General features: G+C 46.1%; 1 protein-coding gene across 4 annotated transcripts; it reads left to right on the top strand.

Moving 5' to 3' along the window:
- Positions 1 to 75259: 75259 nt before the first annotated feature.
- Positions 75260 to 122968, top strand: C12H11orf24 (chromosome 12 C11orf24 homolog). Of its 4 annotated transcripts, none has more exons than XM_075566745.1 (4): positions 75260 to 75468; positions 111660 to 111894; positions 114787 to 114900; positions 120143 to 122968. In XM_075566745.1, exons 2-4 carry the CDS (start codon positions 111735 to 111737, stop codon positions 121510 to 121512), a joined length of 1644 nt encoding a protein of 547 aa, XP_075422860.1. In that variant the 5' UTR covers positions 75260 to 75468; positions 111660 to 111734; the 3' UTR covers positions 121513 to 122968. The 4 variants fall into 4 exon arrangements, with proteins under 4 accessions (XP_075422860.1, XP_075422857.1, XP_075422858.1 ...); XM_075566742.1 differs by having other exon boundaries at positions 114784 to 114900; XM_075566743.1 differs by having other exon boundaries at positions 75261 to 75372; positions 114784 to 114900.
- Positions 122969 to 144179: the final 21211 nt, after the last annotated feature.

Here is a 144179-nt window from a genome sequence, read left to right as displayed (position 1 = left end):
CACCGCTACCCTTGCCAACCTCTGTGCATTGCACTGCACAGGCGCGAAATCCCGCGCCAACCTCAACATGGCCGCCACGACTGCTCTGCTTACGCGCAAGCCTCCGCACATGCGCGAACACATTAAACATGGCAGCGTCCTGCCGCAGCTGCCACCGGGAGCCCCCGGGAACGCGCTCGCCCACACATACAAGGGGGAAAGAAACCGGCAGACGGGGACCGGAGGGACCCTGGCTACACCTATATTTGTGCTATCCACATCTGAAATATAGTAACCAAATAAACCAAGTAGTAAAAACAATTATCAACCTAAATGTAAAAAATAGGCAAAAGAGTACAACTTTTTCACCTATATATACTGTACACAGCAAGACAAACAGAGCACAAGACAAAAAGCCCCAGCGATACTGTACATCCAATATAAAAAATTATATAGTTACTGCTGCGACCAGCTTCAATCTAACAAATGCCCGTAATTTTCCGGGGCTTTTTTCGGCTGGCGCCGAACTTGGCCGCGCGCCATCCGCATCTTCCCTTCCTCCCTTCATCCGGTCCGCGACCCCTGGCTGCTCCCCCTCTGCTTCCCAGCGTCTGCTTCCGCTCTGCTTCCCTAGTGCTGATCCCCAGCGTCACGGGACGCCTTCGGGATGCCGGCGGAACGGAGGCAACGGAGGCACCATCGGGGAAAAACCGGTTCCTGCACGCGGTTTTAAATTACCCGCGGTGGCGGCCGCTTTAGACTCAGGGCGGCCGCCACTGTAAATACTTATCTGTTTTTCTTTTCAGAAGTGAGGGTCACTTCGTTAAATTCTTTGGCCACAGCATTGTAAACTTGCAAACTACGCCACGGTACCCCCTCTTTTCTGCTAGTCCTACTGTAACACTGCCTAGAAAAGCTCTCATAACCTCTATAATGGAGGGAGAACTGTGGTAATAGACAGGTCACTTACAGGTGCATAAGAAGACTTCCCACTTAAAAGTGGGATGAGTGAGTTTAAAACCAGGGAGGAGGGGTCACAAACCTTCAAACGATTGTTTACGAATTGAAATTTAAAAACACACACAACCACTGCAAGCTCAGAACCCAAACCAACCACATCATGTACTGTATATTGTGTCAAAAGGAGTGCTAATGGGATTGTGACCTAATGTTTATAACAAATTATAGAAAGTCCCAGTGCTACATCCAATAAGACAAATTATACAGTTAAATACTTATCTGTTTATTTTTCTTCCCATAAGTGAGGGTCACTTAGTTAAATTCTTTGGCCAAAGCTTCTTAGGCCAGGTCCCCGGTGGTGATGGCGGCGCGCGCGCTGCACACTAGTCACTAATCTCTGTAGTGCAGGCCCCGGTGTCTCCTTCTGTTTAGGCTCATGAGGCGCTGTGGCGCGGCAGCCAGCAGGGGATACAACAAGATTGTGCGCTGGGAGCCAATCAAGAGGGGAGATCATCTGAGCCAATGGGAGTGCAGCAACTGTAGTGAGTTAGAGAGGAGAAGATTGAAAAGGCGAAAGACGGGCTCAGGGTTATATACTAGGAAACAGAAAGGGGCGAGTCTTCATAGATAAATCCCTTTCATAATACAGTGCAAACAAAAGTATGGGTACTCTGCCTGTGTAACTAAAATGTATCGGTTCTCTCCGTTTGTAATAAAAAGTATTGACGCCCCCCGTCATGGCCGTGCCCACCTGCCCCATTTAGGCCACGCCACCCGCGCCTCCCATCGCTGCTAACAGACCACGGTTTTCAGCTGTGCACGCGCAGTCTGAACGCCAGGCGCGCGTGCTGCAGCCTCCAGCCAGACCTTAGCCTTAAGCTTGTAAACCATACCAAGGCATCGCCTCTTTTTTGCAAGTTGTTCAGTTAGAGCCACCACCGTTCAAACACGTGGGGCCTTATTCTGTTTTCTTAAAAATTCTTAAAAATTGTCTTAAAACATCTCCATTGATGTCCAAATACGGCTCAAAATCCCCTGCTTCACGCGAGCCAATAGAAACCCACATCAATCAAAGGCTGCAAAACAAGTTTAAGAAAACAACACCAGAGTTTTGGCTTTTCATAGATTTTTTTTTTCTTCTTTGATAAATCAGGTGCTATTTCTTGCACCACATGTTGTTTCAATTTTGCAGCCATGATGAATAATCCCCAGAGTGCATTTGCACTGGATAATACTGACGTGAATTTGAGGGTATTTCCATGTTCTCCCAAGCATAGTAATTGTCCCACATTCCATGTGATGCCAGACTGACCTACATTTGGAAAGGTTACTCTGCTGCCTTTTGTAAAGCTCCACTCACAAAGACACAGACCATGAGATACACTGTTCAGATGTCTGGGACGGTCACTGTACATTTTGTAAATAAACCGTAATGATAAAATATGTACATAAATGACTCTCTGCTAGGGTTAAAGAAGAACCAGGGGAGTGTTGGTACAATCTGTCTCTGCTAGGGTTGCCAGGTAGCTTCTCCAAAAATACATAACACAATGGTGAATGGTGCTCTCGAGACACACACACACTCACACACACACCTCTCTCTCTGCTCCATGCTGTTTCCTCCACTCCTTGGCCTCAGGCTCCTGAAACCTCTCCTGATTGGCTGCATTACCCTGCGGCAGCCAATCAGGATGGAGGAAGCTGCCCTGCCACTTATCAGCAGCCCTGCTCTTTTCCTGCTCGGGGAAATCCCGCGCCCCCTTCCCCCCCCACTCGGTCTGGTCACTATGCCCAGAGAAGTAATACCGGACACATACATGTCCAGTATTACCTCTAATTTTTTACTGGACAGAAGGTCCAAATACAGGACAGTCTGGTTCAATACTGGACACCTGGCAACCCTACTCTGTGCCAGAGAAATCCTGGCATATCTTCCTGACGATCATAAGAAATTTTGAGGAAGGATCACATAAAAATGCTAAACATTGGTGCTAACTCAAAAATTTGAACTAATTGCATGACGTTTTTGCAGCCTGATTTAAAAATGTAGCGCCCCGTATCGAGCTATTTTACTAACTTTTAATGCAGTAGCTGAAATCGCCGATAAAAAGAAATGGAACTACCGGTTAATAAATCACACGATTTGTAAGCAAATTTTTACGATTTGGGTACTTTTTACACAATCGCTTTAAGAGAAACGAGGGCGCTACTTACAGTTAGGTCCGGGGACACTGATACAAGTTTTGTTATTTCGGCTGTGTACCACAATAAACTCAAGTTACAGTTAAATAATGAATATGGGCCTATAGTGCAGTCTATCAACTTTAATTTGAGGGTATTCACATCAAAATTGGAGAAAGGGTTTAGGAATTACTGTACATCTCTTTAATATGAAGCCCCCTCTTTTTCAAGGGACCAAAAGTAATTGGACAATTGACTCAAAAGCTGTTTCATGGACAGGTGTGGGCTATTCCTTCGTTATTTCATCATCGCTTAAGCAGGTAAAAGGTCTGGAGTTGATTCCAGGTGTGGCATTCGCATTTGGAAGCTGTTGCTGTGTACCTTCAACATGCAGTCAAAGGAGCTCTCAATGCAAGTGAAACAGGGCATCCTTAGGCTGCAAAAAAAGGAAATCCATCAGAGAGATAGCAGGAACATTAGGAGTGGCCAAATCAATAGTTTGGTACATTATGAGACAAAAAGAACGCACTGGTGTGCTCTGCAACACAAAAAGGCCTGGACGTCCACGGAAGACAACAGTGGCGGATGATCGTAGGATCCTTTCCATGGTAAAGAAAAAACCATTCACAACATCCAGCCAAGTGAAGAACACTCTCCAGGAGGAAGGCACATCATTATCCAAGTCTACCATAAAGAGAAGACTTCACGAGAGCAAATACAGAGGGTTCACCACAAGGTGCAAACCATTCATAAGCCTCAAAAATAGAAAGGCCAGATTAGACTTTGCCAAACAATATCTAAAAAAGCCAGGCTAGTTCTAGAACAGCATTCTTTGGACAGAAGAAACTAAGATCAACCTGTACCAGAATGATGGGAAGAAAAAAGTATGGAGAAGGCTTGGAACGGCTCATGATCCAAAGCATACCACATCATCTGTAAAACACGGTGGAGGCAGTGTGATGGCATGGGCATGCATAGCTTACAAGGGCACTGGGTCACTAGTGTTTATTGATGATGTGACAGAAGACAGAAGCAGCCAGATGAATTCTGAAGTGTATAGGGATATGTTGTCTGCTCAGATTCAGCCAAATTCAGCGAAGTTGATTGGATGGCGCTTCACTTTACAGATGGACAATGACCCAAAACATACTGCGAAAGCAACCCAGGAGTTTTTTTAAGACAAAGAAGTGGAATATTCTGCAATGGTCGAGTCAATCACCTGATCACAACCCGATCGAGCATGCATTTAACTTGCTGAAGACTAAACGTAAGGCAGAAAGACCCACGAACAAACAACAACTGAAGACAGCTGCAGTAAAGTCCTGGCAAAGCATCATAAAGGAGGAAAACCAGCGTTTGTTGATGTCCATGCGTTCCAGACTTCAAGCAGTCATTGCCTGCAAAGAATTCTCGACAAAGTATTAAAAATGAACATTTTATTTATGATTGTGTTAATTTGTCCAATTACATTTGAGCCCCTGAAGTAAGGGGACTGTGTATGAAAATGGTTGCAATTCCTAAACGTTTCATACAATATTTTTGTTCAACCCCTTGAATTAAAGCTGAAAGTCTGCACTTCTGTTGCATCTCAGTTTTTTCATTTCAAATCCATTGTGGTGGCATACAGAGCCAAAATTATGAAAATTGTGTCAGTGTCCAATTATTTCTGGACCTAACTGTATGTATTAAAACTTTTTCATTTTTCAGATCAGATCCTGTGCTCTGCAACAGCAGCTTTTTAATTAAGTGCAAACAAACAAACAAACCGGTGTGTTAGTGCAAATTTGGTGACCCGACACAAAAAGAGCATTTTCTGGTACATAAGGGGTAGGCCACAAGTAGTCACTGGTCTACAAAGCAGCTCAAAATTCTCATGTTGCATCATTCACAATCAGGATGGGAATGAGGGCCCTATGTACTAAGAACATATATGAATTTATTTTGTGTGTCCTCTTTGAAGAACAGATTTTGTCGGTATCCAGAGTAATCTTGCCCCCAGTGATTTCACCACACTCCAAACCCTTGCCGCTGACAGGGGGGGAGAGCCAGGATAAGTGTCCCGGCCTGGTGGCTGCGTGGGAGGGAGAGGGGGGTGGCCGGTGTTGAACCTCTGGCCGGGCCCAACTCCTTTGCCAGTCCTCTCATTGCCACCGGCCCCTCTCCCTGACACTGTCCCATGCTGAACTTCTGCCAGCACACACCAGCATGAGAAGCTCGGCGCTTTCTGATGTTAGAGGATCGACGTGGGACATTATCAGTGAGGGAGAGAGGCCTGGCGTGAGACATTGAGGGAAGGAGAGAAGCAAGCCCAGGAAGAGGCCAGCTAGGGGAGAGTCGGGGCAGTAGAGGCCTGAGACCATCCCTAAGGTAAGTCTGAATTTATTATTTATTTGGGGGGGGGGTGTTATTTAAAAAAAAAATTGGGGAGGGGTTGTATGTATTTGGGGTTGTTTTTTTTAAATTTGGGGGGTGGGGAGGGATTATGTATTGGGGGTTGGTATGTGGGTGGAATTGTGTGGGGGTAAGGGAATGAGTGTGAGGAGGGAGGATTGAGTGAGAGGGGTCATTGATGGAGGGGGAGAGGGTGAGAGTAAGGGGGTGAGGGAGTGAGTGAGGAAGAGAGGGGGAAAGAGTGAGATGGGAGAGAACTATTTGGGAAGAGGGGGGGAAATAGAGGAGGGGATCGCGAGGTGTGAAAGTGGGGGGTCGCTAGTCCGCTGACAGGGGGGCACGGTTGTAACTATAGTACTGGGCCTTGAGAAATCTGTCTGCAGTCCTTGTTGCACTCCAGCTCAGTAACCCATAAGAACGATATTGAGGTGACCTCTAAGACACCTTGTGAGGAATGGGGTATTGGCGTCTGCTGGTCTGGGCAGCATTTCTAGCAGTGTGTGCTAAACAATCTGATGGGTAGCATTGCTATCACTGCAAACTTTTGAGCTTCTCACTGCTCACACTTGTATCCCCCTCCCCCTGGCTTCCCTTTATGTAGCAGGTTTTTAGAATTTGGGTGATTGGTGCTAAGAGGAGTCCTGTAACAGGGGACTTGTCCCTGTTCAAAAATGTGCCTCTAATCCAGCAGTGTGGGGGTTAACTGCTGGTAGTCAATTAACCAACACCACCTGGCTGATTAGAGGTTTGTTAGAAAAGCCTGCCTTTGAGACAGGAAGAGAGATTCCTGAGTCTCACAATTGGGGGGACTGACCAGAGGAATGGCTGTCTTGAGCTGCAGAAGGATTGGACTGTATGCTGATAGCAAGACAAGGGGACCAGACCTCAAAACCTGGACAGACATTGCTGTAGCACACAAAGGTGCTTACCCAAGAGAGCAGAGAGGACTTCCCCTACAGCTTCAGGAGACAGATAATACTTTCTTTTGGAACTGTTATATATCTGTAAATATGTTTATATTTTGGGGCTGGTAAATAGCTTAGCTAACCAACCCAGTCAGAGAGGGCTGAGCTACATGTGTAGATAGTCTCCAAAGCAGAGATAGGTTTTTGTTTGGCTTATTTTCATATGTTTTGCTGTGTTAAAGTGACAGGCGCAATAAAGCCTAATTTTAATTTCACCTTTAAAACAGTCTCCATTGCGTACCTCTGAACACGTCTCTTACAAGTCCCTTTCTAGCTTCCCCCTGGGTGAACCAAAGGAGGTGGGCGACCTGAGCTCTTTGGCGGCAGAGAAAAGGATACTTATTTGGTGTAGTGTGTGATGGAAGGGGACACAAGGGCCAGCACATTAAAGGTTAAGCCCGGTTGCTGGCCCATGCCCATCTCTCCCTGTGGCTCATCTGGCCCAAAGACCCCGGAGCTACCCTGTTTAAATGTACTTTCTTGCCCCTTGCATATATATACAGTAAATCTTTATTCCTGAAAGATGTACTGTTTTAAAGTGTAAAAATCTACTTGCTGGGTTCCCCGGACATACAGGGCTGATATTCCCTAATTTAGCTTGCATGTCCAGGAAACCGGGGTTTCTGTCTGGCAAAAAGGATCCGTGTGGTATGGGCAGAAGGGGGATGGTCAACCCTCATGTCTGGAAGAGGCTGGTCCGGAAAGTGGAGCCTTTGTCTACTTCAAAAAACACAGAGGCGCCATCTCGATGGGAGATGGCCGGCCAGGGGAACAATTGCTGGGCAATCCTCGGTAGGCGCTGTTCCAATTGGGCGGTTCAAAATCCCCACTCCCCTCTGAGTCCTCCCTGGGGTTGTTCTTGCCACACCCGATGGCATGGATTGGCCAATCCAGGCATGCCCTTGCAGTGTGAATGGTGCAAGTGTCCCATCCATGCTGTGATTGGTCGTTGCTCCTTTCCCCATGCTTTTCTATGGAAGCAGGAAAACTATGTAAAGGGGGCCCGGTCTGAGCTTCACAATTCATTCTGACGCAGGAGTGGAAGCTGACTGAGTGGGGTGCTCCAAGGGCTTTGACGGAGACAACCAGAACAAGGCTCGAGGCCAAGCCAAGCGGGAAATTTGAACTTGCTTTTGTGTCTTGGGAATGTATGCTGCTGGAGACACGGAGAGCAGGACTTTTGAGCAGGATTTTCAAAAGTGATTGCTCGCGAGTATCACAACAAAGGTCTGGACGATCCCTACCCTACATAGTGTGGAAGCAACCCCCGGTAAGCCTTTTAAGTGGGTTTACACCGTAATCCCCTGTTTGGTGAGTGTAAGCTCTGTTGGTGAATTTATGCTGTATCTTCTGGCTCTGGCCGGAATAAAAATACTTTATTTGACTCATGTCCTGCCTGGTGCCTTGATCCCGGTGAACAAGTTCTGGTCTTCCGTTACATAGTGCCGCCAGGGGAATTCTGTAAGGATTCTACTTGATCCGTGCCGGGTTTTGCTTCCAGTTCGGATTTTCCAGGTTGCCTGCACTTTCTGGTCAATGTGGCCATTTTGGTTACTGGCAGACTGCTATAAGGCTGCACTTCCTGGTGGGAGTCGCCGGAAAAAGTTCTAACGTTTGCAGTTCCTGTTATCTACGCTGTCACGCTTTAACCTTTTGTCTGTTTGGATTTCCCTGTTGCTGACCCCAGACCGTGACCCTGACCTCGCTGTTTTCTGCCGGCCCTGACACTTTACTGGACTTTGCACCACTGCTGCCAGCCCTGACCTTGCCTGTTTACTGGACTTTGCACCACTACCGCCAGCCCTGACCTCCTGCCTGCTTACCAGCTGTGGATACTCTAACAGGACTCTGTCCCTGGGCTCTGGTCGGTTATTCTGCATCCCTACTTCAGCCCTGCGGGCCCACTTCCAGATTGGAGACGAGCACCATCCCAATTTCTCCCCAATGTGTGTGTTCTGATCAATATACCAGCTCTATGACAGCAGGGCTGGGGGCCAAAAAGGGCAGATAGGGGTTTTGGGCAATGAGACCAGAACTGGTACCTCCATGGAAAAATCTGCAACCTTACAACACATATATATTCACAATTCCCTTACTGGAATAATATAAACCAGACATTGAGAACAATAAAAGTTATTTTACTGGATAAAAGGGGTAAGAAACAAACAAACTATAAGTTGCACCCTACCTTCTCTCAAGATACCTTTTCCCAACACCGTCCGTTCCGTTTCCGCCCTTGGCTTTGTAATGTGTGGGTGTTGCTTTATTAGTACCACGTAGACAGGGAACCTAACTATCCCTGACTAATAAGAACAGTGGTACTCACAAACCGCGTACAGACCAGTCAGAATGGTACTTAGTTGGTGCACATGGGGCAGATGACACCTGGTGAAGGAATTCAGACCTCTGTATAGTGCAGGGCACTGCAGAACTGGTACAGCTATCACTGTAGGATGGCAGAAGCAACCTGTCGCAGGAACTAACATTTTGGTGAATGTCTTTCAATTACTCTTAAATAAACAAAAAATACAGGCCTGGAACCTTTCAAGATCTGCAATCTATCTCTTCTATTAACAGCTTGTATCCCTGCTTGTCATGACTCCTCTGTTTGCAACATATTCTCCTACTTTTCTGTGCTATTTTTGTAACCACTTTCTGTTTCTCTCTCTGCTAACTCTGCTCTCTTGCTGAACCTCCCCTTTCCTTCATACACAGGGACTTGTATCACCTCCCCTCCACTGTTCCTAGGCAACAACCAGTTGTAAACTAGATTTAAAAAATGGCGCCCTTTTGCACTTACCTGATGCTGGCCTCCTGTTCTTGTGCAATGGCATCCCATTGCCATGGCAACGTGCCGTCACATTGGCTGCCCGTGCATGTGCCGCTTGGCATTTGCCACTCGTGCATGCGCAGAAGCGTATAGCGCCACTCACGCATGCCAAGAAGCGGACAGCGCAGCTCACGCATGCGCACAAGCAGAAAATGCGGATTGTGCACAAGCGGACAGCACCGATCGCACATACACCGGGTGGCAAGCTGCCTCCAAATTCTGCCATCCCCAAAATTCTGCAGCCTTAAGCCCGGGCCTATCGAGCGTAATGGGAAATCCTGCTACTGGCAACAACCCTTCCACATATCAAAGGGCTTCTAGCACGGAGTCCTTCTCTCTACAACAGCTCTTTCTATACTGGCAGGGGATAGGTATGGGCTGAGGGCTCCATAGGTAGGCCTGAAGCCAGGGACTAAATTGATGTGCTTCCCAAGAAATCCACACACTGAGTTCTAACACTTCACAGATGACTTTATTCACTTGTCTGCAGTATGGGGATGAACTGAGGCTGTGGATCTACATATAATTTGGACCTCAGGTAAATCTGGGAGTAAGGGGACACTAAGGCTGAGTCCCAAGTGGCCGCGGCTGCGCATGCTATGGCGTGAACGGCGCACACACACTACAACCCTCTAAGGGTCCGGCCCCAGCAACTACTTGTGCGCGCCTGCCGGAAGCGTGATGCGTGAAATTTGTCTTTTGGGGCGGTGCCACATCACTGTGGCAGTTCAGTTAATGAGGGCGAATCAGTTGTGTGACGTCATGGCCGCTCCGCAGCCGCACCCCGCAACCGCTCCCCACAGCCGCGCCCCTGCCTCCCTGTCGCGAGTTGCCTGGAGCCCATCAGATCACGTTAATGCAGCGAACGAGCACTGCCAGGCACCCCGTAGCCTAAGGGATGTTTAAGGGGAACCCCCTTGTGACGGTGGGGGTAGCCAGCCTTCATAATAAAGGTGAAGCCTTTAACATGGCATTGCATGACCGCTAAGGTAATGAAGCTGCTTACATTTTTATTTATTGTGTGTGTGAGTAGGGGGTCTACAAAGTTGATTTCAGCCTCGGGGCCCCCTACTTCCCGAGATACAGGTCCCAATATGGGGTGCCGGTATGCCTCTGCTTTGTTTAGATCCCATGTGGATTTTAATATGGGGATACCGTCACCCCATAGTCTGTAACTCGGGAGTAGGGGGTCCCCGAGGCTGAAATCAACTTTGTTCAGCTCAGGAGACCCCCTGCTCACGCACACTATGAATAATAATAAAATGTAAGCAGCTTCATTACCGTAGCAGCTACCCACTAAGGTAATAATTTTTTATTTGGAGGGGGGGAAGGTTTGATACTAGTGTGCGGGAGCAGAGGGTCTCCTGAGTGAACGAAGTTGATTTCAGCCTCGGGGATCCCCTACTTCCCGAGATACAGGCCCCGTTATGGGGTGCCGGTATCCCTCTGCTTTGTTTAGATCCTATGGTCCGTGACCCACAGGATTTGGGTATACCGTCAACCCATAACGGGGCCTGTATCTCTATATATGTAATGATAGAATTTTACTAAAAACCCCGCGATCGCCTGTGAGAGGAGCGCAATTAGAGTTACTGATTCAGCCCTCTTACTGCGCGTCTATTACAGAAAGGCAGACTATGGTAGGTCTCAAACAGCAGGGACCCCTGCTGTGTTACTCCAGTGCGCCTCGTAGTCTGCAACTGAACATCTCGGGTCCACCACGCGGGATGTACCAGGTATATCTACGAATAACGGCCGCTGCAGCTGTAGGTCTTCGGGGTCTTTGACGCCGTCCTCCGTCAGGATTCGGAACGTCCATCTCTTCATCCCTTCGGCCAAAAAGCCCGCAAGAAAGTCTGAGTCTTTGTCGTTTTTTCTCCAACGAGGGACGGTGACTAGCCGTAGTGCATGGGCTCATTCCACCTCTCCACTAGGCTAGAGGACCAAATGTGTGCCACTGTCCATCCTATTCCTGCCACAGGTAGTATAGACACTACACTTGATCTTAGCCAAAAGGCAGAGAAGTGAAACCACTCACAGACATGTTTCAACCTTATTGGGTCTCATCAGTGTGAGGTTGGTTATACTGGCTTTGCAATTTTCAAGGCTGCAGGATTTACCATCACATTTTTAGTTATGGTGGGTGAATCCCTTGCTGCAGTGGAAGCACTGTATGCTAGGTGATAATGGAGAAAGGCAGGGTTGCAGACCTGCCTAAGGCTAAGGCCCTGCTGCCTCAGACCATGCGCCCGCACTGCAGACAGGCGGCGCGTGGAGAGGCACTTGACCGCTATATGCGGTCTGTAAAGAGCGGGAGCGGTGGCCGGGGGGGCGTGGTTTCAGCGGAGGGCTGCATCGGGGGTCTCCCGTGCTGCAGGAGGGACCCCCACATGCCCACTGCTGCTCTCCGTGCTACTCCCCCCCTCCACATGCCCTTGCTGCTCCCGTCCGATACCACCCCCCCTCCCCTCCAGCGGATGGCTGCAGCGGGGGTCGGTCTCCCGGGCTGTATGCTGAAAGGTAAGCAGCTCCCCCCCCCCCCCACAAATGCCCTCCTCTCCGTGCTGATCTCTCCCCCCGGTACACACACACACACACACCCCTAACTTGTGGAGGAAGCTCTCTGACCGCTGCCGCCCCCGCCGCTGATAGGCTCATTAGCGCACCACGTGACGCGTCACCGCTCGGGATCGCAATTTTCTTGCATCACCTGCCGGCTGACGCGTAACAGCGCGTTGTGAGCCGTGCAGCGAGGGGGGACTGGGACCGGCTAGGAAAGATACCCCTGCTGGTGAGGAACGCGCACGCAGCCGCGCGCGCCGCCGGACGCAGCGGGACCAAAGCCTAAGACATGCGAATGTGCTCAAAAGAGACCTTTTTTTTGCTATATGCAATACGGTGGTGGTTTCCTGTTGCCTTTTTCACCCACCATAACTTAAAATGTGATATATATATATATATATATATATATATATATTGTGACAAACGGCTTACTCCGGGGCTCCGCCGTCTGTCCGGGACTGTTAGAACACGGTCTTTCAGGGTAGGTTAAATGATGAGACGTCACGTACTGTTCCTTTAAACAGGCTATGCCTGGTTTATTCAGTCCCAGGCACTGAGACTGCCACAGTTTAAACAGAAAACAAAGCCAAACAAAAAGCTGCTCGTCTGAGCGATAACTTAAACTTAGATGTCCCTGACTCAGAGTTGGAAGTGGCTTGTCCACTTCCACCAACAAAATAAGTACCTTTGCAGTCTTTAGACAAACTAACAGAATGAATGAAGCGATTTGGGAAAGAGGCTTTCTCACCCCTCTGCAGTTCAGCAGCCTTCCAGGCTCTTGGGCGGGGCCCAGAGGAAACAGGAAACAGGTCTTATATACCTGAACTCTAATCAGCATGACAGGTGACAGAAAACAGGCAGCAGACAAACTGTGGAATGGAGTGCCTGTACCACGAGGCTGCCCTGTTCAGCTTAGACAGGACAGAAACTGTTCAGTATCCTGGGAGCCCTGTATATGGAGTTTATTACCAACCCCTGGTTTCTGTCACAATATATACATGTAGAGGTATCAGTACCGTGTTAGCCGAGCTTTAATAATCAAAAAATAAATAGATGATACCGTTCTGTGGCTAACGAAATGCTTTTATTTGTGCGAGCTTTCGAGATCCCCTCAGTACCCGACTAGCACCCTCTCTATCCACCTTTAAGACCCACCTTAAGACACACTTGCTTAAAGAAGCATATGAATAGGACTGTGGCTATTCTGAACACATGGCACATAAAGCTTGGCCCCCTGCAGATGCACTTACCAGAACTCCCTCCTACTGTCTCTGTACGTTCTCCCTACCTACCAATTAGACTGTAAGCTCCTCGGAGCAGGGACTCCTCTTCCTTAATGTCTAAAGCACTTATTCCCATGATCTGTTATTTATATTATCTGTTATTTATTGGATTACCACATGTATTACTGCTGTGAAGCGCTATGTACATTAATGGCGCTATATAAATAAAGACATACAATACAATACAATACAATACACTGATCTCTTCTTCCGGCGATGTTACAATGAATGAAGCAAGCAAAAGCTATACTATAAACAGTGTCTATTGGAATGTTATCTGTGCTGGTCCTTCCCCCGTTGTGGATGTGTTTTATGGCTGGAGGTGTCAAAAGGTTCCTGAAAGCAAGTGATGAAAGAGTGTGTATGTGTATCAGTGTGAATAAAAATGAATGGAGAGCCCACAGTATATACAGTGCTTTATAAAAGGTGTGTGTGGAGTGGGAGTGGATATAAATGGTGTGGGTGGGTGTGGAAATGTGAGAGTTAGTAGCACAACTAAAAGTGTGTGTGGATACTATGTGGTCCCTATTGGTGTATAGGGATGGAAAAACAAGTAGTATAAGTAGGTGTGAGAGACAGCTGTGTGTGCATACATATAGCACAGTATGTACAGACATGGCCTACAGCGCTCATGGGAAAAGAGTTCACCTGTGTCAGTAATGACTCATAAAATTTCGATCTCTGTTTAGGCCACTGCTAAGTATATATATATATATATACATATATATACATATATATATATACATATATATATATATATATATATATATATATATATATATATATATATATATATATATACACACACTGTATATACATAGTTAATCTTCAAGAGACTGACTGTGCTATTTTTCCTACACAAAATTAAGTCAATGTTATGTTTAAATATGCATACATCATTCAGTATGATAGGAGATGTGTTCTATCTGTTACGTTATTGAGTCTGAGTGACTACAACTCACACAATAGCTAATATGACATACTGACTTGGTTTTGGAGTTTTATTTTATATTTGTTTTATGCCAATCTATAAAACCTGTGCTATCAGCAATTTACAAATGTGAAGCTGAAGTGAACTTTTATAGCTGATCACTATCTTGAATGCTTGCATGCTAATAACATTATTAGTGCTTTATTCTATTTATGGATAATGAATAAATATAGAACCCGTAATACTTGTGTCTCATCAAAGTTTATATAACATGTATAGTATATGTACTGTACCTTGAAAGCGATCTATATGGAGCATATGTGAGTGTTTGACCTCTACGTACATTATTGGTTATGCATACATTATAAAAATTTAATAAATGTTTAATGTTTTATCATATTTTGTCTTTTTTTTAATTTATTAATGCGAATAAATATATTTGTATTGACATTTTTATATACTTCACACCTGTTGATTGTTAAGAAAATTGAACATAGACATATTGAGAAAAATAAATAATTTATTAACATGTGAAATATAACTCTGCAAACTTTAAACTTTCCTCTAACAGAACATAAATATAATCATTTTTTTTTAAACTTTGTTGCAAAAAAAAAAACAGGACAAAAGAAGGCAATACAGATGTACTCCATAACACTTTTACTCCTCCTCCTACTGCCCTCAACACAATGGCCTGCATTTCATACCTCGTTCGCACATTTTTTGCTGGGTTCATGTTCCTTAAAAATGGAGCCAGGCTTTTAAAAAAAATCCATATCAGAATCGTTAGCGCCTTGGAAGACATTAGTAATCATCCGGAGCGTCTGTGCTTCCAGAGAAATCATCTCCTTGTTGAATTCATTGCCTGCTTTTTCCTTCGCTGCTGGTTCGGGGCAGGCTACAGTTTCACCAACTGTCTCCTCCGTTAAATCAATTGAAGCAGATGTTTCAAAGGAGGCCTGAGAAAAATGAAAGACTTCAACTTCCGAAGCTTCGTCAAGCCCTTGGGAGGGAGTTGAGGGAGTATGACTTGAGGGACTGTCAATTGATGGTGTATAAATTGGGGGAGCTGATGAGGTTGATGGCCGTTCAAGATTTGAATCAGTCACTTGCCGGTGTCATCTGCTCCTTCAGGAATAACATACTGACAAAAAAGGGCCCTGTTGAGGAGCGATCCATCGAACTGCTAGCGGCATTCCCTGACCACACAGGCCTGATTTTCTCCAGCTCTCGTCTGAATGAATCTCTCAAATTTTTCCATGATGACTTTGCAAAGTCACCTAAAACAAAACAAACAAAAAAAAATGAGGTACCTGACATGCTTGAATACTATTTGCATGAATACACTTTTTTTTTTTTACAGTATTCTTTGTAGTGAACGTAATATTTTGTGATAACACGGTAAACAATTGTTTTGTTTTTTTAACTATATACTTTGCCAAAGCATTATACACTTTTACATAAACACTTCCCCCCCCCCCAATATTAAACCAATTAACAATACTATATATTAAAGCTAATTTCTTGCACAATTTATTCTACCATTCAGCAGGTCACACTTTAAAAATAGTGCAAGTATACTGAAATATATATTTAATATGTCAAAAGCTTTTAGAATTAAAGTTTTTACAATAATTAAATAATTACATATTCGACAATATCTAACACTTGAACAAATGACCACTAAGGGTCCCTAGAAGCCCTATAATGGCACTCAAAAGTTATAGTACCTGGGTATAGGTACTAGAAATAAATGCTATTATCATAATGATAGGACCAAAGAAAAGGGTCCAAAAGCCACCCTGCAACGGACTCTCACCAATCCGAATATAAAATAAAAAAATAATAACATTTTATTAATCACTATACGACGACAAAACACACAATAACATACATAAACGCAATGCTTTCTTTACTCCTCATTCCTATAGATATGTAAGTGTTATATTCCTAGCTTCACACTAGAGTCAATACTACACATGGTTATTTTTTTTCTCCAGGTATATTAATATACTTTAGCAGTACCGTTTTGACCATAAGGGCGGTTCCAAGTAGTGTAGCACAATCCTACAGTCACTCATATTACACTATCTTTTGTCCATTTATTATTTATCTTTTTGACCATGGGGACTAGACGGATCCAGGTATATTTGTTAAATTTATGTATCACAGAGGTACCATTTTGACCCCTAAGGGGGGTCCCACGAGTCTAGCACAATCGTACACTTCATATCACTTTATATTTATAGATATAAAAAAATGTTTTTTAAACCATCACCTTTATGTTGACATCATCACATTAGTTTATTTTATTTTATTTTATATCCATACTCACCTTGCACGTTCATCTCATACTTGGTAGAAACAATATGTAGGTCTACCTCCCTTCAATAAGACACAATACACATTGTTGAGATACACTTTATTGTTATTACTTACCTTAGTCCACATCTATGACTTCAAGCGTCCTCTTCGATCTGTGGACTTTGCTCGGATAAACAATATATCTCCCATTACTTATCATGTGTCTTGACTAAGAATTACACTCCTTACATTTTATTTATGTATCACTTGTACGATTTAAGTGTCCTATACCAACTTTGGACGTTGCTCTTTTGATGTGAGAGGTCGTTTTATTCCGAATACTCTCTATTACACTATGGTTAGTACTTTTGACAATACGTTATGTTACGATCTTGTATCGATTTATATCTAACCAATGGCACTCAGGCATATGTGTCATTCTTATTATGACATAGATACTATGTTTGGGTTGCTACAGTGTATATGTGCATTTTCAAAAAATAGATACAACATTTTTTGTTGACATTTACCTTTATTGCAATACTTATCCACTGTTTATTTAAGTGTCCTCGTCGATCTGTGGACTCCGCTTTGAGGTGCTAGTCATTTGTCCTGACAATAGAGCTTATGTTTAGACACGCCAGTCTGACAATTTACTTGTACGATTTAAGTGTCCTTTACCATCTTTGGACGTTGCACTTTGTATGGGTCATTCTACTTTGATTAAAAATGATCATTTAGGGTTAATGCTCCCTTTATATGTCGTCCCTTGGATACATTCTATCAGGTATAACCCCCTCTGAATGGACGTATTTGTTCATGTGTATATACACATACCTCTCTTTGAGCTACACACACACACTCCTTGTACTTACTTTTGATTGTGCCGCCGTGCCTCTATTTACATTTAGAGGCGCTGTCTGTTTTCTACTGATCTATTGGCTGAGAGTGCGGCCCCTCCTCTGTAACGGACTACAAATTGTGGTACCGACAATCACGTTATGTGACTCCTCCCCCTGAAGAAGCGTGCCGTAGCACGTGAAACGTACGTCGGGTACGGTGACTTCAGGTCTGTGACGTGCACCAGGAGAAACGGCAGTCTTACGATTGATATCGAAACGAGGGATTATGAAGATACGGTTGTATAACACGATACACTGAGAGATGTTTATCACTCCTCTACCACATTTACATAGCACTGCGTATACACGCTACCTTACTTATCACCACATTTAGCTACCTCCACTGAGAATCTTATCATTGATGCAGGACATAGGAGGAAATTTTACATGCATTCACCAACTAGCTATGTGGTTGTTTGGATATTTATTGTGTGTTTATACGTGCATTTGTGGCTATACCTACTGCTTTTGAGGGAGTGTATACTGTATACTCGTGACCTCTCAGACATACACCGTACCTTTTCCTGTACTTCATATCACATTTCGCATTGTTGAGTGTATGAATATATCTGTATATCACTTCATTTTTCCCTCACTCCCATAGAGGACATTTATTCCACATAGTAGAGTACATATACAGGATATACTCTACCTATCGCCATCTCTTCCATTGAGGATTAAACCGTTGCGTTTATGTATGTTATTGTGTGTTTTGTCGTCGTAGTGATTAATAAAATGTTATTATTTTTTGATTTTATATTCGGATTGGTGTGAGTCCGTTGCAGGGTGGCTTTTGGACCCTTTTTCTTTGGTCCTATCATTATGATAATAGCATTTATTTCTAGTACCTATACCCAGGTACTATAACTTTTGAGTGCAATTATAGGGCTTCTAGTGACCCTTAGCGGTCATTTGTTCAAGTGTTAGATATTATAGGCTTTTTACCTTTGCACCAAGTTTTTTAACTGTACTATTAGGCGAGCGGTTTGTCACTATGTTTCTATGATATTCGACAATATATAATCAATAAATAATCAATATACTTACTTGTGATGGACAAAATCTCAGCAATTTCACAACACATTTTGTCATCGATATATCGGTCATGATACACCCGACTGTGCTGGTACCACAACACATCGTGCCAATAAACCTCTGATATTAACTGCTCGATTGCAGAATTATTCATTGTATCAATGAAGTATACAGTAAATATTAAATGTTTGTTTGAGGCAACCTTTACACAGATTATAATTTAATAATCACTTTTTATTACAGTTAGTTATTTCACTTTAGCGCCCCTTCTTTTTTCACAGCATGTATACCCAGCCTGCAAGGACCATCACCCTGGATGAAGGTAAAGAAGGGCAGAGGATCCAAAATGGGCCCGTCTCCCACATAATGGCCGCCGGGCGTCCGGGGTTTGCTGGGATTGGCTTTCTCCTTCCCTCCCCCTCACCACGAGGCAGCGTGGAGTTGCGCGTGCGCAGCAGCAGGGGGGGGAGGAGGAGGGCGGGCTATTTAAACCCGCAGCGCGCGAGGAGCATTCACTAATCCTATTTTTCTTTCTCCCTGCAGGTACCTGTGAGTGTGTCTCCAGATCAACTGCAGTATGAATCCGGAAGGGAGCAGCAGCATGAGGCCGACCAGCAGCATCCAGGCTCCTGCACCCGATCGCCGGACATCCCACCCGGCGGCCCCACAAAGGCAGTGGCCCGAAGAGGAGGAACAGCAGCAGCAACCGCAGCCCTCTCCCCGCCGGAGAAGGAAGCACCTGCCCCCTACGCGCCATACCCACCGGCGCCGCTAGCACATGCACCCGCACACCATGCACATGCGCCTTATGCACCTGCGCACCGCGCACCTGCACCAGAAGCGCTGGCACCAGCCTCGGATCCATCAACGGCAGTCCCACTGCCCCTGGCTGCGGGGTGCCCCCCAGTGTCAGATAAGGTAAAACGCAAAGTGCGCAAAGACAAAGGGGCGGCTTCCAACCACAGCGGGGAGGATTTGTTTGCAGTCGAAACTAGCTCCCTGTACACACACCTGCCCAGGAGAACACAGAGAGACATAGGTAACAGGAAGTATGTGGATATGTTTAAGCTGTCTGTAAAGGGGCGAGCAGAGAGGAAATGCGCGCGAGAGGCGGGCGCAAAAGGGCAGGTAGTGAGGAGTAATGCGAACTGGATTATGGGTTTCATTGTGTTCGGGGACTGTTTCCTTTCAAAACATCCCAAGGAATTGCATAATGTGATGAAATACATGAATGTGATACAGAACATACATGACGAACAGGGGGGGTCAGCGTGGCGGGATTATGATGAGCAGTTCAGGCACAGGTGGCAGGGAGATACACGGTTGAGTCTGGGGAAGATGGACATGGAATTGTGGATGAAGCTAGTGAGAAACACGAATCAGGGGGGTAACGCGCCCTTTCGCAAGGGGCCGGGCGGTCGGCCCGGGAGTCATTCAGCAAGCAGAGGCAGCAACGGGGAGTGCTGGGCGTTTAACGATAAATCCTGCAAACGGGGGGAGAGTTGCAAGTTCAAACATGTGTGAAGCCAGTGCGGGGGTAGCCACCCCGTTAAGAAATGCTTCAAAGACCGGGGCAACCGCAGCCAGGGGAGAGGAAGGGAGGCACCTAACAAGGCCCCAACACCGGTCAGCCTTAGCGGGCTGAGCTATTGGTTAAGGGGGTACCCCGACCGGGAGAAAGCAAGGTTCCTGGAAGGGGGGTTTAGAAAGGGGTTTCACATACCAGTGGGGGGGTGGTACAAGCTAGGGGTGTTAGCCGGAACTTGAAATCCGCTGCAACACACAGACACATAGTTAAAGAAAAAATAGAGAAAGAGATCAAATTGGGGCGTATGGCGGGCCCATTCGCATCCCCCCCTATCGCCCAGTTAATTATTTCCCCGCTGGGTGTAGTGCCACAAAAGGACCCGGGCAAATTCAGGCTAATTCAACACCTGTCATACCCAAGGGGGGGGGGGTCTGTGAATGATGCCATAGACCCGGAGATATGCCGGGTACTATACCAATCATTTGACACCGCCATAGGGATAATTAAAACATGTGGGGAGGGAGCACTATTGGCAAAAATCGACATAGAATCAGACTTTCGGCTGTTACCTTTGGCCCCCAGCAGATTCAGATTCACAGGGTGTAAATTTGAGGGTGCGTATTACATTGATAAATGTCTCCCCATGGGTTGCGCCATTTCATGCGCCTACTTTGAGGCATTTAGTACTTTCTTGCATTGGTGCATAGTCAGTAAGACGGGGACTAGCACAGTTGCGCACTATCTGGATGACTTCCTGCTGGTGGGTACCCCTGGTTCACTGAAGTGCAACAGTTTGCTGGAGAGTACTAAGGGGATCATGAGGGAATTGGGGGTTCCCATAGCAGAGGAGAAAACCGAGGGCCCAACAGAATTTCTGTCATTCCTCGGTATAGAGATTGACACGCTGGCGAGGGAATCACGCTTACCCGCAGACAAGGTCAGGAAGCTTAGAATGAGCCTAGGTCATGTCAGGGAGGCCAGGAAGGTGACCCTGAAACAAATGCAGTCACTGCTGGGTCTGCTAAACTTCACCTGCAGAGTAATCCCCATGGGCAGGATATTTAACCGCAGGTTGGAAAAGGCCACTGCGGGGGTACAAATGCCCCAACACCATATCAGAATCACCAAGGAGCTTAGGGCAGACCTGGAGGTATGGTTTTTCTCAAGGAGTTTAATGGGAGAAGGCTGTGGGTTAAGGACGGCGAGACCAGCGACGCCCTGCAATTATTCACTGACGCATCAGGGGGGCACGGGTTCGGGGCATACTTTAGAGGGGAGTGGTGTGCGGGTCCATGGCCAGCTGACTGGGTGGAGACGGGGCTAACAAAGAACATGGCTTTCCTGGAGTTGTTCCCCATTGTAGTAGCAGTAGAGCTATGGGCCAAGGAGTTGGCAAACAAGCACATAATATTCTGGTCAGACAATTTGGGGGTAGTGGAGGCAGTGATCGGCTATGTCACCACCAGTGATAAGGTTGTTGCGCAGGCTGGTCCTGCAGTGCATGCAGGGGAACATAAACTTTAAGGCAAAGCACATCCTCGGGAAGCTTAATGTAATTGCAGACGCGCTATCCCGCTTTAACTGGCCTGCATTTAGGCGGGCAGCCCCAGATTCACAGGGAAGAGGTTTGACCTGCCCAAATTATCTGTACCAGCTAGGGCGGAGGGAGTGATGGCGTTGGTGCAGCAATCGGTAGCCCCCCGCACCTGGAAGACATATAACAACGCATGGCGGCAATGGCCTCCAAGGAGAGTGGTAAGGTTAGCAGAACCCACCAGCTAATCAATTTTTACTTACCCAGAAGCGGGCGGGCATGTCAAGGGCTAAGGCGGGCAGTACGCTAGCGTGTATTGCCTTTTTCCTGAAGTTGGGGGGACAGACAGACATCACCAAGGATTTCCTCCTCAGGCGAATACTGATCGGGTGGGGCAGAGGGGAGCGCAAGCGGGGAGATAAGAGGGAGCCGGTAACAGTGGAAAGGTTACAAAGCTTGAACAAGGCAGCAGAGTCAGTTTGCGCAGGTCCGTTCGAAATAAATTTATTTAAAGCGGCTTTCACTTTTGCCTTTTTTGGAGCCTTTAGAGTAGGGCAACTTGTAGCAGCGTCAAAAACTAGCAGGGACACTGGCCCTTTGCTAGGAAATGTGATTATAGGGGAGGAGACAGTGGCATGCCGCATACACAGGTCAAAAACTGACCAAGCAGGGAAAGGGGCCTGGGTGCACCTGAGACGGCACGAGAATAGGAAGGTGTGCCCGGTGAGGCCGGCAAAGCGCTATGCCAGGCAGCGATTGCAAGGGGGCGAGGTTTTCCTGACACAAAGATTCAACTCCCCTAACCAATTTTCAGTTTAACACGATTTTTAAGCGTTGCCTGGAGGCAGGAGGCATAGATGCCACCAATTTTGGGACCCACTCGTTTCGGAAGGGGGCAGCAATGGTAGCCTCAGAGCCGGGGCTGCCGATAGTGCAGATTAAGGAATTGGGTAGGCGGAAGTCAAACGCCTACAAAGGGTACATTAGGTCCCAGCAGGTAGATGATCGTGCAGTTTTCTAACATGTTTTCTGTCTTCACAGTGGGCGATGCAGGCGCAGCGTGGGAAGTCTGGCTGATTGGTCATTCTTTCGTGTACTGGGCCCGGGAGCGGGTGGCGAGCACGCTGGGTCTGCAGCTGGGAATCCCACAGGAGAGCATGAAAATACAATGGCTGGGTAAGAGAGGTATGTGCTGGAGAGATTTGGTGCCAACCACCGCAAGCGCGCTAGCAGTTTACGGCAGGAAGCCCCACGTGATAATGATCCACCTGGACGGGAACGATATGGTGGCCACCAAGTCTTTAGACTTAATCCTTCAGATACACGCCGACTGCGCCAGACTTAAAGCCCTCATAGATCATACCTCGGCTGGCATGGAGGGGGGCGCGCAGCTGGGTGGGCATCGAGAAGGCAAGGCGAGAAGTCAACAGAGACATCCGTAAGTTCATCCTCTCTTGTGGGGGGCGGACGGTGAAGCATGGGGAATTCGACGACAGGGGGCGCAGTTGGCACAGGAGGGGCGGGGTGCACCTGACGGACAAGGGCCGGGATATTTTTATTGATAACATGCTCAGGCCGTTGCAAGCGATCAGCAGTCAGGGTTTAGGGTCACAGCTTGGTGTGTGGGGTGAGTCCCCAGTAAGTGGCCTTAATGGGTCCTCCGGGTGGTGGAACTGTCAGGCCAGTCATCGTAGGTACACCATAAATACCCGAAATGGGGCTCCACCCGATGCGGATGGGCCGCCAGGTAACGGGCCCCCGGAGAAGATCGTGCGGGCTGGAGGCGCCGACGCAGGCGGTCGGTCGCTTTACCCCTGGCACCAATCTTAGGTAGCTGGGCTCTATCCTATGCGGGTAGGCCCAGGCGGCCATGAAAAGGGGGATCTAGTGTGTACGGATGACGGGGCCATTGTAAGGGGCCAGAGTGCCCCTCGCGGCAGTGACTGTGTCTCCCGGTTGACGCGTGTCGTCATTTATGGCTGACAGTTATTTGATAGTATTGTTAATCAATAAAGCTGTGACCATTTTCACTTCCACAAAAAACGGTGTCGTCTAAGTTTGTATGGTGGGGTAGGCAAACCACGCAGTAGGCCCTCTAGGCCGTTAAGAAGGGCAGAGGATCAAAAATGGGCCCGTCGCCCACATAATGGCTGCCGGGCGTCCGGGGTTTGCTGGGATTGGCTTTCTCCTCCCCTCCCCCTGTGACGGTAGCTTTGAGACAGGCTATTAATAATACACACCAATTATAACTGGGTTTAACTGAACGAGACTTAGATATGATAAAATATAATTTATTCCTTGAAAAAGGTGAACACACGAGATATACAAATAATAGACAAAATATGCACTTACTTAAAGTTGGGAATGATGAAATAGTCAGAAATCTTGACTAGCAGTTCATGCAGCAATCTTGAAAATCACAAAGACACGAAAGACAATAGCCATAGGCTGAGCTTGGTTCTTATACAATTATTTCCCATTGAACACAACCTAAACCCAGCCCATCTCATAAATCAGTGGTGAGGTTGACAGTTTTCCAAAGAGTAAAACTCCTCCCACCCAAGGACGTTTAAAAACTGCTTTTCCTATCTAAATAACTTCATAACTTCAGTTCAGTGATACATACTGGCACGTGAGCCATATTAATACATTCCGGCACGCATTACGCTCCCAATAAGACTAAATATTACCGTGTAATATTAAAATTAAGAGAGATATTAATATCTGTCTCTTAGGACCTGCTAGACATCATGTGTCTGTAATCCTTATGTGCGAATCAGTCCCACGAATACACATATGTAGCTTTTAGCACGTTCAGCCGAGGACATTTCATAGTATTCTTATATTTAATAAGGTCACTCATTCTGATATCTCCTTGGGTAACCGCAACCCTGGCCCCCATAACCCCATGTCAATAAATCCTTTGAAGCAGGGACTCGTGTGTAGAGAACATTTGTCACAGGTGCTAGATTTCACACCCAATGCCCCAGACAAGGGCCTAGCTGTCTCTACCAGCAATATGTGTTAACATACACCAAACCCCCTCTGTACTTTTCACACCCAACTTCAATCAAGCCTGCTGAAGCCCAGATATTTCTGAAAAGACCCCACACATTTGTATTTTCCTAAACTGTAGCTCATTAACCCCTTAAGCCTCCCGCATCAATCCCAGTGTATGTGTTGGTGCAACACTGGAACAGAAACAATACATTTTTACAGGGCAATATACATTAGGATGCTGAAGCAAGGTAAAAACACATTACTGGACCCCAGTCCAGTTAACCCCTTGCTTCCCAGGGGAGAATAGAGGGTGGCCAAATGGGGTGTAACCCCTTTAATCCCGGGCCAAATCCCCTCTCTCTTGACAACCCCTCACCACGAGGCAGCGTGGAGTTGCATGTGCAGCAGCAGGGGGAGGAGGAGGAGGGCAGGCTATTTAAATCCGCAGCGCGCGAGGAGCATTCACTAATCCTATTTTCCCACCCACCCATCCCTTGAAGAATGTTGTTAAGGCTAACCATTTATGAATCTGTTAACAGATCCATTGTTACAGCTTTGGCGGGCGGAACTGTCAGGCCAGTCATCGTAGGGACACCGTAAATACCCAAAATGGGGCACCACCCGATGCGGATGGGCCGCCAGGCTGTGTTAATTAACCAGGTCCCAGCTGCCTCATTAAGGGGCTTTAAGAACCCAGAGCTCCCACAAGTATATCCTGAAACTCTGGAGGGAGAGCCGCATGCCAAGAGGTCTGCTACATTGGGACACGGGTCCTTGCACAGTGTTTCTATCCTGGACTTGAAACGCCCTTCCTGGGAAAAAATGGAAAGCCCTGCTAAGGAATGTTAGGAAGCAGGGCTCACGCAACACCTCCTTACCTGCCTCGGAGGTTGTTGCTGCCGCCCCTCGCTCCCAGTTGGCGTGTCCTCGGCGTGGGGCTCGGCGATCCCGCCCTGCGCTGGCTCTTGCGGCCGCCTCCAGGAGGATCTTACACAGCGCGTGCCTCCGGCAGTAATTTATTCACCCCTCTGGGCTTCTAGCCATGCCCCCCGTGTACAGCTGCAGCCCCGCTCCTGCTTTCACGCTGCACAGCTGAACACAGCCTGCACCAATCGCAAGGCGCTCCACGGCACCCCCCCGCTCTGCCTCTGTCACGCCTGTATGCCCGCAGACCTGGCAAAACCCCAATACTGAGGTGGGAACGGTATTACCACACGCCCACAGCAGTGGGGGCAAGCCCGGAGTGTGGAATGGCGTTGCTGGGCCTGTTGGAAGAAAGTAGTATATTTGCAATGTCTTGGTGGTATAACGTAGAATGGTCGTGTCCGTGCGCCAAAGTCCAGGGATCCAAAAAGCAGAGTAGTCAAGTTCGTAAGCCAAGTCCAAGGTTCCAGAGGTCAGCAAAGTAGAGTTCGTAAGCAGGTATCAGGGGTAACAGAGAGCAGGGTAGTCCAGGACGAGCAGGGGTCAAAACCAGGGAAATCCAAAGACAGCAGGAGCAGGAACAGACTGGAACACAGAGAGAGCAAAGCATAGGACTGCACACACAGGGATAACAGGAACTATACAGAGCAATGATAGAGAGGACAGACAGGGATTATAAAGGAGGGAACACCAATAGGAGAGAGAGGAGGAGCAGAGGGAGAAGTGGGAGACAGCAGGGATAGGTCAGGAGGAGAGGAGGAGGAGACAGAGGGATCAGACAGAGAGATTGCTTGCAGGGCATGGGAGGAGGAGTCAAGAGATTGACAGGCCTTAGAAGAGGAGCATGTGCGCGTGCCCTCTGTAAACTGAGAGTGCGCGCGCAGAGGCTGAGTCACGAGACGCGCAGAGCGCCGCGCCGCGGGCACACCTGTGGAGGGAAACGGAGGAACGGAGGGGACCGCCACTGGAGGTGAGGGAATCGAAGCGGGCACTGAGGGGCCCTGGGAGCGGGGAGCATCGCTGGAGGGGCTCGGGGACCGCGCGAGTGCGCGAGACTTGCGGGGCCGCGCTGTGGCAAAGGGACGGCGTCAGAGGCTGCCGCAGCGGGACAGGAGTGGGTAGGCGAAGGGAGGTTGGCAGGGGAAGGGACAGAGAGGGTGACGTCAGGAGCGTAAGAAGGGGAAGGAATCCCCTGAACCGTCACAGTACCCTCCCCCCCCTTGAGGATCGATCTCCGAGCGATCCAGCCATGGTTTTTGCGGAAATTTTTGGTGAAATTGTTGGAGTAATCTTGGGGCATGGATATGACGTGCTGGTACCCACGAACGTTCCTCCGGACCATAGCCCTTCCAGTGGTCAAGGAACTGGAGTTTGTTTTTAGACCAGCGAGAATCAACGAGGGATTGGACCTTGTACTCTTGTTGTCCTAGGGTGGAGACTGGGCTAGGTTTACGAGAGGGATCCGGAAAATGAGACCTGTGTACAAAGGGCTTAAGGAGGGAGACGTGAAACACGGAAGGAATCCTCATGGTGGGGGATAGGTCAAGACGATAAGCGACTGGGTTGATTTTCTCTATGATTTTGAATGGGCCCAGAAATCTTGGAGATAGTTTAGGAGATGGAGTTTTGAGCCTGATATTCCTCAAGGACAACCACACCCTGTCACCAGGCTTGAAAGAAGGCCCAGGTTGACGATGACGATCCGCCTTGGTCTTTTGTTTGGCAACCGCAGATTGTAGGGTTTTGAGGATCCTTTTCCAAGAGTCCTGTAGGGTAGTAACATGAGAGTCGGCCGCAGGAACGCCAGAAGGGAAAGAAGAGAGAGGAAGACTACTGGGGTGAAGCCGAAATTAATGAAAAAAGGCAACTCCTTTGGGTAGACCCATTTTTGAAGGAATTGATTGCAAATTCGGCACATTGCAAAAGATCCACCCAGTTGTCCTGTGAGTCAGATACGAAGCATCTTAGGTATTGCTCTAGGGTTTGATTCATCCTTTCGGTCTGACCATTGGTTTGAGGATGGTATCCAGAGGAGAACAGGAGTGAAATTCCGAGTCTCTGGGAAAATGCCCGCCAGAACTTAAATATGAATTGAGAACCACGGTCAGAGACAATAGAAGTGGGAACGCCATATAATCAGAAAATTTCCTTGGAAAAAACATCAGCCAGAGTAGCAGAATTAGGAAGACCCTTGAGGGGAATAAAGTGAGAATGTTTAAAGAATCTGTCTACTACGACCAGAATGGTGTTCATCCCTTTGGAATTGGGCAATTCGACAATGAAATCCATCGAGATATGTTTCCAGGGTTGTTCCGGAATGGGAAGCAGCAAGAGGAGCCCAGAAGGTTTGTGGTGGAGCGTTTTACTCTGGGCAGATACAGGACAGGCACTAGTAAAGTCGAAAATGTCTTTGTTCATCTTCGGCCACCAAAATGTCCGTTTAATAAGATCTGCTGTCCTTTTGAAGCCTAGATTACCGGCAGCTCTAGAGGAATGACCCCAAAGTAAAATCTTATGGCGAAAGCGTGGAGCTGCGTATAAGCACCCTTCTGGAACCCTGAACCTGCTGGGAATGTGAGCTTGAGCTTTATTGATTTCGTCCAACACATCGAAATTGTTAGCGGAGATAATACATTTGGCAGGAAGGATAGGTTCCGTGGTTTCATTAGCTTCAGTTTCCGTGGCGAACTGGCGAGAGAGAGCGTCTGCTTTGACATTTTTGGTACCAGAATGTATGAAATAGTATAGTTAAAGTGGGAGAATAAGAGAGAAAACCGAGCTTGGCGGGATCTGAGTCGTCGGGTCCCCTCGATATACAGCAAATTTTTGTGGTCGGTGAGGATAGCAACCGGTTCCTTGGTACCTTCCAAAAGATGCCTCCATTCTTGGAGAGCCAGTTTAATGGCCAAAAGTTCACGATTACCAACATCATAATTCCTTTCTGCAGAAGAAAATTTTCGTGAGAAAAAACCACAGTGGTGGAGTTTTTCTTGGGGAGAAGACCTCTGGGAAAGAACTGCACCAGCTCCCACGTCTGACGCGTCGACCTCCAAAGTGAAGGGGAGGGAGGTGTCCGGATGACGTAGGATGGGTGTGGACACAAAAGCTTTCTTGAGCACCTCAAAAGCAAGAACAGCCTCTGGGAACCAGGAGGTGGTATCAGCGCCCTTCTTCGTCAATGCGGTGATGGGAAGAGCAATAGAAGAATTTTTTGCTGAATTTCCTGTAATAGTTGGCAAAGCCGAGAAAACGCTGTACAGCCTTGAGTGAATTAGGCAGCGGCCAATCGAGAACAGCTTTTAGTTTTTCTGGATCCATAGGGAAGCCTTGGCTGGAGATGATGTAGCCTAGGAAGGCAGTGGAGGTCTGGTGGAACAAACATTTCTCCATCTTGGCATATAGGTGGTTAGAACGGAGCCTAGACAGCACTAGTTTGGTATGTTGAATGTGTTCCTCCAGGCTTTTAGAAAAAATGAGAATGTCATCCAGATAAACAATGACAAATGTTCCCAACACATCGCGGAAGATGTCGTTCATGAACTCTTGAAAGACAGCAGGAGCATTGCATAAACCAAAGGGCATAACCAGATACTCATAGTGTCCTGATCGTGTATTAAATGCTGTTTTCCACTCGTCCCCCTCCCTTATGCGAATGAGATTATAGGCACCTCATAAGTCGAGCTTTGAGAAGATAGAGGCCCCCTGGAGACGGTCGAACAGTTCAGAGATTAAAGGAAGGGGATACCGATTCTTTACCGTGATTTTATTGTGTCCGCGAAAGTCAATGCACGGCCAAAGTGATCCATCCTTCTTCTGCACAAAGAAGAAGCCAGCCCCGGCAGGGGAGGTAGAGTTGTGGATGAATCCTTTTTCCAAATTTTCCTGAATGTAGGACGTCATGGACTCAGTTTCCGGAACGGACAGAGGGTACGACTTAGACTTAGGCAGGATGGTCCCGGGAATCAAATCGATAGGACAATCGTACGGTGTCACGGTAGCTTGAGACAGACTGTAATTTACACCAAAACTATATATAAATATATATATATATACCTGGGTTTGAACTGGGACGAGACTTAGATATGATAAAATATAATTTATTCCTTGATAAAGGTGAACACAGCAGATTATACAATAACAGCAAAATATAGACACTTACTTAAAGATTATGGCAAGAAAGCCATCAGGATTACAGACTGGCCACTTCTCCCATATTTCAGTTGACATCACAGCAAAACAGGCAGGATACATGCATGCATGAAGATCATTTGCATGAAGAACAATGAAGAACTTTGCATGAACAACCTGGATAAAAGGGTGGTTCTGACTTATATATCATTTTAACCCTTGCATCCCAGCTTATGGCGCCGTGCCATCTAGTAAAATCCCCTTTGAAGCTTTTGAAGCTGACTTTGGGCTTCCAGAGTCCAGTGTGAAAAGTTACACTTACTCTGGTTAATTCCTTTTGTCCGTTGGGCCAAGCATAAGCAATTAGCAATTTAGCCTTTGATGACCACGCGATGTAAATTCTGGCATTCCTGCTCATTATCATAGCAGGGGGTTGCAGTTTCTCAGAACTCAACCAAAATTTCATATTTACTGCAAATCACCTCATAACTTGAGTTCAGTAATACATACAGTCAGGTGAGATATATTAATACAGTCCGTCCCACCTGACGCTCACAGAGAGACCAAACATTACAGTGTAATATGAAAATTAATAGAGATATTAATATCTGGCATCCACTAAGGGCCAGATATTAAGTGTTTGTAACGGTTGGTGGTGGGGAAGTCCCACGAATACAAATATGTAGGTCTTAGCCTGTTCAGCCAAGGACATCTCATAATATTCTTATATTTAATAAGGTTACTCTTTTGATTCCCTTCTTGGGAAGCTCCACCCCTACCCCCATCAATAAAACCTTTTGAAGTAGGCTTGTAGCTTCTCGCATAACCAACTAGGTAATTACCTGTTGATCCTTTCTGGGTCTTGCATAGCAATTCCCCTGTGAAGCCAGGCTAAATTCTAGCAGAATGTCCTATTTAGCATCCAACTGGCCAATTCACACCTCCCTTTTGGATATGCACTTCCAGAGAGGAAGCTTGCATATCAAACGTGAATAGACTCATGAGTCAAACCATTTGGTCCTGGTACGCATTACAAAGGCAGGCAGAGGTAGTTAGCATTTGACCTGTACATTGTAAGACTGCAAAAAGTCACTTTATCAAAAATATATGTTCCTCTTATGACAAAGTTATATTTTTAATATGTGTGTACTTGGGGGGTGACCCGGAGGCTGTACCCCAAGGCTCAGGGTCCTGGCTTACTCCGTTACCAAATTACCAGTTTTCAGGTAACTGTTTATTCAGCACTGCATATAAGATTAACCCCTTAAGTCCCAGTGGGTGGGTTATGCAGACACTGACCCAGCAACAATACATTTTACACAGGGGAATAAGCATTTTCATGTTATAACAAGGGTTAAATCACATTTCTGGACCTCAGCCCAGTTAACCCCTTGTCTCCCTGGCGAGGTTAGAGGGGGGCCCTTGGGGAGTAACCCCGTTAATCCCGGGCCAAACCCTCACTATCGTCACATACAGCGATGGGGAGGCAGAACCTCAGCTTGTACCTTGTTGAACACATCCAAGTACTCATGATACACGGTTGGCAGGATCGATAGATTAGAAGGAACGGAATCCAGACCGGCAAGCACCACCACAGGAGACACTGCAGGAGCAGAATCCGCGGACGAAGACCACTGGATGGGCAGGGTCCCAGTCCAATCAATGCGCGGATTGTGGAGTTGAAGCCAAGGCAATCCTAAAATAAGTTGGACAGTAGGAGATTGAAAAATATCGAAGATTATTACCTCCTTATGACCGTCGGCCAAGGTCAGTGTGAGAGGGATAGATTCCCAAATGATAAACGCTGGCTGGAGTGGCCAGCCGTCGATGGCCTCGAAACCAATGGGAGTTTTCCTCCTGACCATAGGAATTTGATTCTCCAAAGCGAAGTTCTGGTCCAGGAAGTTACTACCAGATCCAGAATCAATTAAAGCTTTTACCTGCAGGAAAAGGTCGGGACCCTCCAGAGTGGCAGGAAGCAAAAACTTCTTTGGGAGAGTTTCGGGGAGAGAGGGGCAAGGAGAGACAGTACCCAGTAGAAGCCCCTCTACCTTTACTGGGTGTGCCGGTTCCCGGCTTCAGGGAACAATTCTGGAGACGATGTTCCGAAGAAGCACAGTAGAAGCAGAGTCTATTCAGACGGTGTCGTGTTCTCTCCGTGGCCCGAAGTTGCTGACTGCCGACTTGCATCGGCTCCGGAGCCTCCAGTGCCAGGAGGGGTGTTGTAGGCGACCTGTGAGAGACAACAGAGGAAGGAAGAGAGCGAGAACAGTGCCTCTCGTGCCGTCGCTCCTGAGTACACTGATCCATGCGTACGCTCAAGGTAATCAACTCCACCAGGGATGAAGGCCGGGCATGAGTAGCAAGATCGTCCTTTAAGGTATCTGAGAGTCCGTGCCAGTATGCGGCGGCGAGTGCCTCATCATTCCATTTGGTTTCTGCGGCAAGAGTACGGAACTCGATTGCGTACTTGGCAGCAGATCTTCGGGCCTGTGAAATATGGAAGAGAGAGAATGCGGCTGTCTCGCGCCGTGCAGGAGTATCAAACACTTGCGGAAATTCGCATCTGAACAGAGGATAATCTTGCGTTAGTTCGCTTTTATATTCCCAGAGGGGGGAGGCCCAGGCGAGGGCATCTCCGGTGAGCAAGGCGTAGATGTACGCCACCTTAGAACGACCAGTGGGAAACAGGGAGGGGGACATCTCGAATTGCACCTCGCATTGGTTTAGGAATCCGCGGCAGGCGAGGGGGTCCCCATCAAAGCGATTAGGTGAAGGAATACGGGGTACAGCGCTGGCATAGGTTGTGGCAACCGGGGGTGCTGGAGCCATTGGAGTCTCCTGAGGGGAGAGTTTAGCCAATTGCTGGGAGATTGTGGACAGCTGGTTGCTCACAAATTGTAAGGCCTCTATGGAAAGACCTGTACCCACCTCACGGGGGTCTGCGTTTGTTGGGCTCTGCATAATGTCACGCCTGTATGCCCGCAGACCTGGCAAAACCCCAATACTGAGGTGGGAATGGTATTACCACACACCCACAGCAGTGTGGGCAAGCCCGGAGTGTGGTATGGCGTTGCTGGGCCTGTTTGAAGAAAGTAGTATACTTGCAACGTCTTGGTGGTATAACGTAGAATGGTCGTGTCCGTGCGCCAAAGTCCAGGGATACAGAAAGCAGAGTAGTCAAGTTCATAAGCCAAGTCCAAGGGTTCCAGAGGTCAGCAAAGTAGAGTTTGTAAGCAGGTATCAGGGGTAACAGAGAGCAGGGTAGTCCAGAACGAGCAGGGTTCAAAACCAGGGAAATCCAAAGACAGCAGGAGCAGGAACAGACTGGAACACAGAGAGAGCAAAGCATAGGACTGCACACACAGGGATAACAGGAACTATGCAGAGCAATGATAGAGAGGACAGACAGGGATTATAAAGGAGGGAACACCAATAGGAGAGAGAGGAGGAGCAGAGGGAGAAGTGGGAGACAGCAGGGATAGGTCAGGAGGAGAGGAGGAGGAGACAGAGGGATCAGACAGAGAGATTGCTTGCAGGGCATGGGAGGAGTCAAGAGATTGACAAGCCTTAGAAGAGGAGCGTGTGTGCGCGCCCTCTGTAAACTGAGAGTGCGTGCGCACAGGCTGCGTCACGAGGAGCGCGGAGCGCCGCGCCGCTGGCACACCTGTGGAGGGAAACGGAAGAACGGAGGGGACAGCCACCGGAGGTGAGGAAATGGAAGCGGGCACTGAGGGGGCCTGGGAACGGGGAGCGTCACCGCAGGGGCTCGGGGACCGGGTGCGCGAGACTTGCGGGGTGCACGCTGTGGAAAAGGGACCGCGTCAGAGGCTGCCGGAGCGGGACAGGAGTGGGTAAGCGAAGGGAGGTTGGCAGGGGAAGGGACAGAGAGGGTGACGTCAGGAGCGTAAGAAGGGGAAGGAATCCCCTGAACCGTCACAGCCTCCTTCCCTGATTGGTCCTTCCACATATATTACCCCTGTTCTCCCTGAGAATCATTGCTCTGCATAGCTTCTGCTAGTTGGGCTAGTGTTCGTGTTTGCTCTTGTTCTTTCGTGTACTTCAGGTTTGACCAGGCTTGGCTTTCGACTCTCCCTCTGGCTCTGGACCTCACTACGCAGTCTCTCTCTGCCCCTCGATCTCGGCTCGCTCCTCTACCTCCCGGACCTCTGGCACCCTCGACCCCCGGCTACGGCAATCACCACGATCCTTCTATCTCCGGACATGGCAAGTACCTTTGGTTCCCTTACTAAAGACTCCTGGCCTGACAACGAATCTACCACACTCTGCTGCGGGTGCGTGGTATGTATAAGTATATTTCCACCTCAGTCTAGGGACGGGTCTGGTCTGCGATCAGCACTACCGTGACATTATGCAGAGCCCAACTGACGCAGACCAGATCGAGACTGATGAACCTACCTTAGACCCAATTCTCTCGGCCCTGCTGGTACAGAACCAAACCATGTCTACCCAAATCTCCGACCTAGCTCAATGGCTAACTAACCTTTCTCTCCAGGGTGCACCACTTAGCGCTTCCTCCCCGTCTCAGCCCAGATCTCTTGGCACAGCCGCACCAGAGACCAAGATACCCGCGCCGAAACCCTATGCTGGCGATCCGCAGGCCTGCCGCGGCTTCCTAAACCAGTGTGAGGTCCAATTCAAGATGTTGCCTCTTCAGTTCACCACGGGACGTAAGAAAGTGGCGTATGTGTACTCCCTCCTGACTGGTGCGCTCTGGGGTGGGCTTCTCCGATTTGGGAATTACGGCCAGAGATAACCCAAGACTACGCTCTCTTTCGACAGGAGTTTCAGCAGGTGTTTGAAACTCCCGCACGCCGGGATACGGACTCTTCTTCCCTTCTTTTTTTGTCACAGGGGCACCGTTCCGTGGCCAGATATGCTCTGGAATTCCGGACCCTAGCAGCGGAGACCCGTTGGAACCAGGAGGCACTCATCGCTGTCTTCTGGCAGGGGTTATCGGATACAGTAAAGGACGAACTCGCTGCTCACCCCAGGCCAGGAGCATTGGAGGAATTGATTGCTCAGACTATTCAGATTGATCAGCACCTCCAGGAGCGACGCTCTGAATGCCAACGCCCTCCTTTTGTGCCTTTGGTCGCCCCCTTTAGTAGGTTTCTTCCGGCTCCAAGACCTCAGTCGTCTCGGTTCCCAGCACTGGAATCCCTGGAACCCATGCAACTGGGGACACAACAGACCCGACCACCGATACAAAAACTTCATAGGGACCGTGGGTTCTGCTTCTATTGCGGATCTCCTGAACACCTTATTCGGAATTGTCCCCTGCATCCGGGAAATGACTCCACCCAGTGAGTATAAAGGGGCTCTCCCTGGGTGCCATTTCTCCTTGCCCCCTTTCCAAAGACGAGCTCCCCAAGAAGCTTTTGATTCCGGTCACTCTTTCGGGCCCCTCATTCCGCGCCTCTGCGGCCGCTTTTGTTGATTTCGGGGCAGGTGGGAACTTTGTGGATCAAGAATTCACAAAGCTTAACAATATTCCACTCACTAGGAAGAGAGTACCCATCGGATTAGAAGGGATCGACGGTCGACCCTTGAACCCGGCCTTCATTTCCCTTGAGACGATTCCTCTCACCTTATCTTCCACCGATGGTCACACTGAAACCCTTACGTTGGATGTTATTCATTCCCCCGGGAACCAGGTCACCCTTGGCCTACCCTGGCTCCAGCAGCACAATCCCCACATTGACTGGAGGTCGCGCACTCCTATACAATGGGAGTCAAGACCGAAGGAGTTACTTATTTCTTGCACCATTCCTCCCATGCCACACGTGGGGATTACGATTCCGTCTACTCTTAAGACACTTAAGGCCTACTCCGATTTCCTGGACGTCTTTTGCAAGACTAGAGCTGAAGTTTTGCCTCCCCACAGGTCTTACGACTGCCCTATCAACCTGATTCCTGGCGCTACACTTCCTAGATCCAAGTCCTATCCTCTCTCCGTACCAGAGACCAAGGCCATGGACGAATACATCCGTGAAAACCTCGAGAAGGGCTTCATACGCCATTCATCCCCCCCCCGCCGGTGCCGGGTTTTTTTTTCGTTAAAAAGAAAGACAACTCGCTTCGACCTTGCATCGACTATCGGGGCCTCAACCGGATCACGGTTAAAAACCGGTACCCCCTCATATCCGAACTGTTTGATAGACTCCAAGGGGCTAAGTTCTTCACGAAATTGGACCTCCGTCGGGCGTACAACCTTATTCGTATTCGGGAGGGTGACGAATGGAAGACCGCCTTCAATACACGTAGTGGTCACTACGAGTACCTGGTGATGCCTTTCGGGCTCTGTAACGCCCCAGCGGTCTTTCAGGACTTCATAAATTAAATTTTTTGAGACGTACTCAATTCCTTTGTTATTGTATATCTAGACGATATTCTCATCTTTTCCAACAATCTCCACGATCATGTTCAACACACCAGGCTCGTCCTTTCCCGCCTCCGTCCAATCACTTGTACGCCAAAATGGAGAAATGCCTCTTTCATCAGTCCTCTACGCCCTTCCTTGGGTACATCATCTCGGACAAGGGTTTCTCTATGGACCCCGAGAAACTTAAAGCCATTCTCAATTGGCCACAACCCAATTCCCTCAAGGCCATTCAATGTTTTTTAGGCTTTTCGAATTACTATCGAAGGTTTATTCTGAAATTTTCCACTATAACTGCACCCATCACCGCTCTCAGCAAGAAAGGGGTCGACCCCTCAGCTTGGTCTCCTGAGGCAGCTTCAGCCTTCGAAATTTTAAAACGTACATTCGTTTCTACCCTCATTCTTCGACATCCTGACACGAGTCTGCCCTTTATCCTGGAGGTTGGTGCATCGGATTGCGGTGCAGGAGCCGTGCTCTCACAAAGATCTTCCCCACAAGACCAGTTGCACCCCTGCGTTTTTTTTCAAAAAATTTTTTTCTGGAGAGGAACTACGATGTGGGCAAAAGAGAACTGCTGGCTATTAAGATGGCTCTTCTGGAGTGGAGACACCTTCTGGATGGGGTCTAGAGAGCCAATTTCTATTCTTACTGACCATAAGAACCTTCTTTATATCGAGACTGCACGTCGCCTGGGCTCCCGCCAGGCTCGCTGGGCACTCTTCTTCTCCAGATTTAAGTACACCTTATCATACATCCCGGGCACCAAGAACGTAAAGGCGGACGCCTTATCCAGACAGTTCTCGCCGGAGGAGAGACCCGAAGAAGTTCCCGAGACTTCTGCCCAAGGGACTTATAATTTCTGCGGCCTCATTCAACATTCTGGACAAGATCCTTAGGGCTCAAAGGAACATTCCGGGTGGTCTAGAGGTACCAGAAGGGAGGCTGTATGCTGCCCATGAATTTCGTCCCAAAATCTTAGAGTGGGGTCATTCTTCCCGCTCTGCTGGACATCCCGGCTTCCGGAGAACCCTGGACCTTATCCAACGCACCTTTTGGTGGCCTAATATGGCTAGAACCATCCGGGAATTCACCAGCGCCTTCCCCTCTTGCGCTCAAAGCAAAGCCCTCTGACAGAAACCCTCTGGCTTACTTATGCCTTTACCTATTCCGAAACGCCCCTGGTCCCATATCTCTATGGACTTTATTATTGAATTACCCAGATCTAAAGGGATGAACACCATCTTAGTAGTAATAGATCGCTTTTATAAACACGTACACTTTATTCCCCTCAAGGGTCTGCCCACCTCACCCGCCCTCACGGACATTTTTTCCAAGCAGATTTCTCGGATTCATGGGATTCCCACTTCTATAGTTTCAGACAGGGGCTCCCAATTCGTGTCCAGGTTCTGGCGAGCCTTCTCCAAAAGACTCGGAATTTCACTATCTTTTTCCTCAGGATATCATCCTCAAACAAATGGATAAACGGAGAGAGTCAACCAGACGTTAGAGCAATATCTGCGTTGTTTTGTGTCCGAGACCCAAGATAACTGGTCGGAACTGCTGCCTTGGGCAGAATTTGCTATTAATTCCACGAAGAACAAATCTACCCGCGAATCCCCATTTTTTTATAATTACGGACTCCATCCTTCTTGTCTTCCCATCTCCAATACTCCCTCAGGAGTGCCGGCTGCCGACGAATGGATCTCCTTCCTTCAGGACTCTTGGACTAAGGTTCAGTCATCTCTCCAGGAGGCTGCAGGAAAGTTCAAACTCCTGGCGGATTGACGTCGCCAATGCAGTGTGTGTGCAGCGCACAGTAGGAAAAATGAAGGAGAAGCAGGTCTGGCAAAAGTATTCTCTTTAATGGGAAGCCATAAATCGATCGACGTCGCCAAGCTGCTCCCAGATACAAGCCAGGAGATAAGGTCTGGCTTTCAGCAAAAAATATTAGACTACAAACTCCTACCCCAAAATTGGCACCTAAATTTCTGGGACCCTTTTCCACACTGGAACAAATTAACCCTGTCTCCTTCTGTCTACATCTTCCACCAGCAATGAGGATACCCAACGTTTTTCATACCTCGTTCTTGAAGCCTTTTGTACAGAGTACTCTCTTTCCAGATTATACCCATAGACCCGACCCTGTGATAGTTAAAGGACACGAGGAGTCCGAAATACAGTCTATAGTGGACTCACGTCTCTCCAGGGGAAGGTCCAGTTTCTCGTACACTGGAGGGGCTACGGTCCTGAGGAACACACCTGGCTTCCCCGAGGCCATATTCATGCCCCTACACTCTTAAAACGCTTTCATAAGAAGTATCTGTTAAAGCCTTGGAAGGATTGTCCAGGGTCCAATCCTCGAGGGGGGGGGGGGGTACTGCCAGGAAGCAGGGCTCATGCAACACCTCCTTACCTGCCTCGGAGGTTGTTGCTGCTGCCCCTCGCTCCCAGCTGGCGTGTCCTCGGCGTGGGGCTCGGCGAAACCGCCCGGTGCTGGCTCTTGCGGTTGCCATCTTGTTGGGGCGCGCGCAGGAGGATCTTACACAGCGCTCGCCTCCGGCAGTAATTTATTCACCCCTCTGGGCTTCTAGCCACGCCCCCCGTGTACAGCTGCAGCCCCGCTCCTGCTTTTACGCTGCACAGCTGAACACAGGCAAGGATCACAGCCTGAACCAATCGCAAGGCGGTCCATGGCACCCCCCCGCTCTGCCTCCTTACCTGATTGGTCCTTCCACATATATTACCCCTGTTCTCCCTGGGAATCATTGCTCTGCATAGCTTCTGCTTTCGTGTACTTCAGGTTTGACCCGGCTTGGCTTTCGACTCTCCCTCTGGCTCTGGACCCCGGCTTACTCCTCACTATGCAGTCTCTCTCCGCCCCTCGATCTCGGCTCGCTCCTCTACCTCCCAGACCTCTGGCACCCTCGACCCCCGGCTACGGCAATCACCACGATCCTTCTATCCGGACACGGCAAGTACCTTTGGTTCCCTTACTAAAGACTCCTGGCCTGGCAACGAATCTACCACACTCCGGACACGCCCCTCTGCTGCGGGTGCGTGGTATTATACTTTCCACCTCAGTCTAGGGACGGGTCTGGTCTGCGGGCAGCACTACCGTGACAAGGACTTATTCTTCCATTGGTTTATCTATGCTGAAGGTAAAGCTCTGTTATTTTGTGTTCCATGTGTAACGCCCTCCCTCCCCCACACCACCAAGGGAGATTTTTAGGTACCTGGTGTTATGGTGCTAACCTGTTGGTTCCCTGGAGGCTGAGTCTCCGCAGATGTAGTAGGGAGCTTGGGGTGCAGGGGTCTTATCCTCCGGTTGGTGCAGCGCCTGCATCCTGCAGGGCTCTGCCAGGGGAAGAGATTCATCCCCACAGGAACATTCCTTCTAGCAAGGAGCACTCTGGAGTACCAGCAACAATGCAACATGTCTTTTATTCGGGGTCTCACAGCACAGATACATCCTTACAGCATACATAGTCCTTCTGCTCATAAGGGATTCTGGGCCAGGGGTATCCTTACCTCTCTCCTATGGGGAAAGACAAAGCCGCCAGAGCCCTGGCTACTCTCTATACTCAGACACACCTCACCCCCTAACGGGTAAGGCAGAAGAGGACTCGCTTGGAACTCTCTTCCCCCAGAGAGAAGAGAACAGCACAGAACACTAGGCAGGGGGCCTATCACCCTTTATACCTGGGGAGGGGTTAATTCCTCTCCCCCAATATCACAGGCTTAGTTAGTCCACCCTCCTTACATGTGACTCCAACTGCCAGGCTCCTCCATCTGCACTTTGCTACTTAGGCCCCGCTCACTGTGCCTGCTACACGACGTGCGCGCGCCTACGTGCGTGCACACGTTCGGCACACTTTGATGTTGATGTATGACAGTTTTCAGTCTACAAATGACTTCTGGCGGCAAAGTACAGCGTTGACGCTGCTACACTTGAGGAAGACCACTCAAGTTGTAATTTCGTGCGGCAGCAGCGTCACGTGTGTTTCGCCAGCCAATGAGTGAAATATAACAAAAGGAATACCCTACCCATGACTGGGTCCCCCCTAAATGTCGTGTCATTCAGTCTGTTGGGGATGAACACACATCGCTCAGCAAACAGAGGCGCGGATACATGCACGCCAGGTAGTGAAGTAGCCAGAGTGAGGCACATGTGCAAGAGACTTAACCCTAGCACTGCTGATCTCCTCTTCTCCCTCTACCACCTGCCCTCTTGATCCCATTCCCACCCATCTCCTAAAACCTCTTACTCCTTCTATAATCCCTATGCTCACACACATTTTTAACTCTTCCCTCTACTCTGGTACCTTTCCATCCTCCTTCAAGCATGCAACCGTTATACCATTACTCAAAAACAGCAAGCTTGACCCTACCTGTCTTTCTAACTATCGACCTGTCTCCCTCCTGCCATTTGCCTCCAAACTCCTTGAACGTCTTGTATTCTCTCGATTGCTACACTTTCTCAACACCTATTCTCTTCTAGACCCTCTACAATCTGGCTTCCGCACTGCTCACTCTACTGAAACAGCCCTCACTAAAATAACTGACGACCTTCATGCTGCCAAAGACAGAGGTCATTACACTCTGCTCATATTACTCGACCCCTCTGCAGCATTTGACACCGTGGACCACCCTCTTCTCCTTCACATTCTCCATACTCTTGGTATTCAAAACAAAGCTCTATCCTGGATCTCCTCTTACCTCTCCCATCGTACTTTCAGTGTCTCTTTTGCTAACACTTCCTCCTCCTATATCGATCTCTCTTTGGGGGTAGCCCAGGGCCCCCTTCTCTTTTATCTTTACACACTCTCTAGGTGACCTAATCACATCTTTTGGGTTTAAATCTCACCTCTATGCTGACGACACACAAATTTACCTTACACCTGCTATACAGACCAACGTTTCTGAATGTCTCTCTGGAATATCATCCTGGATGGCCATCCGCCGACTTAAACTTAACATGGCAAAAACAGAGCTCCTTATACTTCCTCCCAAACCTGGCTCTACTACCTCCTTCCACATTACTGTTGGAAATACAATCAATCACCCAGTAGTCCAAGCACGCTGCCTAGGGGTCACACTCGATTCCTCTCTCACATTCTCCTCTCACATTCAAAACGTTTCTAAAACTTGTCACTTTTTCCTCTGCAATATCACTAAGATACACCCTTTCCTCTGTTACTCGACTGCTATAACTCTGACTCAGGCCCCTATTCTCTCCCATCTCGATTACTGCAACCTCCTGCTGTCCGGCCTTCCTGTCTCCCTTACAATCTATCCTAAACACTGCTGCCAGAATCACTCTACTCTTTCCTAAATCTGTCTCCGCGTTTCCCCTCCTGAAATCCCTCCCCTGGCTTCCGATCAAATCCCGCATCTCACACTCAATTCTCCTCCTCACTTTTAAAGCTTTACACTCTTCTGCCCCTCCCTACATCTCAGCCCGAATTTCTCGTTATGTACCATCCTGACTCCTGCGTTCTTCTCAAGGATGTCTTCTTTCTAACCCCTTTGTATCTAAAGCCCTCTCCCGTCTTAAACCTTTCTCACTGACTGCCCCACACCTCTGGAATGCCCTTCCCCTCAATACCCGACTAGCACCGTTTCTATCCACCTTTAAGACCCACCTTAAGACACATTTGCTTAAAGAAGCATATGAGTAGCACTGTGGATAATCCTGGACACATGATACATAAAGCTTGGCCCCCTGCAGACGCACTTACCAGAATTCCCTCCTACTGTCTCTATACGTTCTCCTACCTACCAATTAGATTATAAGCTCCTCGGAGCAGGGACTCCTCTTCCTTAATGTTACTTTTATGTCTATTATCAAAAAAGGACGACAGTTAGAGAGACGGCTGCTGTCCCAAAAGAAGCACATTTGGGGTGCACTCTCAGGCGGTTAAAACGTAACTTTTTTTTTTTTTATATATATATATACAATAAAAAGTTTTTTTAATTGTAATAGTAGGTTTGTGGTATATATTCTGTCATGTGGCTGTGGACTAAAATATGTCGGAAGAACAAAACGTCCTCTGAAACAGCGTTTTTTAGAACACAGGGGAAACATATTAAAAGGGGTTCTTACACATGGAGTCTCTAGGCACTTCAAATATAAACACAATATGGATCCGAGTAGCTTGAGTGTGATAGGGATAGAGATTGTTGAGATGGGCTCCAAGGGGGGAGACCAATTCCTCAGGTTACATCGAAGGGAGACCTTTTGGATCCATGAATTGGGTACACTCACACCGGAAGGGTTAAATGAAGAGGTAGACCTGATTTCATTTTTATCCTAAGTGATTTGGTTTTAAGCATTGAGTTCATTGTGAAGTTTTTTTTTTTTTTTTTTTTTTTAAACTTAATTTTTATTAAAAAATGTTAGGGAGAGGGCAGGAATGAAGAAAATAAAAAATGGGGGGGAGGGGGTGGGGAGGGAACGGTACAGAAAATAGAGATGAGAGAAAGTTCACATTCATTTACAATTTTACCTAACAAGATTTCTTAAAATATTCTATCACACAGTTAATATAAATATAATTTTTTCTTTTTTTTTTCTTTTTTTTTTGTTACAACAAAATTAACAAAACGTAACTTTTAATAGTATAAGCATAATATATGTATACACTGGTAAAATTAACATAACGTGTATGTTTAAAAATAAACAAATAAAATGACAGAGTGTTGTTTGCATATTGGTTTATCCAGGGCTTGGGGATATTGCAAACCGAGCCTCTAGCATGGTCGTATGCTGTGATGCAAGGTGAGGATACCTGGGAAGGAGGAACCACTAACCTCCAACTGCTGAAACAGCTGAGAATAGGTTAACAAAACGCAAAACCCCAGTAAACTCTTTTTGGGAACCCCTGAGACCCCACAATATATATATATATATATATATATATATATATATATATATGTATATAAGTGTCAAAAAGAAGTGCTATTGAGTGTGGCATATGTACTGTATATAACAGACGACAGAGAAGCCCAATGCTACATCCAACATGACAGAAATACACAGTAAAATACTTATATATTCTCTTGAAAAAGGGTCATTTAGTTTAACCCTTTGGCCAAAGCGTTGTAAGCTTGCGAGCGCTCCTTTTTGACACTTAATATATATATATTGTATTTTGTGTTTTGTTAACCTATTTTCAGCTGTTTCAGCTGTTGGAGGTTAGTGGCTCCTCCTTCCCAGGTTTTAAGCCCGCCCCTCCCCACTTCCCAAGTTAGTAGGTCCTTTCATTCTACTGGATATAGATCCAATGTGGTCTTTCTCCCTCCTAATAGAGGTAAATGAGAATTTTAATCCTAATAGAGGTATATTAGTATTTTATCTGGTAGTGTTAGGACCTGCGAACGGGTGTCTGCCTTGTTGTGGCTCACAGGCTTACAACACTTTGGCCAAAGGGTTAAACTAAATTACCATTTTTGAAGAGAATATATAAGTATTTTACTGTGTATTTCTGTCATGTTGGATTTAGCATTGGGCTTCTCTGTCGTCTGCTATATAAATAAAGACATATAATACTAAACAAACAGCCCCCAAGGCAGTGATTCCCAACCAGGGTTCCGTGGAACCCTGGGGCTCCTTGAAGCAGTCACAGGGGTTCCTCCTATGGACCACAGCCCCTCCCCCCCTCCCGGGGGTGTTTTTTTTTTTGTATGTATTTTGTAGGGTGGATTGTGTGAGAATGGGGTAATTGACGGAAGGTAGGGGCGAATGAGAGGAGGGTGCGGGAGTGAGTGAGTGAGTAAAAGAGGGAGTGAGATGCAGGGGATAAATACATGAGGCAGGAGGGGGGGAGAGTGAGTGAGACGGATGGGAAATAAATACATGGGTAGAGGGTGGGAAATAGAGGTGGCTCGTGAGGTGTGACATTTTGTGATTTGCCCTAGTTGAACCTAATATGTGTCAGCCAGATAGGGGGTCCCCAAGGTTTTTCAAAATACTTCAAGGGTCCTCCAAACAAAAAAGGTTTGGAATCTGTGACAGGGTGAATGAGCGTCACCAGCCATATACCTGGCAAACCTATGTTTAGGCTTGCAGTGCAGCAGTGACTGGTTAAGTTTCAGTTGAGAAGGGCTGCTTAATTAGTCTGACCCCAGCTGCATAATCAAGGTGTGTTTTAAAACCCCCAGGCTATACACACATGCGTGCTAGCTGGTCAGGAGACAGGACTGAAATACTGAAGAGATTACTGCTATAAGGGCTGTTTTTCAAAGTACATGTGTTTTGAACTATCTGTGTCTTGCATGCTGAAGACAAGCTGCCTTGTTTTCTATGCTGAAGAGAAGCTATTTTGTTTTTGTCTGCTGAAGAGAAGCTATTTTGTTTTTGTATGCTGAAGAGAAGCTATTTTGTTTTGTGTGCTGTATGTTTTTAAGGCTCAATAAAGAAGCCTTATCAAGAGAACCTGCGTGTGTGGTTGCATGTACCCTGCAACAGAATCACTGACCTAGGGCAAAGGATTTTAGTAGCCAGGGGCTACATAGCTACATTTGTTTTTGTAGCTGATTAAACAAGCCTATTCAGATCACCCACGTGCTGTTACGTTGTTCTTGCAACAGTGCAGTTGACAGTTTTCTCTCTAATGTGGAGAAAGTGACACAGCGTGAGCTTGTTCTGCATTGGATCGTGCATCTGTAGTGAAGTTAATTTTGAACTAGTCAGGTAGTGTACACATTAAATGACTATACTCCATATACAGTATAACAAAACATTCAGCACATCTTTATTATAAAATAAGTAAGGAAACTGTAGTAATTAGCACCGTGGTTTACTCTTTTCCCCCACAAGTGATGAGCCATTCATGGAAAAACAGCCAGCAAAAAACACTCGCAGGCTGACAGACGTTCATCTGTCATTTGAATTTGCCTTTTGGGTGGTGGTTTTATTTGCATGTGATGGGGGTTATTGGGTGGGGTTGAAGGATAGTTGGTATGTGGTTGTAGAGACTTTTTTTTGGGGGGGGGGTTAATTTGGACGGGAGGGGTTTGGTAGTCTAGTGGGGGGAGATAGTTAGAGGGTTGAGGGAATAGTGGGGATTGGGGTAGTTTAGTTTTATTCATGTATGTGATGTGTTTAAAATCAAATATAGTACTGCATACTAATCTTTCGAGGCGGTGAGTTGGTGTTGTGTGGAGAGTGATGGGAAGGAGACCTTCACACTACAAGAAGGGTTGCCAGGTGTCTGGTATTGAACTGAACTGTCCTGTATTTGGATACTCTGTCCAGTAAAAAATGAGAGGTACAGTAATACTGGACATTTAAAAAGTACCCCCACATCCCCCCAAATACATTTAAAAAATACCCCCCCATTCCCCAAATACATTTAAAAAATACCCTCACCTCCCCAATACATATAAAATATACCCCCACCTCCCCAATACATTTAAAATATACCCCCACCACCCCAATATATTTAAAATATACCCCCACCTCCCCAATACATTTAAAATATACCCCCACCTCCCAAATACATTTAAAACATACCCCACCTCCGCAATACATTTAAAATATTCCCCATCATCATGATCTCATCTCCCCAGGCTGGCCCCCATCACCATCTTATCCCCCCCATTATCATCTCACCCTGCCCCCCATCATCTTATCACCCTGCCCCCCCCCCCATCATCTTCTTACCCTGCCCCCCCCATCATCCTCTCACCCTGCCCCCCCCCTCATCATCTCACCATCTCACCCTGCCCCCCCATCATCTCACCATCTCACCCTGGCCCCCCCATCCGCTCACCATCTCACCCTGGCCCCCCCATCCTGTCACCATCTCACCCTGCCCCCCCCCCTCTATCCCCAATCTGTGTCCTTACCTTATTGCCAGGAAGGACACAGACGTCTCTGAGCCGCCAGGGTGTGGGCTCCGCCCCCGCTGTCCTCTGATTGGCTCTCCGCTCCTCCAATCAGGGACAGGCTGCACACAGACACACACACACACGAGTGCTCATGCCTGCCCCCAGTCTCAGTACTACTCTCTGCACTGCCTGCCCTCCGCCACCGCAAAAATGGTTTTACCTCCGATTTTATACCGGACACTCAACAGAATTACCGGCTTGTCCGGGTGAAAACCGGACACCTGGCATCCCTACTGGCAACCCTAACTACAAGTAATGTTTATAACGAGCACATACAGTTCCCTAATCAATGTCGATTGATTGGTCACACATCCCGGAGCATCTCTTCCCTATACAGGCACAGTAATAGTGATCAGATGGAAATGTTTCTAAGATCTTTACTTTGAGAATATGGATGACCGAGGGTGTGTTGGTGAATAATGATTACAAAAGTAAGTAAAAAAGTTATAAAGTAAAATGTGTAATGGTATGCTGACATGCATGTGCACAAACCTGTTAAATCATCCGTGACACGTGCGCAAACCGTCCAGGACAGTACTGCACATGCAGTGTATAAATCACTTTCCCTGGAACACAGTCACTAAAGATATGCACAGTGCAGTGCCACCTGGTGGTCATATACAGAAATGTACATTTAAAAAAACACCTAACTGGGATGCCATTACGTTGCCTTCAAGCAGCTGGGCCACGGTTAAATAACAAAGTGTAAAGCGCTATTGCTAATTGTGAATATACGACTGTGGAAAATATTGTAAACATTGTGTAGAAATATTAACTGATCTACGTATAGTGGGCACTTAAACCTTAGTGCTGCATTCTCTAAGTTGATAAATAAATGTAGAATTGGTGTGAGGCTGCCTGGGGTGGTCCTCTGATCAAAATCAAATAAACATACAATACAATGAGAAACAAATGACTATCCAGCGCCGCCAGAGATATGTAAAGTCCACAACTGGTCCAAACATTGAAATAGTCCAGCAAATAAAGCGAATTAAACCATGTGGTGTTAATATAGTCCTGATGAGAACATCCGATGTTGTAGGACTCTCCAAATGGCAATCAGGTGGACGTCAGGACATGGGAAAGGAAGATAACAGAAAAAACATAATGTGATACTGCAGGGGTGCGCATTCTTTTTTTCCGGCGCCTCCCGCCTTACCTCCTCCGATGGCCAGCCCCCATCTTACCTTGCGCGGCATCAAATTACGTCACGTGACTCGCAGCATCATTTGACGTCACGTTACTAGGGCAACCATGACATCACATGACACCGCTGCATCATTTGACACCACGATGCCATGGTCACGCATCCTGGAGCCGGCTGAATCCCGGTAAGTAGAGGTTGGGAAAGAGCGCGGGACCTCTGCAACCGCCCACGCCCCCTCTAAAAAATCTCTCGCCCCCCAGTTTGCGAACCGCTGTGATACTTTATAATATGAGAGAATGAGAGATGGCAAATAAGTAGGAGTAGGGGATGAAAAATGGACACACAAGGAGTATAAGACAAAAAAAACAAGATGTACAAGGCAAAAAGAACAAGACAGACCAACAAAAATGTTATCTTAAAATAACAATTCATTCTAATAACTTGAATGGAGTAATCAATATATCAAATGATTAAACAGTGACGTTGTAAAGGTCATCTTCAGGCAAAAATTTGAAATACTACTTACACGAAGTAGGACATATATACGCGATGAGTACTGTCAGTACACTGGTGGTACTAACATATGGACAGGAAAACTGCAGATATGGAGTTGGATCCCTAGGGCAGGATGGAAAACAACAGTATAACCCGTCCGTCAGGCGAATGTGCGTCCGTCTCTGCGTCCCAATGTAGAATGATCAATGTGCAGAAAGAAGTCAGTCAGTCTACAGTCCGAAAGAACGTCACAGGCGCATTTACGTTTGCATGTCTGCGTGTGCGCTGGGAACGTGACCTTTGACCCTATGTGTTTCGTGACTTGCGTCACTTCCTCGGGTTTATGTGAATGGGAGGGGTTAGTCCTAGTTATATAGTCAGTCCGATTAAATCATCAAGTGCTTGAGACTAATGGCACTTCGAAAATATATCAAATAATGGCTGACGAGCTTCACTTGAAAATACATGCACACAAATGATAAAAATTCAAAATGTACGAGTGATACCATATAACTAACAATACCAACATAACAATACAAATAGAGGGTGATGAATGATTTCTAAATGTGGCATGAAATATACAGATTGTAAGTGTGTCTAATTATTATGTGAAATAATGATGGCGGTGTGAAGTATCTGGCTCATGTTGTTCAGTGACATATATGCAATTATGTAAAAACTAAGAAAGGGATACTAGTGAAATGCTTGCACATATGTAAATACTACAAATATAGGTGAGATAAACAAATACCAATAATAATGATATGCACATTTTCAATATGTTGACTAATGAACACAGACAGAAGGAAAGAGAGGAGACAGGCAATTGGCATTGCGGGTAGTTGAGCACGCGGGTAAGTATAGTTTTTTTGTTTACTTAAGCGCCGAGCGTGGGTGAGCGTGTGTGCCCGCGCACAAGCGCCGCGCGCACAGCGTGAGCGGGAACTTACATATAGCTATATATGTAAGTAACCGCCGCCCGCTCAGCGCTAGCGGGGACGCAGCCTTACACACACACATTCTCTCTCCCTCCCATCCCTCCATTGTCGTTCCCCCATCACTCCATACTCGTTCCACCCTTCACATTCTGTCTCTCTCCCCATTCTCTGTGTGTCTCTATCTTTCCCATTCTCTGTGTGTCTCTCTCTCCCCCATTCTCTGTGTGTCTCTCTCTCCCCCATTCTCTGAGTGTCTCTCTCTCTCCCCATTCTCTGTCTCTCTCTCCCCCATTCTTTGTGTCTCTCTCTCCCCCATTCTCTGTCTCTCCCCCATTCTCTGTGTGTGCGCCTCTCTCCCCCATTCTCTGTGTGTGTGTCTCTCTCTCCCCCATTCTGTGTGTGTCTCTCTCTCCCTCATTCTGTGTGTGTGTCTCTCTCTCCCTCATTCTGTGTGTGTCTCTCTCTCCCCCATTCTGTGTGCTGCCTCTCTCCTCCCCCCATGCTGCCTCTCTCCTCCCCCCCATGCTGCCTCTCTCCTCCCCCCCATGCTGCCTCTCTCCACCCCCCCATGCTGCCTCTCTCCTCCCCTCCATGATGCCTCTCTCCTCCCCCTCCATGCTGCCTCTCTCCTCCCCCTCCATGCTGCCTCTCTCTCCCCCCCCATGCTGCCTCTCTCCTCCCCCCCCATGCTGCCTCTCTCCTCCCCCCATGCTGCCCCTCTCCTCCCCCCCATGCTGCCTCTCTCCTCCCCCCCATGCTACCTCTCTCCTCCCCCCCATGCTGCCTCTCTCCTCCCCCCCATGCTGCCTCTCTCCTCCCCCTCCCATGCTGCCTCTCTCCTCCCCTCCCCATGCTGCCTCTCTCCTCCCCCCCATGCTGCTTCTCTCCTCCCCCCCATGCTGCCTCTCTCCTCCCCCCCATGCTGCCTCTCTCCTCCCCCCCATGCTGCCTCTCTCCTCCCCCCATGCTGCCTCTCTCCTCCCCCCATGCTGCCTCTCCCCTCCCCCCATGTTGTCTCTCTCCTCCCCCCATGCTGTCTCTCTCCTCCCCCCATGCTGTCTTTCCCCCCCCCATGCTGTCTCTCCTCCCCCCCATGCTGCCTCTCTCCTCCCCCCCATGCTGCCTCTCTCCTCCCCCCCATGCTGTCTCTCTCCTCCCCCCCATGCTGCCTCTCTCCTCCCCCCCCCCATGCTGCCTCTCTCCTCCCCCCCCCCATGCTGCCTCTCTCCTCCCCCCCCCCCATGCTGCCTCTCTCCCCCCCCCATGCTGCCTTTCTCCTCCCCCCATGCTGCCTCTCTCCTCCCCCCCCATGCTGCCTCTCTCCTCCCCCCCTCATGCTGCCTCTCTCCTCCCCCCATGCTGCCTCTCTCCTCCCCCCCATGCTGCCTCTGTCCTCCCCCCCATGCTGCCTCTCTCCTCCCGCACCCCCATGCTGCCTCTCTTCTCCCCTCCCATGCTGCCTCTCTTCTCCCCCCCCCATGCTGTCTCTCTCCTCTCCCCCATGCTGCCTCTCTCCCCCATGCTGCATCTCGTGTGTGTACGTTCTTGTCCCTACCTGCCTCTGAGGAACATTGGGGGGGAAGCCATCTTGAGCCCTGGCAGCAGACACCAAAGCTCCCACTGTCTCACTGCTGAGGCTCCTCTGCCTCTAACCCCGCCCCCACCCTCTGCCTCTAACCCCGCCCAAACCCTCTGCCTCTAACCCCGCCCCCACCCTCTGCAGCTACAGTCAGACAGGCCTCTGCTCTGTTCCTGCATTCTCTGCTCTCTGCATCTCTGATGAATATTGGATCGTTGGAGTACTTAGCCAAGGTTAGGACTGGAGACAGGAGAATGGTCCTTCGTAGCCGGATCAGGCGAGGAGAGGTGCGGAGTACAAGGAGATAAGCAGGGCCAGGCAACAAGAGGTTAACAGGCACAGCAAGGCAAGGCAAGGTCACAGAACAGGAATGCAGCAAGGCACGGCGTCACACTAAACTATGCTCAGCAATGAGAGTATGCAGCAGGAAGGTATATATAAAGGAAGGTCCTCCAATAGCCATCCAGGGCGGAACCAGGAAGTAGAATCCAATAGGCTACTGGTGCACACAGGTGTGCCCTATGATGAAGCCTGATCAGGGATGGGGGCGGAACCGATCGCGCGCCGACCCACGGACTTCAGGGGTCGGAGCCTAGAACGCGCGTCACTCTCTCGCCGGTCCTGTCCATCATCAGAGAGGGGGCGGAGCTTGGAACGCGCGTCAGCGGGGAGGCTGGATGGGCGCACCCGTCGTGCGCCAGAGCAGAGGGCGGAGTCAGAACCCGTGGGCGGAGAGTCAGGTCGCGCAAGATCCGTGCGCGTAACAAGGCCATGAGATAGCGTATCCTGGATGTCAGTCGCAGAAGGGTTATTGAGGTAAGGAGACGGTCTGCGACCGCCAGGGTGGCGAATCCTCACAGCATTGTCCTTTAGGAATATATTTTTTTTAAACCACAAAGGATTATGATGGCTACAAGCCGATAAATAGTTATTGGCCTGCACTGATTTGTAATGGGTTTTAGTGTGTATTTTGTTGTCTGTAATGAATTGTTCTAAGTCCTATGGTTAAGGTATATGATGAATGTTTCCAAAAGTTTTACACTGCTCTTCCAGATGAAGAGAACATGATTAATGTAGCAGAGCCAGAGCACCAGATTCACACCGAGAGGGCAGTTGGTCCAGATGTAGTCATCTTCCCAAATTCCCATAAATAAGTTGGCATAACTCTTTGCCCACCTGGTGCCCATGACTGTACCACAAGTCTGTAAATAATATTGATTGTCGAAACTGAACAAATTGTAAGTAACAAAGTGAACACTATCAATGAGAAAAGATCTGAAAGCTGTAGAAATCTGAGTATCATGTGCTAATGTTCTTGAAATGGCTTGACATCCTTGGCTATAGTATATCACTGTTAAATAGTAGATAAGGTTGAAAAAAGACGTATGTCCATCAAATTCAACCTATGCTAAATTTAGACAACAGATACTTTATCCTATTTCTATACTTACTTATTGATCCAGAGGAAGGCAAACAAAAAACCCCATTAAGGGGAAAAATACATTCCCTCCTGACTCCAAGAATTGGCATCACTGTGTAAAGTGATGTGACATCACCAGTGACCCATATATAGTTGGGTTGCCAATCTATGTTCTGGATGGTCTGCAGTACGTGGGTTGTATTCCTTAGATGGGATGGTCATTTAACCACATGTTGTAAATGGTGGTCAATGAAATGAGATAGACACGAAGTAAGATAATTAATACCGGAAATGAGTGGTCGACCTGGAGATCTTTTCAAGCATTTGTGTATTTTTGGTATTGCATAGAATATAGTAATTCTAGGAAATTATATATTGATAAATGTACTGTATGATCTTCCTTTGTGATGGCCTGATTTTAAGACCATTGTCTAATAATAATATAGTGAGCTGACTGGAACAATGTGGAGGGGTTAGTAGAGAGAATGTGGAGGGGTAAGTATGTGGAATTGTCAGTGAGAATACGTTGGGCTTCTTGGATGTAATGTGTTTTTGTCCATGATTACCAACCCGTCCCCATTATCTGCTGGTTTAATAACTATATAGAGTCATTATTTTCCAATTGGGTGAGAGCATTTCTCTTGACAATTGAGATTATCAGTTTTGATTTTAAATGTGCGACTAGATTGTTCTAGTTCGCTAGTGACCATCTCAACGAATGTATCCACAAAATGTCCTTGGACATATTTGGGATAAAATGTGGATGGTTTCTTGAATGGTGTTTGTGATTTGGTATTAAGTGTGGTGTAATTAGTGTGCTGAATTGCTAACTGCATCCTTAATAAAAAATATATTTTTTTTAATGGGTAGCTTTAAAGCATATTTATGAACATCAATGTATAAGTTGAGGTGGTTGGGCCCACAAACTGGGGCAAATAACCTTACTAAGCACTTTTTTCTCTATCAGTAAGTGAATAGTTACTAATGTTGAAAGTATTGTGGTAATGTTTCGCGGTTCTAGATCTCATTTGATGCATCCTCTCTTTCCCCTGAATCACTTTGTCGTTTTTTTGGTGTTGGTTACAGAAATTACTTCTACTAATTTGTCGCCATTACTGCTCTGTGGTACTGTTCTCTCTCCTGTCTCCAATCTAAAAAAAGAGAACGTGGATTTCGGCTCTTTGACTAATGGCAGTGAATCACAATTTGACCCATTCTCATGCTCAGCGAGGGCATGAGAGCAGTTAGTGCTAACCACATTGTCTTGGAAGGATCTCTATGGTTTGGTGTTCTAACTATGTTGTCTAGTGAATTGTGTTGAGGTGGTCGAAAATCCCGATTTTAGGAATTATGATCCTTTGTACAGTAAAAGATAGACTACCACGTCCATGTGGGCTGGCAGATGACTGCCTAGATCGATTAAGTTCTAGATTTCGAAAAAAATAAGACGATTACTTCTATTTTCATGTGGTCTACTTCTAATGAAATTCTCCTTTTAATGGATTTTTTTTCCAGTTTCTATAGCACCCTGTATCATATTCTGATTTGTTTCTTTTTTGGGCTTAATATTTATTATTTTTACATTTGGTCTATTCTATTTTTAACTTTGTGTTCAAGCCCGAGTAGTTCTTTATTCACTTTAAATGGTTCAAGTTTGTCTTAAATAATTCAAATATCTTGATCTAGTTTGTGGAGTGACTGTCTGTCTGTGACACAATACCGGGAACAGCAATTTTTGCTACATCTGTATAAAATTATGAATTTCTCTGGTTATGTTTTTAACTTAAAATACATCTATCAAAATAGATTTCCAAACCATGTTCCAAAGGCTTAATTTAAACCTGGGTGGGGTAGCACCTTGATATACTGTAGGACTATATTTACTAAGTATTGCCACAGCCAACTACATGAATGAGTTGCGTTGTGGAGTAGCACAGCTTAGTAAATATGCCCATAATGTTTCTATCTGGATAGGAATCTGGCCGTTCTAACCTTTTTGATCTGAGATCCCGCGGTCTGTGCACTAAGATATCTGAATTTTTATTGTGCATGACAATTTAGTCTAGCAACGTAGCAGGTACTACAAAAATTGTAGTAAATTCACATTGTGAGTGTAAGGGCTCCCGTGTCTCAAAGGAAATAAAAAGTTGCTTCTGCAAAATCGAAAGATTCCTTTTTTTTTTTTTTTAAAGAATTCTATTAATATATTAAATTGTTTTATTCCTGAACCTTTTCATGTTTTCTGCAAGACCAGGGGCAGTATACAAAGTTTGTATTCTGTTGAGCTCACTTATGCCATGTATCCCCCAGTTTTGGTCTAAAATGTACACAGTCAGGTGATGGCGGGTAAGAAAGTGACACAAACCCTCAAATGAACAATGGTACAATACAGAGGTTGCCAAACCTGCTTCATTTACCCCATTGTCACGTCAGTCAGGGGTTTGGCTGCAAACAAGGATTCTGGCTAGTGACATGCAAATGAGAACCCAGCAGGCGTGGCACTTTTAGCTTTCTCCATTGACCCTGTGCTCCACCTTTCCTTTTTATCTGCACTTTAGTTATATATTCTCAACTCCGGCTCCACAGACAGTACCAAGCAGGAAAATACTCGGTTTTGTGTGTGTCACTATACATTAGAGTGTAAGCTCTGTGGATTGGTGTTCTGTATATACACATTCCCATCCTTTTTTCATTCAGTATTAGTGCTATATTTGATTTATTCCCCCCCCCCCCCCCCTTATTTTTGCGCATCTTTTCTGGCCTCTCGCTATTGGTTTATTTCTACAGAAGTGGATAAATATCTCTTTTTTGTATTATATTGCAGCAGATGTTTAGCTGCCATTGATATTGTAGACTTTTTCAGCTGGACATTTTTTGTCTCTTTGTACTATCCACACGCTATGTCTTATGCTTATGTATATTAAAATCGTAAATATTTTTTTTCTAGCTTATGTGTATATTCTCTTTTGGACTCTAGTTGAGTCTGCATTACTTTTCGTGTGCTGGAGACCTTTGGCTTTTGTCATTCATATTTATCATTAACTTGGGGGTTGTTATGTATCTATACATTAGTGTACAATCTGTGGATTAGTGTTCTGTGTCTATACATTAAAGCAGTGGGATGCGCCTCCCCCAATGGGGGGCGAGAGATTTGTCTGGGGTGGGCGCTGTTCCCCAAGGCATTTAAATTAATACCGGGGATCGCGTGAGGCCTCTGCAACAAGAAAACTTACTGTGATTCAGATGCTTGTGACGCGTCTCCATGGCAACGCGGCGTCACGTGATCCCGGAGCATCATTTGACGCACCGGCAAGGTAGGAGGGGGGGCACGAGCTCGGAGCAGTCAAGACAGGGGGGCGCAGCAGTAAAAGTTTGCGCTCCCCTGCATTACAATGTAAATACTATTGATTAGTGTTCTGTATCTATAAACTGGGAAACCGCTATATTTTACACTGTGTTGTGGGATGACCGAGTAAACCTAATAGGACAAAAAATCATAACATGCAATTAAACACAAACAAAACTATATTTGAAACGCCATCAATTTGTGGATTTTGTCATCAAATTGTCCTAGTAGTCTCAAACTTCAGTTAAAAACAGTAATGTCCGTGTAAGAATTTAAGTTTGTAATTTCAGCATAAACTAAGATTTTGATATTATAAACTGCTTGACCTAGAAGTGTATGTACTGTAGGTGTGTATACACATATGTAAATGAGTTAGTCAATTGTCTGAACAGATGACAGGATACCTATGATTCTATGATAACCATGATTCAAAGATTTGATTAACACTTCAATGAGACATCTCCCTTTGTTTACTGTATGCGAGAAACTGTTTCAAAGAGATTGATTGAGATCTCCTAATCAATGGTTCAGAGAGCAAGACCCCAAACTGGTATTTAAAGCCAGAGAGCTGTGACACAAGTTAGGTTAGCTTTCTTCAAGAGAGTCCAGTAACAAGCTCCAGAGGGATGACCTGAATCATGTGAAAACATTTCTCAACAACACAGGATTTAAGTAGGAGGATGATGTGTGTAAAATATATATATATATCATTTAAAGCCTGGATGCACGCCCAAAAAAAAAAATTGTTAGTATGCCAAGTCGCGTCACACCAATCAAATAGGAGTATTTATTTATTTATTTTTCCAGCGCGAGCAGGGAAAATTAAAAAAAAAAAACATGTGCGCTGCTTGGGCCAATAGGAGATCACCACAATGTCAAATCTAGTCGCCCGGGGTGTGCGGGCGCCCGATTTGTCGAACAGTGTGTGTGTGTGTGTGTGTGTGTGTGTGTATATATATATATACAGTGTTCGACAAATCACCCAAAAATCTACTCGCCCAACCAAAAAAATCTACTCGCCACCTAGTCCCGCCCCCAACTCCACCCCTAGTCCCACCCCCAAACCCGCTTTAAAATAAAATATATAAATAAAATATATTTAATAAATTCCTAGTCAGAACAACATTCATTTTTGACATAAATGTATTTATTGTATTACATTATACTACAATTAGACGTGTGTGTGTGTGTGTCAATGTCGGATCTAGAAATAAAAGCCAGATGTGAATGACTAGTTTCCTGAACCCCTTAACCAGTGTCTAGACGTCGGCGCTTCACAGAGAGAGACAGACAGAGAGAGACAGACAGACACACACACACACACACACACAGAGAAAGAGAGACACACAGAGAAAGAGAGAGAAAGAGAGACACACAGAGAAAGAGAGAGAATGAGAGACACACACACTGAGAGAATGAGAGACAAAGAGAGAGTGCGACAGAGAGAGCGAAGAAGAAAGTGCGACAGAGAGGGAGAGGGAGACAGAGAGAGGGAGAGGGAGACAGAGAGGGAGACAGAGAGGGAGAGGGTGACGAGAGAGGGAGAGGGTGACAGAGAGAGGGAGAGGGCGACACAGGGAGAGGGCGACACAGGGAGAGGGTGACACAGGGAGACGGAGAGGGTGGTCACACAGGGAGAGGGTGACACGGAGAGAGAGGGTGACACGGAGAGGGAGGGTGACAGGGAGCGGGACAGGGTGACACAGGGAGAGGGAGAGGGTGACACAGGGAGAGGGAGAGGGTGACACAGGGAGAGGGAGGGGGTGACACAGGGAGAGGGTGACACAGGGAGAGGGTGACACAGGGAGAGGGTGACACAGGGAGAGGATGACACAGGGAGAGGGTGACACAGGGAGAGGGTGACACAGGGAGAGGGTGGGTGACACAGGGAGAGGGTGGGTGACACAGGGAGAGGGTGGGTGACACAGGGACAGGGTGGGTGACACAGGGAGAGGGTGGGTGACACGGAGAGGGGGAGGGTGACACAGGGAGAGGGAGGGTGACACAGGGAGAGGGAGGGTGACACAGGGAGAGGGAGGATGACACAGGGAGAGGGTGAAAGAGAGAGGGCGACACAGGAGAGGGCGACACAGGGAGAGGGTGACACAGGGAGACGGAGAGGGTGGGTCACACAGGGAGAGGGTGACACAGAGAGGGAGGGTGACAGGGAGTGGGACAGGGTGACACAGTGAGAGGGAGAGGGTGACACAGGGAGAGGGAGAGGGTGACACAGGGAGAGGGTGAGAGGGTGACACAGGGAGAGGGAGAGGGTGACACAGGGAGAGGGAGGGTGACACAGGGAGAGGGAGGGTGACAAAGGGAGAGGGAGGGGGTGACACAGGGAGAGGGAGGGGGTGACACAGGGAGAGGGAGAGGGTGACACAGGGAGAGGGTGGGTGACACAGGGAGAGGGAGGGTGACACAGGGAGAGGGTGGGTGACACAAGGAGAGGGTGGGTGACACAGGGAGAGGGTGGGTGACACAGGGAGAGGGTGGGTGACACAGGGAGAGAGAGGGAGAGGGTGACAGAGAGAGGGAGAGGGCGACACAGGGAGAGGGTGACACAGGGAGACGGATAGGGTGGGTCACACAGGGAGAGGGTGACACGGAGAGGGAGGGTGACAGGGAGCGGGACAGAGTGACACAGGGAGAGGGTGACACAGGGAGAGGCAGAGGCCGACACAGGGAGAGGGAGGGTGACACAGGGAGAGGGAGGGTGACACAGGGAGAGGGTGACACAGGGAGAGGGTGATGCAGGGAGAGGGTGACACAGGGAGAGGGTGACACAGGGAGAGGGTGACACAGGGAGAGGGTGACACATGGAGAGGGTGACACAGGGAGAGGGTGACACAGGGAGAGGGTGACACAGGGAAATGGTGACACAGGGAGAGGGAGGGTGACACAGGGAGAGGGTGAAAGAGAGAGGGCGACACAGGAGAGGGCGACACAGGGAGAGGGTGGGTGACACAGGGAGAGGGAGGGTGACACAGGGAGAGGGAGGGTGACACAGGGAGAGGGAGGGTGACACAGGGAGAGGGAGGGTGACACAGGGAGAGGGAGGGTGACACAGGGAGAGGGAGGGTGACACAGTGAGAGGGTGACACAGGGAGAGGGTGACACAGGGAGAGGGTGACACAGGGAGAGGGTGACACAAGGAGAGGGAGAGGGTGACACAGGGAGAGGGAGAGGGTGACACAGGGAGAGGGAGAGGGTGACACAGGGAGAGGGAGAGGGTGACACAGGGAGAGGGAGGGTGACACAGGGAGAGGGTGACACAGGGAGAGGGAGAGGGTGGGTCACACAGGGAGAGGGAGGGTGACACAGGGAGAGGGAGAGGGTGACACAGGGAGAGGGAGAGGGTGACACAGGGAGAGGGAGAGGGAGAGAGAGAGAGAGAGGGTGACACACTCACAGACACACAGACACTCACTCTCACTCAGACAAATACACACACAGTCTGTAACTCACACACACACACAAACACTCACCTGCACAGCAGTGGGGCCCCCACACGGCAGGAGGGGTCGCACATGGCAGCGGGGGCAGCACCGGGTGAGGGATTTCCCCTGCTTAGAGCAGGGAGTAGCTCCGGTTAGGGGATTTCCCCTGCTTAGAGCAGGGAGTAGCTCTGGTTAGGGGATTTCCCCTGCTTAGAGCAGGGAATAGCTCCGGTTAGGGGATTTCCCCTGCTAACAGCTGAGCTGGCCATCAGAGCAGGAGAAGAGCAGGGCTGATGGATTGCCCGATGGGAGTGGGGGGGGGCGGATGGCCCGATACGAGGGGCGGCGGATGGCCCGATACGAGGGGGGGGGCGGATGGCCTGATGGGAGGGGGGGCGGATGGCCCGATGGGAGGGGGGGGCGGATGGCCCGATGGGAGGGGGGGGCGGATGGCCCGATACGAGGGGGGGCGGATGGCCCGATGGGAGGGAGGGGCGGATGGCCCGATGGGAGGGGGGGGGCGGATGGCCCGATGGGAGGGGGGGGGCGGATGGCCCGATGTGAGTGGGGGGCGGATGGCCCGATGGGAGGGGGGGCGGATAGCCCGATGGGAGGGGGGGCGGATGGCCCGATGGGAAGGGGGGGCAGATGGCCCGATGGGTGGGAGGGGGGGGGGCGACAGATGGCCCTGCAGGGGCCTGAGGCAGACAGGCGTGGAAGGGGCTGGCTGCCGGAAGTGGGAGGAGTGGAAGCGCTGAGGAGGAAGGCCACTGCTCAGAGAGCCGGAGGCGAGGTAATCTCCCCCAACAACATGAACCCGCCTCCGGCTTTTTTTTTTTTCTCCAGCGCGAGCGCGGGAAATGTAAAAAACACACGTGTGCTGCTTGGGCCAATATTTACTCGCCCGGGGGTTAAATCCACCCGAGTAAATGTATATAATTGTCGATATATATATATATATATATATATATATATATATATATATATATATATATATATATATATATATATATATATATATATATATATATATATATATATATATATATATATATATATATATATATATATATATATATATATATATATATATATATATATATATATATATATATATATATATATATATATATATATATATATATATATGTAAAGAGGAGAGAGCGCACACCCCATAGCGTAAAATTGTAACAATTTATTGGGGGTGTGGGAGAGGGGAAGGGATAAGAATCGCACTCACAAGATGTCAAATATAATAGCACGATTGTGAATTAATATCACCGCCAAGCTGAAAAATCACCGCAGTCCAGGGATAGGGTCCACCGGAAAGATGATACTCCGTGCTTGTAGTCAGTCAGAATCGTAAACCACCTGGTGTAGCCTTTCCGTGGGTTTTCTGCTGCTCGGCTTGGTGTCTCACTCAATGCAGAGGAACAGAAGGTCTGTGCAAACAACCTGCGCGACCCGACCAGATTGCGCACTTCCGTTTTGACGCCGTGTCGTGACGTAGTAACGTAGTGACGTCCCTGACGCGTTTCGTCGCATTAGTGACTTTCTCAAAGGGGGATGAGTTCAGAGTTCACATGAACAGATATATAAACCCTATTGTTGCTTAGCAACCCTCGTAAATGAGTCCTCATAGGTGCAATCATTAAATTCAATCCTCATTAGTATTATCAATGAAATTACTCTAGGGCTAATAAGGTTACATGTTGAATACAATTTAAGGGTTGGTATATAAACATCAAACAAAGATGAAATAGAAAAATACATGAAATATACACAGAAAACAAGAAGCTATACAAAATACAACTCATGTATAATAAATGAACTTATTAAGCTCAAAAATGCAACAATGGTACCTATTAAAAACTAGAAAAGAAATCTATATTAAATCAAAACCATACAGATAATGTTCTAAAAAATTTAAATAAAAATTTAAAATAAAAATATTTTAAACCATAAAAAGGTATACATACTGTATGTTGAATTATATCAAATTCCTGAGTAGATCTTTTGACACAATCATAATTTATAATAGCAGTCAATGTTAGAAAGACTCGGAAACCTATATAGATGTAAATATATTTCCCAGTAATGTAACTCATAGGAATATAAATGAATACATATAGATATATTTAGTGTAATGGACACATAACACTTTATAAAAAAGATGATCTATTATGAGTATATAATCTCAATAGAAGGCAGGAGAAGAAGAACAAAAAAGGAACATCATGTAAATGGGTGCTAGTAGCAGGGAGGAATGTTGGAAGAAGGAACTACACCAAGGTACTTGTGTCCAGACACTCGTTAAGTCCACCAGGAGACAATGTGCCTAACTGGTGGATCCAAAATGTCTCCTGGCGACAAAGAATCTTAAAGCGGTCGCCACCCAGAGCAAGAGGAGAAATGTATTCAAGACCCATAATGGTAAGAGTTCTAGGATCCCCATTGTGCACCAGTTTAAAATGTCTGGATACACTATGGGAATTGATACCATTTATTACATTTCTCCTATGCTCCAGGAAGCGAGTGCTCAGAGGGCGTGTCGTACGACCCACGTATTGTAGGTCACAACCACATTGTAGCACATATACTACATAGGTACTTAAACAATTTATGTGGCCCCTAATTTGGTGCATAATGCGCCTAGGAATGGAGACAAAACTGGATTTAATACTGAGGTGTTTGCAAGTGATACATCGACCCCTGCCGCATCTGTGATTCCCACTAGGGACCACAGAGGCGGCAGTGGCAGATGCACCAGTTGACCTGAGTTTACTTGGAGCAACAATACTTTTAATGTTCCTGGCCCTCCTATAGGTGATGGGAATCCTGTCTGGAAGAAAAGACCCCAAATGAGGGTCACATTTTAAAATTTTCCAGTGGTCATTCAAGATGTTCCGAATAGACCTATAAGATTGATTATAAGTTGTTATAAATCTTACAGACGAAGGATTACCATCAACCACAGGTATAGGGGGGTGTAGTTCAAACAGGATTTGGTTTTCGTTTTGGTTTTAGTATTTTTCTATAAATATGATCTATCTAAAGCTTGAACTTTATTAATTGAGTCAGTAATGAGTTTAGCATCATAAAATTTGGAAATAAACTTTTCACTTAGTAAATCTGATTGATGCAAGACCTCACACTCTCTACTGCAATTCCTTTTAAGGCGATGGAACTGCCCTAAAGGAATATTATTGAGCCATTGTGTATGGTGATTGCTGGATGCATGTACGTAATTATTGACCGATACTGATTTAAAATGAGTGGCAGTAACAATATTCAGGTCTGGATCTGAGGTAAGACAAAGGTCCAGGAAAACGATGGATACAGGACTGATCTCAAAAGTAAATTTTAAACCCAGTGTACTGTATTAACATCAAAAGAACTCAAAATGTTTGAAAGAACTGCCTCCTCACCTTCCCAAATGATAATAATGTCATCGATGAAACGACCATAGTACACGAGGCCCGCTCCCAGCTCCGCGTGTTGCCATATGGATGTTTTTTCCCAGTATCCCATAAAGAGATTGGCATAGCTGGGAGCGAATCTCGTGCCCATGGCCATTCCACAGATCTGTAAATAAAACAATTCCTCAAATAAAAAATAATTATGTATAAGAATGAAATTTATACTGTCTAAAATGAATTGTTTATGTAAAATCGGGATGGACAAGTCTGTGTCAAGCCAATATTTAATGGCTTCAATCCCCCTGGAATGATTTATGCATGTGTAAAGAGATGACACATCGCATGATGCCCACAAATATGTGGGTTGCCATTTGATTCCGGAGATAGAGTCGATGACATGCAGCGTATCCTTAATATGTGACCTGAGACGAGCTACAAAGGGCTGAAGGTAATAATCTACATATTGGGATAGGCTGGACGTCATCGACTCCACCCCCGAGATAATAGGCCTTCCAGGGGGATTGGACACAGACTTGTGTACCTTTGGTAAATGATAAAAAATGGGGGTGCGAGGAAATTCATGATATAGAAACTTAAATTCAATCTTGGATAAAATACCATCATATAACGCCTGTGTGAGATGTTCCTTAAGTAGGTCCTGATATCCATCTGTAGGATCACTTGACAGGACAGAGTAGGAGGCAGAGTCACCCAAGAGTCTATGTGCCTCTAATAAGTAGGCACATCTGTCCTGGATGACTATGCCTCCCCCTTATCGGCCTGTCTAATCACAATACTATTGTTATCCTTTAATTCCTTTAATGCATCCAGCTCACCTTTGGAGAGATTTTTTGTATATTTAGTAGGTTTTAAACAGAGTGACTCAAAGTCTTTTAACACTAAATTGTAAAACGTATCCACAAATCCCCCCTTAGAATGGTAGGGGAAGAACAATGACTTGGGCCTAAATGGGGAATGCATAATAATTAGACCATCCTGTTCCATCTCTACAGTATTAGTAAGATGCATAGATAAATCAAAATGATCTATTGCATCAGATGGTGCCCCTTCAGATTCTATTAATAGATCAGTGAGTGCCTGAACACATGCCCTCTCTTGTGTATCAAATGATATGGGAGCTTCCATTAGTTTCTTATTGCTGTCCTGAATGTTAAAATGTCTTTTTAATGTGATCTTACAAATAAAACTGTTCAGGTCAACAAATAATTGAAACGCATTTGGGCCCGTATGTGGGGCAAAGGAAAGGCCTTTTTCAAGTAACAATTTTTGATCTGTAGATAAGGGTACAGTGGATAGATTGAATATCCCACTGTTTACAGGTAAAGTCAATCTTCTTCTGTTCTCCTTCTTCCTTTGGACAACCCTCCCTGCTCTAACTCCTCTGCTCCTCTTTTTCCCTGATGGTTGACTTTGTTTGGGGCACCGTGTTCCCAAAGAGGATAATGTTTTTCCATTCCCAATTCTTTCTCCTTTTCTCTTGTTTTCTTCTCCTGCCTCGGGGTCTTGTCATAGTGACATCAGTTGCGCGACGAACACATAGGTGTTCAGTCTCGGTCTGCGGCGGTACAGCTACCAATATCAGTTTAAACTGTGATGTGGGCCACCAACGTGGATCCCACTAGTTAGCAAGAGGTGGATTTAGGGTGTTTATATCCTGTTCAGAAAAGTAGCAGGAGCGAGTGATCACCAGTGACTACGGTCATATTGATGGTCACTCTACATACCAGATGAGCCTGTGAGTAGATCAATTTATTTATGATTGTTGTCCTCTACTGTGGGGACCTTTTCATTAGCTTATGAGACAGACTACCCTGTATTATGTCTCAGTAAGATGTATAAACCGGAGCCACTATTGCTGCAGTGGTATAAGATACATTTTATATAGGATATCACTCAGCATTTCAGTACTCTGACTACTACATCAGATAGGATCACTCCTCACCCTTCCCAGTCCCTGTGGGGATTCACCTCCATGATATTAGTGTGTAGTAGTGCTACACGTAAAGAAAAAACCCGCACAGCTTGAGTATTTAATGAACCACGGTGAGGTGCTGACTGGATGGGGACGTAATTGTATACAGGAGAAAAGGAACCCAGTCTTCAAGCACTCTGTCACGACTAGATGTATAATTGTAATGTTAAAATACTTTATTAGTTAACAATTCATTAAAAGTATTTTAACATTACAATGTCACTTCTAGTCGTGACAGAGTGCTTGAAGACTGGGTTCCTTTTCTCTTGTATACTATTAGTGTGTGTACCAATGTCTGCATATTTGGCATCTTGAAATATATTTTTGCCATCTGACAATAGTGAAACCTCACACGGTTTCCTTCAGCGCATCTCTTTAGGTTTTAACTAGTTCAAATGTTTACTTATGCCTTAATAAAATTTATTGTTGTATATATTAGTAGAGTTGAGTGCATCATTTAGGGATCTTTCCTCTCCTATTTACCTCCATATGTTATTATCCCTCATAGCACCTCTCTAGGAAGTTATTATCTATAGCTGAGCAGGAATCTCCCCCCCCCCTCTCCCCCCTCCCTTTCAACTGGTGCATCTGCCACTGCCGCCTCTGTGGTCCCTAGTGGGAATCACAGATGCGGCAGGGGTCGATGTATCACTTGCAAACACCTCAGTATTAAATCCAGTTTTGTCTCCATTCCTAGGGGCATTATGCACCAAATTAGGGGCCACATAAATTGTTTAAGTACCTATGTAGTATATGTGCTACAATGTGGTTGTGACCTACAATACGTGGGTCGTACGACACGCCCTCTGAGCACTCGCTTCCTGGAGCATAGGAGAAATGTAATAAATGGTATCAATTCCCATAGTGTATCCAGACATTTTAAACTGGTGCACAATGGGGATCCTATAACTCTTACCATTATGGGTCATGAATACATTACTCCTCTTGCTCTGGGTGGCGACCGCTTTAAGATTCTTTGTCGCCAGGAGACATTTTGGATCCACCAGTTAGGCACATTGTCTCCTGGTGGACTTAATGAGTGTCTGGACACAAGTACCTTGGTGTAGTTCCTTCTTCCAACATTCCTCCCTGCTACTAGCACCCATTTACATGATGCTCCTTTTTTGTTCTTCTCCTGCCTTCTATTGAGATTATATACTCATAATAGATCATCTTTTTTTATAAAGTGTTATGTGTCCATTACACTAAATATATCTATATGTATTCATTTATATTCATATGAGTTACATTACTGGGAAATATATTTACATCTATATAGGTTTCTGAGTCTAACATTGACTGCTATTATAAATGATGATTGTGTCAAAAGATCTACTCATGAATTTGATATAATTCAACATATGTATACCTTTTTATGGTTTTAAATATTTTTATTTTAAATTTTTATTTTTTAGAACATTATCTGTATGGTTTTGATTTAATATAGATTTCTTTTCTAGTTTTTAATAGGTACCATTGTTGCATTTTTGAGCTTAATAAGTTCATTTATTATACATGAGTTGTATTTTGTATAGCTTCTTGTTTTCTGTGTATATTTCATGTATTTTTCTATTTCATCTTTGTTTGATGTTTATATACCAACCCTTAAATTGTATTCAACATGTAACCTTATTAGCCCTAGAGTAATTTCATTGATAATACTAATGAGGATTGAATTTAATGATTGCACCTATGAGGACTCATTTACGAGGGTTGCTAAGCAACAATAGGGTTTATATATCTCTTCATGTGAACTCTGAACTCATCCCCCTTTGAGAAAGTCACTAATGCGACGAAACGCGTCAGGGACGTCACTACGTTACTACGTCACGACACGGCGTCAATACGGAAGTGCGCAATCTGGTCGGGTCGCGCAGGTTGTTTGCACAGACCTTCTGTTCCTCTGCATTGAGTGAGACACCAAGCCGAGCAGCAGAAAACCCACGGAAAGGCTACACCAGGTGGTTTACGATTCTGACTGACTACAAGCACGGAGTATCATCTTTCCGGTGGACCCTATCCCTGGACTGCGGTGATTTTTCAGCTTGGTGGTGATATTAATTCACAATCGTGCTATTATATTTGACATCTTGTGAGTGCGATTCTTATCCCTTCCCCTCTCCCACACCCCCAATAAATTGTTACAATTTTACGCTATGGGGTGTGCGCTCTCTCCTCTTTTCTTTTCTACAGGTTCCACTGGATGTGGTTCATACGTTTGAGAGCAGCCTGAAGTTCCCCTTCTATTGGATTCTACTCTATATATTCTTTGGACTTTTTATTGGGACTGGTTCTATATTTTTAATAATTTTTATATGTAATATTATTGTGTTTTATTTTATTTTTTCCTTCATTGGTTGTTTGATTAAGTCATTTTGTGATCACTAGTTATATATCTGCACATTCATATATTTTGGTGATTATCACTTTATTCATTAATTTATATTATACATACATTTCACATGTTCACACTATAGCATATCAACCACGTTATTATTGGCGCTACTTTCTTGTTTGTTTTTATATATATATATATATATATATATGCAAATATAGCTGTATGCTCATCTGCATGTCTTAGGCAGGTCTGCAACCCCGCCTTTCCCCATTATCACCCAGCATACAGCACTTCCACTGCAGCAAGGGATTCTGGGAAATGACATGCAAATGAGCACACAGTGTCACTTTTTGCCTCAATAACCATTTTTAACATGGTTCCCTATAGGCTTAAGCTTGCTGCATGGTCACAGCTTTGAGCACAGCCAGGGTTAAGGTGCATACCCAGAAATATGCTGGGTGATAATGGGGAAAGGCGGGGTTGCAGACCTGCCTAAGACATGCAGATGAGCATACAGCTATATTTGCATATTTGCTTTCCTGTGGAGGGTTTTTGTCACTTTTTTTACTCACCATAACTTAACTCAGTATTATGGTTTGGCCTATCCCATAAGCCTCTCTTGCATCCCAGTAAAATCAACCCCACACTGATGAGACCCATCAAGGTCGAAACAGCTGTCTGTGGGTGGTTTTCTGGCACCGTTAAGCCGTGGCTTGTGTTGCGGGTTAATACCCTATAGCCAGCAGTGGGAATGATATTGTTCCTGTGATCCACCGAGTGTTTGGATTCCTACCTGGGTGCACAAAATAACTATTGCCATGTGGATGTCTTTCCGGTGCTGTATGCAGAGATCTGGACAGCTTGAGACTGGAGCGCCTTCACTGACCGGAGCGGGACTCAATATGGACAGCTGTTCCTCACGGAGTGGGAGTTCATCGACACCTGAGCGGTAACATGTACCATAAACATTCCCTGTCTAATTTAATGATTTTTTTCTGTACGTGCATATATTACCACAAATTGCTGTTTTATTATATATACATTTTTACACTTTGAGAAGTCGTGCGCTGCGCTGTCTTTTTTTTCTTTTCATGATGTTCAGCCATCACCCTGATGAGCAACCAACTCTCTCACACTGTTTATGAGGTTTAACGATTAATTTATTGTTACACTATCACTATAAATCTACTGGGGCACTTTATATAGTCCCTATTGAGACTACACAATTATATACAAATGTGTATCTCAGTCACTAACTATTTCACAATTGGTGCGCAATTTTTTTCTTTTATATTTCAACATTGAAGGTTGCCTTGATTGTCTCCAGAATCTCCGATCCATTATGTGGCTGCTTCAGTGATATAGAAATGCCTCTCACCCGACTATACACTACTCCCTCCATGTTTGGGACCAATTCAAAATTAAACATAGCCTTACGTCAAAAAACTCATTAATGGTCCCATTTATTTCATAATCAAGATTGTCCCCCGGGGTTCCACAGAGGGCATTCAAGGTATGGCAAGCAGATGGAATCCAAAATTAACAGATCTGGTCCCCTTAAAGAGAGGAAAAGTTTGCCGGAGTGAGAGTCATTAGGTACATGCAACTGGCTCATTTCATGTCTGGGAGGCTGTCATTCTCCCCGCTTCCCTCCTCAACATACCTCGAAAGTGTGTGTGCAAGGGGAACCGGCTGCGGAGGCCTAATGTCGTTGGTGTGCAAGATCATTTGCAACCCAGATAGAGAAGAAGAGTGGGTTTATGCCGCTTGGGACTTGGGGGACTCACTGGACATGGAAGACTGGATGAAGATCTGTGAGGCCGCAGCTACCTGCTCAATATGCATCACCAGTAGGAGAACGCATACAAAATCTTACATAAGTTGTACCTTACACTGCTGCTGCTGCTTCACAGAATGTACACAGAGGTCCTCCCTGACTGTTCCAGAGCCTGCGGGAAGTTGGGCTCACTTCAGCACATCTGGTGGGATTGCCCCAAAATTACTGTAATGTGGTCTAGCATCTTCAAATGAATTCTGGGGATTCTGGGTATTATGGTGCGCCCTGACCCCTGGTTGGTGCTTCTCAACAAGCCTAACCACGACATTCCACACTCGACTTTTAAACGTATGAAACATCTTATTACAGCGTTGTTATAAATATATGCATATAAATTTACAGGTTGTTGTTGCTGCTGTGGTTAACAATTTGTTTTAATTTTAAATATTTAATTTCTCTGAAACTGTTCATGCAAATTGTTTGAAAAGGTAGTACAAGTTGCAAAATAATCAATTTAAAGCTGGAGACTTGTGTTTTTTTTTTTAATCAGTTCTGTACTATGAGAACACTTTTTAAAAATATTTCTGAATTACATTTTTAATGTATTATAAAATACATTTTTTGTTTCTGTAGCAACCTTTTACAAATTCACATTCACTTCCTCTTCTGAAACAGGCTCTGGCACATCCCTTTTTGTGCCCTGCCCTCTTTCTAGCAGTGACCCAATTGTATCTAGTGACTGCCTAGTCACATGATCTTCTCCACAGAACTTTGCATCTTTGGTCCTCTTCTGCTGCACGGACCGCCATTTAATGAACCCCCGAGCCGGATCTTCGCCGATCGATCGGCAACTTGGCTAATTACTCATCATTGTGTGGATTGTATTAATGCACATATTAAGGGGGGAAAATTTAAAAAAAAAATTAAAAATCAGCAGCTTGGACTGCTACTTTAATGTTTTGTATCAAAAATCTGGCAATGCGATTTAATAATTTTTTTTATCACTTAAAAGGCAAAACAAATATTCCAAGATGGGTGCAGCACTGATTTGGTTGAAACTTCTGCCATCCTAACTTAGATCTGGAAGAACAGTAACCTCAATATTTCAGCGGAATTGGTGAGGGCGTTTAGCATTCTGTCTTGCGATATGCTGAGCTATTAACCTCATACTACGCTGTCTCATTGATTTTAGTCCTTCCAGATTAACACTGCTAAGCCATGATGGGTAAGGCTGCGGCCCTGCTGCCTGTGCTGCACGCGCGTCAGCGAGGCTGGTGGTGCGTGCAGCCGAGTCCCCCGGTCTTCAGTGAGCTGCAGGGGGAAAGATGGGGGGCGTGACGGGGGTGCGGCCATGACATCACCCGGCAGGTTCCCCCTCATTGGCTGAACCGCCGGGGGCGTGGCCTAGCGCTCCGTCGCCCATTGCCAGCTCAATTTTCAGGTATCCCTGAAAAACTCGCGTGTGGCAGCCCCCGCCTTGCAGCGGGTCCGGCCCCATTGAGAGACGGCTCTTGTCCCTGCAGTGTCCGCCACAACTTTGTTGAGGAGGGTACCTGCCTGGTGGTCCAACATCCGGGCGCACTGATGTTGCCAGATGGGATCCACGGATCCAGAGTAGATAACGTGAAGCTTCCGCCACTACGTTGGGTGGGTCCCGCGTGGATTGTACCACCTATAAGAAATCTCTGTGGTAGCAAGTGTCTGGTCCCAGACCACCTGACGACAGGATACAGCCGTGTTCTGTCTGTGTCCCTCACACTGGTTCTACAGGGGCAGTGTCCCTATCCATGGGCCTGTCCCTGCAGCAACCACAAGCTGAGGGCAGTCAGGGCCTAGCTGGGGCCTAATAAGGGGTACCTGGCCTAGTGCAGGTGCCACAGACATTTGCACACACAACCTACCCCTTCCCAGCTCCGATTGGCGTGGTCCCTGGCGTGCCAAAAGTATCTATCTGGTTGCAGGGGAATCTGTCTGCGCGATTGGCTGCTGCAGCCGATGTGTCTAGCAGCCCCAGGGGCTTGCTGCAATGGCCGTCGCTGCAGACTGTTCTGCGCATGCGCGAGGGGAGTACCAAGATGGCCGCAGCAACTATGGGGCCACTGCGCATGCGCAACTCCCTATCGCGCCTGCGTACGCATATGTAAGATGGCGACGCCCTACTTAGTCAGGCGCCGGGAGCTTCGGCGATGCGCTCACCCGCAGCCCCTACCACAACCTCCTGCGCCCATGCCCCTGGTTCCCCCACTATCGCGGAGGTAAGCAGGGAACCACAAAGGGGCCGAGGGGAATCCCAGAGGGGGCTTGCATATAATTTTGTAATAATACTGAAGCGGTGTATCTTAATGAAAGTAGTAAAACATAATATTTAATCAAATTATTAAAATATATACAACTCCAAAAATGGAGTGTGGAAGAAAAAGGGAGAGTGTATTCGTCTTCCAGGCGTAGTGTCCTAATTAATGCTATTATTCTAATTACAGTATGAGAGTGTCACGCTTGCTCACCACAAACTGGACTGGACCGCGAGGCCGAGGTGGGGATGTAAGAAAACCACAGCCCTACAGCCGTGAGGGCGGGTCCGAGAAGCAGAGTCGGTGTGGGTTAGCCGGGTCAGGGTAGGAGAGTGTAGGATCGTAGAGGTACTTGCCATAGTCAGGATTGGAGAGATCTAGAGTAGTCGAAGTCCAAAGCCAAGGTCGAGGATTGGAGAGCGTAGAAGTCCGGTACATGTGCCGGGTCCAAGGGTGCCAGAGGTCAGGAGTCCAGGTCAAGGCTGGGAGACAAGGGTTCAAGAGAGAAGATACACAGCAAACGCAGCTTGTAGCAAGCACGACAGAACACAGTATATGCTCAGCAATCAGCCCAGGGCTGATAGAGACTAAATAGCAGTAAGGAGCAATGAGAGACAGTCCCAACGATGATGTCAGAGGTAGGTAGACCGTTGGTAGGAAGAGGCAGTGTGCAGACATCTGGGGGATTGCTGGGGTCAGGTGCGGAGGTGCAGTCTGCCACGGCGGCGCATACGTCCTGGGGTAAATGTAGCGGAAGGTAGGGAAAGCGAAGGCGTCCTTACAGAGAGAGAGTATTCTGCTGGTGTGTATGTGTGTGTTTGTGTGTGTGTATCACAACAGATAATAGCAAACGGGTTCTGCTACTAGAGCCAGTGTTAAATAACACCTGACAACCTAGTAGTTAATTGTATCCTAGCTAGGTAAATACAGAACAAACGACTCCCAAGCCTGGGAACAACCTACTATAAAGAGGTCACATGCTTAGGATCCTACAGATCAGATGTACAAATGTTGTAGCACTGAAGTGCAATGCTAGCATTAGTAATAAACAAAATTGTTCCCAGCACTCAAAAATGGAAAAAACAGAAAATCTGCACTGTATATTTAATGTGAAAGCATATATACTAAAATCAAAGAGACTGAAAGATGTGGGAGTAAACAGTACTCCTAGTGCTAAATAGCACCTAAGGGGAAGGGGGTATGAATGGAGCATATGGATAGGGGAAAGCAGGGGGAGGGAAACTAACAGTAAGGAAGTAGGTGAGGAGGGGGGAGGAGGGGGGGGGAGGGGGTGGAAACAGAAAAGCTGAGGAGGATAAATCAGTAGGTAAATGGAGGGGGGCAACGTTTCGGGGATGAACCCCTTCTTCTGGCTCGTTCCCTACGGTCCAAAGAACCACAGGTACTTCCCTCTGCCTATATCCTAGCCTCCAAGCAGAGTATCTTAATTGGCTCCATAAAAGGGATAAGCCCAAAAAAGTGTCAATCCGAATGCGGTCAAACCACAGAGCTGCTGGGTCAAAAGTACACTGGCGACACACTTTATTCGAGCTCGGCTAGTCCCACGAATTCGGGTATACCCGGGTGTATTGAGGTTTGTGACTGTTTTCTGCCCGAGTATATTGGGTTATTTCCAGGCAGGGATTGAAGCATTTTATTCCCGCTGGCTGCAATACTGCACAGTATATCTATATATACTGCATTACAATTCATGAATTTATGCCATCTGGTAGACACGCGAAGCATTGCAGCCTATTAAATCCTAATCATTATCATTTAACAGATCAGCCGCCCGTCAGCCAGGCATGAACCCAGGCTGGGAAGGCAAACGCAACGGGGCTTGTCAGAGGTGAGGAGCGGCGCATTCCAGGTATCTGCCAGGTACATACTGGGTATTTGCTCGAATAAAGTGTGTCGGTGCAGTAAAGCTCAAACAAGTATCCAGTATGGTTACCAGACAGAGTCCAAAAGCATAATGCAACAAGGCTAAAGGGACAAAGTCCAGGCTCAAAAGAAAATGGCTCACGATATACTTGAACACTGGAACAACCACCGTCAGCTGTGTTGAGTACATCATAGTGTGAGTACATCAAACTCCATATCTCCACGGCGTCTGACGTCACACTATGGAATCATCAATGCACGTTTCACTCGGACAGAAACTTTTTCCCTTGAAAAAGTGAATCTTTCATTACAGAACCAGATTTGTTTTTTTGAGAGCCCGATTATGCCCCGTGATTTGTACTCTCTACAGTGTGCCTCTAAAGAAACATATTCAAGGCCATCTAAAATCTGCAATATTTAATTTAGGTCTGTTTGGTCAAACTTAGTATTTCCCTGTAGTTGGTCCACACATTAAGTTATGGTGGGTACAAAGTGAGAGGAAGTGAGCGGCTTGGAAAAAGATTAAAGCCCCATCAAGAGGAAAAGTTCACAAAAGAATAAACAAAGTTATGTACATGGAGAAGCTAACTGCCCAACTAAATCAAACCATGGTTCAGTTCGACCGAACATGGGAGCCTTGGCTCCAAAGATAAGTAGGCAACAGGAAAGTAAGTCCAGTACCAATCACTGTATTAAGTTCCCCTCTATCCCCACCCTCTCCCTTCCTTTCCTCCCTCCCTCCTTCTACAGTAACTATACCTTTTCTCTATCTTATCTCTTCTATCCACATTAAGTTCACACCTGAGTCTAAGGAGCAGCAGCTCACTGTTAAGAAACGACGGGAACAACATGGATTCATATCTATAACTATGGATCTTAATACTGTATGAATTTTTTTTGATATAATGTATACCACCTTTAATATGATGTTCCCCTTGCAATATAAAGATGTATATGTCTCAAAAAATACAATAAAAAAGATTGAAACAAATAAAAAAAAGTGAGAGAAACCCTCCACTGTACAGGGTACAGCAAATACAAATATAACTTGTGAACACATTCCCTTTTCCCAGGTCTGCCACCCTGCTTTTACCATTATCGCTTAGCAAGTATAGCGGTGCTTCCCCCACCATCTGGGAGATTCCCCGGCTACCAGGTGTATAGTGGTGCTGAGTACCTGTTGGTGCACAGAAGGTCTGAGATCCCGCTGATGTTGGGGAAACAGGGCAGGCTATAGGGGTGATATCTGGTTCCCCATCATTCTTTGGTCAGCGCCTCCATCTGTCGCGGGCTCCAGTGATGCTGAAGGCAGTCCCTGCGAATCAACTCTCATACTCCCCCTGACAGACTGTAAACCCAGGCAGGAGTATATTTAATAACAGGAACAGTCTTTATTCTTCTCCATAAAGAGTACAGCATACAGGCAGCCACTGCATACTGTAACACTGGTCTCCAGCCTTAAGATGGTCCCTGGACTCAAACCCCCAGGAATGGGCTCCAGAGGTCGGTCCTGGCTCTTCCCCTGCTCTCTGATGGAGCAGAGGGTATGGTCAGGGCCGCCAACAGAAATCATGGGGCCCAGGACAAATGAAAGGAGGAGGCTCCCCACTCCCAATCCATAGCGCACCTACCACAGAAGAATTTTTTTTAGCGCGCAACTTTTACTTAACTGTTTTCTTGTTATTGTCGATACAGAAAAAAAACATTACAATGCAATCTGTTTATTTTAATATTTTCAACAAAAGACAAAGATACCCAATGCTACATCCAATGTGACAAAAGGCCTGGGGGGATTCAGTATGGGCTTGGGGGGGTTAAATATGAGCCTGGGGGCTACATATACATACACACATATGTATGTATACATACACACACACACACACATATATATCCTTCCCAGGTTTTAAGCCCGCCCCTCCCCACTTCCCAAGTCAAAAAAGACCCCAATACATATGAAAATACCCCAAGCCCCCCAATAAATATAAAAATACCCCCAAGCCCCTCAATACATATAAAAATTCTCCCAAACCCCTCAATACATATAAAAATAGACTTACCTTGGGTCAGGCCAGGCCGGGCCCTGCTCACTAACCGCGCTGGACACCCCACTGGAGATATCCGCATGGAACCAGCTGCGAGCCTGCAGCTGCGCCGGTACCGCCACCAGCCTGCGCACATCCAGCCCCGGAGCAGCATCAGCAGGAGTATGAGGGTAACACTGGCCCGGGCCCCGGCTCTCAGCTGCCTGCAGGACATTTTCTCTCTCTGTCCCACGTCGTTGAGCTTCCACTGGCACGTGGCGGGCTCGTACGTCAGCACGTGGCGCGCTGGATGCTGGGCAAAACTTACTTCCGGCGCTGCCGTCAGCGTGGGACAGAGAAAGGAAACGGACAGGTCCTGCAGGCAGCTGAGAGCAGGGGCCCGGCCACGACAGGCAGCAGGGCCTGGCCAGAGGTCCGGGGAAATTGGCAGCTCCGGCCGGGGTGGGCCCCCCCGGGGTGGGCCCCCCCTGTTGGCGTCCCTGGGTATGGTTCTCACTCCCACTCCCCTAAGGGAGTGGATATAAGATGACAGAGCCCTGCACACCTCTTTCTGTGAGACCAGTCTCTCTCATTGGAGAGATAACTAAATAAATTTAGAAAATGCCACCCCTTAAGTCCCTGGGGGAGGGTTCAAGGTCTGAGCCTAGGATTGGGCAGAACACAGGCCTTGTCCCGCCTCCCCCTGTCACTCAAGAGGCTGCTCACTGCTGGGGAAAACCCAGATTAGGCCCGACACTGCTTGCACTGTACCAGGACTTACATGGCAGGCAGGGCAGGGGTAGTGGCCCAGACATGGCTACACTTGCAATGCTACCACTGCAGCCAGGGATTCTGGGAAATGTCATGCAAATGAACACAGTGTCACCTTTCGCTTCTTATCCATTTAACATGGACCCCTATAAACTTATGTATGTCGTATTACACCGCTTTTCAGCGCAGCCTGGGTTAAAGAATTGCATGGCCGTTAAATAAATGCTCTATGTTCTACCCTTCTTTATCCTTATTCCTACACAATTTTAGATTAATTTCCTCTTATCTTTAGTATGCTTTTCCTTCTCAACACCTAGTCTCTATGTTTGAAACCAGTATTTGAATTATTATTATTATACAGAACTGATGATTTTATGGTCCATAAAACTGCTTTATTTTACTTGTGTGCTTAAACTTTCACACTTATGCCAACATTTTATTATGGAGGCCTAATGAGCCCTCCCTCACACTCTGTCACTACAGAAACTGCTGCGGGCAGGTTTAAATTTCCTGCCTTCTTTGTAATCCCGCCCATCCCCCTGACGTCACGTCCTTTCCCCCTCCCCTCCCACACCGTCACCGAGCTAGAGTATAGGAATGTGGGGAAGTGGGGGTGGTTACGGGTTAATGGGCGTGGTTTGTGCAAACACACCCCTCCGCCTGGTGCAGACGTGTGATGACGTTGCATGTGCTGTAGGATTGATACAGTGTATCACTGGGTATGATTCCAATGCTTCTCTGCCAGGCTGGATTAGCATATCCGTGATCTCCACTGCCTGGTATGTGATGGAACCCTGAGATACTGTTTGCAGCTGGAATCTGTCAGGCAGCCCCCCCCCCTGTTCTATCCCACCTCCAAGATCAGCACTCTGCGGGTGAGTCTGAACCTAGTCACTGTAGGTTTAGGTTTCTGTCACTCCACAGAGGTGGGATAAGGCTATGTGTTTGTTACATTCATGCAGCAGATTTAGCTTCAATTTTATATCACAGTCTGTATTAGTATATGCATTGTATGTGCAGTTATGGACTATGATCCCTTTCATATTCATGATTATATGGCAATTTCTCGGTAGGATCCCATTTTCTGCTGTTACGGTAATTGCTACAAGCTGGGATCAGAGTCAGGGTGTGCATCACGTGCTGTTGTAGGCTCTGATTCTCCTATTTGTATTATTAATGTGTATTAAACGTGCATGTATGGCCGTTTCTCGGAGAGATCCCTGGATTTTCTATTTCTGCTGTTGGTGAGTTTGCTCCAAGCTGAGATCACAGCTCCCTAATAAGTCCTCTGAGATCTTTATATTAAGATGTGCTAATGGTGATATATATAATCTCTGTGTGTATATCTACAGTCCAAGCCCTTGTTGGGTGCAGTGATCTCCTTTTTATATGCATTATTATATAGTAATTTCTTAGGGGAATCCCAGGATTTTTTTTTTCAGCTGTTACAAACCGGATTCAGTTTGCTGTCATTCTTTCTAGTTTGGGACCGGATGTGTATTAATCCCAAGCATTGTGTTTCAGGCAGCAAAGTGGTTAAGAGTCCCTTTTATAAAGCACAAATTGCATGAAAAATATGTCACAGGTGCCCCAATTACTGTGTCTGCAAAAAGTATGTGTATATATATATATAATGCATACTTTACACACGCACTTTTACACATGTACATACACACCCGTGGATTGTCTGTTTTGTGCCGGTCTGCTCAGAATAGAGCTGTCTCCCTTTTACACGTTTAGTGAATAGTGGGATACAAAACACAAGTTCATTATGGTTTTATACTGTAGGTTAAGATCTTTCTAGCAGCCTTGGTTACTGCCCAAAGAAAGTGAAATCCAAAGGTCAGGGTGTGTTCCTGCTGAATCTAATGTCATGACAAGAAAATAATTCACAGTGAGAGATTTACTACCGCCTTACTTTGAAAGCCTTCTCTACAGTTGGGGTTGGCAATGCATGGCTGGTAACTCTATTGCAGGTCATAGTGGCAGCGAACACATTAAAGCAGCAACCCACCCAGAAGCCTATATCAATCAATTGAACTCATATAATGGCAGTATCTTGTTCCTTGGGCATGTCCTGTTTATTTTTTATTTTTACTGTTAAAAATCATTTTAAATTCTAGCTTCTGAGGTTGGCACGCAGCAAATAAAAATAGCACATTCACGTCTCGGGCAGCCCTGCGTTTCCCATTATCTCTTTGCACGCGATACTTCCACTGCAGCCAGGGCTGCTGGGTAATGACATGCATATGGGCACTCGCATTGTATCACTCTTGATTTTTTGTCCATTTTGGACTGCTCTGGGGAGAGCCCCATGTCAACCTCACAGACGTTTAATGTTTGAAACGCGTATTTCTCCTAATCAAAGCATCGATTTTGTAAAAAGTAAAAACCGTGTTGGAAAGGGCAAAAAGAGATCCGCTATTACAATTAAAGCGGTATTATGCATGTCTAGAAATGCAATCACTCATAGGACCAATAATCCTTTTTTTTTTTTAAAGGAATAATTAGTTTAGAGAGCTAAAATAATTAGCAGATAGTTTATTAAAATGGAAATTGACTCCTTGTGCAAGGAGCAATCCTGGTGACACCTTGTTTTTATTTTATTTTTTTAAATAGGTTTGAAGCAGCGGGGTCTCCGGAGCTGAACTGTGTTGATTTTCGGCCCCATGAGACCCCCAGCTTTCTGAGATACTTACCTCCGTAGCTGCTGTCGGTATCGCTGAGCAGTTTAAAGCTCCTGAGTCACGCGGACCAATGGGAAGACACGAGGGATGACGTTACCCTTTCCTATTGGCTCACAGGACGTGGGAACTTTGAAACCGCTATATTATGAGCCCAGCCGGGGCACCCACCGGTAGCACCTACGGAGGTATCTCGGAAGCAGGAGGCCGCCGGAGCTGAAATGAACAGTTCTGCTCGGGGGGGGGGGGAAATGAATAGCACACACAAGTGTCACCGGGAATGCCTCTTTAAGTGAAGATGTAACTTCTAAGGTGACTGAATCTGTAAGGATACATTAAAAAAAAAGCTATTTTCTGCCGCCCAGTGGAACTACCCCTTTGTGGCTTCTTGGTTCAGTTCCTGCTGTACAGCAAGGCCGCGACACAAGTGGGCTAGGAATGAGTTCACATTGAAAAGCTACTTGTACCGGTTATTCTCGAAAAGGTAGAATAGAGACAGATGCATTCTCGTGTTTGACAACTCTGACAACGTGTTTAACGGCAAACTGAGTTTGAAAAATAAGAAATGCTTTTTTTTTTTTTTAAACGACTTACCATTGTAACAGGTTCCTCAGGAAGACAAAAAGTGACTGTTCGTGTCTCGTATAAAATTAATGTGTTTTCGCTTTTCTCCGGGAACACGGGGTTCTAGCATATTCGTTACTTATGTGTTTGATTAATGGCTGTTTCGTAATTACTTTGCAGCGAACAATTGAGTAGTGGACTTGAGAACTGACCAAGTCTAATTACTTAAAGACAGTAACGAGTTAACTCTTCTCCCCCCCTCCCCCCCAAATTTTTTTTATTGACCATGCAAATGTTAAGTTTTAGATGATACCTTTTTTATTTTTCATTTGGACTAACAATTGATTTATAAGACAAGCTTTCGAGAGTTCTCTCTTTCCTCAGGTCAGCAATCCTTAGGCTGAGTCCATGGTGACTGCAGCCGTGCGGAGGCGTGCTGAGGCTGAGGGAAAGCGGGTGCTTTCTCTGGCCTTCGCGTGGGGCGGGCCAGTGACACCGCAGAGCTGAGGGCGAACCGCTCACGTATCCGGCCCTGCGCTCCCGTGAGCGCGAAAAACAAAAAAATTGGTAAGACCTACGATTGCGCACGCTTGCGGAAGCGTGCGCGGGCCCCTGCTAAAGCTGCTCTCATTGCGGCTGCAGGGGCTCACTGCCGAGCATAAGCGCGCCTCAGCACGGGTCAGCACCTAAGCGCTGACCATGCCCGAGGCCTTACTTTTCGCTATCGAATTGGAAGAGAGCAGAGCAGGAGTGTGCAAACTTTTCCGCGTGCCCCTGCCTGCTCCCCTCTGCGGTCACATTTATATTTTCTGTAGGCTCGCCATTGTTGGAGCTCTGTTTGGCCCTAGGAGCATCCTTTTGGCAGTTGGCTGGTTTATGCAGGGATAGCTTGGGTACGCAATTCTTGGCCGGTTCCCTGTCCATGCAGACTGCTTTTACTGCTGCCGCTTGCTTTCTTTGTCTCCTATGATGGAACTGGAGCTGCAGTATTTTTTCTCCAGGCCGTGTGCTGGTGCGTCCGCGTTGCATCGTGCTGGAGTGGATGTGATGTCACTGTAAAACCGCTTGTGACGAGTAGGACACTGCTTTACTCTGTGCTGCTAAGGAGGATGATACAGGGGTGCGCAAACTTTTTTGTATGTGCCCCCTTGCCTGCTCTCTCCTCCCACCCTGCTCATGCCCCCCCTTTACCTTTTCTCTGCCGTTTTCTGACGTCACGTCATGTGACGCCGCATTGCCATGGCGACTCATCGCCAGAAGCCGCTGTAGACAAGGTAAGGTATTTACAGAGGCCTCGTGTGCTCCCCCGGCATTTAATTTATATGTTGTGGGGGAAAGTGCTGGTCCTCTGGAAGCGCTGTGTCCCTCCCCCCCCAGAAAATGTCGTACTCCCATCGTTGGGCGCACTCCCCAGTTTGCGTGCACCCCTGCTCTAGACTTGTGTACCAGAACATAACGCTGGAAAGCGGTCAGTGGATTGGGCTTTTAGGCTGATCATTTGGCACAATGTGCATTGGCTGCAGAACCTTCTGATATCCAGTTCATATATGATTATATCATCATCTTCAACCCTTGTCACCCCACTGCTTGATGAAGGCCTCTCTCCTCAACGTTACTCCAACACATTTTCTGATTTTATTTCTCCTATCTTACTTTTTGTTATCTTGGTCTTTTTCCACCCCTTGGAACCAAGCCAGGTACCATCTTTGTCCAATGATGATAATTTCTACATACTATATTCCCTGTCCACTGCCATTTTTAATTTCTTCATTCTTTTTGTTTGCTTCCGAACCCATTCATTCTTGTTGTTGTCTCTTTTGGCTAATACGCAGCTTACATTTTTCCATGCCTCTTCGATTTCTCAAAAGCTTCTGAGTTCTCTTTGCATTTAGGGTCTAAGTTTCACATGCATTCGTGAGCACGGGCAGATTACACTGGTCAAGCACTTTTCTCTTGAGGCGCAGTGGAAGGTTCTCTTACAAGACTGTCTCTTGTTTCTTCCAAATGTATCTCCACCCCCTCTTCATTCTCCTATTGATTTTATGTGAAAGGTTCCCTTTCATTGACACTTGTTAGCCAATGTAGACAAAAAAAAAATAGTTATAAATGTTCTTAAGCATTTCTATCCATATTTTGTGAAAATTATAAATCGATTTTGAAGTCAAATTCATCTTTTAGGTTAAGTAGGCAACAATTGTTATGAAAGGACATGGCTTCTTTGTAATGCAAGTGAGAAGTGCCCTTTGATAAGTAAACTCGTTTTTATGTTTTACATTTATTTGTTGATTATTTTATATATGGATTTTTTTGTTTTACTAAAGTTTCTAGAAAATATAGATGCAATCATCCATTTCGTTTCTTGCATGACAAGCTTTGTATATTCTTTTTAGATGAATTTCATAGTTGTTTGTACCTGCTGGGCTTCCGTAGCTCCTTTTTTGGCTATGTGAGTTCCTCCTGAGTGGTTCACTTCATTGATCGGATACTGTCACCATGCTGAGCACGAATACTCACGTAATCATTACACAATTATTACGCGAGACCAGTAGATGACGTCGTGGTTTTTTTTGTTTTTTTTTGTTATTTGTATGTGTGTGTATGTGTACACACCACTGCTTTCACAACTTATGACTTGCCTGATTAAAGGTCCTTGATGGACAAACGTTTGTACTCTGTTTCCCCAATAAACCGCATGCTGACTGATTTATGAGCAGAGGTCTACCAAGTTTTTCCTTTTTTTTCAATGGGGTTATAACTAGATGCAATTTTAAGTGTTAGCCACACATTAAAGCAGCAAAACATGTAGCACTGCACAATTTTTTTAAATTGTCTCCATTTTTTTTATTACAGGTTTGAAGTAGGGGGTCTCCGCAGCTGAACCGCATTTATGTCCCTTCCGTAGACCCCCTGCTTCCAGAGATACTTAGTCTGGTGATGCTGGAATCTCTGGAGTTTAAATGTCCAGGTCGCGTAAGGGATGATGTTATAACTTCCTATTGGCCTGTGGGACATTTAAAGGCCGAAATTTCGTTATGCGCACAAGTTTCCTGGCTGCAGATACCGGCATTCTGTTTCAATCCTATTATAATTATTTTATTTTTTTAAACTTGCAGTGCTACATGTTATGCTGCTTTAAGGTTGTTTCACCCCATCATTACTTTGCCCCAAACATTTTTCTGTTTTGCTAAGACACTTGTTTTCTACTTCTAGTTTTGTTCCATGTATTTCAATTTTTGCAGAGTTGACACATTTGTTGAACATTATATATACAACTGTGATTGGACTGTTTGTTTTTCTTTGTGATGATTAGCCCTTGCTGGAACAGTGTTTATGTATAATTGTTGTTTGCATATTCCATTGAGGCATTTTAATTAAGGTTTGGGTGCATTATTAATTGATGGTTCTCAGGGTATATAGAGGGGTATGGGCAGATGATTAACGTTTCCTCCTGATGAAGCGTAGCAAAATGCGTAGAGGCCAATGGTGAACTGCCATTGGACTTTTCATTTGGGCTGACGTGATTCGTATCCGCCTGGTTGATCTGGGAACCCAGTGAACAGGGTCCCTTAGTATCACCTTGCTGCATCGCGGGGTGTCTGGTCTACTATGTGGGCAATAATTTACCTAAGTGTAAGTTTCTGTTACTACTTGTTTTTAAAGTATCTATTGAATTGCTTACCATGGGCATGTTTTGCATCCAATCTATCCACTGTGTGTGTGTGTGTGTGTGTGTGTGTGTGTGTGTGTGTGTGTGTGTGTGTGTGTGTGTGTGTGTGTGTGTGTATTTTCCCTGCTGTTCTGTTTTAGCCATTTGCTAAATGCGATACTGTATTGGTTTCTGCGTGAGTCGGGTGCATTTTACTTTCTGTTTATAGCAAGGTCTTCTCCACGGAGTTCCCACCCTGGAAGGGTTAAACAAGCGGTCCTGCTGGTAATGTGGTATGCTCCAATAAGGAGTTGGCTAAGACCAAGCATTTAACTTGTGCTGGATGCGATCAGCCATTACCACATAAATATGTCACTATAAAAATATGCCCTGACCTAGAATCCCTTGCTGCAGCGGAAGCATTGTATGCTGTGTGTTTGGGGGGTGACTTCTCCTGAGATGGGAATGTGCTCATAAGTCTTCATTATCAGTCCTGTACAAGATACAGTATAACAATAATTATGTATGGCTTGCTTGAAGTAAGCTGCAGCAGAAGAATCAGTCTTGCTCAGGTGGATGCATTTATGTCCTGGTTCAATGCAAGATACTATAAAACCTTTTCAACTAGAGGCTGAATCTTTGGGAAAGCCTGTGATGGAACACTCAGAGGGTGCAGAGACACAGGAAACTGGCTCGCTCTTGTCACAGAACCTACGCAGGAAATGCATTCGGATTCAGACTTGGGGCTTCAGTCTGTATAAAGTGCAATGACTTCAGAATAGAATATGGGCCTTTTGAATCTGAGAAGGAAGCAGAAGTAAAAAAGGAATACAGTACTGCACTTTGGCACCTGCTAAGATGGAGATGCTGATTCAAGCAATGAGAAATCTTATTGAAAATGAGGGTACAAAAGAACCCATAAATTAAACCGGATCGTATGTTCATGGGAATATTGAAAAAGGAACTCCGCTTTTCAGTCATTATTCAATTAAAGGTGCAGTCCCATGTAGTCGGCCAGAAAATCCACTTTTACAGGCTAAACCAAATCTAACAATGGTAATATTTGGCTGCTTTAATTTTGGGAAATTAGTTACCAGTTGAATTTGTTGGAGTATCTGAATAAGGACGTGTTGTCAACCATGTGTTTTCTTTACGTTTATCCCACCTGTTCTTATCAGAGAACTCCTAAAGATCGGGAGATAGAGAGGCTTTGCATGTGAAAACTCTTGTTGAACACACAATGGCCTGGATCTATAAAAAGGTGCTATGCTTTAGCACGCCTTTATCGTTCAAATTATTGGGCATAAAGGCACGCTAAAACGTAGCCCATTTATGCGGGTCGTGGTCAACAAGAGTTTGCACAGGCAAAGCACCTCTTTGTCCTCTCTCCCCTTATCTTTATTGGTATACTGATAAGATCATGTGGAAGCAGCCAAAAGATATCAAACCCCTCATGTCTCAGCTCACCATGTTTAAAAACGTAACTTTTTATACAATTACGGGATTTCTAAGTACTTAAAGGTGTCAAATTTGTCCAATCACCTAGATGTGACCCCTTAAACATCCCACCGTCATTAGTGCATGTTGGTCCTAGGACGGATTGCCCAAGGGAGTGGGTGTAAGACAGATTCTTGCTTTTAAGTCTTGCTCTTTGTGCTGTAAGCTGCAGTGGTATGTGAATCACGTGAGCTTATTGCTTTGTATAGTCTCCGTTCTGTTGGTCTGACCTATACTGTACCTGCCCTGCCCATGACACGTTTATGAACAAGTAACAGAAACTCTTCTATGTCAGGGAGTGAAAGCGCAGGTTACTTGTGTAGGCAGAAGGCAAAGTAATTATATTGCACATTAAATTATGGGCCAACATTTCTGTCCCGTTATGGGGGCCTTCTTTGATATCCTATAAACCAGCGGTGCGCAAACTGGGGGGCGCGCTAGATTATCTGGGGGGGGGGGGGGGGGCACGTGGCAGTTATAGAGGTCCCGCGCTCTCCCCCCAGGCATTTAAATTAAATGCCAGGGGACCGCGCGAGTCCTCTATAATACACTTACCTTTCCTTCCAGCGACGCGGGGTGACTTCACGTTACCATGGCAATGTGGGTCGAGCAGCAGGGGGGGGGGGGATGCGAGGCGCTGAGGAGAGCAGGCAGGGATGCACAGGGGGAAAAGTTTGCCACGCCTGCTATAAACCTTTATACTGGTGGGTGTTGTATTCAGGTACAGAATTTGTACACCTTTTTACTTCCTTCACATGAGGAATTCATCATCCTATACGGCTTTTGCTGAAGAGGAAATGCATTTTGTAAGACTTTTCAAGAGTTGCATATCCAACTTTCTGTGTAAAGTGGCAGTGCCATGTATGGGCACAGACGTGTTAAAGGACAGGACTAAAGTGACGTGGTTAAAGGGTCAGTCCCAATTAGGACCAAAAGCAACCTAATGATGATCGCATGTTGACAACATTTCTCCAAACTAGAGAACGAATGTATGGTTCCAATTCTGGGGGAAAATAAAATATTTGCACACTGATACATCTATACATAGCTGCACAAGATTGTTCCTATATGTGTTGCTGTATGCCGGCGACAGCACGGTTTAAGATTTAGGGGGCTAAGCGCTAAGCAGAGATAAGTGGGTTTTAAGTGAGATAAATGCTCTTATAGCGTCATACTGCCTGCTGTGAGATTCACAAAGCAGTGATAAGTGCTTTTAAGCGAGATAAAAAGCCATTGTAGCGCGATAACAGTGCAGGATCACTGCTTTGTGAATCTCGCATCAGGCAGTATCGCGCTATAAAGGCAGTTATCTCACGTAAAAGCACTTATCACTGCTTAGTGCATAACCCCCGCAATAACCCAATTCTAAATTCTCTAGGTGTTGTCTCTGCCGTTTTTGATTTGCAGGTTGCACATGATACCAGGCCTCGAGCACCCACACTTGCCTGACAACTCCTGAGATATTTACTGTGATATGTGAAAATGTCTAACGCCTCATCCGCCGTGACACATTCACGCCCTTTATAACCGAACAGGTGTTTGCAAGTGTGTTGCCGCATAATGAAAGCACTAAGGCGTGAAACTGCTGCCCGGCCATTTTGTAACGAAGGATTAGCAATGTCGCTGCTTTTTTAATTTTTTTTAAGGGGGTGAACCCGATTTCGAATTGCAGTGTTCGCATTTCTTGTGACCTTAGGCAAATTCATTTGATCTTCTAGTACCTCGTGCACCAAATATAGATGGTAAACGCTGCAGGGCAGAGATGTATTGCATCTGCAAAATCATATGTACGCCCATTAAACTTGTCACTTTGGTCCTACTGTATGTGTGACTGACCCTTTAGTCCACTGAACACGTCACTTTGGTCCTACATGTAGCTGATCATTTAGCCCAGGGGTGCGCGAACTGGGGGGGCGGGGGTGCTCAGTTAGCGAGCCTGACTTTGACTAGTTCCTTCTCGGGAAACAAGGGTGCCTACAGGTCCAAGCACCCCAGTTAAGGTACGTAAACTCCCCTCCCCACCAAAAAATGGTGTGTGTTGATCTTTATTTGTTTTCGTGTGTGTGTGTATATATCAATGTGAAGTAAGTAGAAATAGCCGTGTTAGTGTAGAGTAAATGAGTACTTTAGTATATCAATGTGGTAGTCTGTGTACTGTGGTTGTACAGTACCAGTCTGTGTATCTGTATGCTAATGTCTATGTATCAGTGTGTTAATGCATGTATCATGAGTGACCCATTAAACGATCACTGTTGTTAAGTCCTCTTGGCTGTACATTCATCCTTTTAATTAACCACTACACCACCCCTCCTACCTTCAGTAAGAAAAGCTTAGCCAGCAGGGTGTAATGGGGACGGTTGCTAATGACTCATCGTCTCGCTCCTTGTTCTGGAGGTATGCTATGATTCATCAGGGGCGGGCAGACCGTATATCAAGTTCACAGAGGCCAGCCTTGGGGTATATAATGTGGCACAGGAAGGAGACTTAGTGACTGCCAATGAAAAGAAGTTAGTATAACATATCAGGGTCACCAGCAGTCTGGACATTAGTGGGGTGTTTCTGTATTGTTTAGGACAGCAACGTGTACTCTGATTTTGGGGCTTCCTCTGTTTTTGATAACCCCCTGTGCTGCCAGAGGTACATTTCTCATAGCTGGCCACAAAGCAGCCATGTGTACAAACTAACTTTAAAATATGATTAAAAAAATATACGTAAGTGTCCAGATTTTGGTTAGATAAAAAACTAATTGATCGCCCACATGTGACCCCTTTATCACTGACATTAGTATAGTTTATTCCTAGAAGGGACTGACCACTTGGCCACATCACTTTTGGTCTTAGTAGGGAGTGACCCCTGAAACATGTCACTGCCAGGAGAACACTTTGGTCCTAGGAGGGACTGAACATTTAACAGGGGATTCCCACATACTGTAGTGGGCAAAACTATTTTCCTGATTCAACGCTCCGTACGGAAATCCTTAACTTCAATGGGACTTTCCGTGCTGTATTCTCAAATCGGGGCTTGCGCATTATATTGAATTGCATGCCCCTCTATAACAAAAACGTTTAAATTAAGTTTATTTAAAAAAAAAAATTTAACTCGTCCTCCCAGAACTCATAGGCGTATATTCGCAAAGCTCTGTTTAAATCCGGGCTCACAATTTGATTTGACCTAAAACAGGAACAAATGTCCTATTCCCTGAGTTAACATCATATCCTCAAAGCTAAATATATGCAAAAACAATGTCCCAATTGCATCTCATTAACATAGGATGAACGCCCTGTTTTATTATAGCATAACGTTGCGCTATCTTCTCGTCACGTCGTTGGCTTTACTCCTATCAGACCCTACAAAAGGTATTTAGCTCAAGTTGAGAAAGAGAGAGGAGAGGGACATAATACCATGTTCATTAAATCATATCCAACAGTCCTGTTGCACCAATCCCAGACCCTGTAAAAGCCTTACTTCAGGGCTTGGATGTGAGTAGCGCCAAGTTTTGGTATAACCTAACTAACCTCACATTACGCCTCTTCATTATCCTTAACGGATTTTTGTGGCTACATAATGCTATGATAATGGCTTGTGCATATCATTTGCATGTCGTTATGACTAATAACCTGTTCTAGTTAACGAGATGCTGTTTGCAGGAGAACATGACTTCACTTTGTCATTGTCCTTTTGAAGATACACTGTTAGACCTAATGTGACATTAAGTGACTAAATAAAGCAATGTGATTTAAAGCTTCAGTCCAAGCTGTGTTTTATGTTTAATTTACATGTTTCCCCTTTAATATGAACATCAACACATTAACATGGTTCCCTATAGGCTAAGACATGCAAATGAGCATACAGTAATATTTCCATTTTCTATATGCTTTGCTGTGGAGGGGTTTTGTCACTTTTTTTTACCCACCATAACTTAACTAAGTATGGTAAAACCTATCCTTGCTTCATTTTTGCATAGCCAGTATAACCAACCCCACACTGATGAGACCCATTAAGGTTGAAACAGCTGTCTGTGGGTGGGTTTACTGGCTATGCATCTTAACCCTGGCTGTGCTCAAAGCTGTGACCATGCAGCAAGCTTAAGCCTATAGGGAACCATGTTAATGGCTTTGAAGCAAAAGGTGGCACTGTGTGCTCATTTGCATGTCATTTCCCAGAATCCCTTGCTGCAGTGGAAGTGCTGGGTGATGGTGAAAGGCAGGGTTAAGACATGCAAATGAGCCTACAGCGTGTGTGTGTGTGTGTGTGTGTGTGTGTGTGTGTGTGTGTGTGTGTGTGTGTGTGTGTGTGTGTGTGTGTGTGTGTGTGTGTGTGTGTGTGTTTTCTCATAGTACAGAACTTATTTATTTTTTTTAAAAAAACACACATGTAGGATATTGCTTGGTCTGCAGCTTTAAGCCATAGGGGAGGGTGGGACGGTAATAGTAACTCTCTGTCAGACGCTCCATTAATGTCGTCTATCTGGAAGTCTTATAAATTACTTTACAGCTTGCAATTTCAAAGATGTCTTAAATCCCTGTTTAAATTATGAAAACTACAGGGCATTCATCTGAAAATATTTTCACTAGCTGGCAATCTCTGGTGCGGGCAGTGCTCGTTGAATCAGACAATTTTACAGGGTTAGTCTTGCTTTGACAATCAAAAATACCTTAATATTCACAAGTCAAGGTAAATTGTCCACCCCCTCATACCCACACAAAGCCTCCTCCCCCTCCCCTTCTGACAACACAGACTCCTCGCCCCCCCCAATTAATCAAGACCTGCCTGCACACACCCTGCAGTTTGTCGCCTATAAGCATGTGTTCTAACAACAAAGGAAGCTACTGTAAAAATACTGTATACATCTGTGACATCACATTGCAGCTTCCGATTGGGTGACCCTTCAGCCATCTTTTTTTTTTCCCTTTCTCTCCCCCCCCCCCCCCCTCCTCCTTACAAGAGTTACACTTTTGATGTCTTGGCAATTGGGGAGGTTCCTGAAGCTTTTGAGTGCTGAGGGTAAGCTATGGTGGGCTCTGATAACAATGACAGTGTCGGCTCCTTGTGATTCTGGGCAAGTCACACTACCAAAAACATTTATTGTAAGCTCTACGGGACAGGAACATGTGCCTGCAAAAATTCTATGTACTGCACCGTGTACACTGGCGGTGCTCTAAAAGAAAAAAAACCTTATATTGGGTTTAAAAAAAAAATACTAATACTTTCCCTTGGTCTTTGAATTAAGAAGGGTTGTCAATGTGTATCCACCCTTAAACCAGTCAGGAGGAGGGCACATCGTTTTGCCCGTGGAAGGTCCTGTTCAAAACTAGGATGCCACTCAAAATGGAGTACTCTGAGGCAATCGACAGATGTAGTACGTTTTTTTACTGCCTACAGTTTGTGACTGCGAACAAAGGGTAAAAATCTACGCCCACCCCCCCCCCCCTAAAAAGCAGTAGGTTTTGTGGCCCCCTGGAGGATTAAAGCAGTGTTGAACATCCTGAGCCAGATAGTCTGTAATAGCTGCACAGAGGAGTCCCAGAGAGAGAAACTCTCTGTATCTCCCCAGTGCAGTTCTTATTATAGACTCCATTCTGTCTAAGTAAAATTTTCTATACTTCATTAAAGCAGGGGGTCTTTGGAGGTGAACCCCATTCATTTAAACTCCGGGGACCCACTGCTTCTGGAGATAGTGTAGGGTGTGCCGGTAGCCGCTCTAGGTGGTGCAGGAACTTTAAACCCTAACCGGAGTTGGGGGTCCCCGGAGCACAAATCGGGTTCCCTTCCAGAGACCCCCTGCTTCAATATAGTAGAGACAAATTAAGTACAAGTAAAAAAAAACGCAGTAAAACATTAAACAGACATTTAAAATAAGTGTTAAACCATAAACCCATTGATCGGCACTGTGGAATACCTAGGACCTCTCAATGTGGCCTAGGTTGCACATTGGCAATCAATAGTACATTACTTACCCCCTTCATTACCTTAGTGGCTAACACATGCCTCCCCCTCCACCCCCCCGGGAGGCCTAACCACACACCCCGGGCAAGTACCCCTATCACCTGCCCCCCTTCCCTCCAACAACCCCTCACTCCCCCCTCTCCCCACACAGTAATGGTCAATAGCCCTTTTGCACATTCCAAAGTATACAAATTATACATTACAATAAAATACACACACTAGACATTAATCCATTGATTGCCAATGTGGCTATATGTGCCCCAGTTGAGGGCACCGGTAACCACAGGGACAATCAGTGAACACCCTATAATACAAGTAGTACTTACCCTGCCAGGATGAAGGCCGTCCTCCAAGTCCTCAGCTGCTTTCTTAGCCACGATTGAGGTCCAGCCACGTACCGGCCCTCGCAAACTTTTGCAGTCGCGGAGCCAGTAAGTCTGTGCCCCCTCCCATGCGTCCGCTCATAATATTTACAAGTTAACATTCCAAAGGGATTTTCAAAATACTTCTAAATCTAATTCTTGCATTAAATGTGTAATTCTACCAGATGTAACCAATTTAACAATGCTTTGCTGTCCCCTCTGGCAGCAAAATGGCTACAACAAGTTGCTGACAATGGGTCGTTCTGGTTTGGCAGGCACTAACTCCATGCTGTACATCAAACACCAACCTGAAAATCATATGAATCAGAATTTTTCCCTTGTATCAGACATGTATCTGGAGGACTTCTGCTTCTCGGTGGTTTTATTTGAAGGGTTTTACAGAAAATGTCTCTTCAAAGACTGCATTGTTTGTGAAACAGGGCTAGCCTTTTATGTGGCTTTGAGACTTGGTTAAATGGTGTCACTTATGTATAAAGCATGTCCCTTGCTTTTCATTTGGGATACAAAAGAGTTGCATATTCTTTTGTTACACTGCTGTGTTTTGCATTTTGGCACTGAATGAGTTGGTGTACATGGTTCTATTTGTGTAGTGCGAAATTGAGAGACTAACCCTTTAACTCCTTAAACGTGAATGACACTAAGTCACGTTGGTCTTGCTGTACATGGGACTGACCCCTTAATATACATGCATACCCCGGTTTAAGGACACTCACTTTAAGTACACTCGCGAGGAAGGACATATCGCCCAATAGGCAAACTGCAGCTCACGCATGCGCCTGTCAGCACGTCCTGAACAGCAATACCGGCTCCTTGCCTGTACCGAAGCTGTGTGCAAGCGAGGAGACTATAGAGCCTGTTACAAATGCATTATTTACATCAGTTATGCACGTACTGTACATGACGATTGCAGTACAGTACATGCATTGATAAGTGGGGAAAAAGGGAGTGCTTCACTTTAAGTACATTTTCCCTTTACATACATGCTCCGGTCCCATTGCGTACGTTAATGCGGGGTATGCCTGTAGGTTATAGTCATTAGGTCACTTTTTAGTCCTATTTGGGACTGATGCTTTAAACCAGGGGTGGCCAACTCCAGTCCTCAAGGACCACCAACAGGTCAGGTTTTAAGGATATCCCTTCTTCAACACAGCTGGCTCAACCAGTGCCACCTGCTGAGCCACGTGTGCTGAAGCAGGGATATCCCTAATACCTGGCCTGTTGGTAGCACTTGAGCACTGGAGTTGGTCACCCCTGCTTTAACCCATTGAACAGGTCACGGTCATTAGGTCAGAGGGTTAGTAACAAAAAGGGCCAGAGTAAACCAATGGCATTCTGCCTTCAGTTTCATGCTTCACCCTCCTGGGGCGGCTGATAGCCGAACGGACTGTTTCTGCAGATAATGATGGGTACTCGCATGAAACCTTGGGGCCGAGCAGCATGTCCCAGTACTACTTTCTGGCTTTCACTTTGAGGAATGTCAAATATTTCATGGGATTTTAGTAAATGTAAAATGCCAGAGCCTGGTTGGCAGCTATTTCCAACCACAGGGAGGAGTGAGCAAACAAAGGCTAGAAGTGCATTTCTGAGTCACTTCTACAGCTAGCTGAGCAATCAAAACACAAAAGAAAACATAAGCTGTAGACATATCAACCAGGTGAACCCAAAAAAATGACTGTACTGTATATTTAAAGTGTTGTATGGGCTAAAAGTATTCAAAAAGAAAAATAATCCTTGTGGGTGTTGAGCTTCAAAGGTTAATCCAATGTAGTAAAAAGAGTAGCTCCCCAAAGGTAGCAATGAAAGGGTTTAGTGTTTATTCACTCAACATTTTGGTCCAGCGTAGTTGACCTTGAGACAGGTCGTCTATGCTGATGTGAGTGAATAAACGCTAAACCACTGGAGTGCTACACTTCTTCCTTTTTTATTTTATTTTGTTACTCTATTTATTTTTAAAGAGCAGCGTGAACTGTGCCGCCTAAAATGGTTGTTTGCACCAATACTACGTACAGTACAATATGCCCTCCGAAAACCGCCTTTGCCAGACATGTCTGTCTGTGAGTGATACTAGTGATTCATTTATATAAACCATCTCTTCATAGACTTTAATGGACAAGGATTAGAACTCCCCATTAAAATGCAATTTTCTTTCCTCTGAACCTCCCCATATTTCACGGATTTTGCTCCTCGTAGGTTAGCGTCTTTGACTAAGGCTGCAATTATACAACAGAACTGCAGGGCGCGCGCATCTGTGATGTCACAATGGCGGCGTCGCAGAATAATGTACACATGCTACTGCGTGCGCTGCTGTTGGCTGAAATCTGTTATATGATTGGATAGCCGCGTCGCATGTCGCAACCCGAAAACAAATTTTTGAAAATGCTCCAACTGTCCCCTGATTTGCAGTAGCAAGCGGGGAGACAGTTGAATTTGGTATAGTCAGTTTTCACGTACATATCACACTTGTTTTTGCCCCGCGCGGTGTCGCCACGGGTGTTTTTCTGTATAATTGCAGCCTAATCTTGCCTTCCGAGTACAGCTACTCATTTATTCTAACCCCCCCCGAGTACCGCTACTCATTTATTCTAACCCCCCCCCCCCGAGTTCCGCTACTCATTTATTCTAACCCCCCCCGAGTACCGCTACTCATTTATTCTAACCCCCCTCCCCCCGAGTACCGCTACTCATTTATTCTAACCCCCCCCCCCCGAGTACCGCTACTCATTTATTCTACCCCCCCCCCCGAGTACCACTACTCATTTATTCTAACCCCCCCCGAGTACCGCTACTCATTTATTCTAACCCCCCCGAGTACCGCTGCTCATTTATTCTAACCCCCCCCCCCCCGAGTACCGCTACTCATTTATTCTAACCCCCCCCGAGTACAGCTACTCATTTATTCTAACCCCCCCCCCCGAGTACCACTACTCATTTATTCTAACCCCCCCCCGAGTACCGCTACTCATTTATTCTAACCCCCCCCCCGAGTACCGCTACTCATTTATTCTAACCCCCCCCCCCCCGAGTACTACTCATTTATTCTAACCCCCCCGAGTACCGCTACTCATTTATTCTAACCCCCCCCCCCCCGAGTACCGCTACTCATTTATTCTAACCCCCCCCCCCCCCCGAGTACCGCTATTCATTTATTCTAACCCCCCCCCGAGCACCGCTACTCATTTATTCTCACACCCCCTGAATACCGCTACTCATTTATTCTCACACCCCCTGAATACCGCTACTCATTTATTCTAACCCCCCCCCGAGTACCGCTGCTCATTTATTCTAACCCCCTCCCCCCCCGAGTACCGCTACTCATTTATTCTAACTCCCCCCCCCCCCCCCCCCGAGTACCGCTATTCATTTATTCTAACCCCCCCCCCGAGTACCGCTACTCATTTATTCTCACACCCCCTGAATACCGCTACTCATTTATTCTAACCCCCCCCCGGGTACAGCTACTCATTTATTCTCACACCCCCCGAGTACCGCTACTCATTTATTCTAACCCCCCCCCCCCCGAGTACAGCTACTCATTTATTCTCACACCCCCTGAATACCGCTACTCATTTATTCTAACCCCCCCCCGAGTACAGCTACTCATTTATTCTAACCCCCCCGAGTACCGCTACTCATTTATTCTAACCCCCCCCGAGTACCGCTACTCATTTATTCTAACCCCCCCCCCCTGAGTACAGCTACTCATTTATTCTAACCCCCCCGAGTACAGCTACTCATTTATTCTAACCCCCCCCCCGAGTACAGCTACTCATTTATTCTAACCCCCCCCCGAGTACAGCTACTCATTTATTCTAACCCCCCACCCCCCCCCCCGAGTACCGCTTCTCATTTATTCTAACCCCCCCGAGTACAGCTACTCATTTATTCTAACCCCCCCCCTGAGTACAGCTACTCATTTATTCTAACCCCCCCCGAGTACCGCTACTCATTTATTCTAACCCCCCCCCTGAGTACAGCTACTCATTTATTCTAACCCCCCCCGAGTACAGCTACTCATTTATTCTAACCCCCCCCCCCCCCCGAGTACAGCTACTCATTTATTCTAACCCCCCCCGAGTACAGCTACTCATTTATTCTAACCCCCCACCCCCCCCCCCCGAGTACCGCTTCTCATTTATTCTAACCCCCCCCCTCCGAGTACCGCTACTCATTTATTCTAACCCCCCCGAGTACAGCTACTCATTTATTCTAACCCCCCCGAGTACAGCTACTCATTTATTCTAACCCCCCCCCCGAGTACCGCTACTCATTTATTCTAACCCCCCCCGAGTACAGCTACTCATTTATTCTCACCCCCTGAGTATGTCTGTCTGTCTTTATTTATATAGCGCCATTAATGTCCATAGCACTTCACATTCGTAATACACGTGACAATCGTATAAATAAATCATATCATGGAATAAGTGCTTCAGACATAAAAGTAACATTTCGGAAGAGGAGTCCCTGCTCCGAAGAGCTTACAATCTAATTGGTAATTAGGAGAATGTACAAAGACAGTAGGAGGGAATTCTGGTAAGTGCGTCTGCAGGGGGCCAAGTTTTATGTATCATGTGTATAGTATCAGCACGGTGCTACTAGTATGCTTCTTTAAGCAAGTGGGTTTTAAAGGTGGATAGAGAGGCTGCTAGTCGGGTATTGAGGGGAGTGGCATTCCAGAGGTTTGGGCAGTCAGTGTGAGAGGTTTAATGCGGGAGAGGGATTTAGATACAAAGAGGGTAGAAAGAAGACATCCTTGAGCAGAACGCAAGACTCGGGATGGTACCTAGCGAGAAATTAGGGCTGAGATGTAAGGAGGGGCAGAAGTGTGTAACGCTTTAAAAATGAGGAGAATTGAGTGTGTGATACGGGATTTGATAGGAAGCCAGGAGAGTGATTTCAGCAGGGGAGACGCTGAAACAGATTTAGGAAAGAGTAGAGTGATTCTGGCAGCTGTGTTAAGGATAGATTGTAGGGGAGACAGGTGAGAGGCAGGAAGGCCGAACAGCAGGAGGTTACAGAAATCGAGACGTGAGAGAATGAGGTCCTGAGTCAGAGTTTTAGCAGTCGAGCAACAGAGGAAAGGGCGTATCTTTGTAATATTGCGGAGGAAAAAGCGACTGGTTTTAGATACGTTTTGAATGTGAGAGAGGAGTCGAGTGTGACCCCTAGGCAGCATGCTTGGGCTACTGGGTGAAGGATAGTACTTCTGACAGTAATGTGGAAGGAGGTAGTAGGGCCAGGTTTGGGAGGAAGTATGAGGTGCTCTGTTTTTTACATGTTAAGTTTAAGTCGGCGGATTGCCATCCAGGATAATATCGCAGAGAGACATTCAGAAACTTTGGTCTGTACAGCAGGTGTAAGGTCGGGGGTAGAAAAGTAAATTTGTGTGTCGTCAGCATAGAGGTGATATTTAAACCCAAGAGAAGTGATTAGGTCACCTAGAGAGTGTGTGTACAGAGAAAAGAGAAGTCCCAGGACAGAGCCCTGGGGTACCCCCACAGAGAGATTGATAGAAGAGGAGGAGGTGTTAACAGAATAGACACAAAGTATGATGGGAGAGTTAAGAGGAGATCCAGGGTAGAGCTTTGTTACGAATTCCAAGAGTATGGAGAATGTGAAGAAGAGGGTGGTCCACGGTATCAAATGCTGCAGAGAGATCGAGTAATATGAGCAGAGCGTAATGAGTACCGTTACTCATTTATTCTCATCTCCCGAGTACCGCTACTCATTTATTCTGTCTGGATCGACAGCTGTTATACTTATCGAAATAGCCATTCTTTACGAAGAAGTGATTTAACCTAACGACGGTGAGCTTTGAAGATGCACGTTACCACTCAACGACTCGTTGTTTAACTTGGGTTAAAAAAAGTGGCTTTGGGCCTACAGGAGTTAAACTCTGGGGGGTAAATGGCTGCTCTAAATCTTTCAAAAATACTGTCAAAGTGCTACAGTATGCCCTAGCGTTTTTAATAAATGCAGATCTTAAATCAGGCTCAGGGTTTTTTTTTTTTTTTGCCACTTTGACCAGTGGTTTAATTTATTTTTAATGGAACTGCTGCTTTAAAATGAATGGGGCTTAGCAGAGCTTTGTGAACGTGGCACAAAGTGTCCTGAGAGCCTCACATTCTAAACTGTTGTAAGTCTAAAGTCTGCATTCTTGTTTCTCTGCTGTATATACACCGGTTCAGAGATTAAACTGCAATCGCTTCTTCAGCAAATGATCAAAGCTTAATTGTTTTACGTAAAACCAAAGTGACCTAATGACAGTGGCATGTTACTTGGGTTAGTCCCAGATGGGAGCACAGTGACCTAATGACGGTGATGTTACTTGGGTTAAAGGGCCATAACAGAAGAAAATGCTGTACACATTCCAATGTTGCATTGATCAGGGCAGTGATTTATAGCAGATATAAATATATATAAATCACTAGGGTGACTATTTTTGAGAAGCCAAATTTTTTTTTTTTTTTTTTTTTCATTACCGTTTCTCAAGAATTAAAGTGTGTGTGTGTGTGTGTGGTGTCATGTGAAAAAGAAAGTACACCCTCTTTGAATTCCATGGTTTTACATATCAGGACATAACAATCATCCTTAGCAGGTCTAAAAATTAGGTAAATACAACCTGAGATGAACAACAAAACATGACATATTACACCGTGTCATGATTTATTTAACAAAAATAAAGCCAAACTGGAGAAGCCATGTATGAAAAACTAACTACACCTTATGAGTCAATAGCTTGTAGAACCACCTTTAGCAGCAATAACTTGAAGTAATTGTTTTCTGTATGACTTTCAGTCTCGCACATCGTTGTGGAGGAATTTTGGCCGACTCTTCTTTACAACATTGCTTCAGTTCATTGAGGTTTGTGGGCATTTGTTTATGCACAGCTTTCTTAAGGTCCCGCCACAGCATTTCAAACGGGTTGAGGTCTGGACTTTGACTGGGCAATTGCAACACCTTGATTCTTTTTTTTTTCCCAGACATTCTGTTGTAGATTTGCTGGTGTGCTTGGGATCATTGTCCTGTTGCATGACCCAATTTCGGCCAAGTTTTAGCTGTCGGACAGATGGCCTCACATTTGACTCTAGAATACTTTGGTATACAGAGGAGTTCATGGTCGACTCAATGACTGCAAGGTTCCCAGGTTGTGTGGCTGCAAAACAAGCCCAAATCATCACCCCTCCACCACCGTGCTTGACAGTTGGTATGAGGTGTTTGTGCTGATATGCTGTGTTTGGTTTTTGCCAAACGTGGCGCTGTGTATTATGGCCAAACATCTCCACTTTGGTCTCGCCTGTCCAAAGGACATTGTTCCAGAAGTCTTGTGGTTTGTTCAGATGCAACTTTGCAAACCTAAGCTGTGCTGCCATGTTCTTTTTAGAGAGAAGATGCTTTCTACTGGCAACCCTTCCAAACAAACCATACTTGTTCAGTCTTTTTCTAATTGTACTGTCATGAACTTTAACATTTAACATGCTAACTGAGGCCTGTAGAGTCTGAGATGTAACTCTTGGGTTTTTTGCAATTTCTCTGAGCATTGCACGGTCTGACCTTTGGGGTGAATTTGCTGGGACGTCCACTCCTGAGAAGATTGGTAACTGTCTTGAATGTTTTCCACTTTTGAATAATCTTTCTCACTGTAGAATGATGGCCTTTAAATTGTTTGGAAATGGCCTTATAACCCTTCCCAGATTGATGGGCAGAAACAATTGCTTCTCTAAGATCATTGCTGATGTCTTTCCTCCTTGGCATTGTGTTAACACACACCTAAATGCTCCAGACCAGCAAACTGCTTAAACTTCGGCTTTTATAGAGGTGGTCACACTTGCTGATCAATTAGTCAAGAGCATTTGATTAGCAGCACCTGTCTGCTACTTAGCATCTTAATTCCTATGGAAGCAGTAAGGGTGTACTTAGTTTTTCACACATGGCTTCTCCATTTTGGCTTTATTTTTGTTTTGTTAAATCATGACACGGTGTAATATGTCATGTGTTGTTGTTCATCTGAGGTTGTATTTACCTAATTTTTAGACCTGCTAAGGAACAGATGATTGTTATTATGTCCTGATATGTAAAACCATGGAATTCAAAAGGGAGTACTAAGCAAAGACTGATGTCTGTACTTGGGCTGTGACAGTACAATTTTAAGTATAAGTATAAACAAAATAAAAACAGCACTTACATCAAAATAAAATTAATATCTAAAATAGCAGCCTGTCCTTGTGGAATCGTCCAGTGCCTCGTTGTAAGTGGCTCCCTGCTTCCGCGTCCGGGTGCAGGGCTACAGCTCCGCCTTCCGACTCCTATACGGTGGCTGGTGTGGTCCAAAAATCGAGCAATGCGTTTCGCCCTTTGCTGGGTTTCCTCAGGCTCTGTAGATCCACACTATCATTTTAGCGTTCCTAGGCTTTTTTGTGTATTTATCCCCCCTTTTTTTTTTAGGTCAGCCATCTTCAAGCTACACTGGCGACACACTTTATTCGAGCTCGGCTAGTCCCACGAATTCGGGTATACCCGGGTGTATTGAGGTTTGTGACTGTTTTCTGCCCGAGTGCATTGAGGTATTTTCCAAGCAGGGATTGAAGCATTTTATTCCCGCTGGCTGCAATACTGCACAGTATATATATATATATACTGCATTACAATTCATGAATTTATGCCATCTGGTAGACACGCGAAGCATTGCAGCCTATTAAATCCTAATCATTATCATTTAACAGATCAGCCGCCCGTCAGCCAGGCATGAACCCAGGCTGGGAAGGCAAACGCAACGGGGCTTGTCAGAGGTGAGGAGCGGCGCATTCCAGGTATCTGCCAGGTACATACTGGGTATTTGCTCGAATAAAGTGTGTCGGTGCAGTATTCAGTCTGTATTTTCACCTGTGAGAATTTTTGGTGGGTCCTCTTTAAATAATAGTGGACACATTTTCATTTTTCTTTATAACTCTGTCTGTTTGGGATTGGTAATGTGCCTATAACTTGCCTGCACAAGATTTTTACTGATCTTTTAAGAAAATCACAAACTGCTCCCCTACCCAGCTAAAATATATATCTATTTTCCAAAGAAATCAAAGATGTGAAATATTTTCTTTTTTAAGAACAATAACTTTTCAGGATGACCATTACATTAAAATGTCCACAAAATGTATGTTTGTTTGTACACTAAGGCGCAGTCCATGCTGCAGAAGACTGTGATGAGGCGTCCGCGTACGGCGCGATCATATTGCCTTAAGGAATTGATCGCGCCAATAGACCACGTGGGCGCAACAGCAAGAGGGGGCGCGCATTGCGCGAGGAATCAGTTGAAACTGATTTCTCGGCGCGACGGGTAGGTCACGTGAGCGGTTTGCCCAATGAAGGCGAACCAGCTCCGTGACGTCAGACATGCCCCCCGACGGAGTGTCTAGCATGTCCAAAACGTGACGTCACGGACGCGCACGCTTCCGCGGTGGCCAAGGCTGTAGGGACGCAGCCTTACAGATATTGTCCCTATCAATAGCACTGAGGTTTGAAACTTTTATCTACTTTCACTCTGTCCGGCCAAGAAATGAGAAGGCAATAATGGGTACGTTTTCTTAAATATGGAGTTATTTTATTGTAAAGGATTTTTATAACAATGCATTTAACCCCTGCAGGGGCCTGAGGGGTCCTTGTAATGCATTGCCACCACTTTGATTGCAAGAAACTATTTTGAATACCAGTGTGCAGTTCTATCCAACTGCCACTAGATGGAACTCATGAATCATTAGCCCCTTCTTGTTTGTAGAACTCCTTCTGATTTGCAGTTACTGTACGTACACAGCAGATTAAATGTAGTTCATGTTAAAATGTGTGTCTATATCACACCCATTATATATAATTAAATAACTGCCCATTTCCTACACCATTTCTCTTCCGTGCTCATGTTATGTACTGTTTCAATTGTACATAAATGAAAAGCTCTTTCCAGAAAAATGATCAGATTCTTTTTAATTAGATTTTAAAAAAATGGCGGCGATTCCCATTCGGTCCCGGCACTCATGCGCAGGGCCGCTCCCAACGTGGGACGGAGGGGGAAGTACCAGCTCCTCCTGCCCACTGTAATTCACCCACCCACTGTCATTCACCCACCCACCCACTGTCATTCACCCACCCACCTAGTCACTGTCATTCACCCACCCACCTAGTCACTGTCATTCACCCACCCACCCAGTCACTGTCATTCATTCACCCACCCAGTCACTGTCATTCATTCACCCACCCAGTCATTCACCCACCCCCCCAGTCACTGTCATTCATTCACCCAGTTACCCAGTCACTGTCATTCACCCACCCAGTCACTGTCATTCACCCACCCAGTCACTGTCATTCACCCACCCAGTCACTGTCATTCACCCACCCAGTCACTGTCATTCACCCACCCAGTCACTGTCATTCACCCACCCAGTCACTGTCATTCACCCACCCAGTCACTGTCATTCACCCACCCAGTCACTGTCATTCACCCACCCAGTCACTGTCATTCACCCACCCAGTCACTGTCATTCACCCACCCAGTCACTGTCATTCACCCACCCAGTCACTGTCATTCACCCACCCAGTCACTGTCATTCACCCACCCAGTCACTGTCATTCACCCACCCAGTCACTGTCATTCATTCACCCACCCAGTCACTGTCATTCATTCACCCACCCAGTCACTGTCATTCATTCACCCACCCAGTCACTGTCATTCATTCACCCACCCAGTCACTGTCATTCATTCACCCACCCAGTCACTGTCATTCATTCACCCACCCAGTCACTGTCATTCATTCACCCACCCAGTCACTGTCATTCATTCACCCACCCAGTCACTGTCATTCATTCACCCACCCAGTCACTGTCATTCATTCACCCACCCAGTCACTGTCATTCATTCACCCACCCAGTCACTGTCATTCATTCACCCACCCAGTCACTGTCATTCATTCACCCACCCAGTCACTGTCATTCATTCACCCACCCAGTCACTGTCATTCATTCACCCACCCAGTCACTGTCATTCATTCACCCACCCAGTCACTGTCATTCATTCACCCACCCAGTCACTGTCATTCATTCACCCACCCAGTCACTGTCATTCATTCACCCACCCAGTCACTGTCATTCATTCACCCACCCAGTCATTCACCCACCCACCCAGTCACTGTCATTCATTCACCCAGTCACCCAGTCACTGTCATTCATTCACCCAGTCACTGTCATTCATTTACCCAGTCACCCAGTCACTGTCATTCATTCACCCAGTCACTGTCATTCATTCACCCACCCAGTCACTGTCATTCATTCACCCACCCAGTCACTGTCATTCATTCACCCACCCAGTCACTGTCATTCATTCACCCACCCAGTCACTGTCATTCATTCACCCACCCAGTCACTGTCATTCATTCACCCACCCAGTCACTGTCATTCATTCACCCACCCAGTCACTGTCATTCATTCACCCACCCAGTCACTGTCATTCATTCACCCACCCAGTCACTGTCATTCATTCACCCACCCAGTCACTGTCATTCATTCACCCACCCAGTCACTGTCATTCATTCACCCACCCAGTCACTGTCATTCATTCACCCACCCAGTCACTGTCATTCATTCACCCACCCAGTCACTGTCATTCATTCACCCACCCAGTCACTGTCATTCATTCACCCACCCAGTCACTGTCATTCATTCACCCACCCAGTCACTGTCATTCATTCACCCACCCAGTCACTGTCATTCATTCACCCACCCAGTCACTGTCATTCATTCACCCACCCAGTCACTGTCATTCATTCACCCACCCAGTCACTGTCATTCATTCACCCACCCAGTCACTGTCATTCATTCACCCACCCAGTCACTGTCATTCATTCACCCACCCAGTCACTGTCATTCATTCACCCACCCAGTCACTGTCATTCATTCACCCACCCAGTCACTGTCATTCATTCACCCACCCAGTCACTGTCGTTCATTCACCCACCCAGTCACTGTCGTTCATTCACCCACCCAGTCACTGTCGTTCATTCACCCACCCAGTCACTGTCGTTCATTCACCCACCCAGTCACTGTCGTTCATTCACCCACCCAGTCACTGTCGTTCATTCACTCACCCACCCAGTCACTGTCGTTCATTCACTCACCCACCCAGTCACTGTCGTTCATTCACTCACCCACCCAGTCACTGTCGTTCATTCACTCACCCACCCAGTCACTGTCGTTCATTCACTCACCCACCCAGTCACTGTCGTTCATTCACTCACCCACCCAGTCACTGTCGTTCATTCACTCACCCACCCAGTCACTGTCGTTCATTCACTCACCCACCCAGTCACTGTCGTTCATTCACTCACCCACCCAGTCACTGTCGTTCATTCACTCACCCACCCAGTCACTGTCGTTCATTCACTCACCCACCCAGTCACTGTCGTTCATTCACTCACCCACCCAGTCACTGTCGTTCATTCACTCACCCACCCAGTCACTGTCGTTCATTCACTCACCCACCCAGTCACTGTCGTTCATTCACTCACCCACCCAGTCACTGTCGTTCATTCACTCACCCACCCAGTCACTGTCGTTCATTCACTCACCCACCCAGTCACTGTCGTTCATTCACTCACCCACCCAGTCACTGTCGTTCATTCACTCACCCACCCAGTCACTGTCGTTCATTCACTCACCCACCCAGTCACTGTCGTTCATTCACTCACCCACCCAGTCACTGTCGTTCATTCACTCACCCACCCAGTCACTGTCGTTCATTCACTCACCCACCCAGTCACTGTCGTTCATTCACTCACCCACCCAGTCACTGTCGTTCATTCACTCACCCACCCAGTCACTGTCGTTCATTCACTCACCCACCCAGTCACTGTCGTTCATTCACTCACCCACCCAGTCACTGTCGTTCATTCACTCACCCACCCAGTCACTGTCGTTCATTCACTCACCCACCCAGTCACTGTCGTTCATTCACTCACCCACCCAGTCACTGTCGTTCATTCACTCACCCACCCAGTCACTGTCGTTCATTCACTCACCCACCCAGTCACTGTCGTTCATTCACTCACCCACCCAGTCACTGTCGTTCATTCACTCACCCACCCAGTCACTGTCGTTCATTCACTCACCCACCCAGTCACTGTCGTTCATTCACTCACCCACCCAGTCACTGTCGTTCATTCACTCACCCACCCAGTCACTGTCGTTCATTCACTCACCCACCCAGTCACTGTCGTTCATTCACTCACCCACCCAGTCACTGTCGTTCATTCACTCACCCACCCAGTCACTGTCGTTCATTCACTCACCCACCCAGTCACTGTGGTACATTCACTCACCCACCCAGTCACTCATTCACCCACCCAGTCACTCATTCACCCACCCAGTCACTCATTCACCCACCCAGTCACTCATTCAACCACCCAGTCACTCATTCACCCACCCAGTCACTCATTCACCCACCCAGTCACTGTCATTCACCCACCCACCCAGTCGCTGTCATTCACCCACCCACCCAGTCGCTGTCATTCACCCACCCACCCAGTCGCATTCATTCATTCGCCCATCCACCCACCCAGTCGCGGTCATTCATTCATTCATGCATTCGCCCGACCACCCACCCAGTCGCTGTCATTCATTCATTCACCCAGACCCAGTCGCTGTCATTCAATCATTCAAAGGTCGCTGTCATTCAATCATTCACCCGCCCGCCCACCCAGTCGCTGTCATTCATTCGCCCGCCCACCCAGTCGCTGTCATTCATTCGCCCAGACCCATTCGCTGTGATTCATTCATTCGCCCGCCCACCCACCCAGTCGCTGTCATTCATTCGCCCACCCACCCAGTCGCTGTCATTCATTCATTCGCCCGAAAGTCGCTGTCATTCATTCGCCCAGCCACCCACCCAGTCGCTGTCATTCATTCGTTCGCCCAGCCACCCACCCAGTCGCTGTCATTCATTCATTCGCCCACCCACCCAGTCGCTGTCATTCATTAATTCGCCCACACACCCACCTAGTCGCTGTCCATTCAAGTCACTGTCATTCATTCAAGTCACTGTCATTCATTCACCCACCCACTGTCATTCATTCACCCACCCACCCACCCACCCACCCACCCACCCACTGTCATTCATTCACCCACCCAACAAATCACTGTCATTCATTCACCCACCCACCCAGTCGCTTTCATTCATTCACCCACCCAGTCGCTGTCATTCATTCAAACCCAGTCGCTGGCATTCATTCACCCGCCCACCTACCCACCCACCCAGTCGCTGTCATTCATTCACCCGCCCACCCACCCAGTCACTGTCATTCACTCACCCACCCAGTCAGTCATTCACTCACCCACTCACCCACCCAGTCACTGTCATTCACTCACCCACTCACCCAGTCACTGTCATTGACTCACCCACCCACCCAGTCACTGTCATTCACTCACCCACCCAGTCACTGTCATTCACCCACCCACCCAGTCACTGTCATTCACCCACCCACCCAGTCACTGTCATTCACCCACCCACTGTCATTCATTCACCCACCCAGTCAATGTCGTTAATTCAAAAAATAAAAACCTCCACCATTCAAGAGGGAATAAACCTTGGATTGCACCTGCATGGTTTCCACGTATCGCCAAGCCTGCTTCATTTACCCCATTGGTCAAGTCATACAGTGGTTAAAATACAGACAAGTACTCTGGGTAGTGACATACAGGCAGTCCTCTGTTATCCAACGGAATCCGTTCTGGGAGTAGCGTTGGAGTGTGACATACAGGCAGTCCTCTGTTATCCAACGGAATCCGTTCTGGAAGTAGCGTTGGAGTGTGACATACAGGCAGTCCTCTGTTATCCAACGGAATCCGTTCTGGAAGTAGCGTTGGAGTGTGACATACAGGCAGTCCTCTGTTATCCAACGGAATCCGTTCTGGGAGTAGCGTTGGAGTGTGACATACAGGCAGTCCTCTGTTATCCAACGGAATCCGCTCTGGGAGTAGCGTTGGAGTGTGACATACAGGCAGTCCTCTGTTATCCAACGGAATCCGCTCTGGGAGTAGCGTTGGATAGTGAAACCGCTGTAAAGCGAGTCCCATGTTAGTCGGTGGAGGTGAGTGTTGGATAACGCTTTCAGGCGTCGAAAAACGGCCCATAGGGTTGCGTAGGATATGCCATTCGTTGTAAAGTGAAACGTTGGATAGCGAGGACTATCTGTACATACGAGCACACTGGGTGTCACTTTGAGCTTCCAATCTGTTTTGAACTCGGATATTTTCCTAGTAATTTTGACCGCTGCATTATGCAGCTTGTCCTGCATGTTCTATAGCTCCGCATGTCCTGTTCTAACGCTCTGAGTGTTAACATACTGCTCCCCGTGTTATGATATTGTTCTGGAATGCTTTGCAAACACAGAGGGTTTAGCAGCGCAGAGGGTTAAACGCTGTGCTTGCAGAATATTTAACACCTTTCCTCTTCTGCAGTCCTGCTATTAAAATAATATATTATAATTAAATAATATCCGGCAGGGGAGCTAGAGAACATTATTGTCAAAAGATGACAGAGCAGGAGACATTAAAGTAATAAGTATGTGCGCTACCAGATACATATATATCATTAAACATAATCACCGGCTTCTCATTTGTGTACACCGCAACATGTTCTTATAATGTTACTTATATAATGTAATTGCTAATCTTCTTTATTAGCCCATTTTAAGTCCTTCAGTACTGGAAGGGCCAACAACAAAACAATTGTTGCAAAACCATTCAATGTGTCGCGTAGTCGGGGTAAAGAATATTTTCTAAAGTTTCCCGGCTGCAAAACTAGGGCTGAATATTGCACAGGCAAAGGAAAATGTCACATTCCAACTGGATTAAGTTTATTCGGTAAATATGCAACCTTTTTTGTTTTTTGTTTTCCTTGCGCTGGCGTTGCCAGGATTTTGAAGCTGGAAAACGTTTAGTAAATAGATATTCCTAAAACATTGTCATCACTTAAGACATAAAGGATCAAAGGAGAGCATGAAATAAGCCCAGAAACTGCGATTTGGCTGAAAATCCTCATTCATCTGAATGCTTTGGTGAGAGTAGAATTACTTTAACCCCCCCAAAGCACTTGGCTGCTTGCAGAATCAAACAAATTTGATTGAGCCGCACGTCACATGAGTGATCTGCCCAATGAGGGTGAACCAGGTTCGTGATGCCAAGGCCGCGCCCCCTTATGTGTGCAATGCAGGACAGAAATCGCCCAAGCAAAATAAGCACCTTCCGTCACGGAGCTCGAGCGCCTGCGCTCTCTCATTCACCCTTAGGCCGCGGCCAGGGTGACGCTGAGCAGGCGCGCCCGCCGCGATGAAACACATTGCAACAATGTGTGTGGCCAGTGTGAGCGTGCGGCGCTTAGCAGCTTGCAGAGACAAGTACATTTGTTTCTGCCGCTCACTGGCGCATCACGTGAGTGGTTCGCCCAATGAGGCCAAACCAGCTCAGTGACGTCATGGCCATGCCCCCCACACGTGCGCAACAAGCAACAAGCAACAAGCTGGCCAAGCAGAGCACACGCTCCCAGCCTGGCCGCAGCCTTAGGCCTGGGACATAGTGGTGTGAGCAAGGCTGAGCCGCTCATACTCTGCACTGAGCCCCTGCAGCCGCAATGAGAGCGGCTTTAGCAGGGGCTCGTGCACGCGTCCGCACGCTTGGGGAAGCGTGTGTCTCAAGAAGTTTTCAAATTTGGCGCTCGCCGGAGCGCAGGGCCGGTCACGTGAGCGGTTCACCCAATGAGGGTGAACCAGCTCCGTGACGTCACTGGCCCGCCCCAAGACCCGCCCCCGACACGCCTACGGACGGCGCGCTGTGTAAGGCCAGGGAAAGCACCGCTTTCCCTGAGCCTCAGTGCGCCTCCGCACTGATTGGATCACTATATCCCAGACCTTAGGCCTCGGGCATGGTGCCTCGGGCCGCGCTGAGCAGTGCTCCTGCTCTGCCTCGCCTGCTCAAACTGGAGCTTTTTTGTGTCCTGGCAGGCGAGGCAGTGAGCGTGCTTTGGGGGCGGGGCGAGGCGGGGCTGGAGGCGGGGCTAGCCCTTCGCTCCCATTGGATGTGAGCGGTCACGTGACCGCTCCTCCGCTCCCCTGAGCGGCAAATGTTAAACTTGCCTGTCTCCTCAGAATTTCTCAGCCTCCGCACGCATGTGGAAGCAGCTGCTAAAGCCGCGCTGATCACAGATGAAGGGGGTAAGTTCATCTGCTCAGCGCGACTCGGCACGGCTCAGCGGGGTCTGTGGGACTATGTCCCAGGCCTTCGGCCACGTCCATGCTGAGCGCGACCATGCAAACACATTGAGGTCTATGCTCGTGCGTGCGCACATGGGTGTCCACGCGGCTGTTTTATCGTGAGACAAAGTTTTGTCTTTGTCTCGCGACGGTTACGTGAGCGGTTCACCCATCGGTGGCGAACCAGCTCCGTGACTTCATCGGCCACTCCTCTGACATGCCTCCCCGTCACGAGTATCTGTAAGCCACAGATCGCTCGGCTGACAGGCGCACGCGGGGCCATGCACTGCTTCGTGCGCCTGCACCATGGACTCGGCCTAAGGAACAAAGATGGAAGAGAATGTCTTATATTTTTAGAAGGCGACAAAAGATCCCCAATGCTACATCCAATATGTAATATGACAAATGATTTAGTACATTACGATGTATTTATATTCTTTCTAAATAAATATGGGTCATTTAGTTAAATACTTTGGCCAAAATACTTGGAGCTTACAACCACGTCACCATAGACCCGTTTCAGTAGGTCCTACACTACCAATATTATACCGTCTATACAATGTAATGGGTTTGGGGTTTGAGCTTGCCAACACTGTATGTCTAGATGTAAATTGAAAACCATTTTGGGAGGTCTTGTGACCCCTCCTCCTTAGCTTGAGCTCACCCATCCCACTGGAACACATGTGAATGAATAGTTTATTAAGAGATCTCTTTCCCCTAGGGAAGGTGGAGGTGCAGTTGGTGCTGCTGTGATGTGTTTTTTTTTTTTTTTTTTTTAGATTTGAGATTTTTTTACTAATTAGCGCACGTCTGTTTCTTTTTTGCCAGTTGTAACTGCTTTGTAGCTCATATAGTGCTTCTTAAATTTCCACTCTATGGATTGGAAGACATCCATAAGATATAGTATTTGTAGTGTAGGACCTACCTACTGATATGGGTTTACTGTGACGTGGTTATAGGTTTAAAATATTTTGGCCAAAGTATTGTATTGTACAGTATGCCTTTATTTATATAATGCCAAAAGTGTACTCAGCGCTTCACTATTACAGTACATGGAATTAAAATTATACATTAAGCGCAGCAAAATCAGACAACAGGAAAGGATATCCCTGCCCTGAAGAGCTTACAATCTACGAGGTATGATGGGAGACTAACAGAGACAGCAGGTGAGGGAATAAGTGCTGTAGATGGCAGTGCTTGGCCACAATGGGTGGTAGGAGTGGCTGAGTGTGGGACAGTAACCATGAGTGCAGACTGTTGGGATGCTTAACTTGTGGGGTGAGTTTTAAGGTTAGTGAGTATTAAATCAGAAGGTTAACACAATTTACAGGGGAAGAGATGGCAGGGAGGCGTGGGTGAGATCAGGTGTGTATGTCTTTGTTCAGGCTTAGGGGAGATCCCCAGCAGCAGGAAGGAGTAGATGGAGGGTGTGAATAGAGGATTTGTGTGGGTGTTTTTTATTGAGGGTTAAAGAAGTTGTTGGGAGAGAGGTGTATAAATAATGGTGGAGTGGGGAAGTTGTAGAGAACAGAAACGCTCACAGAAGGGCATAGTGAGATGCAGGAAGAGAGACAGTCTAGGTGCTGGTGGATAGGAAGATTGTATTGTATGTCTTTATTTATATAGCGCCATTAATGTACAGTACATAGCGCTTCACAGTAGTAATACATGTGGTAATCAAATAATCACAGCATTTAGAAAGTCAAGTTGTTGCAGTGCAGAGTCCAGATCTTCCTCTAATCTTCACCTCCAATTTCAACTCCAAAATTAACTCCAGACACTTTCAATGTTACACTTTAAAATGTTGTACCTGAAGGACCCGTATTTCTGAAGAAAGAATATAGATAAAATACATAGTAATGTACTAAATAATTTGTCATATCAGCTGTAGCATTGGGGCCTTTTTTACACGTACGGGTTTTGAGCTTGCCAAGACTGTGTACATTTCAGAAGGCTTTTAATTTACTATAACCACACATTTTTACTGGCTCACATCATTGTTGATGTTTGCCAAAGTTTACTGCTGAAAGTTTTGTAATGTCTGTGACACATTATAAACAGTCTGGAATCTGGGCTGTTCATCTTAAGGGTCAGTCCCTTCTAGGGCCAACACTGATATGTTTGTAGTAACCCTGCTTTTCCCCATCATCTCTTAGCACAGCGGTGCGCAAAGTAGGGGCACTAGATTGTCTGGGGTGGGGGGTGCGGCTGTTACAGAGGCCCCGTGCTTCCCCCGAAGGCATTTAAAATGCCGGGGATCGCGTGAGGCCTCTGTAACCGGTTTACTTACTTTGGTTCCAACGACGCGTCAAATGACACCGCGGGGTCATGCAGCGTCATTTGAGCCGGGGCCGTGAGGAGGGGGGGGAGAGAAGAGAGGCGCGAGACAGAGTAGAAAGGGGGGGGTGCATGAAGATACGTTTGCGCACGCCTGTCTTGGCATGCAATGCATCCACTGCAGCCAGGGATTCTGGGAAATGACATGCAAATGAGCTCACAGTGTCACCTTTTGCTTCAAATTCATTTTGACATGGACCCCTATAAGCTTATGCATGAGAACCTGCCCACGCTTTTTGTACACCGTTATTACCATGCACACAGGCATTTGATTGATTAGTTGATGTGAACTCGCTGCTTTATTTTCAGCTCAGGGGACCTCTCGGTTCCAGATATAAATACCAGTGTTGAAGCAGGGGATTCAAATGGTCGCTCACGATGATGCGGCTACCAATTAGCTGTGGGAACCGGCAAAATTTGAGCAGCCATTTTGTTTCCCCTGAAGGGGATTTAACACTGGTAACTTATGCTGTCGTCATTAGCCAAAGATATATATATATATATATAGCCGATTACAAATGTTTAGCAGATGAGGTTAGAATTACACTGAACGTGCCAATTTTACCTTCAATGTACAGTTTCCCCCCAAAATTTAAGTAAGCTTAATGCGATGCCTTTTAAAGCCAATTATAACCTTTTATTTTTAAATATATATTTATTTCTACTGTGTCAAATGTTGTTTCCATTTCTCTCTAGAGGCCCCTCAGCCTGCAGTAAAGTGTTCACATGGCAGCTCCTGCTGCTTATTCTCACTTGCTCTACTTCAGGGAGTAAAGAGCAAAAAACTAAGAGCCTCATCAGAGTTGTCATCGTGACCTGAGCTTCCCAGATAGAATTCTTTGAAGTCCAATGATGTCACTAATTGAGCTTTTTTTACCGAGGGTTGCCAGGTGTCCAGTATTGAACCAGACTGTCCTGTATTTTTGGACACTGTCCAGTAAAAAATGAGGTAATACTGGACATGTATGTGTCCGGTGTTACCTCTCAGGACATAGTGATCTGACCGGCATGGAGGGGGGGGGGGGGGGGCGCAGGATTTCCACAAGCAGGGGGAGAACAGGGCTGCTTCTAGGGGGCTGGGTAGCTTCCTACATCCTGAGTAGCTATTGCTGTGTAATGCGGCCAATCGGGAGGAGGTGTCAGGAGTAATGTTGTGCATTAGTATGCATAGAAATAATGCATTTATAATCACAGATTTCTTTCACATTAAAAAGGAGACTGATACTGATTTTACATTCTCATTGTGCTTGGGAGGTGGAGTATAGTTATGTGCCTCGGGGTGGGGTGGGGAGGAAGCTATGTGCCTGGTAGGGGCAGGGAGGATAAAGAGGTATGGGCCTGGGAGCAGGGAGGGCCATAACAGAGGAAGGTGGGTTGAGCAGAGTGTGCGTAACTGCGGCCTTGGAGGATGGAAGGGGTCAGCACTGCAGAAGGTGTCTGCCGGAGGAAACCCGCAGAGGTGCCTGAGGGTGTCCATGGAGATGCCTGTCGTTCCCCCCCACACTCCCCTCTTAGACACACCTTTGCAGATTTGGTATGTATGGGTCACCGGCAGGGAGCAAGTCCCGGGACAGTATTACTCCGCCCAGATCCCCCACCCCCTCCTCCCCATGTTGGACCACAAAATGTCTGATTCTCAAACAGCCTGCAAGGTTCCAGCCCTGGTTCCAAAGTGTCTGTGTGTGTCTGTGTGTGTCTGTGTGTGTCTGTGTGTGTCTGTGTGTGTCTGTGTGTGTCTGTGTGTGTCTGTGTGTGTCTGTGTGTGTGTGTGTCTGTGTGTGTGTCTGTGTGTGTGTCTGTGTGTGTCTGTGTGTCTGTCTGTGTCTGTCTGTGTCTGTCTGTGTCTGTCTGTGTCTGTCTGTGTCTGTCTGTGTCTGTCTGTGTCTGTCTGTGTGTGTCTGTGTGTGTCTGTCTGTGTCTGTCTGTGTGTGTCTGTGTGTGTCTGTCTGTGTCTGTCTGTGTGTGTCTGTGTGTGTCTGTCTGTGTCTGTCTGTGTGTGTCTGTCTGTGTCTGTCTGTGTGTGTCTGTCTGCCTGTGTCTGTCTGTGTCTGCCTGTGTCTGCCTGTGTCTGCCTGTGTCTGCCTGTGTCTGCCTGTCTGTGTCTGTCTGTGTCTGTGTCTGTCTGTCTGTGTCTGTCTGTGTCTGTGTCTGTCTGTGTCTGTGTCTGTCTGTGTCTGTGTCTGTCTGTGTCTGTGTCTGTGTCTGTCTGTGTCTGTGTCTGTCTGTGTCTGTGTGTGTCTGTGTGTGTCGGTGTGTGTCGGTGTGTGTCTGTGTGTGTCGGTGTGTGTCTGTGTGTGTCGGTGTGTGTCTGTGTGTGTCTGTGTGTGTCGGTCTGTCAATTAGATTATACTCATGCAAATATAAAGTGAATTTTCTCAAAGAATGGGACCCTCCCAGAGCTTCAGGAACCATTTTACATTGGCTTGAGTTCATTCTAATCTCACCTCTACTTGCTTGTGTTCTCTTGGTGTGATCAGCATTTTATGGCTGCCAGCAATACCATTAGTGGTGAACCAACTAATAATAAGAACATTGATTTGGTGTGGTGCAGAAGACTCTCATTGCTGATTGACTGGGGTCTATTTAATCACCTGGGGATGCCCTGACATATTGGCAAAAGAACCAATTGAACCAAGGTTCATCTGGCCAATAGATAAGTTTTAATCCTGTTTCCACTTCTGTTTAGTAACAATGGCCCTAAATGTCTTCTGTTTGAATTCTGTGTTTAAGATGCACTATGCCACATCGGAGTTGAAATAAGCAAGTGACTGGCTGCCTTGCAAGACACTGGAAGATCACCTCTCCATGATGTTGAGGACAATTTTACTTTTCTGGATGACCAGCCTGTGCATCTCTGAACACAAGATAGAGGCTTTGAAGGACGATGGATTCACTGTGCTCAGGATTAGTAAAATCAACAGTGAAGATCAGTGCAGACTGGCGTGTAAAGCTACAATATCCTTAGGTGAGTGTGTGATGTGCAAGACTGGTAAAAGGCCGGTTACATATAGAACCGAAGTAAACCATGTCACAGTCATTAAGTCACTTTGGTCCTATGTTGGACTGACTCTGTAACCTGTCACTGCCATTCTGTCACACTGGTTCAACATCACTTTGATCTTGTGTGGGTCTGACCCTTTAGCCCATTAAACCTGCTACTGTCATTAGGACACTTAAGCCTTATGGGGAACTGATCATTTAAGTGTGAAACCTAAGCGAACCTCTAGTTAAACAAATCCATTCATTTATTTAAAAAATGTTAGTGACCCATCTTTATGGCACCCACATTGCGTATTATAAATCAATATGTCAGCTATATTTATATTTAACACATGTCTGATTCCCAGGCTCTTAAATCTTTGGCTGAGAATATTAAGTTGCCAGGGTTAATTTGTATGTGTTTGCTGCAAGAGTTGTCAACATCTGGCGTTCCATATCACTAATTAGGATGGATTATATTTAACACACTGCAACAGTTTGAGGTCTGCTGCCTAGGGCCACTGTTAACCCCTTCACTGTCACAAGAACCAGCTCTTTAACAGTGATCAGCACAGGGTGATGGTGGACAGAAGATGGAACAAGGCATCTATGATTTTGAGATGCTTCTTGCATTTACAGATGGACATAGACTCCAACCACGGATGACTGATCAAAACATATTATGTGACTACAGTCATACAATACCGATCAACTCGATATGTTTGCAACATTATTCTTGTGTAGGAATTGCTAATCACGTATTTGGTACCAATCGGTATATTGTTGTGTTTTTTAATTTGCTGTCCGCTTCACAATGTAGGTCCAAGAACCATGTTAAAGTTGATTGGACCCATAAAACACAACAGCTTTTCAATTGCTGGCTAGGCACTAACTAACCCGTGATTAGCTGTACATGGGGTGGCCAACCTTTTTTTTCCGGAGTGCCACTAAATCGGCGCACATGTTAATTATTTATTTTGTTGGGCCGTTCTACTGCCCCCCCTACATCCAGTTCAAATGACTAAACCTACCCAACGGCAGAAGTAAACCACGATAATACAACGTTAACAGATTACAAACCGTTTTTTGAGCAGAGAAGACAAAACTTGAAATCCTAATTAAAAAAATGAAGACTTTGAATTTAAAATGTCTCGATGTAATTGCATTTCAGTTAACAATTTCTAAAAATTATGATTTGATTTTCGAGGTTAACAGAAGAAGAAGAGGGTGGGGATAGGGACTTATCAACTATAAACCATACTAATTAACAAAATGAATGTCGATAATTGTGAAGTGGGTGCAAACGGTGAACTGAAAGTGAATCAGTAAAATGATGAGCACATGAGACCGTGTACTCAAAAGAAAATTTCCCTGATGAAGCTCCGTAGCTGGAGGGAAACGTGCGTAGGGCACGTGATGATGTTATCAGTCTCCGTTATGGAGCTGTTTTAGTTTAGAGTCACTATATTTCAGCGGTTCAGAGTATTTCCTTCATTATACCATACAATATTACTAGGTATTTATGTATGGAATAGAGCTTATCTGGCACTACCTGAAAGAAAGTTTATTATTGGAGCCGACATTCTATAAGTGCATTGCAGCTTTCTGTGGGACTTTGGATTTCTATACCACATTCAGCTTTGACACTATAAACTATGCACGAATATATCTCCTTACCGAGTGAAGTGTGGTGTGGGGATTGCTAGATATGGTTACTTTTTATTTACTATACATATCCTATTTACATACTAGCATTCCCTTAAGGTAGTGTTTTGCTCATAAACTATACCTCTCCCCTTTTGGACATAGAGGGTTGTTTATGGTATCTGGTCACAATCAGTTGCACCTTATTAGATTTACCAACCAGTTGGGTTTGGCTCTTAGTACAGCTACATTAATAGGTGCATTACTGAGTTAGTTTCTCTGATCTCTGTTGGGTATTTCCATCAGCGCTGATTTCAGCCAAATATTCCCTACCACTTGACAAGTAGTATACTGTGTCTGTGTGTATTTATTTAGTAGGGGATATAGGTATTCTGTTTTAACACATTTTTAATTACTGTTACATTTACAATCGGTAATATGTTTTAAGTAATAACATTAAAAGTTACATTTTAATTTTCAGTGGTGTGCATGTAAGTGAATTTTCTTTTGAGTATACTGTCTCGTGCTCATCATTTTACTGATAACAGAAGAAGACTCGAGTGTCTGTCAATACAGATCTGTACTTATTTTTACCAAAGGTGTGTGTGTGTGTGTGTGTGTGTGTGTATATACACACACACACAATTGTATTGTCACACGCAATGGTGAAAAGCTCACAATGTAGCAGAAGTTAACAGCATTTTGGATACAATCCCAGCCATAATGGAGACTGCGGATGACGGCGTCTCTGTCTCCAGATACCCCTGAGGAAGTCTTAACTGAGACGAAACGCGTAGAGTTAATGCTTGCATAACACTAGTAACACTGCACCTAATACTATAGTATCATAGAGTCTGACAGAGCACAGCAAGAAGTGCTATATCAGCTGTAGGACTACCACAGCACATAAATCTACTGCATCCCATCAACTTCATCGGCAGGTGAGGAGAGGGAGAGAAACAGCCCGAGGATTAGATTCTTGGACTCTGCCAGCTGATCCGTGGCGTCCCATCTGTGGAGCTGTTTACATAAATTCAATATAATATCTCCATTTAGGCATGCTAATATACCAGCAGCCTTTGCAGCTGCCCCGTTCTATCTATCCTATCTGCAGTGTATTTGATCAATGGTTTTTGCCCACATTTGAATACGTGTATGATCCAGTATTAGATGATAAACATTAACCTTATTGAGCTGGCGTTTCCTGCTAACTGTATATTATTTCCTTCAGCAGATGTTCCCTGTAACTGGTCCCTGATAATCCAAAACCGCTGTGTCTTTCTGCACTGTCGCAGGCGCAGCGTGTGTCGTAAAGCCGGACCCAGTCACATTGCAGAGCGGCTCAAAGGTAAGCACTGTGCGTGCAGCGCATTGCAAAGCAAAGGCAAAACTTGTTACGTGCTTTAAAATAAATGTTCATTTCCCTGAGGCAGCAGATCTTCTTAAAATTGGCATTTGTCTTACCTTTGAGAACCCCCTTTTTGTGTTCGGCGCACAAACTAAAATGATCAAGGTTTGTGTCCCTAAAAAAATCCTATGTAATGGAGTAAGGTTTCCACATAGTTGAATATATTAATGAAGTTATTGACGCAGGACAGCGGTCATTTCTTCATCCTTCATTCTTCTGTCCAACTCTGTCTATTTGTCAGTCTCTGTCCTCCTTTTTCTTTGACGCATTTCTATATCTCACAATTCCCCGCTTGTCACTCTGCGCCCCATTCTACCTGTAATCCACCTTTGCTCCCAGGTTACGAAGCACTGCTCTAAGGGAATTTGTTTTGCCAGCTTCTTTATATACCTTATATATTATTATTATTATTTTATTATTGCAGCTTCGTTATAACACTGAAAGTTCTATGACCTCTTTACATGGAAGCTTGCTGTAGATTATCTTCTGTGATTCCTGTTTCAATTCTGCCCTTTCCCAGGCTACACAAACCACACAGACTCTTCTCTGCCTTTGACCCTCTACTCAGACCACTGTCTGTTAACTGTCTTCGTCTATTTTACCTCAAGACTTTGCTGACTATTTCAAGACAAAGGTGGATTCTATTCGGCAAGACATCTCCTCTGTATCCTCCTCACATTCTACCCCTCTTCCCAACTCTCCTCCTGACTTCCACAACTTCTTTTCCTCTGTTACAGAGGAGGACATGTCACTGCTGATCTCTTTTTCTCCCTCTGCCACTTGCCTTTTTTCCCTCTCATCTGCACAAACCTCTTGCTCCTACTCTAATCTCCGCGCTCGCACATTTTTCAACTCCTCCCTCTACTCTGGTTCCTTTCCCGCCTTCTTCAAGCATGCAACAGTTATACCCTTTCTCAAAAACAGCAAGCTTGACCCTACCTGTCTCTAATCAGGGCCACAGACAGATTTCCCGGGGCCCAGGACTAGAGTTACATTGGACCCTCCCCCCCCTCCGTGTCGCCGGTCTTGCGAGCCCCCCCATTTCATACCTCATGAGCCCCCTCTATAGCCCCCCCCTCTTCCCATATATTTCTCTCCCATCCATCTCGTTGCCTCTCTTCCTCACTCACCCCCTCTCTCTCCCCTCCCTTCTATCAATTACCCCACTCTCTCAATGCCCCCTCCTCTCCTCCCCTGACACACGCAACCCCCCTCCCCAGAGACACAATCCCACCAATACAAAATCCCTCCCACCCCCAAGTGAATACCAAACCCCCACCCCCAACCTTCACACAAATAGCAAACCCCTCACATACCAAATCCCCCACCCCAAATCTATCTATATCCCATACCCCTAACTCCCAAATAATTTAAAAAAAATACCCCCTAATACATACTCCCCCTCCCAATACATATAATTTTTTTTTTTTTAAACCAATACATATAAAAATACAAACTTTCAGTCTCAGGCCGGTGGCTGCGGTGGGGCCCAGCTAACGGTCCTCTTATTGCCGCCATGCCTGGCTCTCCTTCAGCTGCGATCCTCCCTCACTGACTGTCCCACGCCGAGCCTCTGAGATTGGCATGCGCCGGGCTTCTCTCTTGCCGCTGCGCGCCCAGCTTGCTTCCGACACGTGCCGAGGTCAGAGAGGCCCGGAGCGCATCAGAGGCTTGGCGTGGGACAATCTGTGAGGGAGGCCCGCAGCTGGGGGAAAGCCAAACCCGGCGGCATTATGAGGACCGGCAGCTGGGCAAAGCAGTTGTGTCCGGCCAGAGGTCAGGCCCAACCGCTTTTTCCGTTCCCTGCAGCCAACTGGCCCGGCTCTCCCCACCTGTTTGTGTCCCTGTCTCTAATTACTGCCATATCTCCCTCCTGCCTTTTTGCCTCTAAACTCCTGGAATGCCTTGTGTTCTCTTGTTTGCCCCATTTTCTCACCACCTACTGTACTCACTCCTAGACCCTCTACAATCTAGCTTCAGCACTGCTCACTTCACTGAAACAGCGCTCAACAAAATAACTAATGACCTCCAGGCTGCAAAAGACAAGTCATTACACGTTGCTCATGTTACTCAACCTCTCTGCAGCCTTTGATCCTGTGGATCACCCTCTTCTACATTACATTCTTCATACTCTTGGTATTCGTAACAGCAGAGCTCTCTCCTGGATTTCCTCCTACCTCTCCCATCGTACTTTCAGTGTCTCATTTGCCAACACCTCCTGCTCCTCTTTCGATCTCTCTGTGGGTGTACTCCAGGGCTCTGTTCTGGGACCTGTTCTCTTTTCTCGTTACACACACACACACACACACACACACACACACACACACACACACACACACACACACACACACACACACACACACACACACACACACACACACACACACCTTATCACATCTCTAGTGTTCAAATATCACCTCTGTGCTGATGACACACACATTTCTTTTCAACCCCTGACCTTATACAGTACCTGCGGTACAGACCAAAACCTCAGAATGTCCTTCTGCTATATCAGCCTCTGGCCCTCTGCCAACTCAAAATTAACATGTCCAGGACGGCGCTCCTCATACTTCCACCCAAGCCTGGCCTTACTACCCCCTTCTACATAATGCTGCGTCCAGGGTGAATGGAGGCGCGCTGAGGGAAAGCGGGTTCTTTCCCTGGCCTTAGACCGCGCGCCGTCCGGGGGCGTGTCGGGGGGGCGCCTGTGACATCACGGAGCTGGTTCGCCCTCATTGGGCGAACCGCTCACGTGACCGGCCCTGCGCTCCCCTGAGCGCTTGAATTTAAAATTTTGCTAAGACTTACGCTTGCGGAAGCGTAAGCAAGCCCCTGCTTAAGCCGCTCTCATTGCAGCTGCAGGGGCTCACTGCCGAGCAGCAGCGCGCCTCAGCACGGGTCAGCGCATAAGCGCTGGCCATGCCCGAGGCCTTACTGTTGACAGTACTATCATAGACCCAGTATCACAAGCACGCTACCTAGGGGTCACACTCAACTCCTCCATCACATTCACCTCTCACAATCACAATGTAGCTAAAATCATTTTTACCTCGGTAACATTGCAAAGATATGCCCTTTCCTCTGTCCCTCTACTTAAAAAAACGCTAATACAGGATCTCATTCTCTCCTGTCTCCCTGTGACAGGGTGAATGAGCGTCACCAGCCATATACCTGGCAAACCTATGTTTAGACTTGCAGTACAGCAGTGGCGAGGTTAAGTTTCAGTTGAGAAGGGCTGCTTAATTAGTCTGACCCCAGCTGCATAATCAAGGTGTTTTAAAACCCCAGGCTGTACACACATGCGGGCTAGCTGGTCAGGAGACAGGACTGAAATACTGAAGAGATTACTGCCATAAGGTCTGTTTTTCAAAGTGTGATGAACTGTCTGTGTACTGCAGGCTGAAGAGAAGCTGCCTTGTTTTCTATGCTGAAGAGAAGCTATTTTGTTTTTTGTATGCTGAAGAGAAGCTATTTTGTTTTGTGTGCTGTATGTTTTTAAGGCTCAATAAAGAAGCCTTATCAAGAGAACCCGCGTGTGTGGTTGCATGTACCCTGCAACACTCCCCTACAATCTATCCTTCATGCTGCTGCTAGAATCACTCTACTCTCTCCTAAATCTGTCTCAGCGTCTCTCCTGCTGAAATCTCTCTCCTGGCTTCCTATCAAATTCTGTATTACTTATAAAATTCTCCTGCTCTCTTTTCAGGCTATAAACAGTACTCTTCTGCCCCTCCTTACATCGCAGCTCTATTTTCGCACTATAGATCTGCCTGACTCTTGCATTCTGCGCATGCATGTCTTCTGTCTCCCTTTTTTTTTCTAAAGCCCTCTCCTGCTTAAGACCTTTCTCACTCGCTGCCCCACACCTCTGGAATGTCCTTCCCCTCAATATCCGACTGGCGCATACTCTATCCACCTTTAAGACAGATCTAAAAACACACCTCTTTAACACAGCATATTGGTAGCTCCGTTGGCTGATGCTATACTGTACGTCTCGGATGCAGTGAACCATTGCAGACGCACTTACCATAATACCGTCCTACCGTCTCTGTATGTTCTCCCGAATTACTACTTGGATTCTAAGCTCTTCGGGGCAGGGACTCCCTTTCCTTTTGTTACTGTCATGTCCGAAACGCTTATTCCCACTATGTGTTAAATTATTATGTCACGTGTATTACGGCTGTGAAGCGCTATGTACATAAATGGCGCTATATAAATAAAGATATACGTACAATTCTTTTTAATAATAATACCTTTATTTCATAGCGTTCTTTTCTCCCAATAGGACTCAAAGTACTTCACAATTACAGTATAGTGCGTGGTACGCAGTGTTACAGACACAGTCCCTGCCCAGAGCTTACAATCTTTCTGGTGCCTGAGGCACTGGGAGGTAAAGTACAGGGAGATAAAGTGACTTGCCCAAGGTCGTAAGGAGGTGACGCCGGGAATTGAACAAGGATTCTGTCATTCAAACTTTGTGTCATTGTTTACAGCGTTGGTGTTTTTACTCCCTGAGCTACTCCTTCTCTTATCCTTTTTTTGCCATCTGTTTAAAGGTGCAATCCCATGTAGCCGGCCAAAAAAACAACAATTTCACAATGGGATTGTCTTCCTCAACCCCTCCAGTGTCAGAAGGCCCTGCCAACTTTGGCCCTTCTCTGGCACTAGCGATCACGTGATAGCTTCCTCCTTCTGGTGACATTAACAGGCACTATAGAAGTTAAGCTATTTTAACAGTGCTAAAAGCAAAGATTTGGCTTTTGTTTCTCTGGAAATACAGTACAAATTGCAGTTCCTCTGAGCCTCTAACTGGGAGAGTGTTTAATTAATACATTTCTTTACCCCTTGTCCTCATCAGAGAACCAATAAAGTTATGATGAAGGAGGGGCGGGGTTTTGTCTGTGCAAACTTTTGTTGAACATATAGTGACAACTGACAAAAATGGAAATCAAACTTTTGGCATCAGGTTCAATAATATGTTCGATTCTAACCAATAATTATTTTAAAAAAAATAATGCAGTTACCTTAATCTAGAGTGAGTATGGTGGGTCTATGTCACACTAAAGAAGGGATGGAATATACCATTGTAAAATGTTTTTTAATACTCTGTTTGCTGCTTCATATTTCTATCTGTGGTTAATTAGTTAATAACTACATGCTAATTATAATTTTTCTCTTCCAGTTTTGAAGTCACTTAAGAAAAGAAGAAAAAGGAGTGAATCAAAATCAGCACAGTTTGGAATGTCTGTGTATAACGAAAGAAAACGTATTGTGAGGCTGCTGCAAAATACAGAAAAATCTAATGCCACCATTCAACCAACAACGTCAGACATGACGACAACAACCACCACACAAGCAGCAGCAACAACGGCAAGTACCATACAGACAATAATATCTCTGCCAACAACAACCACAACAACAACCACCACAGAGCCAACAACGATGACCACAGCAGAGCCAACAACAACAACCACAACAACGACCACCGCAGAGACAACAACAACCACAATCACCACCGCAGAGCCAACAACGATGACCACCGCAGAGCCTACAACGACAACCCCAAAAACCACCGCAGAGCCAACGACAACCCCAAAAACCACCGCAGAGCCAACGACAACCCCAAAAACCATTGCAGAGCCAACGACAACCCCAAAAACCACTGCAGAGCCAACGACAACCCCAAAAACCACTGCAGAGCCAACGACAACCCCAAAAACCACTGCAGAGCCAACGACAACCCCAAAAACCACTGCAGAGCCAACGACAACCCCAAAAACCACTGCAGAGCCAACGACAACCCCAAAAACCACTGCAGAGCCAACGACAACCCCAAAAACCACTGCAGAGCCAACGACAACCCCAAAAACCACCGCAGAGCCAACGACGATAACCCCAACAAAAACCACTGCAGAGCCAACGACGATAACCCCAACAAAAACCACTGCAGAGCCAACAACGATAACCCCAACAACAACCACCGCAGAACCAACAACGATAATCCCAACAACAACCACCGCAGAGCCAACGACAATAACCCCAACAACCACCAAAGAGCCAACGACGACCCCAACAACCATCACCGCAGAGCCAACAACGATAATCCCAACCACTGCAGAGCCGACAAAGATAATCCCAACCACTGCAGAGCCGACAAAGATAATCCCAACCACCACTGCAGAGCCAACAACGACAACCCCAACAACCACCACCACAGAGCTGCCGACAACACTGCCAACAACCACTGCAGAGCCAAGAACGTTGGCAACTACAGCGGAGCCAGCAAAAACGCAGACAACCCCCCCAAAAGGTGATGCATCTGTTAAGGCACCGAATCAAAACAAGAGTGATGACCTTTTCATCATCACGGAGGAAGTAACGAGTCGCATCAAGAACACTAGCTTCCTGTTCGCAGTACTTTTGTTAGGAATCCTATTTTTCATAGCCGTTGTAGTCGTATTTGCTCTTCAGGGCTATGAAAGCTACAAGAAGAAAGATTATACTCAAGTAGACTATTTAATTAATGGAATGTACGCAGATTCAGAAATATGAATGAACATTTCCAGGACTTTCCTTATTTTTATATTCTGTTCACTTGCTGTTTGGAATTGTTTTATTTTTGTATCTGCCTTTAACACCTTCAGTGCCAAAAGGTGCATTTATAGACAACTGAAAGGCAGGCTATGCCATTTTTAACACCTTCGCAGCCATAGGGGCCAGTAATGCATCGCCGAACAACGGGTTAAAGTATTATCCCAAATGTGGAAGCTGGCCACTTCTATACTAGAAGAGCTACAAAAAATTAAATCTCACTTAAAATAAGATAGGGTACACTTAATTACCCAAGAGAAACTTTGCTTTATGATGTCCATAATGGAAGGCTGAAGTGCATTGACATTCCTAATCTAACTCGGCTTCTGCTTCTCCTGGAGCAGCACAAACCTGTCCCCTTGCACCTTTCCTCTTCACCTCATGTTTTACACGGCAGCCGAGAAGAAAAGGGAGGGTTTTGTATTGGAACAATAGGCATGCGGATTACCAGTGAATCTCCATGTACTTCCAGCATCATCAATGACATCTTTAACCCAAATTGGCTGTCCTCCAGTCAAGGTTATGCTGATATTTTTATTGTAGATTTGCATTTAGTGTAGCTTCTGTCGAATATGAAAAAAAATAATAGTAATAATATATATATATATTTTTTTTAAGCCCTGTTTTTAACCCTTTGAGTGCTCCATGACCCTGAACGTCATGAGGGCTGGCATGCTAGTGGCCCTATGACGTACACGGTTTGTAATGCTATAAATGCTTGTTTTCTATGGTGGGGAGGAGGTGTATTATCAGAATGGAAATAGAGTATCCACAATTTCCGTTCATGTCATGGGGAAGAAGGGCAGTGGCCCTTGGCTACACCAAGCGGACATGTGATTGAGATCTGGAAGGATCGCTCAGGAGCTGCAATATTCTTTCTAATGAATGGGACTCAAATCGTCTCCAGCGAAGCGTCATTACGCCATCTTGAATAAAGGCTTTTAGTTGAGATTTAAAGAAAGCGTGACTTGCCATGAAGAATTAAAGATTTGACACATATCAAGTGCTTCCAAATTGCACCATAGGTAATCTAGGAAAAAATGCCATGAACTCTGCTCTTCCAGTGATTAACTTGGTATAGATTATTATATATATATATATATATATATATATATATATATATATATATATATATATATATTTTTTTTTTTTGATTGGGTTTAGTTGTGTGTTTTCAGAGCTTTTTCTTGTCATTGGTATTGCTTCTTGTTTACAAAACAACCAGGAAACCCTAAAGTGCATTACACGGATTTCTTCCTGAGTGACGTTTGTTTCATGTGTATTAGAATGTGGGTAATTAGGGATGTTGTAGAGTCTGTACAAAAAAATGAGAGATGTCAACCTCAAAGGACCAAAATCGTTGAGGTTTGGGTTTGTGGACCAAAATGGCATTCTAATTAAAAAGTGCTGTTTTTTATTAGTGAAATTTGATTGATGTCTGAGATGCTAATACTAAAAATGAATGAGACTCCAAATCGGTGAGGGGTTAGTTATGACAAGAGTTTGTGGAATTACAACATGAATCTTTTGACCCGGTTGGCACCTGTGGTTCCGAATGCTACAAACGTTCCAGCACCGTGACCATGTGTATGGACCATGTGGTTCCAAACTACCGTCTGACATCGGGATTGGAAAAAGAAGCCTTTCTCTCACATTCTGAATCTGTCTTCAGTTCTCTGATCTCCTTTTAGATGATAGCAATGAAATCCAAGACATTCACCGAATGTCATACAGACACACATAACATTAACTCTTTTGGGTGCCCCATGATGTTGCTACATGGGCAGTTTGCTAGGGTAGATTGTGATTAGCAGAAACGGAAGACGACTCTGGCACCCATATTTGCTTAATATTATGGACATGTGATGCTCGTTCTCTGCATCATACAAAATTGCACTTGATAATTGTAAAACCAGTGTTTTGTATTCCTGCTAATTGTTATAAAATATATTTGTTTTCCCTTTTTAAAGTGCCCCCCCCCCCACCCCCCGTCCACATTTCTTCAGACCCCTCAGAAACCTCCCTCAACCTTTCTAAGTGGAGTGGAAAGCTCTCGGAGATTCCCAGGATAGTGTGATGTCACTGCCCTCACTTGGAAGGGAGTGACAATAAACAGTTGGCACGAAACAGGCAGAGGATTCTGGGAGAGGAAATTGCAACCGTAGAAACTACCTTAAAAAGAGATGTAGGTTTTGGGATTGGGTTTTATGTTGTATATAATGTATCTTATTGGTAATTTCGGACAGGGTTTGACCAAATTTCCTTGCTAAAATCTATGACTTTGTGTTCTTTGGATTACATCACAGGGTCATAAAGCACCAGTTTAAATATAGGGTTAGAAAACAACTTTCTCTTGGCAGTGTTTTAAAAGACACGTATATATCCAAAACTACTTCTGATGAAACCGGAATGTCTAATTTTCTTTAATGATGTCACATTTGCATCCATTTCATATACATCTACTGAACAAATACATTTTCTAATCTTTAATCATGTATCTTTTTTTTTTTTTTTTTACCCACACCTTTTGTGCCATTTAAAGTCATGTCTAATTTTTATATGTCCTGAATAAAGTCAAAGTTATTATTGGGGTTATAGAATATTAAAGACGTGGTCTGCAATGAATTGAATAAAGAAAATTAAGAGTCACTCTGATTTTGAGGAATATTTCATGTGAAAGTAATATGGGTACCATCACTTAATTACGTTCAAACCTAAGTTTATTTGTAATGTGTAACTTATTTGTAATTTGGGGCTTCATTTACAGGAATATGCAACCAACTCTGAGTCCTCCACCTCCCCCCACACCCCCCTTTTTTTAAAAAAGAAGTTTCGCTAGTTTACAAGATTTTTAAGAAGGGGTCACTCGTAGTTGGAGGGGAATAGGTAATCCGGTTTCGTGTGCCGCCTCACTGTCAAATGACTTGCAAGGGCAGCAGAGGAGGAGTAGAATACTTAACATCCAGCAAGACAATAAGGGAACTGAAATAGATCCCACGTCTCAATGTTTCCAGCTTTCAAAAATGTAAACATTAAAGGTATTAGTCACATTAACTCATGGGCCACAGCGCCTCCCACAGATCGCGACAACGTGACCGATCCTCGCTGCCTCAGTGGCTCGAACAGAAGAGGTGAGAGTCCTCTTTCCTTCCTGCTCTGGCCAGGTCGCTCTTAGGAAAACCAAGATTAAAACTTGTGACGTAGTGGCCCGAGGAGGGCCAGACCCCTTGACGCGTTGTCTACATCATGGGGCACTCAAACGGTTCAACATTGTCATTAGAAAATGTCTGTCCTACAGGGGACTGACTCTTTGTACATTAATGGCGCTATATAAAGAAATACATACAAAGTGCTTCACAGCACGTGACGATCATAAATAACACATAATGTGAAGAAGCGCTTCAGACATAAGTAACATTTAGGTAAAGGAGTCCCTGCCCCGAAGAGCTTACAATCCTGATTGGTAGGTAGGAAGAATGTACAGACACAGTAGGAGGGTGTCCTGGTAAGTGCGCCTGCAGGGGGCCAAGGTTCATGTATGAGGTGTATAGTATAATGGAAACTATGAGAAAACAGAGTCCCTGTTTGGATATGCACCCCACCTTACAGGTGTAAATTATACATACTGGTAAGAGGTGGTGTTAAACACATCCACTGATTAGAAAAATATTTTATTATATTCAAAGGCAAAACAAAAAAATGATTAAAACTGGAACTCAGCTATAGTGCCTTCAGTTAGTAGCAGCACCTTGCTACTTTACATTGTGGACCTAAAGGTATCCACAAACAGCTAGGGGTCACGCTATATTTACCAAAGTATCTGTTTGAGCTATGCTGCAGCGCTTCCAGTGTTTGACACGCTATCCCCATGCTTTCTCTATAGTCTGTTCACAGCTATATTCAACATATAGAGAGGCATAGGAGGATTGGATCAGGATACATCTGGTCAGGCTGAGTCACTCCAGACTTATGGAGATTTTGCATAGTTGATATTTCAGGTCCCTTGGCAGTTTACATTGTATATAATACACACACACACACACACACACCCACACGGTTTTTATTAAGGTTTATTTGGCATTATTTTTCTCTCATATCTGAGTCTTGGTAATTATTATTTTACTAGCAATGGTGTACATGAAGCACTTGTTTCTATGCACCAGCACATATGCCTAGATAGAGTATCTATCACATGCAGACATCTCCCATGGCTGTTCGCTTCCGGACAGTATTACTATATATTGACCTACAGTTCTGTACAAGCACTGATGTGAGTTCCAGTTTTAATCATTTTTTTTGTTTTGCCTTTGAATATAATAAAATATTTTCTTATCAGTGGAGGTGTTTAACACCACCTCTTACCAGTATGTATAGTTTACACCTGTAAGGTGGAGTGCATATCCAAACAGGGACTCTGTTTTCTCGTAGTTTACAAAATACATTATCACAGTGCACAACCATTATTTAGCTGATGCAGAAGCCAACTTCCTGTATATATGTGTATAGTATAAGGCACGGAGCCAGTCCTATGCTTCATTAAGCAGGTGTGTTTTAAGGTGGGCCTTAAAGGTGGATAGAGAGGGTGCTACTTGGATATCGAAGGGAAGAGTCTGGCCAGGTTCGGGATGAAATATGAGGAACTTGTTTGACATTTTAAGTTTGTCAGCGGAGGGCCAACCAGGATGCTATAGCAGAGAGACATTCAGAAACGTTGGTCTGTACAGCAGGTGTTAGGTCAGGGGGGTAGAAAAGTACATTCGTGTGTCGTCGGCATAGAGGTGATATTTGAACCCACCCCCCGAGAGATCGATAGAGGAGGAGGTGTTGGCAAAAGAGACACTGAAAGTATAATGGGAGAGTTAAGAGATTCAGGTTAGATCTTTGTTACAAATACCAAGAGTATGGAGAATGTGAAGGAGAAGAGGGTGGTCTGCAGTATCAAATGCTGCAGAGAGGTCGAGTAATATGAGCAGTGTAATGACATCTGTCTTTGGCAGCATAGAGTGGTTGTAGGGGAGTGAACCCCGTTTTGTCCGGTGCTTCTAAGGTCCACTGGTACATCTGGGTGTATTGTAAAAGCAGTCTCTGACACATGAAAGTACAAGAATGGTCACTACACGAGCATAAAGGTCCTGTGTGAGGGGAACCAGCAACCAAAGCATACGGCAGGATGAAGGATAAAGCCTGGGTGGGGGGCTGTTGTGCAGGGAATAGTTAGAGACAGGGAGAGAGGCAACCAGCAAGCTACCCCTCCCGTGTACTCACGATACTGTCACCTGCTGCCCTGACCCGACCCGGTGTATTCACTGCCCGTGCCTAGCTGGTCCCGTCTCCTCGGGCATCGCGCTGGTGTGTGACGTCATCTCCGAGGGCCGACAGCTATGCTGTGAAGGGATGGGACAAGCGCTGCCAAATCGGCGATCCTAAGAAGCCCCGGAACAGTTGCAGGGGGCGGATCCAAACGCCGTCGTCAGGACAGGGGAATGAAGCCCAGCTCCCAGCTCCGTGTAATGGCCTGCGTGCTCCACCAAAGTTTTGAAGTGAAAAATAGTTCGTGGTGTATAGATGGTCACTGCAGCAGGAATTCAACCGGAAACTTAAGTAGTTAAAACACACAGGAACGAAACGCGTCAGAGTGGCTCTCTGTGAAGCGCAGCATTCTAGTTCAATAAAGCTGTTTTAACTACTTAAGTTTCCGGTTGAATTCCTGCTGCAGTGACCATCTATACACCACGAACTATTTGGCAGCATAGAGTTTATTCACTATTTTAGTGAAGGCTGTTTCAGTGGAGTGAGCAATCCACATGCCAGATTGTATAGGGTCTTGGAGAGAATAGATGTTGAGAAAATGGAGCAAGCGAGAGAATACAAGACGTTCAAGGACTTTAGAGGCAAAAGGCATGAGGGAGACAGGACAATAGTTAGAAAGACAGGTAGGGTCAAGCTTGGTGTTTTTGAGTAATGGTATAACTGTTGCATGTTTGAAGGAGGAGGGAAAGGTACCAGAGTAGAGGGAGGAGCTAATAGTGTGTGTGTGTGTGTGTGTGTGTGTGTGTGTGTGTGTGTGTGTGTGTGTGTGTGTGTGTGTGTGTGTGTGTGTGTGTGTGTGTGTGTGTGTGTATATTATAGTAGAAGTAAGAGGTTTTAGGAGATGGGAGGGAATGGGGTCAAGAGGGCAGATGGTAGAGGGAGAAGATATCAGAAACAACACTTCCTCCTCTGTGATGATGGTAAAAGAGTAAAGGGGGGCAGGAGGAGAGTTAGGAAGAGGTGTAGGATCGGAGGAGGAAACGGAGGGGATTTCCTGATGTATGGATTCCACGTTTTCCTTGAAATAGTCAGCAAAGTCCTGAGGTGAGATGGAGGAAGAAAAACAGACAGCCAATGGTTGTCTGAGTAGGAAGTCAAAGATGGAAGAGTCGGCATGGGTTGGACTTGTACATGTTGATTTAGTGAAGAAACAGGTTTGTTTAGCCTGAGGGGCAGAGTTAAAACAGGATAGCATAAATTTGTAGTGAAAGAAGTCTGCACGAGTGTGAGATTTCCTACAAGGCGTTCAGAGGAACGAGTGCAGGAACGCAGCAAGCACGTGTCGAAATTTAGCCAGGGTCTGGGGTTAGAAGGGTGAGAACGGCAGAGAGAAAGCGGGGCATGTAGACCAAGAGAGGAGGATAGGGCAAAGTTGTAGTTCCTGACCAGGTTGTCAGGGTCTGGAGCTGAGAGGAGAGGGAGGAGCATAAAGTGGAATAAAAAGCTGGTAGGTTAATAGAGCGCAGGTCTCTGCAGAAACGAGGGGTAGATGGAAGTGGAGAAGTGAGAGAGAAAACGAGGTGAGAGGAAAGGGGGAAATTGAGAAATCAGAGAAGTTTTTAGTGAAAACAAGGTCAAGGTAGTGGCCATCCTTGTGGGTACTGGCTGCAGTCCACTGTTGAAGGCCAAAAGAAGAGGTTAGAGAGAGAAAGCAGGAAGCCCAAGGGAGAGAGGGGTCATCAATATGGCAGTTTAAGTCCCCAAGGAGAAGAACAGGGGAGTCAGATGAGAGAAGGGAGAGCCAGGATTCAAAGTGAGAGAGGAAGACAGGAGAGTGAGTAGAGGTAGGTGGGCAATAGATTACCGCCATGTGGACAGGTAGGAGAGAAGCTGGACAGTGTCAGCCTCAAAGGAGGGAAAAGCAAGAGAGGGAGGAATAGAAAGGGTTCGGTAACGGCAGAGAGAGGAGTGGAGCCCCACGCCTCCACCCCTGCCATCAGTGCATTCCTAAGGCACGGGAGGGTGACCGGATGGGTATGAGGTTAGAGGGGTTGGCACCAGGAGTAGAAGTTGTATGTGGGAGGTGAGGACGAGAGCATGTAGAAATAAGACAGGGACCAGGATTGGGAGAGCTGTTTAACCCCTTATTTAACCCATTAAATATGTAATTGTCATTAGGTTGCTTTCGTCATATGTGAGAAAGACCCTTTAACCAATGGTGGGCAGCAGGCGGACCGAGGTCAACATGCGGTCTGAGGGGGATTCATCTGTGGCCCACACTAGCTTCACACCCTAGTAACCCGCTTCAGAGAAATGATGATGTTGCTGCCATGGATCATGGCTTCTCCACGCTACCTCGGCTGGTCAACGACCAGTGCACTGACAAATGCCGCACTGCACATGTGGCCCTTGAATAGTATCATGTGGGCCACAAGTGCTTTAATACATTAAACAGATCATTGTCATTAGGTCACTTTAGTTCTATGCAAGACCCATATATCGAAAATGGTTAAGAGATTTATGTTATTTATTTTTATTTATAAAGTGTTTTACCAGGAAGTAATACATTGAGTTACCTCTCGTTTTTAAGTATGTCATGGGCATAGAGTTAAGATGACAAATAATACATTACTCAAAAACAGCAAGCTTGACCCTACCTGTCTTTCTAACTATCGACCTGTCTCCCTCCTGCCTTTTGCCTCTAAACTCCTTGAACGTCTTGTATTCTCTCGCTTGCTCCATTTTCTCAACACCTATTCTCTCCTAGACCCTCTACAATCTGGCTTCCGCACTGCTCACTCCACGGAAAGAGCCCTCACTAAAATAACCGACAACCTCCATGCTGCCAAAGACAGAGGTCATTAAACTCTGCTCATATTACTCGACCTCTGCAGCATTTGACACCGTGGACCACCCTCTTCTCCTTCACATTCTCCATACTCTTGGTATTCGGAACAAAGCTCTATCCTGGATCTCATCCTACCTCTCCCATCGTACTTTCAGTGTCTCTTCTGCTAACACCTCCTCCTCTTCTATTGATCTCTCTGTGGGGGTACCCCAGGGCTCTGTCCTGGGACCTCTTTTCTCTGTACACACTCTCTCTCTAGGTGACCTAGTAACATGTTTTGGGTTTAAATATCACCTTTATGCTGACGACGCACAAATGTACTTTTCATCACCCGACCTTACACCTGCTGTACAAACCAAAGTTTCTGAATGTCTCTCTGCTATATCATCCCGGATGGCAATCCGCCGCTTTAAACTCAACATGACTAAAACAGAGCTCCTCATACTTCCTCCCAAACCTGGCCCTAGTACCTCCTTCCACATTACTGTTGGAACTACTATCATTCACCCAGTAGCTCAAGCACGCTGCCTAGGGGTCACACTCGACTCCTCTCTCACATTCGCCCCTCACATTCCAAACATATCTAAAACCTGTCGCCTTTTCCTCCGCAATATAACAAAGATATGCCCTTTCCTCTGTTGCTCGACTGCTAAAACGCTGACTCTCATTCTCTCCCATCTTGATTACTGTAACCTCCTGCTGTCCGGCCTTCCTGCCTCTCACCTGTCTCCCCTACAATCTATCCTAAACGCTGCTGCCAGAATCACTCTACTCTTTCCTAGATCTGTCTCAGCATCTCCCCTCCTGAAATCCCTCTCCTGGCTTCCGATCAAATCCCGCATCTCACACTCCATTCTTCTCCTCACTTTTAAAGCTTTACATTCTTCTGCCCCTCCTTACATCTCAGCCCTAATTTCTCGTTATGCACCATCCAGACTCTTGCGTTCTTCTCAAGGATGTCTTCTTTCTACCCCCTTTGTATCTAAAGCCCTCTCCTGCCTTAAACCTTTTTCATTGCCCCACACCTCTGGAAAGCCCTTCCCCTCAGTACCCGACTAGCACCCTCTCTACCCACCTTTAAGACCCACCTTAAGACACACTTGCTTAAAGAAGCATATGAGTAGCCCTGTGGATATTCTGAACACCTGATACATAAAGCTTGGCCCCCTGCAGACGCACTTACCAGAACTCCCTCCTACTGTCTCTGTACGTTCTCCCTACCTACCAATTAGACTGTAAGCTCCTCGGGGCAGGGACTCCTCTTCCTTTGTTACTTTTATGTCTAAAGCACTTATTCCCATGATCTGTTATTTATATTATCTGTTATTTATTTGATTACCACGTGTATTACTACTGTGAAGCGCTATGTACATTAATGGCGCTATATAAATAAAAACATACAATACAATACATGGTTACAAATACAGATATATAAGTGAACAGGGTATACATTATATCAGCGGTGCGCAAACTGGGGGGCGGCAGAGCTGTGCAAGGGCAGCCAGAAGCTCTGTGCTGAGGCTGCTTCCAGTTCCCTGCTGCATCTGCCTGCAGAGGGGGCAGGGCCTGCAGAGGGGGCACACAGACAAGCCCTGCACACAGACAAGCCCTCCTCCTCCTGTCTGTTACCCGCCTGTTTTCAGCATCACATGGGGGGGTGGGGGTCGCTGAGCAGGCCTAGTTACTCCCCCTACCCACCAGGTGTGTTTGTGTGTGGGAGGTGGTGTGGGGGTGGGGTGGGGGTGTGTGGGGGGGGGGGGTTGTGTGTGTGTGTTTGTGTGGGGGGAGGGGGTTGTGTGTGGGGGAGGGGGTTCTGGGGTGTGTGTGTGTGGGGGGGGGTTGAGTGTGTGTGTGGTGATTGTGTATGTGGGGGTTGTGATTAAATGCAGCGGTGCACAAACTGGGGGGGGGAGGGAGGGGCGCCCCGGGCGCAAGATTTAGGCGGGACGTGTGCGGCAAAACCTGGGTGCGCAGGCGAAACAGATGTGCGCGGGCGGCCAAGAAGATGTGCGCGGGCGGGCAGCCAAAGATGTGCGCGGGCGGCCAAACGGGATAGTGCAGGAGGCGGCCACGGGATTCGGAGGTACGGGGGAGGAGAACACACGCGCGAGCGCTGTGATGTCAAACGCCTCTCCCTCTGGTGTTTGCCCTGCAATAGAGCTGTGTTCCTGCTCTCCTCCGCTGGCAACCTGCTTCGCTGCGATCCTCTGCAAGTGAAAGGGTCGGCTGCCACTATATCACTATATCAATCATACTATGAATGTACAGAAATAATGTAAAAAAACTGTGAAAACACTTCCCCGCTCGTGCTTGCAAAATTATGCAGGACACCCTGTGCTCATTCTTGGAGAGTTGGTGATGTCACCGCTCTCAGCAGCAGCGTGGACGCAGCCTAATTTGGCAAGAGCGAGCTGTTGAAGTATGTAAGTATTTTGACTGCGCTTATAGTGCTCGCGACGCAACGTCGCCCGAAAACAAATGCATTGTCGCCGCGGCGTGCGCTTATAGTATGCGCGACAGGGCGACGCGATTTTTTTAAGCCGGCAATATTTGATTTTTCAGGGGCTGTCGCCTCATGTGACAGCCACTGAACCAATCAATGGCCTGGTCGCCCGCGCCGCCTCAAAGCGAAATACAACTTTCGCTAGCGGCACCATATGCGCAGCATTAGACATATTTGTATTTACATTGTATACCGTTTAATAAAAGGTTTTTTTTTTTCATGTGATTTTGATTACATCAGGCAGGGGGGGCCGAGAAATTTCATGGATAAAAAGTGAGACATGTGAGACAGCTTCAGTTTTGAAAGAACCTAGACTAGTGATGGCTGTGAGAGTCTCCGGTAGATTGTTCCAGTTTTGGGGTGCACTGTAAGCGAAGGAGGAGCGGCCGGATACTTTGCTGAACCTTGGAACTATAAGCAGTCTTTTGGAGTCAAATCTCAGATAAGTGTTGCATGTGGTGGGGGTGAGGAGGTTGTTCAGATAGGCGGGTAGCTTTCCCAGAAAGTATTTGAAGGCAAGACAGGAAAGATGAATTTTGCGCCTAGACTCAAGTGATGACCAATCTAGTTCTTTGAGCATTTCGCAGTGATGTGTGTTGTAGTTGCATTGGAGAACAAAACGGCATATTGAATTGTAGAGGGTGTCAAGTTTGCTACGGTGGGTTTGGGGCGAAAGCCAGATTGGAATTGGCTAGGGAAATTTGTCTTAGTATAGTAATCGCTTAATTGGGAGTGGACACATTTTTCCATGACTTTGGATAGTGTTGGGAGAAGAGAGTTTGGCCTGTAGTTTGAGACTGTTTTTGTCCCCACATTTGAAGATTGGGACAACTCTGGCAGTTTTCCAGGTCTTAGGGATATGGCCTGCAGACAGAATAGAGTTGACTATGAAAACAATTGGTTTGGCGATGGCACCAAGTCTTAGGAACTTAGATTGCAGTAAGTCAGGTCCACATTGGCTGCTTAGTTTTAATTTGAGGAGCGCTTGTGGAATTTCCTCTTTGGATACTGGGACAAATTGAAAATTGTGGGCAGTGTTGGGAGAGGGTGGGGCTATAGGGGTACTCCCAGGATGAGATTCATGTTTGTGGTTTGGGTTGTGTTTCGCTAATAAGTTAGTAGCACACCACTCAAAGTAATCATTCAATGCATTTTCAATGTCAATGGGGGTTGTCAGAGTAATATCCTCCGTATTGATATTACTTGGTTGTTGATGGTTAAAAGGCTGGAATATATTGTTGATAACCTTCCAGAAGTTAGCTGCCTTTTTTTTTTTTCAACTTCAATTTTTTATTGGTGTTTTCAAGCATATATAATATCACAACCCGTTGTATAGTTCACCAATTTTTTTTTCCCCTTACATGAACACGGGACATTATAATAAACATGACAAACATAGGGAGCTACCTAACACAGAAGACGCGACACGCCAGACATACATAACATAGGACCTTGGGGGAAGGGGAAGGAGGGGAGAGGGGGGGGTGTGGGGAGGACTTAGAGCGTAGTTGTGAGAGGAACGGTGTCATCCGCTGAGGCTTCCTTGGATCCGTCTTGGGTTCCTGTGGGATCTCTTTCCTACTGTTTTATCTTGGGTCCGCCATATTTCTCCCTTATGTGTGGTCGGGACCGTCGTCCAGTGTCTGTCGCTATGTGCTGTCGTGTCTCGCTGCCCTCAAAGGCGAACGCATTTGTTGCTATCATTGGAAGATTGCTGTGGCACTTACCTCTGGGATGTCTGTCTGAGCCAGCCATGGTGTCCAGACATTTAGAAAGTTTTCGCCGGTGTCATTAACTAGACTCGTTAATTGTTCCATGCGGCAGACATGCCAAATCCGATTTCTAATTGTGGGGATGATTGGTATTTCCTGCTGCTTCCATAATGCTGCGATCTCGCATCTTGTGGCGGTTGCCAAATGCGCGATCAATTTATGCGACGCATTTGATATACCCTGGATCCGTCTGCCCAGTAGGAACAGCCACAAGTCCAGGGGGATCTCTAAGCCGAGAATCCTCTGTAGCCAATCTCTAATTTGTTCCCAAATCGGGACCACTCTGCTGCAGGACCACAGCATATGTTGCAAGTCTGCCACCTCCCCACACTGCTTTGGGCAGAGGGGGGAGTGGCCCCTAACAAATTTAGCTAACCTTAACGGGGTGTAGTACCAGCGCATAAGGAATTTATATGTGTTCTCCTTTAATGTGGTGCATATTGAGCTTTTCGCCGCTCCCCGTATGATCTTGTCCCATTCCAACGTCTCGCCTAAGTCCGCTTCCCACTGTCTAATGTATGTGAGTCGGTGGTCCTGGGGGGTCTCTGGACAGATCACTTTCCTGTACATTCTAGATGTTAGTCCCCTTGTGTCCGTACCCCTGGAACACAGCTGCTCAAATTTGTTCTTGCGGGTCTAATTTGTGTTTTATTATAGAAGTCTCTGATCTGGAGGTATCTAAGAAATTCCTTATTTGATATCGCCGTTGTGGCCTTAATTTGGTCAAAGGTTTGTATATATTTGTTATCCTCCAGATCTTTGAGTCGTGTAATACCCGACTGTTCCCAGGCTACCAAATTATTTCTATTCAGACCCGGAGCGAAGTCTGGATTGCCGATAATCGGTGTCATAAGTGAGTCCTTGGAGGTTAGATTTCATCTGAACTTAGTGGCCTCCCATACCTTTAATGAATTGACTATGGTCTGAAGTGGCGTGCCCATCTTGTTTAGTCCCCTCTTGGGTATCCAAATCACATTATGTATATCTATAGGTGCACAGCAGTGTTTCTCTAATTCAACCCACCTCCTTAGGTGTGGGTCCATGTGCCATTGTGTAATTTGACTTAATTGGGCCGCTTTGTAGTAAGCCATCAAGCAAGGTACCGCTAGTCCTCCTCTAACGGTGGGTCTCTTTAGGATCCCCTTTGCAATTCTTGGGTTTCTCTTATTCCAAATGAATTTCATAATTTGGGACTGTAGAGCGATGATGTCCGCTGTCACTAAGGGTATAGGTAAACACTGGAAAAGATATAACATCCTCGGGATGAGGTTCATTTTCACGCTATGGATCCTCCCGATCCATGAGATACCACCTTTCATCCATGTTCGGAGATCCTCTCTCAACGTCTTAATTAACCTGGGGAAATTGGCTTTGTATATCGTTTTGTAGTCCCGTGTAATATATACCCCTAAGTATTTGATTGCGGAGGATTGCCATTTGAAATTAAAGTTTAAGTCTATCAATTTCTCCACCTCTTTAGGTAGATTTAAGTTGAGGGCTTCTGATTTGGCCTGATTGATTTTAAAGCCCGAAATTTGGTTGAATTTACTTAGTACACCAAATACATTGGGCAGAGATGTGAGAGGCTTTGACAGCGTCAAAATGACGTCGTCAGCATACAAGGCTATTTTGTGTGTTTGATCCCCAATCGAGATTCCTGCAATATCTGGACTATGTCTGATGTGGGCTGCCAGGGGCTCAATACAAAGGGCAAACAACAACGGGGACAGCGGGCACCCTTGTCTCGTTCCACTTTTAATGTTAAATTGCTCGGAGGGGAATCCCTGATGCCTCACCCGAGCCGTTGGGCCTTCGTACAGAGCCATAATAGCTTTTAGGAGGCGTCCTTTGAAACCAAACTCCCCAAGCGTTGCTGTTAGGTAGGGCCAATCTATTCTATCGAAGGCTTTCTCTGCGTCCAGACTTAACACCGTGGAGTGAATATTTTTTCGCTTGGCCAGATCAATCAAATCAATTATCCTCCTGGTGTTGTCTGCCGCCTGTCTGCCCCCATAAACCCTACATGATCCATGTGACTCAACCTGGGAAGGACGCTACCCACTCTGTTGGCTATGAGTTTGGAGTATATTTTAATGTCGGAGTTTATCAGAGATATAGGCCGGTAGCTCTTACAGTCTGCCGGGTCCTTTCCAGGTTTTTGGATCACTGAGATTGAGGCCTGTAGCATTTATGTTGGGAAGGAGGCCCCCGCTAGAATATCATTAAATTGTTGTAACATGTGAGGGGCCAATAATTTCAGATATTTTTTGTAATACAGGTTCGAGAAGCCGTCCGGCCCTGGGGCTTTAGCTGGTTTGAGGTTTTTAATCACCTCTGACAGCTCTTCTAACGTGAAGTCAGCTTGTAGCGCCTCTCTCTCATCCCTGCTCAGTGTGGGTAGTTTTGCCTCGGTCAGAAATGCTTGTAGCATCTCTTGTGTTTTTCGAGTGTGGGTGACTTTGTCTCCATTATATAATGTTTCATAGTAGGTTTTAAATTCTTCTACTATTTTCCCAAGAATGGATGTCAGTTCCCCACTCTGTGTTCGTATTGCGTGAATGTGGGATTTTGGAAGCTTATTTTTTAGCTTGTTGGCAAGTAGGGTATCTGGCTTGTTAGCTTTTTCATAAAATTTGCGCTTAGACCAAGTCATTTCCTTCTCTGCGTGGGAGGAGAGCAGGAGATTAAGCTTCGTTTTGGTGTCTAATAATTGCTTCAGGATATGATCCTGTTTGCTCTCTTTGTGTCTGGCTGATAGGTCTGCTAATTGTTGTTCTAACTCTTTTATTTTTTTTTCCCTTTCCCTTCTTCGTTTGGCGGCCAAATTCATTAATATCCCCCTGAGGGTCGCCTTATGGGCCTCCCACAGTGTGGAGTGTGCGTTCACACTCCCCTTATTCTCCTGAAAGTACTCTTTGATTTTTCCCCCTACCTCCTTTTCTAAAGCCGGTATTTTTAAGAGGATCTCATTAAGTTTCCAATTCGCTCTGGGTCTGTCTAGTGGAATTAAATTGCACCGCAGCTCTATAGATGCATGGTCAGGCCATAAAATGTCATGTATCTCTGAACGAGTGACCCCAGGAACCAATCTATTTGACACAAGGAAGTAATCTATCCTGCTGTAACTGTTGTGAGGATGTGAGTAGAACGTATATTCCCTCACTCCCTGATGTGGTTCCCTCCAGATGTCCAGAAGTTGGCACTGTTTCAGCCCTTTTGATATTGTTAATACGTCCTGTCTGTGGGCCTTGTTAGTGTTAGAGCATCTGTCCAGGTCAGTGTTAAGTGCTCGGTTCAGGTCTCCAGCCAGAATGATATTGCCTGTCGCTACTTTATGTAACTTGGTAAAGAATAAATTAAAAAAGTCCATGGAGGATTCGCACGGGGCATATACTGTCGCCAGGGTAATGGGGTGGGCTTGAATAGTTCCGGTTACTATTATGTATCGTCCCTCTCTGTCCGTGTATGTTCTGTCCGCTATAAATGGTAATCTATGATGGATTAAGATGGCTACCCCTCTTTTTTTAACATGTGCAGAGGACAAGAAATACGTCTTGAAATCTTTATCTAAAAAGTTTGGTCTGTTATTCTTAGAAAAATGCGTCTCTTGTATAAACAAAATTTCTGCTCCCTTTCGCTTGTAGTCCCTAAACGCAACCCTTCTTTTAGCAGGGCTATTGAACCCCTTCACATTATGTGAAATTAAGACTATTTCCTTACTCATTTATGATCTTCAGCCAGTTGTTCTGTCGTATTCTTGCTAGGCTCGCCTGCCACTGCTCTTCTCCGCTTCCTCTTTCTTCGCTCCACCCGGCCCATACCCCTGAGGAAACAATAAGTGGGGAACACACAATTGGGGAAACCTGGGGGAACATAAAGACAAGACCACATGCAACACGAAATAACATTTCTCTGCGCCTCTTCTTTCCTCCTCCGGCTCCGAGTCTGATGCCTTTGAGCTCCAGCCCGGTCTGCGGGGCTAGATCCGACCTCCTGGAGTGTGCGTAGGGCTCTCCATTTGCTCTGGCTCAAAGGTCTTCGTTAGGCCAGCGAAGAGCTTCCCTCCCCACTCCTAACGTGCGGCCCAAACGGATTTAAGAGCAGGACCTCCTCCTACTCCCGCCCCGCTCTACAACTTAAACTTTAAACTAAAACCATCAATTAACTTAATGACCCTCTCTCCACCTTCTTAGCTCGCCGCCAGCGTTCCTGCGTCCTGCTCCTTCCTCTTTTTTGCCTGTACCCCCTACTATTTTGGAGCGCATTGTTATGTTCCGTATTACTTCTGACTTTCCATATTCTGTCGACCTTCCCTGCTGCCGTTCTTACTTTCTAGCTCCTTTGTGTCCCCCTAATTCTTCCAGCCTCCTCTCTTCCAGCATTACCCACCTCTATCCTCATCACCTGCACTTCCCTTCTGTCTACCTACTTGTTCCTGCTATGCACCCGTTGCTCCCTCTTCTTTACCTTCTCCCACCTCTTACCTTCCCTCATCCTTCTACATCACTTACCTAACTCTTGCTCCCTTACTCCCTCACCTCATTATCCTTATGCTTACCTAACCCTACCATCATCCCTTCTTCCGTCTAACCTACTCTACCCCTCTTACGTCGTCGTTCTACACTTTGTCTAACTTCCCTTCTGCCATTCATACTTTCCAGTTCCCCTGTGTCCCTCTGACTCGTCTCTCTTCCTCCCCTCCAATGTCCCCTACCCCTACCTCAACCCCTGCGCTGACCTTCTAACTACCTGCTTAACCTTACCTTACACCTGCTATCCCTTTGTCATATCTTCCCCCTCCCCTTATCTCCCCCGCCCCTCTTCCTACTGTTATGCGCCGCTTTCCCTGTCCCTTCCTTTCCCCTTTCCTCCGCTCTGCTCGATTTCCCGCTTCTTTCATTTTTGAAAAGCTTAAAAGCCGGTCCGGCAAGCTCCGGTCGCCTCTGGGGTCCTTCGCGTCTTTGCTGCTCCCCGGCTGACGTCACTTGCGCTCGCCTTGAGTATCCGTGCATTCCACCTCCAAGATGGCGTCCGAACTTCCGGCTCCAGATGGTGACGTCCTTCCGCTCCGCCGCCATTTTGGATCTCGATTCACAGCTAGACGGAGGTGTTCGCGCTCTTTCCTGGTTCCGGCCTTCCTGTACCTCTGCTCCTGCGGTTCACCGTGGATCTTCAGATGCCGCCATCTACACCGCCATCTTTTCAGGCCATGCTTTCTCCATCTGGGGGCTGCGGGTCAGCTGTTTCAGGTATTTATATTTCCTTTGCAGGTCACCTTTGTTGTGTCTTTGGTGGCGTGTTGTTATCAGCTGAGAACTAGCTGGTTTGTGGCACAGCATCCGTGGCTGCTGGGGTCATATAGGAAACTTGTAAACCGAGTAACTTTTTTTTTTTTTTAAACTTGTTTATGTTTTGTTTACTGAGTCTTTAATTGTCTCTTCTCCCTCGTGAGGATTTGGGGCTTTGTGACCATATTGGGTCCGGGGTTGATTCACTGGGGCTTGGGCGCGCGGGGGCCTCTCCCAATCCAAGCTTGTGCATGAAGGCAGGGCCTTCCTCCTGTTCTCTTATAAACATGGTCTTGCCCCCCTTTGTTACCGATAGTCCAAAGGGGAAGGTCCACCGGTATCTCACCCCATTGTCTCTTAGAGTTTTGGTTAGGAGGCCCAGGTTCCTCCGCCTGGCCAGCGTTATCGGGGAGAAATCCTGAAATATTAGTAACCGGGCCCCTTCAAACTCCACTGCCGGAAGGGGTCTCGTTTGCTGGAGCACTGCCTCCTTCGTTCTGTAGTGGTGCAGCCTTATCACTATATCCCTCGGCTGTTCATTCTGTAGCAGTTTGGCCCTGAGTGCCCTGTGGCAGCGATCCATAACCAGCAAGTTTTGCTGCATCTCCGGCAGTATCGATGCCATCCATCGTGTGATGTATTCATCACAGTCCAGGACTGTCTCAGGCACTCCTCTGATTCTCGGGTTGTTTCTTCTGTCGCGGTTCTCCGCGTCCTCGTGTCTGTCCCTGATTTCGTTTATTTGTGCCTGTAAGTCCACAGTCTTTTTGTCCTGTCTTTTGATGGCTTTGATGGATTGATCCATCTTAGTCTCGAGGGCCCCGGTCCTCTCTCCCAGGCCTGTTACTTCTTTTTTGAGATCCCTCATCTCAGTTTGTAGCATGGATCGTAAATCATTGTACAATCGCATGAAATCACACTGCCGCACCGGCATCAGGGCCTGGCTGCCGATTTATTCCCCCTCTCCATCCAGCTCTGTCTCTGAGCCCGCGTTTGAAATCGGCGCCATTTCTGTCTCTGCTCTGCCCGGCCGAGTACTGCCAAAATATTCTGGCAACCCCTTCTTCCTTGTGACTTTCAGTCCTCGCTTGGACATCCTTGGCTATTGTGCAATCTCTCTGTGCTAAGTGTGTTGTTTTGTACTCGTTTTTATGGTTTTATTAGCTTTTATTTCACGAGCGGGGCACGGAGCAGTGTATCTACACGTCCATGCTCTTTCCCGTCGCGCATGCGCCTCCGTTAGCTGCCTTTTGATGCATCCTGGAGAAGATTGTCAGAGTAATATTGTGCTTTTACAAGGCTTGTTTGCCTTGTGCACATATTCCGCAGGCATCTGTAGTGATTTAAGATCCTTGGTAGTGCCAGTTACGTTGTAGCTTTTCCACAAGGCATCCCTGAACTGGTAGAGTGCTATAAGGTCAGTTGTAACCCACGGAAGGTGGGCCCCCATACTCTTATTCTGCGTAGTGGAGCATGGATATCACAGAGTTTTAAGAACTCTGATTGCTACACGGCTGATTGCTTTCATTGTACCCCAAGGTCCAGTTTGTAGTGAGCACACGTGACAATAGAGACATAGAATACAAGAATGTTTCCCTAGTAGGGTTGCCAGGTGGCTTGTCCAAAAAGTACTGGACACAATACTGGACCCCCACGCCCCCGAATACATATAAAAAATACCCCTACGCCCCCGAATACATATAAAAAATACCCCTATGCCCCCCCAAATACATATAAAAAATACCCCCACGCCCCGAATACATATAAAAAATACACCTACGCCCCACAAATACATTAAAAAAATACCCCCACGCCACCACAAATACATTTAAAAGATACCCCCACGCCCCCTGAATACATTTAAAAAATACCCCCCCCCTCCCCAATACATATAAAATATACACCCCCTCCCCCCTCCCCCCCCCATCATCATCTCATCCTGGTCCCCATTATCATGATCTCATCTCCCCAAGCTGGCCTCCATCACAATCTTATCCCCCCCCTCATCATCTCACTCTGGCCCCCTATCATCATCTCATCCTGGCCCCCCATACATCAACATATCTCCCCCAGGCTGGCCCCCCATCATCATCATAACTTTCCAAGCTTGCCCCCATCATCATCGTAACCCCCCCCCCCCCCATATATTGTGTCCTTACCTTATTTCCTAGCAGGTTTCGGACATCACCTGACCGCTGGGGTGTGGGCTCCGCCCCTGCTGTCCTCCTTACTTGCATGGACAGCTTGCTACTGGTCCTGCCACAACATTTCGATGGGGTTTAGGTCCGGACTTTGACTAGGCCATTCTAAAATTCGGGATTTCTTCTTCTCCAGCCTCTCTCTTGTTGATCTACGTGTATGTTTAGGATTATTGTCTTGCTGCATGACCCATTTTTGCTTAAGCTTCAGCTCACAGATGGATGGCTTGACTTTCTCATTTAGAATCTACTGATACAATGCAGAATTCATGTTTGTGTTAATGATGGCAAGCCGTCCCGGTCCTGAGGCAGCAAAGCAGCCCAAAATCATCATACTCACACCACCATTTTTGACAGTTGGGATGAGGTTCTTCTTTTTGAACGCAGTGTTTGGTTTTCGCCAAACATAACATTTCTCATTGAGGCCAAAAAGTTCTACAGTACCTATGACTCGTCTGTCCAGAGAACATTGTTCTAGAAGTCTTGTGTATCATATATGCGCACTTTGGTGAACGTCAGACGGCAGCAATCTTCTTTTTAGAGAGCAGTGGTTTACTCCTGGCTATCCTTCCATAAACACTATTCTTGTTCAGTCTTTTTCTGATAATTGAATCATGAACACTCACATTAGTCAAGACGAGAGTCGCCTGCAGATTCTTGGATGTTTCTCTGGGGGCCTTTGTGACTTCCTAGATGATTTGCCGGTTTGTTTATGGAGAGATTTTGTACGGGTGACTGCTTCTGGGTAGAGTGAATGTGGTCTTGAAATTTCTCCATTTGTCTGGCAGTAGATTGGCGTAGCCCCAAATCCTTAGAATGGTTTTGTAACTCTTTTCAAACTGATGAGCATCAATAACTGCTTTGCTGAGGTTCTCAGGGATTTATTTTGATTATGGCATGACGTGTTTCCACACACCTGTATGGTGAAGACCAAACTCACAAAGTTTCTGATGTTTATATAGGGTGGAGTCTCCTAAACTCACCCTTGAAGATCTACCTAATTATTTAAACACCTGATTCTAAATATCCCATTTAATTTAGCAGAAAAACAAAAAAAACGGCGCCTCCAAAAGAAAATATAAATAGCCTGACCAATTATAAAGTCCAATATGGCTGAGATGAAATCCAAAGTAGAATCTTCAATCTTCAGAAGTCTCTAGTCGTAATTTCAAGATTCATAAAGACAATTTGAGCCCACATGAAAAACTAGCGTTGGTTCAATTGGAAAGTAACACATCTATAGTGATTAAAGCTGCCGACAAAGGAGGAGGTATAGTGGTTATGGATAAAGATTATTATATCCATGAGTCTGATAGACTACTTAAAGACATAGCCACTTACCTCTCCTTGTCTGTAGATCCAACTACACACTTTCTTGCCGAACTCACTTTATTATTAGAACATGGGTTGGCTGATCTAGCTATTTCGAGGGATGAATATGATTTCTTATATACAGCCCATCCCCGTATCCCTGTGTTCTATATCATTCCTAAAATCCATAAGAATCTTCACACCCCACCAGGTAGACCAATTATATCTGGTATTGGTTCCCTTACCTCCAATCTATCACAATTTATTGATTATTATTTGCAACCTCATGTTTTGCACCTTAGGTCCTATCTGCGCGATACCACACACGTGCTTCAGGCATTGCACTGTTTGGAGTGGCAGCCGGGGTATGTGTGGGTCACCGCTGATGTAACATCTCTTTACATGGTGATTGACCATACCCTTGGCTGTCAGGCCATACGCCGCACGCTAGATATGGACAATAGTATGTCAGCAGTTTTAAAAGATTTCATTATAGATTCCATTCATTTTATTCTTACGCATAATTATTTTTCGTTTAATTCTAAGTTTTATTTGCAGGTTTGTGGCACAGCATGGGCACCAGGTTTGCACTAAGTTATGCCAACTTATTTATGGGACAGTGGGAGGAGAGTTGTATTTGGAATAACTGTTCCTTGGTGCAAACCTGGTGCTCTGGCTTCGCTACATAGACGATATTTTGTTTGTGTGGAATGGCAGTATCGATTCATTAAATCTCTTTATTTCTTATCTCAACAATAATCAGATGAATCTTAAGTTCACATGTCATTTCGATTCCAGCTCAATTGATTTTTTAGATCTGAATATCAGTTCTGTAGATAATTGTATACATACCCAAACTTATTTTAAATCTGTGCAGGCCAACAATTACATGTTGGCTAATAGTCAACACAATCCCCAATGGTTGCGTAATATCCCCAAAGGCCTGGTCATTCGCCTGAGGCGCAATTGCTCAAGTGATGAGGTTTTTGCGTCTCAGGCAAGTGACCTAAAAAATAAATTTTTGGATAGACAATATCCTGAGGAGCTGCTTTCTCAGACCCTGTTGCAGGTACAGGATATTGAGAGAGCTGGCCTTCTAGAGTACAAGAAGGATAGGGTTGATTCTAATCAGCAAAATGTGGTGTCTTTTATTACGCAGTATAACTCTATGGCACCTGACATTAGACGGGTTCTGCACAAACATTGGCCCATTCTTTTGAGAGACCCTTCTCTGGTTGAAATCCTTCCCCCTAAACCCTCCATTATCTTTAGGAAGGCCTCTAATTTGCAATCTAGGTTGGCCCCTACCTGCCCTCTATTAACTAAGACATCTAATGTGGAATCTCTTCCAAAGGGTTTTTTTGCTTGTACTAACTGCACAGCCTGCAGGTAAAGTTCCAATCATACTACTTTTAGTTCCAATGTTACCGGTCAAATATATAATATTCGTTCACATAT

This window comes from Ascaphus truei, chromosome 12 (genome assembly GCF_040206685.1).
Source record: "Ascaphus truei isolate aAscTru1 chromosome 12, aAscTru1.hap1, whole genome shotgun sequence".
NCBI classification, from domain to species: Eukaryota; Metazoa; Chordata; class Amphibia; order Anura; family Ascaphidae; genus Ascaphus; species Ascaphus truei.
This window is presented reverse-complemented; position numbering and strand designations above follow the sequence as displayed.

What these genes read in the sequence shown, in the direction of transcription:
- C12H11orf24 (XM_075566742.1), top strand. Translation starts at nt 111,735, where the DNA reads ATGATGTTGAGGACAATTTTACTTTTCTGGATGACCAGCCTGTGCATC. An exon ending in TAAAGCTACAATATCCTTAG is followed by an intron (nt 111,895 to 114,783) that starts GTGAGTGTGTGA and finishes TATTTCCTTCAG; the next exon opens with CAGATGTTCCCTGTAACTGG. An exon ending in CATTGCAGAGCGGCTCAAAG is followed by an intron (nt 114,901 to 120,142) that starts GTAAGCACTGTG and finishes TTTCTCTTCCAG; the next exon opens with TTTTGAAGTCACTTAAGAAA.